Source organism: Myzus persicae, unplaced genomic scaffold, assembly GCF_001856785.1.
Source record: "Myzus persicae strain clone G006 unplaced genomic scaffold, MPER_G0061.0, whole genome shotgun sequence".
NCBI lineage: Eukaryota > Metazoa > Arthropoda > Insecta > Hemiptera > Aphididae > Myzus > Myzus persicae.
The window spans coordinates 125,528-232,317 of NW_019100636.1; the positions used below are offsets into that span (position 1 = coordinate 125,528).

At 29.4% G+C, this 106,790-nt stretch overlaps 6 protein-coding genes across 15 annotated transcripts; 3 read left to right on the forward strand and 3 right to left on the reverse strand.

Moving 5' to 3' along the window:
* Positions 1 to 5,322: 5,322 nt before the first annotated feature.
* Positions 5,323 to 16,289, reverse strand: LOC111038250 (zinc finger protein OZF-like). Of its 8 annotated transcripts, XM_022321314.1 has the most exons (6): positions 16,071 to 16,289; positions 12,761 to 12,992; positions 12,241 to 12,654; positions 9,298 to 9,549; positions 6,124 to 6,375; positions 5,323 to 6,039 (listed from the first exon to the last, which is right to left on the reverse strand). In XM_022321314.1, exons 2-6 carry the CDS (start codon positions 12,978 to 12,980, stop codon positions 5,447 to 5,449), a joined length of 1,731 nt encoding a protein of 576 aa, XP_022177006.1. In that variant the 5' UTR covers positions 12,981 to 12,992; positions 16,071 to 16,289; the 3' UTR covers positions 5,323 to 5,446. The 8 variants fall into 8 exon arrangements, with proteins under 8 accessions (XP_022177006.1, XP_022176996.1, XP_022177013.1 ...); XM_022321304.1 differs by having other exon boundaries at positions 5,323 to 6,375; positions 12,761 to 12,962; XM_022321321.1 differs by having other exon boundaries at positions 5,323 to 6,375; positions 9,298 to 9,465.
* A 12,534-nt stretch (positions 16,290 to 28,823) lies between these two features.
* LOC111038071 (cytohesin-1) lies at positions 28,824 to 37,956 on the reverse strand. 2 transcript variants are annotated; one of them, XM_022321011.1, is made up of 11 exons: positions 37,426 to 37,956; positions 35,542 to 35,615; positions 34,375 to 34,439; positions 34,020 to 34,286; positions 33,226 to 33,338; positions 33,021 to 33,169; positions 32,837 to 32,948; positions 32,541 to 32,774; positions 32,134 to 32,203; positions 30,429 to 30,549; positions 28,824 to 28,844 (listed from the first exon to the last, which is right to left on the reverse strand). In XM_022321011.1, exons 1-10 carry the CDS (start codon positions 37,463 to 37,465, stop codon positions 30,462 to 30,464), a joined length of 1,212 nt encoding a protein of 403 aa, XP_022176703.1. In that variant the 5' UTR covers positions 37,466 to 37,956; the 3' UTR covers positions 28,824 to 28,844; positions 30,429 to 30,461. The 2 variants fall into 2 exon arrangements, with proteins under 2 accessions (XP_022176703.1, XP_022176709.1); XM_022321017.1 differs by lacking the exons at positions 35,542 to 35,615; positions 37,426 to 37,956 and adding an exon at positions 34,713 to 34,747.
* Positions 35,564 to 55,872, forward strand: LOC111038098. 2 transcript variants are annotated; one of them, XM_022321046.1, is made up of 4 exons: positions 35,564 to 35,643; positions 38,697 to 38,780; positions 50,315 to 50,562; positions 52,895 to 55,872. In XM_022321046.1, exons 2-4 carry the CDS (start codon positions 38,702 to 38,704, stop codon positions 53,141 to 53,143), a joined length of 576 nt encoding a protein of 191 aa, XP_022176738.1. In that variant the 5' UTR covers positions 35,564 to 35,643; positions 38,697 to 38,701; the 3' UTR covers positions 53,144 to 55,872. The 2 variants fall into 2 exon arrangements, with proteins under 2 accessions (XP_022176738.1, XP_022176728.1); XM_022321036.1 differs by lacking the exon at positions 35,564 to 35,643 and adding an exon at positions 38,089 to 38,578.
* LOC111038088 lies at positions 44,809 to 47,977 on the forward strand. The gene is made up of 2 exons (XM_022321027.1): positions 44,809 to 46,059; positions 46,151 to 47,977. The coding sequence occupies exon 2, from the start codon at positions 46,152 to 46,154 to the stop codon at positions 46,908 to 46,910; it is 759 nt and encodes a 252-aa protein (XP_022176719.1). The 5' UTR covers positions 44,809 to 46,059; position 46,151; the 3' UTR covers positions 46,911 to 47,977.
* Positions 55,873 to 61,148: 5,276 nt separating the features above from the next.
* Positions 61,149 to 64,433, forward strand: LOC111038152 (ribosomal L1 domain-containing protein CG13096-like). Its single transcript, XM_022321130.1, has 11 exons — positions 61,149 to 61,684; positions 61,767 to 61,912; positions 61,983 to 62,130; positions 62,463 to 62,611; positions 62,695 to 62,806; positions 62,971 to 63,127; positions 63,183 to 63,310; positions 63,374 to 63,490; positions 63,979 to 64,128; positions 64,193 to 64,303; positions 64,389 to 64,433. Exons 1-11 carry the CDS (start codon positions 61,256 to 61,258, stop codon positions 64,431 to 64,433), a joined length of 1,692 nt encoding a protein of 563 aa, XP_022176822.1. The 5' UTR covers positions 61,149 to 61,255.
* Positions 64,434 to 79,482: 15,049 nt separating this feature from the next.
* Positions 79,483 to 81,409, reverse strand: LOC111037946. Its single transcript, XM_022320822.1, has 2 exons — positions 81,047 to 81,409; positions 79,483 to 80,002 (listed from the first exon to the last, which is right to left on the reverse strand). Exons 1-2 carry the CDS (start codon positions 81,407 to 81,409, stop codon positions 79,634 to 79,636), a joined length of 732 nt encoding a protein of 243 aa, XP_022176514.1. The 3' UTR covers positions 79,483 to 79,633.
* Between the last annotated feature and the right edge of the window lie 25,381 nt (positions 81,410 to 106,790).

Genomic DNA, 106,790 nt, shown 5'->3' on the forward strand with positions numbered 1-106,790 from the left:
TAAATTTAATAACCTTACAACAAATTAGGGACTAGGTAAACAATTTTAATAGCAGACAGAAATTTACGAAAAAACGGTTTTTGTCGAAATCATTGTATTTTTCTTTCATCCCCATTTTCTAGTCTTAGCAGTTTTAGTAATTTTAAACCATTAAGCCATGTCAACAAATACAACGATATAATTTCAATTTTAATTTCTTCAATGTGAAATGTAGAAATAAAATAAAAATGTCATTTAAAATATTATTGAAAACTAATAACCAGCCACCAAGTAACTCAGAACTTTCATTGAAAAAAAAATATGGAATCCAATGGTAAATAAAGTAAATAGACTTTCACAGAATTTAATGCAATATAGATATGAGCATCGTGTATATTTGTTTATACATGGTAATTTGTTTTGAAATAATTATTCCTATACAATATTTATGGTGATAAGTGCTAAAAAATATAAGACAAACGAGTGAGAGCGTAAGACTGAAAACACGATGACGTATAATTTTAACAGGATATAGGTAATAGGTATAAGTACATATTTTTAAAAACATGAATGCAGAATAAGATAGGAATTGTAGGGATATGAATACAATAATAATATACTTACCTTTTTACTTAATGAAAAAAATGAAATATACAATTATGAATATATTTTGAAGGTAAGTAATAGGAAAATAGAATGCTTAAAATGTAGCAAAGAAACATTTATTTAACTTACCTACCATAACCAACTACTAACATACCAACTACCCTACAATATTAGATAAAATTACAACATAGAAAAATATTAACAAATTCTTATTAATCTGTTCCCTGCATATCATCTATTTACCAATATAAAAACTGGAATACTTACTATCAGTGTGTGGTGGCTTTGTATAAACTATAGCTACATAATAGGAGTAAGGTAAGTAGGTAATTTTTATAATACTAAATATATTATAATATATGTACGGACTACAGATTACACAAACCCGAGTATTATCATCTTTGTATTTGGTGAAATCACTCAATTCAAAGTCGTCTTCATCAACATTGGATTTATCATATTGGTTGTTTTGAACATCAAACGTGTTTGAATTAAAATTATCAGCTAATTCGGCCTCCTTTACATAATTCAATCATAATTAAATTAAATTATACACTTAAGTACAAGACACATCGAGCGTTATTTTTTTATACGTCTGCAATCACCATTTGGAGCATTAAAAATACTCCAATCTTAACTTTAACACGGTTGTTTCTCTTTTGGCGCATTTAAGGGCAAAAGTAGAACATTTCCCAGTAGTCAAGTTTTTAACGGGAATGAATATTCAAACGTAAATAAACGAATTGTTAATTTGATGTAATCAAAAACAAATATTTTTTTAAACATGCGACAACATAGGCCATTGGGTGCGGGGTGGGTGGTACGGTAGGGTGTTGTTTCCGTACATGTTTAGTAGGTTTTTATGTTTATATGATTGTAACACATGTTTGTGACTTTGTGGCAAGGACGTGTTGCTAAAAACCCGGGTGGTCAGTGGTCACCCATCCGGGGACTAGCAACGTCGGCCGGTGCATACACTCAGAGCGTTTCCGCAGATTGATAGTACAGCCCCGTCTCACTAAGCCACTAAAAACATATTGCAATCACAGACTTAGGTAATATCTAACAGGTATATCCAGTATAAACATCATAAAGTCGTAAACGAATCAAACGGACGTATTGAGGTATGTGTTTTCACATGTCTGCCCTGGGTTATAGGTACTAAAAACATACAACATATAGCATTCTGAGTGCCCGATTTCATCACAAAACAATGTACGTGATTGCACTTCGTACGAAGTCTGTGAATTATATCATATAATATTATAAATTACTTGCCTCGTTTTGATTCATAGCATTATTCTCATCGATACGCTTTTCTTTCGCTTTTTTATTTCTTTTTAACCGCTGTATAGAACTATGTCGATTCAACGGGGAACAATATAAACTCGGTAGTATTAAATACAAAATTCCAGTAACTATCATTTTTTGAAAGTTTAACAACATAAGGTAAAATACTTACCTACATGTGCATTATTTTATGAATACTAAATGAAAATCAAGTAATAGGATTTATAGATATTAATGTATTATAATATAAACATAAATATATATAAATATCGTCATAGGAACAGTAGAAGACTACTCATATAGACCAGCTGGGTTGAAAACTTACAGTCCATGATTTATAGTCCATCGATTTATTAATAATTCAGAAATAGAAAAAACAATTTAAACTTCCACATCATTATAATTGGTATTAGTATTTTTTAGGAACATGTGGGTACGCCTAGACAAGTATATGATAGTAAAATGTATAATATATTTTTTAAATAAGGTTAAACACTCGTTTTATGACTGATGTTGGTAACCTACTTGTTTGTTGTTACTTACTTAGATAGTTCAATGTCTGCTTCATAAGTACAAGTAATTTTAACTTAAGCATAACAGGCCTTAATTAAAAAATACCACAGTTAGAAATTTGATAGTTTCAAGTTCACGGGCAAGTGTTAAAATGTACCATTATCTTCTTATATTTTATTATTACATACTACACTATTTTTCACTTGTAAGTAAAATTGTTTTATTATTTTATACAAGGTAAATACAAACCAGACACCACATAATCGTTACTTGTTTTGCCAGTTTCATAATAATAATAAAAATAATTTGTATACTTCAATAATCGTAATTTATCCAAATGCAAATATTATGATTAGATTAATGTACCTATGGACATCATCTGTATTTGAACAATGAATTTAAAAGGAATAAAACATAAATATTAAATTTATATAGTAAATCTTCACACAAGTTCTATATTTCGTCAATACAATATTCATTACAAAAACGGAATATAAATTGTAAAAATAATTAATTCATAACTAAAACCTACTTATAGTGCAAGTGGCCACAAAACTTGGGGTAAAAATTTGGTAAACCAAGTTCTCTTTCTAAATTAGCTGGTATTTACTTTAATTTAATTTTTGCATTAAAATTATAAATCATAGCCTAGATTACTTGGTAGCCACATGCCCTAAAACTACACGAAATATGTACTTAAAACTAGTTCTTCATTATGATTAACAATAACATTAGAATAGTTATATATTATGTACATATGACATAGTACATATGTACTATTAGTTTATTCTATAATTTAATTTATGAACATGATAAAATAATTTAAAATACTTACAAACGCACACAGTTTATTATTAATTTAATTTTTATGGGTAAATATTCTATTCAAACTAAGAAAAATGTAATCAGTCTATCTTCTATTTTGAATTAATTCTAAAAGCTATATTTGGGTTGTTTTGACAATGAGGAAGACCACAACATTTTTATATGGCAAGTTGGTTCTCAAAATTACTGATTTCATTGAAATAAAAAAGTAAGGAAAGATTATTTAAGCAATATTTTACAAAGCAAAATAAATATGAAAATTAAAATTAAAACTACTAAAGAATTGTTGGTTAATATTGCACCATTTTATGATGTGATTATTTAAAAATCTAAAATATATAATATGATAAAGCTAACTTAGGTTAATATTTTATTAGTTAATGTAAAATATATACAATATAATATAATGGCAATATTTTTACGCTTTATGTTATTTACATTAATATAACATATTTTTCCAGTGTAGGTAATGAATTACATCTACGCTGGTAACAATGTTTCAGCATAAAAAAATATACTAAAATTACTTGTTTAATACATATTTAGTTTAATATCCTAAATCTAATTCTAGAGTTGATTTAAAATAATAGTATTCTCTATACATAGGGCACGCTCACACACTTAAGCATTTATAAATAAACATGGTTGTTTTATATAATTTTATACTTCAAATGGCTAAAAAAATTATGACAACATTTAGTAAAGATAATAAAGTAAAAAGTATAATTTCCAAAACACGCGAAAAATCATGACAAATCATATATTCAAAACAAACGAAAAAATTCTTAAATGTCGTCAAAACATTACTACATTTACAACAAAAAGTGTAAAATTAAAATAATGTTGAATGTAAAATAAATCAACCTTCAATGGACATTCATTTAATTTTTAGTGTTTCAAGATTTAAAAATTCAGTTGTCCTTAATCACATAAGAAAATCAGTTACAACGAATACCAGACATACTCTCATCAATCATACTTACCTGGGCCTAAGAAGCATATAATTTAAAAGACACATTAATTTTTTGAAAATGCATTTCTTATGAACTTAGTATTTTTAGTAGATTACATAAAATGTCAGCATACATTTAGCTATACATAAATCATATTTCAAAGTGAAGATATTAAAACATAATATTTCAATATTTTCCCTAGTTTCTCAATTGAATAAAATTGTGGATAGGTTAATATGATATAATGGTATATTATCATCTTAAGTGTCTTATTAAATCTTAATCAATTTTAATGAAATATCTATAAAAATTAAGGAATCCATGAATATACTGCTGATAATACTAATATTTATTTAAAATTGATGAAACAAGCAGTATATTCAATTTTATATTGCACAACTGATACTGTTTAAAAAATGTCTAATATTTAGATATTATTTGTAATATAAATTTACTTTCAAATAAGAATTTGAAGTACTGAAATGTTTAAGGATTTCAACTTAAAATAACTCTTAAGATACAATATTAGGTATATTGCAGTTCAAAAAATAACTGAATACTTAGTATATTATAATTATAATTTATACGTATCGAGTCTAAAATTATTATTAACAAGTTTGTACTACCATAAATACCAACCAGAATGTGTTCTTAATTCTTTTTTTTTAATGTATCATAGCAAATATTGTGTCATTATGCTTCAAAGGCACAGTCCAAGAAGCCAAAGTACAATAGTATCACTGTCCAAGTAAAAATACATGGTAATAATACACCAAAGTTAATTCAATCATTTCAAAACACAAGTCTGAAAATTTAATGAGATCATCATCGGTTCTCACACATATCATCAAAATACTGATAGTGATATCAATAGATTTGCGCGCAATTCAAGTCAAGCCATTATAACTGTGAATATACATATACATATATATATGTATAAATAAATATATACATACATACATGTATATAAGAGTATATAAGATCACAAACGAGATGGGTTCGTTGCTCAGAGGTGTTCATATTTTTAATAAAATCAAACATAAACGAAATTGTAAATGTAGTAATAAATAAAATGTTTAAATAAAACAAAACCAACGAAAATCATATTTTTCCGACAAAAAATCCAAACATTTTTAATCTATGAAATAAAAAAAAACAAAATAAAGAAAAATGAATGACGATTTCAATTGGAAAAATAATAAATAAAAATTTTCAGCGAAAATAAACAGAACGAAATTGGAAATAAAAAAAAAAGTCGTCATGTCCGAACTGCAAGAAGTTTACGTGACTGCGGCTAATAGGCTTGCGGCGGTTGGCGGGGGAAGATGGAGGTTTGGAGGCGGAGGAAGAACAGGCAGTCCAACTTGTGTGCCCACACTGACAGAGTGCTGGGGCATTGGATGGGGCTGATGCAGGCCGATCATTTCCGACACGTTCTCTTGCTTCATCAAGTGTTTCAACATGAATGAGGCATTGGTGCCGTGATCTTTTGTAAATTGTCCAGACTGAAATTGTTGTTTAGTATTGGTGTGACTGCGCCGGTGCGACACTAAGTGTCCTTTGCACATGAAATCCTTGGGGCACAGATCACACCGGAACGGACGATCGGCCGGCATGCCCTTCTGATGGGACCTCTGATGGAACAGGAGGTTGCCCTTGAGGCGGAACGCCTTGCCGCAGTCGGTGCACACGTACGGACAATCGCGGGGATGGGTCAACATGTGTTCGAGCAACGGTTCCTTGGCAGAGAACACCTCGGAGCAGATGATACAATTGTACTCTGCCCCCGGCGCGTGCTGGCGCACGTGACGTTTCAGATGTTCTTTGCGTGCAAAGGTTCGATTACAGAATTCGCAAGCGTGTGGCGACTCGCCTGTGTGAATACGAATATGACAAGTAAGATGTTCTTTGCGCGTAAACGTTTTAGGACAAAAATGACATCGGTGTGGTGACTCACCAGTGTGCTGACGGATGTGGTTGGTCAGGTTCTCTTTTCTGGTGAACGACTTCATGCAGAATGTGCACTTGTGTGGCGATTCGCCGGTGTGCCGCCTGATGTGGTTAACCAGATGATCTTTACGTGTGAACGCCTTCGGACAGTACTGGCACGGGAACGGCGTTTCTCCTGTGTGTTGACGCTCGTGGTAAACCATGTGGTCTTTACGCGTGAATGATTTCGAGCAGTAATTGCAGTGGTGAGGTGTTTCACCTACACAGTGGACCAAACAAAAACCCATGTCAATCAATCGAACACACGCACACACACGCAAACACACACACTGAACATTTAAGTAAGTATATATGTATATATATATTATATATATTTATATAAAAAAAGGTAACTTATTTTAGTGCCCACTAAGACTAACACCACCAACCCGATTGCAAAAGGTCACATTAAAAGGCTTGCTCTCTCATTCCTCTTCTATCTTTTTTAAAAAAATTTTTTTTATCACCAAACTTGTAATAAATAAATATAATTATCATTATAATTATATATACACATATACACTTATGTATGTTTAATACTATATATACCTGCATACGTGGTTACATACATACATAAATTTATATATATATATATATATATGTATAAATATTTTTTAATATTGTAAGTTAAATGGGTTTTGATTTGGTCCACACTAACATTTAGCACAATATTGTGCAGAAGATCTACCAGTTAATTTGTAAGGAATTCTATGTAAGGGCCTTAATAATTTTGCAAAACAATTGAAAGGAGTTTAAAAAATATGTTTATTTAGACAACTATGGTACACCTGCAAATCAATTTTGCACAGATCGGGTTGTTAAATCTTATTTGTAACAAACACAAAAGCTTTAAGCTTTGAAGAGACACAGAACAACAAAATTAACATACGATAGTTATTTCCCCTTGGCGACGAGACTTAATACAATAAATATATTATACATATAATATAAATTTAAGACCATCAAAGACTTCAAAATGAGTCTCTTTGTAGAAATAGTATATTAACAATGGGTTATTATGGGTTAAAAAGTAACCCATAATTAGTTGCGATAGTAATAGTGACAGTATTAAGAAGAATTTTGATGTTCTAGATATCTCAGCTTAGCCCCCAAGAATGACAATTATGATATTTTTACCCTGACATACTGTATGAATTTTTAATTTGGTTAGGAGTACCATTTGTTGCCTATAGGCGTAACCGACAATTTTGAACCCCCTGTTAAAATAGATAAATGATAGGGTTAACAATTGAGTTTTTTTTCTAATCCTTATAAGAGTTCAGTGTCATAAATGGGCACATAAAATAAGAACATTTTTTTTAAAAGAAAGTTTGAATAATAAGTCATATATTGTAACTTAGACTATAAATATCATGTTATTAAATAATTTACCTTACGTAATTTTGTATATATATATGTATATACATAAACATAAATACACACAAAATATACATATATATATATACAAATAAAACACATTTGTGTGCAAGTGCTATGTAAATTTTGCCTGGCATAAATATTGGGGAAAAAATCACAGGTTATATGTTGTGTGCGATCACAAAATAAATGAAAAACTTATTAACTAATAAAATAAATCTTGATGCTTAACTGTATATAAGATTCACAATGTGAACAATGTAAAATGGAATAATTAAATAAATAATACCTAAAATATAAAAAATAAAAACCAAAGAAATAATGATTTCTACACAGTAAAATTAATAATTTATTAATATTTACATAAGACTGGAAAAAGTTTAAGGTAATATAATGCTAAAAATAAATCAATGTTAAATATTGTTACCTTTACCAATTAATAATAGTCTAAGATAAAATATTATAAATAAACATATACATGAAGGACTTACAGATTAAAATTAAAGACTAAAAAAATATTTAACTGTTAATAATCATGAAATTATTAAAAAAAATTATACACAATTTTCTGTAACTTATACATAAAGAAAAAATTCTAACATTAACTCAATGCATTAGATTTCATATTAATGTTAGCTTATTCTATGATAATAAATGTTCATTAAATAAATAATAATATATTCATTAAATAGATACAAAATATATATTTATATAATATATATTGATAACTTTTATATCAAAGAATTATATGTATAAATCTATTTCGTAACTTTTTATTTAATATGTTTATGATATGAAACATTTCTCTATTCCTTTTTAAACACGTTATCTTAGCGAACAAGAACACCAAACCTGGCCTATTGAAAATTATGAAATGTATTTTTTTCTTATTCAAATCTTCTAATTGTTCCCTAATTTATCTATGTCACAGCTGCTAATAAACTAGCTCTAGAATGTGGAGTCAAGTGCTCATTATTCTGAGGTGATGGTAAAGTAACCTGCGTTCCCACACTAACTAACTGAGCAGACTGAATGCTAGTTCCATCTTGCTGTTGTTGATGTAAAGTTATTAATTCAGGTCCATCACTGCCTTCTTGTTTTACCAAACCTTTGAGTACAAATGAACCATTACTAATCTGAATAGTAGCAGGGAAATGAGAATTTTTTTCTGTATTACGCCTATGAGACATATCATATTGAATGGGTCGTTCTGATTGATTAGTCAATTGATGAATATTAACTAATTCTCCATCTTCTTTACCATTCTTAATGACAAAAGAATTATTTCCAATTATTTGAATTGTGGCTGGGAATGAAGTTTGAACTTTTGGGTTTGTATGGCTACGACGATGTGAAACTAGATGGCCTTTAAACATGAAATCTTTAGGACATAAATCACACTGAAATGGTCTATCCATGGGCATACCTTTTTGGTGGGAACGCAAGTGAAACAAAAGATTTCCTTTAAGCCTGAACGATTTCCCACAATCTGTACATACATAAGGGTAGTCTTGTGGGTGGGATGCCATATGTTCAAGCAATTGCTCTTTGGTGGGCATAGTTTCATCACATATAAGACAATTATACTCAGAACCAGGAATATGCTGGCGCATGTGGCGCTTTAAGTGTTCTTTACGCGTAAAAGTACGATTACAAAATTCACAGGCATGTGGAGACTCGCCTGTATGAATACGAATATGACAAGTAAGGTGTTCTTTACGCGTGAAGGTTTTAGGACAATAGTGACATCGGTGTGGTGACTCACCCGTATGTTGGCGGATGTGATTGGTCAGATGCTCCTTTCTCGTAAACACTTTTAAACAATAAGTGCATTTGTGTGGTGACTCGCCTGTATGACGTCTGACGTGGTTCACCAAATGGTCCTTGCGAGTGAAAGCCTTTGGACAGTACTGGCACGGGAACGGCGTTTCCCCTGTGTGTTGACGCTCGTGGTAAACCATGTGATCTTTACGCGTGAACGATTTTGGGCAGTAATTGCAGTGGTGAGGAGTTTCACCTATACAGTGGACCAATAAACATATTAGCTAAATGTCAAAAGACAAAAAACTCTTTTTTAGTTTAAGTTACCTCATAAAAAATGTTTATTTTTCATGTAAATTTAAGAAGTCTTCAGAATAATATAAAAACAGAAGACTTAGACTAATGAATTTTTATTGGTCCACTATATACCAATTACACTAGAGCGCTAATAATATCAATACTTATTTCTTAATACTTCCTATACATATTTTTTTAAATACAATACCAAAAGTGTTGTGTAAACCTATTTTGCTTGTTTTATTCTAATTCAGAAGTCAGGACATAGACAAATATTATTGACACGCACACAACATTATTGATTAGGTTACCAACCAATATCTTCCTAATAAAATAAGGCATTTGTGAAACAAAATAAATGAACTCAAATTAAATACCATCATAATATGTTTCGGTTCATTATTTTTGTCGGATACGCTTAAAATAAACAAAATTAAAACAAACAGGCACCTGAACGAAAATGAAATAATTTAAAACTATCAACCAATAAAAATATATATTATATATATATATATAAAAATGTAAAAATAAAAAAACGGAAAAGAAAACTCAATGGAACGAAAAAAAACAAAAAAAACAATAATAAAAAAAACGGGAAGAATGTAATCTTAAAGAGCAATACAACTTACGATAAGTAGAAGGACCAGGCTCCATGTTCATAGAATATTCGGCAGCGTTTTGTATACCACCTATAAACCGTTCATATTTTTCAAAGAACTAGACTACTGCAGTAAGTACATCAAAACATCAAAATTGTAAACAAATTTTGTATCTCGGTGACACACAACCCTTGGAACTATTATGAGCAAATTTAATTATTTTATACATGGTATTTTAACCTACGAACCAAATAAATAGAAATTTGAAAATATAGTTACTCCACAATTTCACTAAGTTAAAAATCTGATATGATTCACTGTATAGCCTTGAGATTTTAATCTCCTCGACCAATATTTATAATTTAATTAAATTATTAAAATAAACATAGACTAATTTACTAACACAAGATCATGCAAAAAAAACATATTTCTCATCCTAAAAATACGTTTTATGTCATAGAATTGAAGTAATCATCCTAAATCACATAAATGATCAATGTTGTTTATAACGTGCAATCATTTGATTGAACTGAAAGGTCAGAATAATTTTTAAAATTACCATAAGAAATAAATTCAAACATAATTTCCTGAAAGAACTAACAAAACAAACAAAATATAGCGCTCTAGTGCAATTGAAAACTACAAACTAATTATATATATTTAATCAATTATTGTTCAGATTAAGTGTAAGAATAATGAAAATAACGCACATCCAAGTTCTTTTTGTCTTCAATTCTTATAATAAATAATATAGTATGACTGTCAAAATTATAAAAAAAAAATTGAGATTCATTATCGATGAGAAAAATTCATTATTTATTATTATTCAGAACAATGAAAATTCAAAACAATAAGTAAAGATACTTAATTTTAAATTTGAACAAATTGTTCAATAACACAAAACTAAGTTTAACTCAGTTAATATAGAACATTTTTGCAATAGATAGGTAGTAAAATGTATCAAGGATGTATATGGTTAACAAAAAATATCATAAATTGTATGACTTGAATTACTCGACATCAACTACAATATAGTTGAACGATTGGTATAATAAGCCTATTAATAAATATGTATTGTGAATAATAACTTTTTAAGAAATATTATTTTAACTTTAAACCACTTATGAAAATATTGTTTCGATAGAATAGAAGCATGATCAACATGTAGCTTCTTTACAATACATTATTATATCCATTCCTTTTTCATTTATTTATCTTTCTTATTTTAATAAACATTATGTAGCTCTCTTGTAAAATGTACATTGTTAGCTTTAATTGCTTTGAGCAAAATGTATTTAAAATGTATGTCCATATATCCACAAATTGAGAACTAAAACAAATGGACCTACAAATTATAATTTAGAAAAATATCTTATAATAAGTACCAAGGGTTGTGTAATTCCAATTTGTTACACTAGAATTTCACAAATATAAATAGACAACGATGACAAAACTTTACGACAAAAGTTAAAAGATAAAAATAAAAACGCAGCATCAATGAATAATAAAATATTATCTCAGTAGTAATACCAATAAAACATAATCAAATATTGAAGATTAAAACAGTAATTCAACATATCTATACACCTACCTAACTCATCACGGAATAAATATCAATTAGAACCAACAATAAATGAAATAACATTTCAAAATATTTATACAGAATTCATATACATATACACATTAATACTTCTGTAAATGTACTCATATTTACACACGCAAACAAAATTATAAACAAAAACAAAACAACTGATTAGAAGACAATAACTATTCAAATTACCGATTAATTATTAAAACCAATGATTTAATATAAGTAATGAAGAGTTATAAGATGGTAGGTAGGTATAATTTTTTTTGTTTTTTGACCAATTTTATGAATCCAAAGATAGAAAAACATTGAAGTGAACATATTTCTTACACTCTATCTTTCAAATAAAATTGTATAAAAAATAAAATAATTAAATATATATATTTAGATAATGGACGTCTTAGTGTCTAATTTTATATTTAAGCAAAATAAATTAAAATGAGAATTTCTAAATTATACATACCAGTATGTTGTCTCACATGATTAACCAAATGTTCTTTGCGTGTAAATGTTTTGGCGCAATAGTCACATCTATGTGGTGTTTCACCTGTATGCCACATTACATGATTTTTGAAATGATCTTTTCTGGAGAAATATTTTCCACATATGTCACAATGAAATGGTGAATCAGTGATATGGGTTCTGCGTTCACCACTTGAACCCGATATTTGGGTTCCACCTGATGCGCTACTCGGTGCAGTCGCTACCGCTGCTCCTCCCAATTGTAGCATGAGGCTAGAGCCTGTGATGTGTGTACGGCGTTCATTATTACCATTTGTCTGATTATTACCAGACGAACCTCCTTGACCTGAACCAACAGCAGCTGCAGCTCCTCCAAGTTGAAGCATAAGACTAGAGCATACTTTTGTGGGATCACCTTAAAAAAGATTATCTTGGTTAAAATATGGTTCTTTAATTTGTAGGTGTTATTTAATTAATAAATAATTTATACTTTTTTTTTAATATAATAATCAATAACTCACTGAATGTACCCCAATTGACTCTATGCTGAAGCAATTCTAAATCGGACACTGAAGTTGGAGGTGTGAAATGAGCATGTGCAGGCTGTGGTGGACCATCCATATTTTGATGATGTTCTCCGCTTCGATCTCTATTTATGCTCATATTTTCTGGTGGCATTGGGACCCTTAATTCACTAGCTTTCAGCACTTCAGTCATGTTAATCTGAGCAAAACAGATCATAAGTTGAAAAACCTTTAATACAAACAAAAAACAATATGCTATGATAAACTAATATATTCTTTCTAAATGTATCGTGTCGAATAATTAATAATCAAAATAATTGGTTTGTATTATTCTCGTGTGGGTATACGAAGAATCAAAATAACCTAATGATCCAATTTTAACCATTTACTGTAGGTAATAAATAATACATAAATTATACTTCTATTGAGTACTAGTTCTATATTTATTTTAATGAACAGTAGATACGGCTTTTTCGTTATTGACCTACCTACTGAAATTATTATCTTAAACATAATGTACACGTTCATATCATGTTAACAACTTTTTTAAATTTAAATCTATTTATCTTTTTTTATGAAATTAAAATTATTATAATAATTTACTAATATTAATATTAACTAAAATCAAGAAAAATAGGTACCTGAATTGTATTATCCACTATTAACAATAAAAAAAAATTAAATAATGCAAAAATATTGTCAACATAATATTATCTTTACCAGGTAAGTTGGTATCAAAAAAATATCTACCTACTCAAAAAATAATTAAATTATCAATATAAATTAATAGATAAGTATTCTGTGAGTACTGGGCCTAATTTCATTTCAACAGGTACCTAAAAAGAATAAATTCTGAATAAAATTTAGAGTTTTGATAATATTTGCACAAGTTTTTGGTAAATTGTGTATTAATTGCAAGTGATTCATTTGAAAACCCTAAATAATAGCCCAGCAATGAGTGCCATATAAATAAACCTAAGGCAATAAACTAACAGAAAAAAAACATTTACTACTAGACTTAAGGATTATACTCAAACTGTACTTAGGGAGTGACAAACCAATAATGTAAAACTAGGTGAATGCAAATTAGAAACACTTTGAAAATAACTTTTGACCATCATAAACTATAAATGATTTATGTTGGTGTATATTTGTCTTCTGTTAAATGAATGCATAGTTAAGAATCTTACAATATTTCTACTTTTGTCTCCTAACAAAAACTAGTAGGAACTTATGTATTATATATTTTGATTGTTTATATTTACCTTTACCCACACATGCATTTGAATAAAAAACATGATACTTAAAATTATACAAAAATCAATTTTCAAACTTTAGACTAATTTTTAATGATTTTATAAAAGACCCATATTTGAAACATTTAAAATGCTGTTTTGTTATTTCCATTACAACGATATGAACTTTTGAAGTTGGTTGAAGAGTGTTTCAATTTACCAGGTATTATGGTACCATGTGTACATAATAAATAATTGAACTATAATTTGTAATTGTATATTTATACCTGCTATATGGGTTTAATATATTTACACTTACGTATAAGTAGCTACAATACCATAATTAGTATACAATATATCAGTTATTATAATTTCATATTAGTAATGGCAACTTTGTGATGCAAATATGGATTCATCAAGTTTTAAGTTAAATGAAGTTAATAATATTAACTAAGATTTCAAATGGTTAACTAAAAAAAATGATTAAATGAAAATGGGTTTTCTGTTAAAAATAAAATAGGTAGTAACAAGAGATTATTTTAGAATATGTTGTTCACAAATTGGTTTAAAAATTTTAATAGAATGTAAGTGAACATAAAAAGAATACTTAATAAGCTACCAACATTTGTTAGTTGCATTAAGATAATTAAATAGAAAATACCAAGGTAAATAAAACACGATCAATAAAATAAAATTTGATTATTTCTTTTATTAATAGCTGATTTTTAGTTGGAGGCAATAAAATGTATTAAAACATAAGATTATTTTAACGTAAAAAAAGAAAATGCTCAGTTCAAAACATTTTAAACCAAAACATATTAAAATATTAAAAACAATGCTATAGTCTAAACAGTTAGATTCATAAAAACTATTCAAATGTTATAAATCTACTTCGAATAGTTATTATATATTATTATTATTCTCAACAACAAGGTAGAGAACCATCAACAGAATTAATATTCAATATTAAATTGTTAATACACACATACACTTTTACCAACATAGCACAACATAATATAAATATTATACGTAAATATAAATTCAATAAAATGTAAGCATTCAGTACAAGGCCATTACGATTTGCTGCCGTAGACCAAAGACATTCCATGAAGATCTAGTAACAATGTATAGATACTGAATCTAATACTGGAGGATTTGCATCGAACAGAAATAATTACCTATTATGCTTAGGCAGTATGCATAATTCACGTCGAGGTCATCGAGCGCGAAGACAAAGTACAGCAATCGATGTTAGCGAACGATACGACCGGACAGCAGCCTGAACCTACTAACTGGACGGTACGACTACCAGCGAATAGGCATCTCACTCACACTCATTGCACTTACACATCCATGGTTATGACGAATTATGTAAATGATATATTATGTATATGTGTGCATAGTTTGCACATCAACAAATACGTCAAAATATGTACAACATTATGTTTACTGATGTATTACATTATACATAGAGAAAAACGCACAGACATAGAATAGGACGCAGACACAGCAAAATAGGAAAAGCGGTTGACTGGAAAAATTGGTCGCACAGTAAGCGAGACTTAAAAAAATCAATACCCACGGCACAAAGCTTGGGCTTGGCCCAGGCGTTGACGCGCGTAATGACTGACAAAAGGACCCCCCGAGTGTGCCGTTTTAGTTGGGCCGTCGACAGATTTTGCGAGCCGCGGCCACCAATTGTACAGCGCAATAATACAACGGCGCGGCCGACTACGGGCCCGCGAATCCGCCGCGACCGGCCAATATGGCGCCGAGGCCCGGGCCGGCCGTCGCGCGCGTCCGACATTTTGTAACGCGGCGCGGCGTACGCGGCGAGACGGCCGTCTACGGGCACGGCTGTCGGCCGTGGAACGGGTGAGACGTCGGGAGACGGGCGCGCAGGGAACGCGGAGCGCACGGCGACGCCGGAGAGTGCAAGCAGGGGTGTGTGTAGACGGGAAAAACGTTACGCCGCCGCCACACGACAAAAGGCGGACGGCGGGTAGATGGGAAAAAAGCCCTTCACAACCCTGCCCATCGGTGTGCGGCGGGAAACCGCCGGTTTTGCTTACCGTATGCCTTCGGAAACGCCGGTGACCGGTGCGGAGACGTCCAGCGCGTTCTAAACGCCCGTTTTGCCGGCGCGGACACTGCTTTTGGACATTATTTGCGGAGGTTTGAGACGGAGAAACGCGTTCGTCGGTGGTGGCACGATCGATTGTGCGGCCATTTTGACGGGCGAGGGGGAATGACGTCACTGCGGGCACGGCGTCGGTTCGGTTGTCCGTCTCTGTCGCACTACCGCGGAGGTACCATCGTCTTTGTCCGCCCGCAACGCCACCGCACCGTGCGTGCCGGGGAGGTTAGATAACTGACGGCCGCCGCGCAACGTCCTTGCATGCGCACCAGCGCACTCTACACTCCGCGTTCTCCGCCATAGTCGCGTCACCCGTCTGTCGATAATATATAATACATAATACACATATTATATATGTATATTATTTTATATAGTCATAGTGGGTGGGCGAGGGTGGCCGTCGCCGTTACGTCTGTTGACTATTGTAAACGACTTTCGGTTTTTGTTGCTTATTATGCCACATGATATAAATATATAACGTAACAATGTATTATTATTACCACTTTACGGGCAGCGAATTTTCGATTTTAATGTTAATTATTATTATTATTCCATTGGTTTTAATCTTGTATGTATGGCGGGTGACACAAGACGATTTTTATACCACATTCATAATTATTATCCAATCCAACATTAAAACCTGCATTAATAATGTTTGTAGGTCTAGAATATTATTTATACCGATGTGGCTATTACTTGTATAATAAGTTATTTACTGGAGTATCAACTATTAACATTGAATGCTTGTACCTACAGATGACTTACATCGGCTATCACCAATGAGGCTATAATAGTATGAACTATAATGGGCTATAATGGGCAAAAACTTAAAACAATTTTTATATCCTTGTAGTATGAAATTATTACAGTACTAAAAAACTACTTATTGTTTTAGAAAGTGTAAAAACCTAGATAATTTCAAAAGGCATATTATGTAGGTATAGTTATATATTACCTACAATAAAAAATATGTTGTTTAGTTGAAATAATGAATACATAGATGATTGCGATATCAGATATATGCATATAGTTGTTCTCGAGTAAAATACATATAAGACTACCTGTCTACCTAGGTAAAATGGTGTGAATTCATTTTCGTGTAGGTACCTAATTAAATTAATATTTTAAAAACCAAATTTAATTTGCATATCATTATATATACCTTTATAAACACTGCAGTCTACAGATTTTGCAGTAAAAGTAAATTGTATAGAAAATTATAATATGGCTAAAATTGTTAGCAATTTAAAATATTGTAGAAATTAGAAGACTATTATTATACTACAGTAGGTATAATGCGCATGCATATATATATTTATTATTTAACTGCAACTTACAATCCGCAAGGTTAACTCCATCATATGACCATATCATATTATTATGGACCATATTATACACTATTATAGGTATCACATTGGACTATACTCGACTCTTATACATTATTATTATAATATTATCCATCCATCTACATATATATATATAGCTAATTAAAAATCTACAGCAGAAAACAAGTATAGAATGTAGACTTAAGACAGCAGATATTTTAATATTTATTCTTATTATAAAATTGTGTAAGAAGTATTATTGAAGTTACCTGTTTGCAATTATATTTCAAACATTTATTTTTAGGATTTTAGCTTAAACAGTTATAACTTTGAGTTATATATTATTAAACCACGTGTGCAGGGTAAATCTCTTTGCTATTTGTCTTTATATGTATATATACATCATATAGGTACAATATATTATATAGGTAGGTACATATACTCGCATTGCTTCCGTCTCCCGCTGTGTAAATTCATTATAATAAGACAAAGTATATTCTCCTTGACGGCTCCCGTAAAAAAGTATTCAGATGGTATATCCAATAAAACAGTTATGTAAATCAATGCGTATTCTAGATACAAGATTAGTCATTTAAATTGTGAGTGTTTTTACTATATAGTTCTTCCTTAAATATTCTGTTTAGTTTGCTAGAATAATTGTGTCGAATGTGGCACAATACATAGGTACTATAGGTACTCACAATATAGTAAACGTACCTATAAAGTATTTAAAAATAATTTTAAAATGCAAATTTATTAAAATACAATAAATTAAAAAATAATTGCATTATTTTGTAAATTTGAACTATATTAAGTTATACAGTTCCAGTTATTAACTGTATATTAATATAATACTTAAAGTCTATAAATAATCATTATTTTAAACACCACAATATTAAGAAAAACAAAAATTAAAAAAATTAATGTTATTTTACTTACGTTTAAAAAAAATTACCTTGATATATATACGTTACTATAATGTCTGTAGGTATATGACTATATTATATAATAGGTATATATATTATGATTAAATATACATACAATTACAGAGGCCTCCACCCCTACCAACATAAAAAATATTATATTATTTTTCTCATTCTTACCATTTATGTTAGTCTACCTAATTGTAAAAAGAGTTCAGTCAGAATATTTTTTATAATAAATAAATAAATAATTACACCATGAGCATACAATATAAATTAGGAACTTTATTAGAATTTTTACACATACAAGTATACGATACAAATTATTTTTATTAATCAATATAGATAATTCGATTAGATTTTTTAACAATAAAGTTATAATAATTGTAATAACACATATACAACGAAATTGGTAATTGATTTACACCATTGGCTTTTTGGGCCTAATACATAAAATAGTAAAAATATATAATCGTGTAGGTCCATATACAAATATATAAATAAATATATTAATATATAAATAATATTATACCATGTATGGAATTGTAGGAACAAATAACAATATTATAGTATACTATATTTATTTATTTACTTTAAATTATACTCACTGCAGTATAGTTTATTATTACTATATTATGCTTTATCATATTTTTCATATACATATAAACTATGCAATATATGTATATGTACACAATAATATATAGATACATAATAACGTATAAGACACAAACTATTGAATACTGCGATTTTAATGAAATATTTGAATTCTTGATTTTTTTATCAACTATATATTTATTATCACATAAATATATACCATAATATACGAGACAGAATCAGTGGTTTCATATGGTGCGGGGGTGTGGCAGGGTTTGCGTATCTCATATACACTAGTACACTACTCGTATTTTATACTCTACAATTTTCAATCATCAATTTATTGTACATATCTATATTGGCTATTATATATATAATATAATAACTCACAAATGAATAACATATTTATAATTTATAGGTATACAAACAAAAGTCAATATCTATATTATATATAGGCATTCTCGACAAAACTAGGAAGCCGTATCATTCTTTCATGAAAAAACAATTTAAAATTAATTAAGTCCAATTCATTATAACTTAGGTAGCTAGGTATACCTAGCTACCTATACCTATAATAGATTTTATATTCTTTATTCGTAATGAATTTAAAAGTCTCTAAAGTCAAAACCATGTACCTACCTATCCGTTGACATGTTTTTCATTAGTTTTATGATATTTTTACAAAATATTTTAACCTGATTGATGACTTATAACCTCAATGACCAAGGATTAAATTATATAAATGTGTTTTTTGTACCATTTTTTAAATTGTTGATTCACGCATATAAATATATAATCCAATAAGGCAGTCATTTAATAATAATAAAATTATAATTATGATGTTGGTACCAAAAACCAATACATTAAGATAAATTATTACTTATGGACACAAATATTATGTCATTATTATTATGATGTATTTTATTTTTATGTACGGTGTATATTCACGAAGCAATAACGTTTTCGTTAGATAATCGAAATGTTCTAGGACATTTTTGAACTCGTCATACACGCATGAGTGATATGAAGTGAAATGTTATTGAAGTGGTCCATGGAGGAGAAAAATTGGTAGATATACCTTAAGATTACACATCACAATATTATGGCCTTAATAAATTAATAATATTAAATTGAAATGGCGTTTCTATAACTAAAAAGAAGCGTATATTAGGTATATATAGGCGCTATTGTGGCTTTTCGGTAAAAGGTCACCTATTAAAAAAATCCTGATAAATCAAATTAACAAAATATATTGTCTTCCATAAACATGCAAACTTGTCCACTTACCTAAACAAATTTATCCGAGTTACCATAGAAAAAATCTATTGTTACTGCAGGGATAACTATAATAATTATTTATTAATATGCAGATCTAATAGGTATATTATGAAAAATTGAAAACAATTTAACAATGTACCTATTCATTTTTACAAATATTAGGAAATGAATACCTGTTTATAAGTAAAAATTGGTATATAGGTTTACAATATGTATCAGTAAAATTATTAATTGGTAAATGGTAGTAAGTCGGTGGACATTTTGTTTTAAATGATTCATTATTTGCAAGACATTTTATGTTGCAGACATGCAGTAGTATACGTGATAAATAGTTTGTTGTGACTTATGAAATGAGAGTAGATTTATATAATTGATTTATTGTTTTTACTCGCAGAAATTCTCGGAAACGCCTATATTTAACGGCTTCAGACGCTATATTCAGTAATCGCTAGCCGCTCCATGTATTAGACACGGACACACGGTTATCAAATATCGCTTATACTATTCTACTCTAAATCTACTTTTTCTATACCTACTATATAGTAGATATAATAATAACCGTGGTATTGGGTAGATCCGAGATCGTAGATTTAAGGTAAATATATACTATCAAAGAACAAACTATATGGATTATACAATAGGTATATACATAGACATACAATTATACATTTATACAAACATACATATATACATATACATACAAATTGATATATTCCTGCACACATATACCTTACTGAGACACTGCAGGATAAACAGTTGGGTATTAAGGTACCTACCAACATATTTGTGATACAATTTATACATAGCAAGAGTACCTGTAGGCGTAAATTAAAATATTATGTACTATACAAAATAAAATTACTAAAATACCTATACAATTTAATGGACCAATCATGGGCAACTAAATCATATTTAAGGGATCATTAGCTCACTGTTGATTAATGTTTAATGATTGTTCATGCAACCCGTATACTATATTTTAATCTATGTTATAGGCTATAAGAATATAATATTTAGGTATTATATTATTATGAAGAATTGAAGACAAAACTTAATCCGATATTATTCTATGTTATTATTTTATTTCGCAATCTACACATTTTATTACATTTGTTATCTTATCTTATTTATGATAACCAAATTGAGAACCTTTTTTATCCTGCCATTGGTTCTTACAAATTGTTCATTAAATCTACTGCTACATAAATATGAGGCTCGTTACTTTCTTATTAGCTAGAGCACCCCAGATAAATGTATTGTGTATGTATTTATTTATATTTATTTGAATATATTGTCACTGAGAATTATATTTAATAATATAAAAAGTTTCAATTATAGTCCATACTATCTATACCCGCATGCCGGTACTTATATAGTATATACAGTGTACAGTTATACGGTACACAGGTTTCTCGCATAACGCATATCTAAGTGTAGATGTAGTATACATAGGAACTCGTAATTCAAATTCTCTAAACTCAAAAGATTAAAGACATTATTATGTATTGTTGTTTTTGTTTAAACTACCCTAATTTTTATTCTTATAATATTAAGACAAATAATAAAATATGTTTATATTACAGATTATTTTATGGTATACTTGGTACAGGAATATCGTATATGTGGATATACGCTCCCCAAAAGGAGGCCCCTGTGAATTGCATACACAACACTCTCGATAATTGCGCCACTGAATTTATTTGTCAGATTATCTATGTGGCATTTAGTAATTATACAGAAACAGGAGTATTTTATATAAACTATTATTGTTTGACACTTGAACGTGTCCACGCAGGACGTAGGTAGATCGTAACTGGTAACCAACATAAAAATAATAATAATATAACTATAATATATACTATACTTAATACATAATTATCTATTATTTATCCACATAATAATCATTAGTCATTTTCTCCTATATACAATATTATTCCATAGTCAATATACCTATTGGCTGCAATTGGTTATTACTTATTACCTATGTCAATATAATATACACAAGCTGTAGAGTATTATTTTAATTTATAATATATATAAATGTATAGGTAATATGGTAGCGGACCACGGACGTACAAAAACTCATCAGTCGTAACTCGTCACGCGCAGATGGGGGGATGTTGAAGTAATAATATTATCATCATCGCCAATAGTTATAAGTCGGTGAAAGCCGGGAGGGGACGACTATATTGATTTTTCTATTCCGGAAAGGGCGTGTCGGTGTCGATCTGGTCGTACACACACACACACACACACACACACACACATCAATATAATACCTAGTGTATCCACAGTGTATGTGTGTGTGTGTGTACTGTTTGATAAGCTCGAAAGATTAGAAAAACAACATTGTCACCGGCCCGCAATCGACTCATCGTCGAACGGCGCCAATCGCAGCTATTGCGGATGCAGCCTGCAGCTTGGTTATAACTTATAAGACATTAAATTATATTAGGTGCGATCTTCAATTTATATAAATATGCAATATTGCAATAAAACTACCTAGAACCAGAGTACCTATATACTATATAGTATATTATATAGGTATATTTTATTATTTGTATAATTAAACATGAAATCATTATGATTTATGATGTTTAATTACCAAATGGTAATCATTAATCGTAATTGATTGTATAATAATTATTATAATTTATAGGTAAGATCAGGAGTCTAGACTCCTGCAGCAGCGAACTGTGGGGAGGGTATGAGGTATAAGTTTGGTGGAATTCAAATGTGTAGTACCTATATAATAATAAATAATAATAAAAATAATCTTTATTGCAACATTAGAATATATGTATACATTATTTCACAATAAATAAGAGTTTAATATTACAGCACCCCCTATAAGCGAAGCCATTGTGCTGCAGGCACGGTTCTTATTATTTTCAGTACCTATATAGGTATCTAAATAATTTATAAATATTGTATGTTAATTAATTTTAAAAAACATAATAAACAAGAGTTAACATAACTAACAATATGAGAAAAAAATTAATATTTTGTAAATTACATGAAAATTACAGACTGGTGAGGTAAATCTAAATGTCTTAAGTATTTCTAAAACAATATTACATTTTTAATGTCGTTCATATCAATATTCAGTGAACGATACATCATTTCAAAATCGTATATAACACACTTTGTTAAGGTTTGGTAAAAGTATATTAATATTTTGTTTATTTCTAGTGTTATACTCGTAATCTAGCAGCTGCTAGAGTATTACTATAGAGATGACTCTATAGTAATAGCATCTACTATAGTTACTCTAGAGTAATTACATTTTTATGTTTATACAAATCAACTATTCCAATTCAAACGATAATTTGTTAATACATTTTAAATATTTTACTTTAATTTTTTAATTTCCTTATAAATCAATGTGGTACTACTGGTACTAGTTGTCATATGAAGATTAAATAAAAATTTAGCAGTTAAAAGTAACTAGAAGTCTAGACGAAACATTATTGAAAGTTCTCATCCCCAAATCTAAATGTATAATCATAAGAATAAACTGCATATTGAACTGAAGCTACATAAATAATTTTTTTATAATAATTATTAAATAATATATACCTGGCTTCTTTAAAGAAGTAGAATAAGTAGATAAATTTACGTAAAATATTATGAATATAATTAATATGACTTTCCCATTTCAATCTGTAATCGACAATAAATTACCCCAAAATATTTTATTTTATTTATCTTTTCAAATATACTACATTTTTACCAAATAGCCCAAAAAGAGTGAAAATGTTATCATGTATAAAAAATGTACAATTAATATTCGGTGAAAATGTCAAGTACCTACCTATCCAGAGTTATTCCTTTTTAAATTATATAAAAAACAAAATAAGAAAATCGTACATTCGTAAATTGCCGAGAGAATGTTCAATGTTATCCAACTTCAAACTTTAAACGCTCTTAAAAAATTAACGTTACTTCCCAAATTGTTTTGTTTTGTTGAAGGTAGAAAAAGTTTTATCACTACCTAAATATTATACCCACATAGGCTGTAGTGATCTCCCACTACCTTTATAAAATGAGTTCTTGACCTCATTGATCAGGACTTACGAATGAGAGAGTGGTGTTGTTCAAAGAACACACAAGTTTTGGTAAATATCAAGTGTTTATTATTAATACTTGTTTAAATTTGTGGACAGAGCGAAGTCTCTGCCCGAGAAAATAGTTACGTTTTACACAAGATTGAATACTGGGAATGGACTTAGAGAGGCAGTGACGTTCAGGAGGAGGCTCAACGACCAATCTAAGTTGTACATACTGTATGGGATATTGGGATGGTAGACTAATTCTAATGTTACTGTAGGAAAAGTCACATATTTATACAGAATCTCCGCTAACTTATAAATACACGGTAGAGACTATAGGAGGTAGATCAAGAGAGCCGATCCAAATGTTGTTGTAATGTAGTCCTTATTCCCATTCATGAGTTTATAAGAGTTTAATTCTACGAATTTCGAACTGGAACAATAATAATAGTGTTGTTTTCTGTACAGGCGATTTGCCTATCTCGATTCTTGGAAAGAAAGATTGTTGTCAGCAGATTTGGAACATTACGCAATGTCATCTGTGATATTAAAAGTATAATTATTGTATGTTAATCTCGAGGTTTAGGAATCGATGCAGATTCGGGTGTTTGTTCATTGTCATATATTGGGAATATACATGATATTTTTTATATTATAAGAAAGCGACTCCATCGGTTTATTACACAAGGCTATAGCAAGCTATATGAAGCTGTTCGATGATATCAGAAAATTAATTGTACAACATAGTTTTAAAGGGTTTGCACTAATATTTGCTGTGTATATATTAGCGGTTCCCAACCTTTTTCATTCTACTTTTCTACTATTCTTCTTTTATATATATATTCTAAATATAGGTATCTACTTAAATATTGACTATATTGAATACTGTTGATGACTGAAGTGTTTCGCACTATTTCTGGAGTTCTGGTCTCTATAATTATTTAAATGGTGATGAAAATAACGTAGGTCGTAGGTCGTAGGCACGTACCTACCATAGACATATAAATATTTATATAGATCTATGGTATCTAGTATCTACCTACCTATAAATTAAAGTTTAAATAATAGTATCTAAAAATGTATTCAAAATATATGAAACGAGTAGAATATACTTAATATAGCATCATGTATACCTAATGCTATAATACATAGTATTATATATTTGTATTAAAATGTAGGTATACTGTTTATGTTCTATATGAACTTAAGCAGGTACTTAACGAGTTACACAAATTAGTTACCTTGCTAAATTGCCATTTTGGCTTTTGCCCTTGTATATGGATAGGTATATAAGTAGTACCTATACACATTTGTATTGAATGAGTGATACAAAAAAGGAAGTTCGTCGTTTGTTTTAGATCATATTGTATGTGATCTAAGGTCGTTTTCAAATCATTAATCCTTCTGGTGAAAAATTTGGTAGGTCGTTTGTGTATCATAATATGTTATAACAATTTAATTTAACGCAGTGTATAAGTAGTAAGAATTCGTTTTAAAACCTTGACATAACGCATATAGCCATATAATACAGTGATGGGTACACAAATACCACCGACATATACAAGAATACCTATATTTTCTTAGGTTCAAAAATATATATATTTATAAATTCAAGAAATGTTGTATTTTTTTGTGAATGGCCTGCAATTGATGAATCTAGTCTGTAGTAAAAATGTCTATGATACCTATAACATATAATTTTTATTATATTTTATGCAACAAATTATAATTTTATAATTGCATCGTGAATGTAAATATTGAACAATTAAAGAATCTATGATTATATAACATAGCCAAACTATTAGATGATCACAATTTTTTTTTATTTCAATAGTTTTGTGTAAACTGCTTATAAAAAAAGGTCATTCGTAACAATAGCGATGCTCAATAAGTAATAACGTCATATTATACGCCCAAAAAACAACCATATTATCATTGAACACGGATCATAGAATACAGGTGTATATATTATTCAGGTAGATGTATCTATGTGTAGCCAATTTAGGTTTAGGCAAGGCAAGCCCAGGCTATGGTGACAGGGGGCCTGGGGATTCGGTCAGGGGAACTACACGCCAAACGCAACTTATGCGCTCCCATCCAACCTTGCATAGCCGCATGGAAAGTATTCGTATCATAATTCATAAGCAAGTTTTTCGAATTACATTATTTAAGTTCGAACACACTACACACCGACTTCTCGATGGCACTGCATATGGCATCAAACCATCAGCGAGTACTTAACATATTTAGGTTTACACCTAATATTATGTACCTAAATCAAAAAACGGATACGTATGATACCGATAAGCAAGTAGACCGTACGCTTGGCTGTTATACGGGGGGGGGGGGCCCTTGCCGTACGGCCTATATTCTACATATTATACACTCGCATTATTTCCATTGACAGCTATAATAATGTAAAGTAGATATTTTTTACATGTTAGCAATTTTAATGGTAGACCAGTATACCAACCCTATAATATATAGTGTAGGTAGATATATACTACCAACTATATCTACTATATTATTAGACATAAGTTTAGGTATGTGCGACGTATGTTTAAATGTTTGTTTCTGAGAAAAAAGCTTGACAGTTTAATACAAGTTCTTTATAAATGGTTCTTACCTACAACAGTAGGTACAACAACCTAAAAAATATATCAAAATTGATTCATGCATAACTCTTAATTAAGATGATTAATTTTCTTTTTTTTAATGTCAATACAATTTTATTGGTTGGGTTAAAAAGCGTGAAAATTGAATACAAAGCCCCTGATATAATGTTATAAATCAGTTGGAAAATATTAAAAATATATATAGGCACGATTTGATTGTATAAGCATTTGAAGTTCAAATGTTGACAAGATACATTAAATTGAAAATGTACAAATTATTTTATAGTTAAATATTTATAAAATTAACTTTTATAACTAAGGATTAAATAATATAAGGTTTTTTTGTGGTTATTTTATGTTCAAATTTGGACGAAATTAAATATTAATTAACCAAGGATAATGATTTAAGTTCAATAACATCATCAAATATACTAAATTACTAAATAAAATTTGAGATCTACGACCATCTTCGCTCAGAATCATTTTTCCTATACAATGATTTTATATCATTGAATTCAAATTTAACACCATCCAATACAGCACATCCACTTACCCACTTTTTATTAATTAAGTCAATCATTTTGATTTTATTATTACAATTAACATTATTTCTAATTTCTATCTAATTATTTTAAAAATAAATAATTTTTTCAACCCAAGTTAGTGTTAATGCCTTGATGTATAAGGGTAAAATAAGTGACTATTCAGTAATCTATAAAAGTCGAATCACTTATTTACTTGGTAAAATGAGGCATTCCACCAAGGAAAAGACCAATATGACAACCAAGGCTAAGATGGGAAGACCAGGTGATAAAAGATGTAAAGCAGGTTGGAATGGATGCAGTGGAAAGTCTCAGCGACGGACAGAAAAAGATAGCACAGCATATGTTTGTCTTAAAATGTATGTATGGTCTTGAAGATGAACAACTACGAAGAAAAAGAATATTTAAAAGAAACAATAAATATTAATATCATATTTATACATATCTTTTTCAAATTAAACATATGCATGGATTATGGATATGCACAACCCATTTAAATGCCGATGTATTATGTGGATTGTGGGAAAACTGTATTACTTTGCCCATCAGTCACTCTCTTGCAGCTGATGCATATTCACATACTCCATTACTTACTAATATTATATTCCTTTTTATAATTAAAAAATATTATTTGTAGGGACTTGATACTTTTCACCATAAGTACCTATATTATTAATAACTAGGTACCTAATCACTAGTTATATAATATTTTCAAAATATTTGGGATACCTACCAGAATTATTTCCCTACACATCCATTACATTTACATAGTAACCTACTTAAAGACGAGACATTTGATATAATTATAAAAAAATGGTGCGTTTGTTGTTAAACTAAAATATTGTGTTGCGCTTACATAGTTATAACACTATCCTCTTTCTTTTTTTTTATCAATATCGTTTTTAGATAAAATAAACAAAAATGTAATTATTTTTTTTAATTAATTTTATGAACAAATATACTTATTTTTAAATTATTTACAAAAATTCCACCAAAACAATGCATAAAGTAAGTTTTAAAACAATAATTATGTAAAATGTTGGGACTAGATTATATATTATAAAAATAGCTATAAAATTGTGATAATAAACAGAATATATAATAATAAAATAAATTTGAACGAATTTATAAAAAATGATAGCTATTAAAGTTTTTTGGTGACGCCAGGAGGTATATTAAAAAATTATATTCATAATAAAATAATGTGCAAATCAATAAAAATTATTGATTATTGTTCAATCAGACTAATTTCATTTTGATCCAAATGATACAAAAACATATTGGTTGGGTATCATTATTTTACTTGAAAGTTTTGTTTAATTGATCTTCTTTGTTAGATTTCCAGTATCTTGAGTGTCCATATGAATACATCAGTGTACACTAAAAATAAAAATACATTTTAAAACTCAAATAATTGTTTATGTAATATTTAAGTAAAATCATTAAGCAGACAAAAACTATTTTTAAAGTTGTTATCAACAGTAAATTTCATTAAAAAACTGTTTCAACATTACAGAAAAAAAAAATAATATTAAAATTGTTTATTACCTATTACTTTTAGTAATTTATTTATTTATATACAGTTTTTACGGTCCATGATAATTGATATACCATGTTATAAATAGTAAATTACTATTTTATGATTAATATTACTTTTAATGAAATTAAATGTATTTTGTTTACTTTGGTCCAATATTGTTAGTTTTATAAGGCTAAATAAAAGTTTTATATTTACTAAGAAAAACCATAAAATAAATTCTGATTGGTATTGTCACTCAATTGTCAATACTAGTACATTTGTGATGCCAAAAGTGATTAAATACTAGACTTACACTTTTGAAATACACACCATTATCTATTGGTTTTTGATCGTATTTACAATATTTACATTAGTCTTTAGTATTTCTATTATTATATAAATGATGAACTGATATATTTTTTATTCGGAGAAGTATGAACTAGTACATACAAATTACATAAATGTAATTTACTTGTTGTCATAAAAAAAATAATATTTATAAAATTGAATAGAAAATATTAGTTTTTTTAACTATTATTTATAATATATATTTCATAGTTTTATACAAATATAAGAGTCCAGCAAGGTTTTGAAGTTTGAACCCAAATAGTGGAATTTGAGTATTCCGATTCTAAACATTTGTTTGAGTTTTGATACCCAAATAAAATTAATTTTCTGGTGTTAAAAATTGAAATTTAGGTATTGGGAGTTTCAGTGATTATAAATTACAATTAAATACACTCAGATTAATTTTTTGATATTTATCTCATATAATTTCTAAATAAAATGAATAATTGTTGGTATTACCTATAATAGTACATTAATAATCTATGATTAGGAAATTGTCTTTATTGAAAATATAATTAATGGTTAAAAGATCACATAGTGAAAATAATATAATGGGTGATCTTTCCTCCTCCCCCATCACCGCTGCTACTCACCATCAAAATTAATTTTCAGTAACCTATATTATTAAATATTATAACTGTGGTTTTTACAGATATGAACTAATTAACCATAGCTGTTTAATAATAATTTAAGTTCTAGTTATTTAGTACATGGAATCGTTTTATTGTATGTCAATACAAATTTATATACCAATTTATATCACAGTTAATTGGGGTTCAAAGTCCTGCCAAGCTTATATCTATGTTTATGCATTGGCTGTTATACAATATTAAAATGTATCTACAATATATAAGCATTTTAAAATTGTAATATACATAATTATAACTGGCTTCAAAATTGAGCTAGCATACAGACAATTTTCCTAATTTTAACAATAATATTAAGGCAACAACACACGATTGGTTCTGCTGAACACAAATATGCAGTGTTACTGGAGGGCTAGAGAGAGGAAACATAAGTGCACATACATTTTCTAAATAATAACAGTTTTATAGTTTAAAAAAATTAAATTTAATAGTTAAGCAATTATAAATTACCAAATACTGTTTTAAACAGTAGAGTAAATGACGCTAGCTTCGACCATGAACACTGTTTTTTTGTGCTTTCTTTTTACGTGCTGCTAACATGTCATAAAAAGGATTATGACTAATACTTTGTCTGAAAATGGTAATAATCAGTTATTAAAAATAATCACATTTACAAGTTGACATAGTGACAGTTTTGGCAATCTAAATTGATTGAGATGAATTATGATTATAATTATGATTTTATCATTATTGCCTAGGTTAGGTGATAAGAAACATCATTTTTATGCAATAAGCAATTAAATAAATTCAGCGTATTTAGTATATTTGTTAGAAGTGTACAAATAGCAATCTTTTGAATCGAAAAAATAATAATATGCAATTAGAAAATTAATTAAAATCAAATTCTTAAGTGATAACTGGACACATGAGAATAACAAAGATAAACTATACCAGGATGTTCCAACCTGTGGCAATGAAAGCTTTTTTTTTTGATCCTCCCTTAAAATTCTTATCTAGTAAACATATTTTTAAAAACAGCAATAAGTTGTTGGGAAACTGTGGCAATTAACTAATAACAATAATAAATTAATAATAATCTGTAATGTAATAACATGTTAATTGTTTACAAATAAAAATGTTTTTTCTTTTAGAAGACCCCAGTGTTTAAATAAATATATACATTGGCTGCCAAATACAGTGTATTGGACTATTCTGAATTAGACTAAAGGCTTTATACTACACTGTGTCATAGAGACTGTAGGTACAGTTGAAACTTGATAATCCAAATTAACTAGGACTGCACCTAGTTTGGAAACTGCAAATTGTTTTGATTCTTTTTAATATGTACACGCATATTACATTTACAATAGAAACTGTTTACAATGATACCAGTTGTGGTGACATTATCGGGTTGTAATGACCTTAGATTGAAGGTCCCGGGAAAACTTCTATATTGTACGTACCAATGAGTATTATTATGACGTCTGCCTGATGACTATAAGGATGTTATGAGATTATATTGAAAAATTATTTTATCTATACTACCTGTATTAAACTTTTATCAAAGGTAATAAAACAATCAAACCTACTAAACACTAAAAACAAATTTTATGAAAATTGAAAAAAAATACTGCATGATTTTTATGCATAATACAAACTATGATGACAGATTTTTTAATACAACATTACAATGTACATTTAATTTTAAAATAATAGAACAACTTTTTCTGTAAGTGTTGGAGCCACAAAGTTGTGATAAAAATATGACACATTGATTGTTATACAATATTATGTCCAAATAAATTTATAATTGAGTTTTTAAATTTTATTATTTTGGTTAAAATGACAAATGGTTATTATGACTAACTTTGACTAGTCCCTTGAATGTCATTATGAACAGTTTCTACTGTATATTTATATGTTCATACATATTATGAAAAAACATTCACAGTATTATATTATGATATATATTGAATTATTATAAATATTAATTACATTTATATATATATACAATTATGTGTACAATTGCTTCAATGCTTATTGACATTTGGATATGTAAATTGTGTTGGATATTTGTTTAAATAATGGAGGGTTAATAGCAGAGGTTCTACTGTAATTTGCAATTACAATTTAAATAAAAACTGATTGTCTTCAAATTTGATGATGTAAGTCTAACTTGCTCTACCTTAACCGTCATTATCTTCTTATAACTTACTTAAGGCATTTTGTCCATTCATCTTTTTCTTCGGCTGTAGCTGCTGACATTCTATAAACAGTATGCTTACCTACAATATAATCAATCAATTAAAATATGTAATAAATTAGTATAATTAACAATAGTTTAAAGATGATATAAATATTTAGTTTGTAAAATAATCAATAGTAAAAATGTTAACATTTTAATTAAAATAGCATTATTGAATTCAAATTTGTATACAAAATAATTTTTTTTGAATATTATACATAAGAATTATAAATATTTTTAGTAAAAATATCATTCATATTTTTTTTAGTATGATTTACAAACACCAAGAGTGCGAATGTATTCAATCGGAAAACTGAACAATTATAAGCAAAACTATGTGCACAGTGCAAAAATAAAATTGTTATCTTTCTTCTCACCTTCAACTACTTTTCCTTCACTATCTGTCTTACAAGCTTTAATAAAGTCTGTAGTTCCAGGAGCAGCATACAACTCAAAACAATGAGGCTTATGACGATCAGATACTTCTCGTACTTCAATATTTTCTAGTGGAATTATTCCTCGAGGTTCCTTGTCGGTTGTATATTCAAAATAATACAGACAATTATCATTTAAAATGAACCAACGACGCTTCCAACTTTTATAACGGCCACCTAAAAATTTTACATTATAATAAAAGTGTATGATATTGCATAATCCGATATAAGTATAATACCTTGTTTCCATAACCATCCTTCTTTGTCTGGGTTGAAGAATGTGTGCATTAAGTCATTACCATCGTCTTCAGGAATTTTAAAAGGTTCTGTTTTAATGCTATCATACAAACTCTTTAAGAAAAAGAATATTAAAAAATTACAAAAAATATTTTAAAAAAAATTTCCACAAAATTCTTAACTTACAATTAAAAGTTCTCGAGGTAAATCTCCACCATTATTGATACCACGATTCATTTGTATAAATTGTTCAACTGATGGTTTATCTTTGACACTAGGGTTATGAAGACTTGTGTTTAACATAATAATAGCAAATGACAGAACATAACAAGTATCTATAAAAAAAATTCAATTTATTTTTACTATCAAGAATAGTTTCTAAGCATATTACCTGTATTTGTAAAAATATTGGGGTTTAATTGACAATATCTTTCTGCAAAACACTCCATCATTCTATCAATTTTTTGGGCTTCGCCGGGAAGTCGAAAACTCCATAGAAATTGTCTAAAATGTAAAAAATGTATAACATAGTTTATTAAATAGTCAGTAGAATCTATTAAAATTAATATTTTTGGTGATTAATTTAAATTTATGATTTACTAATGGACATATGGCCTTATAATCAACTACAAATGTATTTAATTTTAACTTGTCATTGTTTGAAATAAAATATTGTTTAATCAAGCTTCTGTCTAAAAATGAATAGTTCATAATAAATGTATTTATTATTTAACATTAAGTTAATTATTTATATATTTAGACGGGTAATTCAATTACCTACTTTTGATTTAATCATATAATTATAAATACAAAAGAAAAGTAATTACAGTGTTTAAAAAAGTTACATTGTTGTTTCAACACCTAATAAAAGAAAGAACCACTACTTTAATACATTTAATATAATTAAGTATTACTCTATATTAAGTATATTTTTTCTACATCCCAAATATTTAGTAAAACCATTTACAATGACATAGGTTAATACGAGAAATCATTAAACAGAATCCTTGTCTTATTGTCTTATTATTAACAATTGTAATAACTTTTCTAATCATATAATTACATAACCTAACCTTGAAGAAGTTTAAACAATATTGGTCTGTACAACACATTTTAATATTACATAAACTAAGTACTAAGCCCTTAATATTATAGTTAGTTTACAGATATATAATTTAGTTTTACCTTAGAGCTTGAACCAGTATGAGATCAGTAAAATCATGCAGGGAAACAAACTCTCTTAGAACTCTTTCGTTAAAATCGTTTCGCTCTCCCAAATAATCGCCAATTGCAGTTTTATTTAATCCTTCTCCTTTATAGAGGAAAGCAGCAACATCAGCTTCATTGTGATTTAGTAGACCATGTTCAACAAGAAATTCAATTCCTTTCTTTGGATCCATGTTGAATTTTTTACGACCAATTGATATTTGTTTAGCTTTGGTTTGATTTTTACTAAAACAAAAGGAAAAATAGTATTCATTAAAAAAGAATCTACTATATGAAACATTTAAAATAAATGGATATAATGAATAACAATTACCTATCGTCATTGGAATCCATATTTTCCATTTCACTAACAACTTCGGATAACTCATCTTTCAATTGCTAAAAAAATAAAACAAAATGTTAAGATTTGTTATACAATTTATCCTCAACATTTAAAACTGCAGTAATAAACTCAAGCTATAAATAATGTAAAATGCAATATTAATAAAATAAAACAACTTTTTTGTTTTTAATGTAGGTATATAGTATATGATACATCTGAAAACTATCAAAATTAAGAATGGAAATATTTATTTTTTTAGGAATGTTTATTAAATTAGTAATTAATATTGAAGTTAGACATAATACATCAATATAGTATAGATAACATACCAAGTTTATGATATAATCTAAATTAATAATGTAAATTTCCAATTACAAAAATTGTTGTAATTTAATCTATTTGTTTCAAGTACTAATATAAAATTAGATAAATACATGTGATAAAATGTATCATGCATTAATTTAAAGCGTGTGAGTATGTATTAAAGATTAATAGGCACTTATACCTAACTGAATGAGAATTATTTAAAATTAATATTTTTGTTTAATTTTAAAAATCCTAAAAATGATGTAATTTAAGTACTTATTAGTTGTCCTTAAAAGTGTTTATAAGTAAAATATTTTTTATTTTGGAATAACTCTAAAATGGTTTTTTATTCTATACTGGTTAAGTAAATATAGTATGCATATAAAATACGAACTAAATTTAATATTTTTAACTAGGTATTTATTACTGAATTTGACACAAAGATAACAAAACTAAACACAATACAACAGCAAAAATACTTGAAACCTAATTGTCAAATAAATAATGAAAGTAATAAAAATATTGTTTTTGTCTTAGTTATAATAAGAAATACAATAATGTGTATGCTAGATCAATAGACCAACATTAAATTACATAGGAACTATTGAAAGTTAATGAAATAATAGTGTTAAACAGTTAAACTAATTAAATATTAATCTTATCAATTAGACATGATTGTTTTATTCTAAATAATTTAAACATCTAAATTGATTTCAGTATCATTTTCAAAGTTAACTAAATTACACCAACTTAATAGAATGTTTTCAGATACAATTTTATTTGATGAATCTTTTTCAAGGTTAAATTAATGCATCAAAACGACGTATGGGAAACATGAAATTGTATACTAACCTGTATTTCAAGTAATAATTCTGCCTTACGACGTCTAATTTCGATTAACAATTTTTGTTGATCAGTTGAAAGTTCTAAAACAAAGATGATAAATTATTATAGGTAATCAATTATAATTATTTTTTATTCAAGCATTAAGTAAATATTAATTTATAATTGTTAATGTAAAGCATGTAAAAAAAAACATTTTTTAAAACTTTTCTTTCTTACTTTATAATAATGGAATATTTCCCTTCAAAACTTATATGTACAATGTTGGGGTTTTAATTTTTATCCATAGTATCTATATACTAGTTACAGAGATAATATTCCATTATTAGGCAATTTGAAAAACAAATCTTATACCTGATGTTTTTTTAAAAAATATAATAGCAATTGAGTATAATTAAAACTTAAAACAACTTTTGAATAATAATAAAAGAAATATGTATTTAAATTAACTTATATTTAGAACTATGTTAAAAGTTCAGTAATGGTATGAATAATTTTAATTGTGCAGAGGTGCAGAGGTATGGTACCGCATTTAAAATAGACCAGCACCATATCCTAGACCATATCAGTATGTATTTGAAGGTATAGAAAATCCTTGCATTTAAAATTTCTATTGTTTCATTGATTTAATTACCTATTAACTTACATATAGTGTCATGGTTTTCAAATTTATTAAAATGTATGATTTTAGAAAGCTATGGAATATGACCTACCTATAAATATTATTTGTGGACTGTGGTGGATTTAAAACATGATTGTAAATTTGTAACTATATTTTATTAGGTAATGTATGTAAAATATATGTAATACATATATTAGGTAGTATTATCCTAGTAGATCATATTTGTGGATCTAGGCTCCCAAGACTCGTGCTGTACTTATTATGTTTACAGACCCTTAAAATACATTAATAATTTTTCATAAAATAAATGAACTACCCTAACCTAGATATACATGGAAATATATTTAAAACATTTAATTATACTTTTTTGACTAAGTATGAGTTACATTTTATTAATGCATTTATTCAGGTACATTTATTTCTACAAATTTCTACTGTAAGGTAGGCAGTTCAACAGCACAATAGCCTCAATCTGCGCGCTAACCATGTCTGGACTAATCATTGATGGTAGACATATTATGAAAAAATACAGCTGAGACTTAAGCCCCTCCAAATAAGTTTATCAAGCTCCATTAATGAGTAACACATATATTCAGAATAATACTTTATTACTTTACATTCAAGTATTTTATTATGTATTTAATTTTCTAACAAATATTGTAAGGTTATTTATTTTTAAGAATTACTTATCCACAATACGCATATCAATTATTTATATTCAATTTCAAAAATAGTTTTAAGCACATAAATATTATTATACTTAATATTTTTATACATACTAAATTTAAACATTTTAATTTTTACAATTCTTAATACATCTAGTTTAAATGTTCTTTATAATATAAGGAAAATATTATTTTTTTGATTAATAGGCATATCAGAGTAGAATTAGTTATTAAAAAATAATATTTAATTTTAAATGTGAAAGAGTAGACATCTGTTTAAAGGCTTCCAAGCTTAGACTTAGTAGGTACCTTATTACATTTGAAAGTAGAAACTTGCTGTGTAAAATGAATGAATATATTGTACTATATTTAAAGGAATGAATATACTGGACGTAGAGCCTAGAAGTGGCAAACGCTGATTAAATATTGGGTTAGTAAGAAACAACATGAATATGATCTCAATTTTGAAATTATAAGGGATGAGATCTGACAAATATAAATATTTATTGATCAATAATTATCAGTAAACATTTTGTAAACCCATTCACATAGTTTACAGAGTTGTTGCCTGCTATAATGTTTTGCAAGCTTAGAAAGTACACCTACCATTAATATTAAAAGTGTCATTGATGTATGGAACGTTCATTTTAGATCCTCTCAGTGTACTTCATTATCGCAGCATTGATAGCATGGATTCGATCATGGTCGTTTCTTACCTCACGACTGTACTCGGAGAAAACGAAATTTTTCGTTGACAAATCTCGTTTAGTTGCGGACGACACCGATCGCGATGACACGTTTTCAGCACGGAACCAGAACTGACGAAGTTATTCCCGTACTTGGGTTATTCGTGCCAGATACGTTTGATAAACCGAACGTCGCAGTCGAGCCTTGATCCTCAGTAGATTCAGAAAAAGATCCTATTCGCGGACGAAAAAAAAAATATTTCTCGACTTCTCATACAAACTACAAATCTACATTCGATATTGACATATTGTTATTAAAATAATATCAAAACATGATAACGCGTCTTTTGTGAGATTTGAAAAACAAAAGATTTCCTTGGTCTGTGATAACAGCGCATTGGCCGTGGATGACGGGCGTACGGGAAGTACGGGACTGCTTGACGTATCTCCGGACCCCGATCACAGCAGCTTGCTGCTGAATAGATAATCCCCTTCACCCAAACCCGAGCGCGCACACCCGCGACCCACTCGCGAGCGTGAGCAGCAATTTCCGTATGACGTCACACCGACACCCGACGGGGGATACTATACGGTAGTTTTCGTATACGGTAGTTACCGTGATCGGAATATTATAGGTCTATAATTATTTTGATATTTGATTACCGCATTCTAGACAATATTATCGTAGTGATAGTAATAAATAATAATATATAAATAATATTGTAATAGTTAAATTATTTAATTCATAATTTTGAGACTTGAGGGCATAGATAGGTAGACAAGCTTTCGAGCAGAGAGCAATTGCAAGTGATCTACTAACGTCAGTCTACGATGCATCTGCCTTGACTATCGAGGATTTGCATAGGTTATAGCCTATAGCTTATAGGTACCTAGCTTAATTGTTGTTGTTGTTATTGTTGTAATATTATCGATCGTGTCTGGGGCTTCTTGAGATCATTGTTTGAGTAGCATGACAACATTTAAATGGTTTATGGTATCCGGCAGCACACGTTCCAGCTAATAGGAAGACATTGTCATTACGTTATCGCTTCCACGCCAGATCAAAGGAAACGGTCAGCATTCCTTATGAGAGCAGTTTTCTACTTCAGGAAACGTTCTCATCAAATTATATGAATAATAATGATACAAATGTATAACCATTGAGTTACAATGTTACTCCTTCTGATGTAGGGTGTATGAATACTGTTAAACACAAGCCGGGATTGCAACTTCAGTACCTGTTGCAAGGAGGCTCATACCGAAACACCAAACTACGTGAGTGGAATATTTATTTGATGCCACTGTGGCTTATGTAATACATTTAAGACATTCTCCTGTCATCCTGTTAATAGCATTTATGTTGGAGTCTAGATTTTGAAATGTAGTTCCTTAAATTATGACGTTGGTACGTCTGCACTAGGTAGTGTATTTACAATTTTTTGGGTTCATATAAGACCCATAGTCCAAACATTAGATTTTGGATTAGGTACATAGATAATTTTGATTTTTGTATTTTAAGTTTCAATATTGCAATTTGCAGCTATATAGTATATAGTATAGTATTTACCTTTTGGAAACAATTAAAATTAACTAGGTAGTGAGTAGTGAACGCTCTAGTGAATTTATGAATTATAGTTTAAAGAAAATGCACTAGGTATTTTATGAACATACTAATGAAATAGAGTTGTACAGTGTTTAAATAAGTACACAGTCCACGATATCTAATTTTTAATAATTCTTCATACAATATGACTAGATTAATGTAATAGCATAATTATTGTTAAGGGAAACATTGTATTAAATATTTTTCATAATTATTTTAATGACTAGGTATAGTGTATCCTGTGTATATGTACCTATATCCTATATATGATTTATATTTATAGCAGTTATTAGTCATGTTTATTCATATTATAAATTAATTTTAAACTATACCCGATTTAGTTTATAAATATATTATTTATAATAATTTAATTTTTAGTTATTAGTACAATAATTAAGAATATTGTAGCCCTAGTTATTATATTAAAAAAAGCAGATATTACAATTTGTAAAATAAAAATATTCTGTTAAACAAGGGGACTAAACTATGTTTGGGATTGTTAAGTTTGGCCACCCTAGTTGTTCCAAAACTAATTAATTAATACAAATTAAAAATGTACAGAGCATGACCTGCACTTCTATGAATATGACTCGGGCCAGTGTTGTAAATAATACTTTAAAAAATAAAAATAACCTTAAAGTATAAACCTTTAAGTATATACTTATTATTTTTTTTGTTTGTATCTTGAATCATCTCAAAATGTATTAATTGTTATGAATTAAAACAATTTTAATTTAAATATTAATTAGTTTTATATTTTTGTAAATGGTAAATTAGAAAAATACCAAACTAAAATGTAAGTATTAAAAACTGATTACTGACAAATTACACTTATAAAAGTTTTTTAATACTTTAAAAATAATTATGGTACTTACATTTGAGTACAGTACTATTGGTGTAACTTGGCGGAAATACTTAAATGTTTGAAAAAGTATATTGCATCCTACTATAGGACACAACATGTTCTGCTTATTCCCTAAGAATGCCCAGGTAGATTTTCCTAGGGAAAAGGATCTAGTTGCTATTACTATACCCCAAGGTTAGGTATATAAAGACTGATCTGTTAATTTTTTATCATAGGGTAATAAAAATTATTTAATTTTCATACAATGTCTTAGTTTTTATTATTAATTTGTAAACTGTTACTATTTTTATTTCAATAATCGACAATGTAATTATTGACTTTATAAAAAAAAATATCACTTACCTATTAATAGTTTTAGACCATGCTCTCAGACTTCAATCAGTTTTTATAAATGTTATTGTTTTATTTACATTATTATAAATAATACATGTATACCAATTGACTACCTACTCTACTAGTTCATTAAGTACCTACTATCTCAGACATAGATCTAGAAATTAAAAACGGAGGGGACTAAATTTACTTAAAGTACAAAAATTCAGTTTAAGTTTTTATAGTGAATAAAATATTTTAACGGAAATATTAACTGTTTTATAACCATGATATTTAGATAATCAGTCTTCTTTGTAAACCATGTGTTATGAACTGATCTCAATTCCCTCCTTACCGCCTACAGTTTGCAAAGCCAAACGCTTTCAACCTTTTTTTTATCCGTTCAAAAAACCGGAAACTGGATACCTGGGATCTGTTTAGCACAATACTGCCACCTGGTTCCGTATCGTTTGCCAAGCACACTTACATAATAATTATTTATACAAATGAGGGGGCCTCTGACCACCCTGAAAAAGCTGGCCGTCGGCCCACATAACGCTTCCAACCTCCAATGAGTGATCCCCATTTGTTCATATTTTGTATTTCATGATATTTTTGTTTAAGCCAACCTCTACAATTAAGCCAATTAAGGACTGCATAAACCATGACGATTATCAATCATTTCTGAATGTCAATAAGCAATATAATATAATATGTTTTAAGTATAGTATTGCTCCTCTAACCTCCTAAAATTAGTAAATAAACTGAAAATTATGGTAATCTTTGAAATATGTTAAGTACTTAAGGTCTAAGGGAGGATTGGGGCTGAAGCCCTCTTCTTGTATTCTGGAACCTACTATATTTCAAATAATAACTATTTTTTACACTTTGCTTAAATGTACCTATACGTTTTAATTAAATTGTTCACTTTTTATTCTATAAAAATTAGTAACATATATAATTATGTTTTATAATATAATTGTATAGTTTTTATTTTTAAATTGAATAAAATAATTTTTCAAACTGGTACCTATTAAATTTGTAAATGCATTGTTTTGTTCTAATACAAAATTTGTTATGATTAAAAAGTATATATTAAATTTAAATGTATTACAAAAATACCACATTGATTGGAAAAAAATTAACATTGCTTCAATTTATTTTAGATAAAAAATTAAATAGCCTAATAAATAATTGAAAATATTCAGAAACTAATAATTTATTTTTAAAACTGATGTATGTTATATTACCCATTATAATTATTTGACATTCAAGTTTAAATAGCTTAATGAACTATTTGGCACTATTATACCTTCTGATAATTAATACTAATAATTAGAAATTCAAATTTTGAATGTTGCATTGAACATGAATATTGTACTTTAAATTTTTACATTTTACCCAAGTACATTTTTGAGTAACAGCAATATCATATTCAATAAAAATGGTTCTAATCAGAATTTCTGTAGGAAATAAAGAATATAATATGAAATCCGTTAGAAACAATTTAAACATACTTAGTTTTTCAGCTATATTATTTTCTGTGTATTAACTGTATGTATATAAAAGTTATAGTAATTAGTTTCGAACACTATAAATATGTAATTTTTGTTCTTATCTAGAATTAATTACTTAACTTACAAAGTTCATATAATTTAGGTATGGAATTTACAATATTAGTTAGTTTATAGTTTACATTTTTTATAAGGTGTTATCTATTTTATGATCTTACGTTATAATAACAAGTATAAATGTATTACTAACGGTCAATGGTGTTGCAGTGAAACCTATGATAATTATTAATTATGATAAAAGCCAGAAATTACCTCTGTAAAAATGTATTTATTTTTGTTTTTTTGCTATTATTGCAATTTGAATTGAGCACTAAAACATATACAAATTTTTTGTGATAGTATTTTTATTATTATTGTTATTCAGTAACTACACTATGTGATGTTTATATACAATAAATGAATACCTATGAATTGATGAAACTGAGACACCTAACTATTAAGAGGTTTTGTTAAAAAGATTTCCGTTTCAGTGAAAATCCTTACTGGATTTTTTGGTTGCGTTCTGGAGTTCTACAATTTCTTATTATGGCCATTTTGTGAAATTTAGTGTGTAAAATATTGCTGTTTCAGTAATCATATTTAGTTTGAGGTCAGAATGCAGTGATAAATTTATGACTTGCTTAACAGCCCAATGGCGTATCTAGTATTTTTCAATGGGGGGGGGCGAATCATCACTTATATTATTCTACCTACCTAGCTAATATATTATGGGCTAAACAAAGTAAACCAGAATTTGATATCTGTTACTTTATATTAGGTCATTATCACTATATTTCGTAACCGTAGTAACCTCTACAAATAATTTATAACACATAAAATGTTTCTTCAAAACTGTTTTGAGAAATATAATGGTTTGTTCTTTGCCTTTATTATATACGATTTATACCGAAACAGGGCCAATGGGGGGAGTTAAAGCCCCCTAGCCCCTTTCCTACTGGATAAATCATGGTAACAGCCTTTATGATTGTAACTTTACACAAGTATATAGATCGGAATAATTGTATGGTTCTTAAGTTTTTTATGTTAGAAGCCTTACTGATTTCTGTATGATAATCCATTAGGTCCATAAATGTTCTATTAGCGTTTTCTATATGTGAAAATAAATATTTAATGATACATTTAAGTGATGGAGAGACAGAATGTTGAGGTTTCCTTTCATTTTTTTAAACGTGATGACACCTTGCAGGCACATTTAGGGTAGCTGATAAAAGTGCAAAAAGTGATGTGGGATGACTGACTCATTAACTTTTGTTTTCAAATTGTTGAATTAATCTGAAAGCGAGTTGAGAAGTTTATGTGGTATTTTGGACATGTATGCTTACAGTAGCTGGATCTGCACTTTTTTCCAGGATAGTATTAGCCATTAATCATTTGGGTTATTTATAATATACAGCTATCTACTTGTATAGATACTTTTTACTAGGTTAGATATTTACATCATATTCTATATTTATATTCTTATAACATAATATAGTGGGGGCGGCCAAACAGTTGACACATGCGATTTGAAAGTCTACCTCCTTATGTTAAAAATGTATTGTTATGGGGTGTGCGCTCAAGTTATGCAGCCCAGGCTATGCGCTAGGGCTAGCTTACTCTGTGTACTTGGGACATACAAACAAAATCCCAACAAAATAACACTGTAAAAAAATAAAATAAAATGATAATTTGTAGGTATGATCAATGTTTGCGACCTAATAATTATTAAATTATTTAGTCACATAATGCTTTGCAATAATCGAGTAAACATATCTTTATAAAAATATGTTTTATTTATAAGCCTATTATTTTATAAGCATAATTAGAAGTAAGCAACTGTATGGCTATACGCAAAACACATTTTTTGTGTGGAATTGGGGGAGGGGTTGCGATATATAATGAAATATTGGTAACGGTATTCGTAAGTGATCTAACATAATTTTTGCAATCTACACGTAAAGTGTTAACGTTAAGTGATGATACTCCATGTACTCCAATGAATAGGTACTCATTAGTGTAAAAAAAAACACGTACACTTGATGCATACAAATGTTTTAAGTTAACTTTATTAAATACTAATTTAGGATAAACCAAGTAAAATAAAATATACGTAATCATTCAAAAGAAAACAAAAAGACAAAAAAGTTTTAAACAAATTTAATGCTCATTCTGCGACTTTCGAGAGTGCCAAATTCCCTATGACTAAACGTATTTTAATTAACTCAATGCACTTTAATAACATAGTATAGTATAACATACATGATATATCATATATTATATTATAATTCGTACGGTAACTATACGGAAAATAAATAAACATCTTAATATTAACAATCGTAAAATCGTTACATGTAAATATGTACTGGTAACTAATGAACGGGCACAATGTCAATAAGCAGTTAAAAACTTCGTACCCGAATATTTAAATGTATAATTGACTAGGATATAATTAGAATGGGGACGCTAAAATACTTTTTAGTTTTCAAGGCCTAAATATAAAATGTCCCAAAATTGGGTTTAGAAACCTAAAAAGTATTTTTAAAAAAAGTAGTTGTTGTATGAAAACATTATTGTTAGTTATTGTTATTACTATTTTAATTACTCACATATCTAGGGACTAGGACGATTTATTTCTAGAGTCATGACTACACTTTTACATGATTTTTATTATTCCAATTAAAAATTACTCCTGCAAGACTATTTTAATTTTTCTAAACAATTCTAGTTAGTAATGTTTTGTTATATTCTTATCCGGAGTAAAAATAATTGGAATTTGGAGGAATACTGGGTAAACAAACGAATTCCACAAGATTCGTGTACTTTGATCATTTTTACTATGTTTATTTTGTACTATAATATAGATAATATATTTATTTATATACTTGCGAAATACTTAATTATACTAAGGTTTATTATTTATTTACGTTTAAATGCTTATAAATCGCATTAATATGTAAATTGTAACCAACGTACCTATTAATAAATATTGACTTTTTATACTTTTAACTTTTATGTCATACTTCGGGGATCAGAAGTTTGTGCTTTGGTTTCAGCGCTGTTTATTAATTATTTAACTCAAACATTGTCCGTAATAACTACTAAAAGTAAAAAAAACAAATTTAAATACAAATCACATGTAACTGTAACAACAGTAACAAATGTTAAATGTGTATTGATATTATATATTCTATCAAAGTATGTCATACATGGATCGTAAACGGTTATAATCTAGGGCGCCCGTAGAGGGGTGGCGAGGGGCCATGCCCTCCCGCTGTTTTAGTTAATATTAATTGTTTTATAAATGTTTTATTACTAGTAAAAAAACAAATAAAAAATATGTGATGTAATATCAGAGACTTTTGACTTTGCCTCCTCCCCACCTGGCCTATACTTCTGAGGGCGCCCTTGGTTTTAATATCAGTGATTCGATAGATACATAGATTAACAACGGAATCGGTTAGTGGAGCTTGGGGACTTTTTTTTTACAGCGTAACAAGCTAGGTTAGGTGTTTAAATTGTCTGTTTCTTTCTTTCTCGCATCAGCCAAATGAGTATTATATTAAATGTTTCATACGTTATTTTAATACGCAAATAAGGACTGTCCATATTAATAGAGTCTATATTCTATCATTATTATTTATTACTCTGTAAAATGAATAGGCACTTAATGCACAAATTCACAAGACTTATTGTTTTTTTTTGTTATTCAATATTAAAAAAATATTTTGTTATTATTGTTAAGTGACGTGGACATTTTCTCCCCAAATTCACTACATTTCGTAAGACAATGATGTATTTGAATACGGAAAAATAAATAAAATTTGCTATTGGCATAGTATGGAATAAATCGCGAACTCTACGCTCACAGTTTCTATGGTAACGAACGGTTTTTACCGTCACTACTGTAGATCAATACTATATACTCCACTCTACCTACCTACTATACTACCCTTGATTATTCCATGCAGGTCTTACGTTGTTTACTTTATTTTCGCATTATCTCGTCGTCTGTTGAACACATTTGTTCGATACCGCCTGTATTATTGCGTTTTGTTTTGTTTTTTTTCGCGAAATATGTGATTAGTGTTAAATATAGGCACATCAATTATGAATAATACGAATAGATGTTACTAAATATCGTGTTACACTTACTGTTTACAAACTTAAAAGCTTAGTTTTTTTAAAGTTTAATTAAGCTCAAAAGTCGCGTTCATAGATCAGGTAAGAACATTTCTAATCTCAAAATAAAATTTAATGCTCATCAATTTAGAATAATCGATTTATCCATTTGTGTTATATATTTATTTTTTAGAATGCATAGTTTTGGTTTGCAGTCAGCTTTGGCGATTCGCCGTCAACGTAAGAGACGAGCAGAACTTAAACGTCACATGGAAAGACGTCGCTTAAGTTCTCAATCGATAGAAAGTGGTATTCATGGTTCTAAATCTACAGTGACAAGTCCAACAGAATACCATGGATCAGTTGGTAGCCTATCACAAGGGCCAAGGAGAAGGAAGAGACCACCTAAAATGCTCGATACTAAAGTTGCTTCTAGCATAGGCATGCTTCATGTTGGTGTAGTTTTTCTAGTTTTGGGTCTATTTTTAATCGGGTCTGGCATTATACCTGACGATTATGTTTCATGGGGTTCAAAAAATTGGGTTAATGAACTTGTAATAACTGGTATAACTTCAAGTATAATTGGAATCTTTTTGATTGTGTTGAATCATTTCATAACCCGCAAAGCAGAATCAGATTTAGCTGCGTACGTGGAACGCCAATTGACCAGAACAAGATCAGGTAGAAGACTGGTACCAGATGCAGAAACTGGTGCTATGCATACAAAACAACAGTATAAAGCAAGACAGCAGGGTCAGAGTCAGAGTCAACAGCAAAATTCTCCTGGTTCAGATCTTGATCAAATAGCTGAAGAAGAAGCCTGTGGTTCAGAGTATAGACCTGTTGATCAATATAATAATCTTGAAACAGAGAGGCAGAATCCAGGCAGATCACATAATGCATACAATAGGGAATTATTGGTAACTCGGTGTTATGACACAACTGAAACATAGTAAGTTTTAACAAATTAACTCAATAAGTAGTTAAAAAAAAAAAGCCGTTATGAAAATAAATTACTTTTAAGAAATTTAATTTAAATTTAAAAATTATTTACATTTTAAATTATATTTATTTTATTTGCCTGTTTATGAATGACTATATACATTGACTTCCTTAATTACCTAATATTTAAATATTTAATTAACCTAACCTATATTTTATACTTGTAATTTGATATTTTTATACTATTTAGTTGACTTTTGTAGTTTTGTGTTTAAATATTGTTAATTAACTATAAATGCACATCACATCTAGTAAACTGTCAACTTTTTATTGATAAAAAAAAAATATTGTACGTATTGATTTGCTTGTATTATACTATTTTTGGTTTGAAAATTGAATTGTCAACTTAAAAATACCCTTAACTGTGAAATCACTAGCCTAAGTTATACAATTTTTAATTTTTGTTAGGAAAAAATGATAAGCAATTAATATATTATTACAATTAGTTATTGTTTTTGTTTTTGTTTTTGTTATGTTAGAAAAATTTGTTAAGTAATTTAAATCATTGAATCAATAATCGTATCATAATACTACTATGGAGTTAATTTTATAATAATTATTTATGAGTATGTATAATGTATATTAAATATTTCATGAAGAATTTCTTTTGGAAGACTGAAAATATTAATTTACGTTCCACCTTTAGTTAAAACAAATATTTTTTTGCAAATCATTGTACTTTTCTTGCTCAACACTTTTCTTGATTTTAAATTATTCAAAATAATACACCGGGGATCAAAGAAGTATTAATTGTTTTAAGTTATGCTATTTATTATACAATTATGATCAACACCACTTTAAAGATTAAAACTTATTGTTTCTATGGTTTTAATTTCCATATAAATTAATTTGGTTAATGTTTAGTGAATTTACCTCTGTGTTCATAACTATTATTTGGTTTGAACCATGTTCTTGACTTGAATGAAATAACTTGCACTGTGATTTTTGTGTTTATATATCTAACTAATGATAATTATAAGGCATATATTATGTAATAATGCATTGAATATTAAATTTTTATAAATTATTGTATCATTCTGCTAATTATTCAGTAGAATTAATTAATTTAAAATTACTTTATTATATATTATGATTGCTTTACATATTTAAATAAAAACAACTATTACTGACATTTTAATATTCAAAATAATAAAATAAAGTTTTTTAATCATATTATACTTTTTATTTTTCTTGTTTTTTTTCTTTGTTACAATTGGTTTTTAATACCCATTGTTGATAGGTATTCTACAAGAAATTAGCATTTGATTTTGGACAACTTATTTCTGAATATGTTTAGGTGCTATTGTGATGTTTTAACTTGAGATTTGAGGCGAAAGAGAAAAGAGTCTTCATATGTGGTTGTTTAAGTCCATGTGAGTGTTTATGTAGTTATAGTACTTATATTTTAATTATAATAGGTATTTTATGAAGTATTAAAACATTCATCCGATTGGTGCTTGTTTTTAATTATTGAAAGCTGTGAAAAATATTGCCAAATCCTTAGTATTTAAATTTAAAAGTAGTTCATGCTGTAACCAAAAAATCACTGATCATCTTAGAAAAATAGTTGTGAAAATATAAAGTTTTTTGCAAAAATTAATTCAACCTACCTATATTATTATTTATTACCAATAAAACCAATATTAAGATAAATTAAAATATCCTGGTCTTACATGCCGTCTTCACCAGTAGTGCTCAGACAACCCCTTTAAAGGTTTTTACATGTGAATATTGATAGACGCCAAAATATGATATTTTATAGGTTTGTATCACTGGTTTTTACTAAGATTTTTTTTAGATTCTTTGTGTCTGTTATTACATTTTGGGATGGTAAAACGATGGTTTTTTTCTTTAACAGCAACTTCCCTGATAGGAAAGTGAATCACTTTGGCGGATTCAAAAGTAAAAAGTACCCAATAATTTTCAAAAGTGGCAGAAAAACAAACAAAAAATTAAGGAAAAATGGGAATATTTACGCAAAAACAGTTTTCGAAAAAAATGATTTCGGTTTTTAATGTAACTAAAAAAAAAAAATACATTTGCACTATTTTTTTTTATAAGCAGTTAAAGAAAAATTTATATAATTCAAAATTTAAAAATAATTGTATGGTTAACAATTTTCGACTTTTACAGCTAATAGTTGAAAATGTAATACAAAGTTCCAAGTAGGTTGTTCAATAACCAAAAAGTTTAAAAAATGTGAGCACCGTTTTTTTTTTTAATTACCTACATATTAAATAACCAAAAATAATGATTTAAGCTATTTTGTTGTTATTTATAAATATTATTCGTGAAACTTTTGGAGTATTCTATTATATTTTATATTTAAACACACAATGACCTTTTCAAATGTATTTTTTTTTGGCAAAAATGAATTTAATCAATTGTAGTGAGTACTTATTCTTAATAGTAAAATAAATTACTTTAATCACAATAATATCATCAAATATTCTAAATGACTAAGTAATATTATAGGCTTACAGACCGTCTTCGCTCAGAATCGTTTTTCGTATACAATGATTTTATATCATTGGATTCAAATTAAACACCATCCATTACAGTGACCCACTTGTAACCTACTGTTGTACAGCACGGCTGTTTGCACTGTCCCATTTCTTATTTATATAGGTTCAGCTATTCCGTTACAACATATATAAATTTACATCCTTATTTATTAGTTTACTACAGTTATAACTTGATAAATATATATTTTTTGAAATAATAATAATCCCGGCAATGAGGGGACTTCAGCCCGTTAGCCCCGCCGGCCTTGCGTACGTCTCTGTATAAAGATTGAAAAAGAATATTTTAATATGTACTTAGTTGTTAATAATATATCCTGGTAAGTGTTGGCTATTTAAATTGTTTTTTTTTAACAGCAGCAGGTAAATTATTTTGATGAGTCTTGAAATCGTGTACTGTGAGTCAACTTTTTGAAGCTCACATAACTATTAATAACTGTAAAAGTAATAATGTTTTCAAATCACAAAGTTAAATACTATATAGTTATACTATACTGCACTACTACTAATAACATGAAACTTAATATATTCGAATGATTATAAACAAAATGATGAGTGCCAACTGGGTTTCATTTTTTTCGCCATTCTGGATTTAAGGAATATGATTAAACTAGCTGATTTCTAACCCCCTTGCTTCACTACCTTGGTCATTATTTGTGACATGTTCTGCACGTCGTTTGGAGGATACTGATCACTGATATATTATGACAATAATAAATAAACAATAATATGTAGAATACTCTTTGGACCATGTAATAGAGGGTTTTTTTTCAACATTGTAATGTATTTTTTTTTCGTTTTAATTTTATTTACTCGGTTTATACAAAATACAGACGAAATTACCATGATTGGAGCAATGCCTGCTGTGGCCGTCCGCCACGAGCGGCGGAGGCAGGAGAAAAAAGTGGTATGTGTGAATAATCTGAACGCCGGTGACCGGGAAGGCACATCAAATACCACTGGAAACCGGAGACCAAGTCTATTAACACTGCAGTCACCGCATTCTCAGACCGGCACGCCGATCACGTCTCCGCCGTGCATTCAAAACACATCACTGCCAGATATCTATGTCTGCTCAAAAGTAAGCCGACCACCTCTCGCACATGTCCCCACCTACCCAAAGGGCCAACTATATATTGTATAGTGTATTTGGTTATTATTAAGACCAGTCCTTTGGTAAATATTATGTATCAGTCAGCCGTCAGGCAGCTAGCTGACGTCTGCAATTTTTTTAACGTAAATCGGCCATTTATATCTATTGATTTTATTTGGTAAAAAAAAATTGTTTCTACACCACTGTATGATCCTCTCAAGTAATTATAACACTATTTTCGTCTTAAGAGGACTCCACACCCGCATGTGTTATCTCTGTCTTACAAACGTATAACATGGTAAATTGTACGTTCACAATAATACATTTTACTCTGTAATTTCTAAAATTAGAGTGATCCACCTAAAAAAAATGCAAAGGTAAAAGTGTTATCTAAGACATTGCATGGGATTTTTATTATATTTTAAATTTAAAGCGAGTTATGAGTATTTTCAGACGTACAAACAATTTACAGTTTTAACCTACCCATAACTCGCTTTGAATTTAAAATATAATAAAAATCCCATGCAATGTCCTAGATAATAATCTTACATTAATATTTAATAGTATTCTATATACGACTGAACTTTTTTTAGTAATTATTAAGTTATTTTGAGATAGTAAAATGTTTGTACCCTGCAATTTGCATTATAGTTTATATTCTCAATATTATGGTAGTATGGTACCCTGCAAAATGTGTGATACCTACTCCTTCCATCTAGTCTTTAAAGTTTAAATGATTATTATAAAAATTGCCTGTCATATTATATAATAATTACTTTAAACTATGTATATGTCATATGTGTGTGTGATAAACATTTATTTTTTTGACAAACAAAAATCAACTGAGGCCGCGATAACTGATATGCAACAAAGTCCTCTCTTTGCATACTACCTTAAAAATACTCAGTTATACGGACTTATTGGTGTCCGGTTGGTGCAGTTTATAATATCACGTCTTTGAGAGAGCTTACGATGGTGGGACCGTGGGAGGACAATCGAAAACCCCGCGTGATATGGCTCTTTATTATTATTATTATTCATCCGTTTCACCGAATAAGGGCCCTTTCACACGCAGCCACTCGGCATCGCTACTGAGAAGCGAGAATAATACTTATTATTTTTATGTATTAATGTCCTCCTATAAACAATGTCTCGTTAAACTTTTAGAGTGAAAACTAGCGCTGTATTTAATATTACGGCGAGTAACCCCTTCTCTTTTAAATGATTATCGTACACCGCACGCCTTGTACCTTTCGAGAAAACGTGAGGAATATTGTAATTTTCAATTTTCAATCGTATAGGTACACAGGCACAGTGTAGTCTTAACGTTCCAAAAGTTTCCTAATCCACAAACTCTCCGTGTATTTATATTATATATTATAATTTATGATAGTAATTGTATTAGGTGTGATGTTACTTGTTTCAAAACATTTTGAAAACTCTTATGTTTAAATCGATCTAAATCCATTTCAGTAAAAAACACAGTACAAGTGTATAAGTGTATAACATACAGCATGTAATAAAAAAACATACAAATACAAATGTATTTAGCTAAATACGTAATAACTTTTGAGTACATTAAATAAAAACAAATTGTTTTTAATAATATTTTATTAGAAGAAAAGTTATTACATCTGCCAGTTCTTTCTGTTACACCTGTATAACTGCACCATCGCCACGGACACCTTCTTCCCCCACAGTTAAAAATCCGATGTTATAATATAATTATCTATAAGATTTTCATATATTATATAACAATGTAGGTATTATTGTAATTTAAATAATATTTAAAACATCATTAGACGTACGTAAGTATATTATTATGGTGTATTGTATACGCATGCGAATGAACGTATATAAGATAATAAAATATATTACCTTTTATCTTCTACATTTTTTTTTTTATCTTTTATTGCTATTTTGTTTTGAACAAATCACGTGAATCGAATATTTAAAATAAAATAAATTATTCGGTCTTGGTTGTATAATTTTTGTTATGTATTGTAATTATATTATTATTAGTCGTTAATTCGTTATTATTATTATTATTATTATTATTATTATTATTATTATTATTATTATTATTATTTTTGCTTCATTTATTTGTTTTTGCATTTTTTATTTTGTTTTATATTCTATTTATGTTCACCAGGGTATAAAAATAAAAAACTGCATGAAATAGAGCCATTTCGGTCGATCCGAGCAGGACAACAAAGGTACTCGTTTACATGATACTTGCAAATTCCACACGAGAAATTGTTTATTCGTGTGGCCGACCCGTAAACGTGTCTCAAATGCCGTACGGATATGTTTGCCACAGGTGTCCGTGCTGCACATAGCCGTGGTGACCATACTGATCGGGGCCATACTGCTGATTGTCGGGCTCGTTCAGCTGAAGCCGGGCGCGGATGCGTCTCAGTACAAGTTCGTGTTGATCTTCTCCGGTCTGATCACCACGTTGGTCGGCATCCTCACGGCCATCGTCCGGTGTTGCCTGCTGCCGTGGGTCACCAAACGTCGGCAGAGAAGGTCCACCCCGTCAACGCCGGGCGTGCTGTTGGCCGCGTAATGGTGGAGGAGAGGACGCTACACCACCGCAAAACGATCGAGATTTCTGCTTAGCCACTTAACTCACACATACACACACACACACACACACACACGTTTGATGACGCAAGTCATGTATAATGTACAGACAAAAAAATTGTTATTTAATTTTTACTCTTTGCCGTTGACACGAAGTTATCCGAAAATGATTGATATATTCGGTGTATATACTAGACATATAAATGTAACAGACGATGTAAGAGACACCGACAATTTATACAGCTTTTACGGTGTGATCTATAGCGTAAATCGATTGAACTGCGGTTGGTTCTTGCATGTGATAAACGAGTTGAATTTTCGGTGTCTCTATACACAATAAATGATATAATATAATTGTATTTTATTATATAATACTTGATACATATATAGGTACACAATATATATCGCGCGCGGTACACACACACACACACACACAAACACACACACACACACACACATATACATACAAATACACAGGTCTGTGATTTTAACTCTCACCGACATCGTTTGATGACTGGTCTGAGTAGTGAGTTTATTAAGATGATATACCTAGTAGGGATATTCAAATATAAATTGTTTTGTTCTTGTGTTTTGAAATTTCAAAGTGAACACTCTTTTTAATTTTTGTTGTTTATGATTTTCAACTTCATATTTTAATTTCCGCAGTAATTAGCCCCAAACAGTGCTTCTAAATCAATCCTAAATTGCTAAATAGGTACATTTTATATTTTGCACATATTATATAGTTTATACCTATAATACAACACATATTTATAAGGTATTTATGGGACCAACAATATGAAATATGAAACCAACATTTCTGGATCATTTTAGTCCGATTCACGTGCTACATATCTCTAAATAGTTTTTACCATAAATAAGCAATGTATTCATTATAGTTTAAATTGTTTGCATATTTTAAATCTGGGTCTTTATTTTAAAATTATAATACCTACAGTTTAAGTTATATGTTAAAAATATACAAACCTCTATTTACTAGTCCATGTTAATGTTGAGGCAACAATAATTGTGACTTTGCTAGTTTTTGGATTTATGCCGTAACTTTTGAAGTCTTCCATTATTATTGATTATCCTATGTATTATACATATATTATTTTAATTGACTGACCTTTAACAAAACTGACCAAAGTATAATTTAACCGTTCAATCAAAAAAACTGTAATGTCCTTAATCAAAATATAGCACTTTTATGATTCGCTCAAATTTAAATTAAATAATATATTCTATGTTATTGGCCAACTTAATTTGTATAAGAAACTTAAGAAAGAATTATTATTAAAGTTCACAACATGTTCAGTAATTTTGTTAGTACAATTTTGACATAAATTATGATCTATTCTCACAGTCTGACTTTTAAAACAAAGTTAAAAGAATCTTGAATCTTATATCAAAAGTATTTTATACGAATACAAAAAAACATATTGAAAGTATTTAAATGATAGATACTCAATTTTATAAAAATGTATTAGCATTTTATAACTGTTCAAGTTTTTTTTTTATATATACTTGTGGAATCATTAGCAATCTCTAATTTTTTGAATAATACAAACAGAGTGATTATTAAAAGGGTGTAAGTATATGCATACACTATTTAAAAGTGGGGCATTAATTTATATAATAATTGTTTAATACAAATGTTTTACCCCATTTGTGAAATAGCCTAATTCATGTAAGGAGCCGCAATATGTGCCTCTCATTTCATGAACTGAGAAACAAGCAATTGTCTACTAAAGATCCTACTTTAAGATTTTACATAGTAGAGTTTAAAGAACTAATACTGTAATTTATGTATTCTTGTGTTGTAATCCTTCAAAGAGATAAACATAGAACATAGAAGTCTATAATTTAAGTTTTATAGGTTAATTTTAAATTGCAATGATAAATGATAAAAATGTTCTGAAAATGGTTTTACATGTTACTTTTCTTGTTATACCAGACCACGTGCATTAATAATGAATAATATTTAACATTTTAACATTTTAACCTTTTAATTTTTGTTACTTATTCATCATATAATTGTTACCTGCCATTCATAATATCAAAAATATTGAAATAATATATATATATTTTTATATTATATTATTGAATTTACTTTTTAAATCAATGATAATTAATTACAATAATATAAAATGAAAAATTACATCATAATATACAAAAATGTATTAAGATCTAGAGTTTCTTCAGTTAATGAAATTGGGAATTTCACAAATGAGGTTATATAAGCACAAAACATGTGTTATGTAAATAAATTAGTTATGTTATTATGTTTAAAAAAAAAAAATCAATGTAAATGTTGTAATTATTTTATTTGACGTACAATTTACAGAACCGTTATATTTACAATGCATAGAATGCCCATAGGGCTTGTCTGTATTTGTGACCTTAAAAGTGATTATTTTTTATTTATATAAGACTGTTAAGTGTTTTTGTGCCAAAAAAAAATGTCACTATTTTATATTGTAATATTACATTTTCTACAAAATCTGAAGAATATCACAAAAATAACAATTGTTTTATTTAAGCTTTTAAGTTAATGAATGGATAACAAGAAATAGTTTATCCTTGGACCTTTTTGATAATCACTCGTTGTTTAAAAAATTAATTTTATTTCAATGAGTTATTTTATTTTATGATAAAAAAAATAGTATCATCAATTATGTTCTCTTATAATTTGCCTAATATTAAAAAATATTTTTTTCTTATTTTTTACACATGGATATAATAGTAATAACTATATGATCAATCACTTATGGTTATTGACATTTTTTAAAATCAAATATGTGGAACATTTTTGTTCTGTTAATCTGTTGATTCTTATGATATTTTATTTTTAACGTTATTACAAATTAAGGAAAATAAATATAAGTTACCTTCCAGGAATTTTTTACCAAGAAAAATTGTGATAATGTTAGTAATTTTTAGTAGCATAACATATTTGAATACAAAATTGAAAATGAATGTTTGATATGAATATAAGTAGTATTTATTGCAATCGCACTTATAATCCGCCCAATCTAATCTCTTAATCATTATTTTGGTTTTGTAAATTTTGTTCCATTATTTATTCAAATTGTTAATTAATGTGCCATGTATAAGGTGCATTTATATATATATATAATATATGTGTGTAATAATAATTAATAATAGATTTAAAAAAAATGAGTTCCCAGTACCTACCATAATTCATAGTCCATAGTACCTTAAAGGTAATAGTTATTTTCAAGCTACTGCAAGCAAAATATATATAATATTTATACATCAATCAATGCTTTGCAATGCTTATCAGAAAAAAAAACCATCTAAATAAATTATTTATATCTTATTTTCATATATTAAGCTATTTTTGTAATAAAAAAATTATTCTTTTTGTTATTTACCCATGATTCGGCATTGTTAACAAGTTTTCAGTTTACGTAATAGCATGGTAAAATATATTATTAATTACCTAACATATTATTGGTATTTTGTTATTATAATTATTGTTATTATTGTATTTGTGTATTTTCTATTGTACTATACAACCTGCCATGCACATTTGAATAATTTATAATATTATATTATGTTTAAATTTTTAAGACTTGCATAAAGGTTTTTTTTTGTTTTTATGCAACATAATTTTGTTTAAAGTAACATTTGAGACTTCAGTGATAACATATGTGTGTATATATATATATGTATATTATGTCATATAGGTTTATATATATACATATATATCCAAAATATTTAGCTGTGTACCTATATTATTGATAAAATTCATAATCAATTTTTCTTATATATTAATGAAATGTTTACTTAAATGTGTTTAATAAATACAAATGAACTTTATTTAGAGTTGTAATTTCCTATTCTCATACGGTTTAATAATATTGGTAAATTGATATATGAGAACGTAACCTATCTAGAGACTTTCTTAGAGATCTAGAGTTTTATTTTGATATTTAAATTTTATAATTAAAGGAAGTCATTAGGTTTTAAAATTGTAAATTTAATATATTACTAGATAAAATTCTTAGTTCTAACCTTTTTTTTTTTATATATAAATGTTTTATTCAATCTGTTACAAAAAGAACAATAAGAACAATTGATGAAATTGGAAAGTAGAAGAAAAAAAAATAAAAATAACAATCTAGATATAAGTATATAACAGCGTAGAAGCCACCCAGTGGAGGTACTACATTAACAAACAAAAAAAGACATGAGTATTAAAATTTAATCATTCAGTAGGTTTCTACACCATTTGCGTTTTAGCCGTTTGGGAGGATTACCTGGGATAGTCAAGGAAGAGATGTGCATGAGTGGGTTTCTATGATTTAAAAGACGGTTATGGAATCTTTTGTAGTGTGTCTTAGCCACGTCTGCTACAAAGGGTATGGAAAGATCATGATGGAGTGTGTGATTGGAAACGTAGTATGGTGCTTTAGTGATTTGTCTTAGAGTTTTGGATTGATAGGTTTGTATTCTATTGATGTTGGTAGGTTTTGCTGATCTCCAGAGCTGTATACCATAGACCCATATTGGTTTAAGAAGCATTTTGTAAATAAGGAGCTTGTTATTCAGATGAATATGTTTGGAGGTGGTTCTAAACTTAAAATTTGATAATACCTCAATCGGCTCTGATATTAAAAAGGAGGTGGGGTGGAAATTAAATATGCCTATGAGTTAACTTTGAATTCAATGATAAATCATTGCATATGAAAAACGATTCTAGGTGAAGACGGTTGGTTTGCCAGCTTATAAGTAAGTAGGTAACTAAGTATATCTCATGATGTGTTTTAATTTCTGAGCGAAGAGCGATGAATGTATTGATTATACAATGATGTGTGTGTTTTTTTTGTGTGTATAATGTACTATTGTACTACCTATGTGTCTATGTATATTGTATACATATAATAGGTGTATGTAATAGAAAAATGGTTCGATCTCCAACTTTGAGTGTAGTTTCAGTTTTCCTAATTAGTATGTTCAAGAGGACAAAGTTCTCAGTATTTTTCAAAATTATCGAGGAAAAAATTGTAGGAAAACGGGAAATTTTATGCAATTTTGTAACTCAAAATAAATAATCGTTAAAACTTGACATTTTGATGCAATTTTTAAAATATTTTGACTGTTTTTGAGTTGATAATATATTATAGAGATTTGAAAAATAAAATATTTCTGTAAACGTCGATAAAAATTGTATATAAATATTAAATATTCATTTTAGATACACGGGAAGGATTTTTTTTTATAGACATTTAAAGTTCAAAATCTCGACAATTTTCGAAATTGGCTAATTTTTATGCGTGTGTTATTGAATGTTCAATTTTTTGATAATGATCAATTGGTATTGCGTTTAAAAAATTTTAGTGCGCCTCAATTAACAATCTCAAATAATTGCTTTTATCTATATGCTTACATTATAATATAATATATTAATATTATATTATATGGTCGTAAAATATTTAATATCTAGGATACCTATAAACTACGCTAAAAATCAGTGTAAATACTGATAACAATTTGTTTTGTATAACTCCAAAAAATGTTAAAATATAATATATTGCATTAATTATACTACGTATATTGCTGTAAATAGTAAATACTTCATGCTAACATATTATAGTGTAGCTCGGCGTATAATATAGGCAAAATATGTACATTGCTGCACTGTTTTATTATGACTACTGTTATGATTTAAATCACCATTTCATATTGTCCATAATAATTACACTGTATCTCTTCGCAACTCTGTTTGGCAAGATAATGTGGTTGAGCACGAACCATAACGTATCCTACCCAGCCACGAAAACCGAAATCCCCATTCATCAGTGAGAATGTATGATATATGTATCCGGTATTGAGTAAAGAGTCATATATGAGAATATCTGAACACAACGAAAAATCGAAAGACAACGAGAGGTAAGTTAATGAAAAATGTTAAGATTAAAACAAAATATACAAAAAATAATAACATTAATGTATATACATATATATAGAAGTATACGCCTGACAAAAATGTAAGTAGGTAGGTACTTCGAAAGGTCCGATTTAAAAATGTAAAGATGTTTGAAATCTTTGAATACATGAACAAAATTACTTTGTATCTGTCGGAGCACTTTTTCAATTTTAGCAAATGTTTACGGTAAAGTAAACATTTTAAATTTTATCAATATATTAAGGGGATTCGATACCGACCGTTTTTAAGGACCTTGAATTTGTTAGTATGTCTTCTTGAGATCGGCCTATGAATTTACAATTTTAATTCAGTGTAATCAAAACTTACATTTTTTTAAGTTTCACAATTTCTAAATCCATATTATACAGATTAGGGGCCGAAATTTGAAAAAGTGATGTGGCCGATCTCAAGAAGACATAATTACGAATTCAAATCAGTTTTTAAAAGTCTTATCGCATTATTAGGTCCATCAGATTTATGGACAAAAGATTGGATGTTTTAGTCGAAAAAATGGTCGGTATCGAATCCCCTTAATTGTTTTCATTAAATATATTAAAAATAGTTAAATATATTGAATATATGTTCAGACCGATGCAAAATAAACTTCTTTCTTAAATCATAAACCTTTACATTTATTAATTAGAACTATTAGAAGTAGGTACGTTGATTTTTGTCAATCGCTAATGTTGTTTTGGTGAATCATGTATAGGGTTTGTACTTTGTAGTGGCCTTAACAATCATAGGACTATAGGAGTATTATTTCTTAAGGCCCTTTTTTTTTTATTTAATAAAATATTACAATCTGTTTACACACAAAAACAATAAGTAACAATATTATGATAATGATTAAAGAAGATATGTAGTACATGAAAAGGAGACTGTCCACTGACACATTAATACCTACCCACATTTAAAGTAAAATATTTCAATACAATATATGATCGTAATTAAAAACAGTAAGTAATATAATAAAAAAATCCTTACTTAACAGTACGAGTGATATTTTAAATGTCTATTCAACTTAAAATCATTCTTATAGTGTTAAGACAAAATGAATTTCTTAATATTAATTTTTATTGTTGAAAAATAATGTATTACCTATTATTTTTGTTATGAATTATATGTTATTAAATTTTAAATGATGATCATATTATATCATAGAATATATTATGATCTTTTCTATGATTATATACGTACATGAATAAAACCATTTCACTTTTAATTTACTAATAAATATTAGGTATGGCAGGTATGCTGTCATATAGTTCTAATTAGTACCTATGTATTATGTAATGATATTAAAATACGGTACCTATTTTTTTTTTGTTAACTTATCCTAATTCATTTGTTGAATACTATCGCCAATGTTTAAATGGCTTATTAATTTCAAAGAACATTTAAAAAAACAAATTACAAGATTTAATTTAATTTTTGAAGTCATGCTACTTATCCTTATGTACGATTAGTGACCAAAAATAATTTAAATTAAAAATAATGTAGTTACAATTCATACTAAATTATATTCTTAAATATTTAATTAATTTTCTTACAATATTGAATAATTTTTTTTTTTAATACTATGTGTAGGTCGTAGGATACAATTTTATACCACTGTGCAGTGTACAATATGTCTAAACTGGCATAATAACATCGAATAATTTCCATGCATAATTAAATATATATAATATTATAATAATGTCATCATCAGTCATATCATGAGTCATATATTAGTATATTATTATTTTGTAAATTGCTGAAAAGGGGCCAACATAGGCAATTTTATATACGGATCCGAAAAAGTCTTTCTTGTGGAGATCCATTCGTTAATTTAATAATATTATGATTATGAACATATTAGATAATATCACGATGAAAATAATAGTACAATCTTTGGCCGTGGATATTAATAACATGTTCTGTAAAAAAAGTTAACTCCTGTAATCGTGTTCCAAGTAAGGGTAATTTAGTTTCTGTTAAAACGGCACACTGACGTGCTGATAATGATAAAGAGTTTTTCGACTTGGTTTGTTTTGGTTTGTGTATACTGAATAGCACGTGTTCTTTGAATCATTCCTTTTTCATCCGTCTGTCGTCAGATCAGTGTTAACTGTTTTATGAAATTTCATCCATACATTTATAATGAAAGTAAAAACTGTTCCATCAAAAAAAATGCCTTCAAAAAAACTTTTAGGAGGGGCTATACAGAAAAAAAAGTTTTCGAAACCTACTGGTGGAGTTTTGAAAAACATAGTGAAAATCTCTGATGCGTTTGAAGATCTGAAGTCTGGCAACGATCTTACAGGGATATCTTGTTCAAAAGAGCCTAAACAAGTTAAAAAAAGTGCAGCTAAGGATAAAATAAAAGCAGACGGTAAGGTACCTAAAAATAAAGTTGACGTTAAGAAAAAAGGGGACAAGAAGACTGTTGTGGAACCCAAACAGAAGAAACCTAAGAAAGATATAGCTGATGGTGCATCAAAACTTTCAATGAAATCAAAGGTACTGGAATCCAAACTAACGACGGAAGTGAATACTAATGAGAGCGATCCTAAACTTGATATAAAAAAAGTAAATTAATATGATTTGTATTATTAGATAAAGATAATTTTTAATAATATTAAATTGTGTAATATACATATCTAATTTTCAGGTTGAGGCAGCTGTCAATGGACTTTTTACATTGATAAAAAATGATTCAACTTTACCTAAAAATGAATTATGGGACGATGCTACACCTATACATTTAGTAATTACTGCAGTTAAAATGGGAGTCGGTCCAAAACGTGTTGTTCGAATGTATGTTTAAAATTTTTTTTTTGAATCTCAAAATATTTTTTAAATGACTAATAAATATTGTATTTTATAGTGCATTACCGAATTCACTGATAACTGATACAACAGATATATGCCTCATAGTACCAGATCTTGTGCGTGGTCGGAATGTGGACCATGAGAAAACTTATCATCATTATAAAGATTTATTGGCTAAAAATGGCATTAAAAATATAAAAACTGTAAGTTAATTTGATATCGGTAAATATGTAACCTACACGAGGTTAAATGGATTATCTTATGTTCTCTAATATAAATTTATTAATATTATAATTAAGACATTTTTGTGTGGATAACACAATAGCAATTTATAAGGGAATAAAAACTTGAACGTACCCAAATTATAAAATTAAAAACTAGGTAGGATGTAGGTTAGGGTGGCCAGATTAAATTTTAAGAAATCTGGGACACCAAAATTGAATTGTTCTCATAACCAATAGGTTATTTTGTATCTATATTGATGTATAATTTTTCCAGTGATAGTAATGTGTAATAATATATGTATTTTTTTAAGATTTTGCCTGCAAGACAAATTCGAGTGGAGTTTAATGAATATGAGGCTAGAAGAAATTTGTGTAATTCACATGATATATTTTTAATTGATCAGAAAATAAGTGGATTTTTGGTTAAGAAATTAGGAAAAGAATTTTATATTAAAAGAAAGTAAGTAGATTATACATTTTGTGATATGGCCTTTAAAAAATGAAGAAAAATCTATTATTTTGTGGTAATCATTACTTTTTCAGGCTCCCAATTACTGTTAAATTGGCAAAAAAGCACTTAAAAGCTGAAATAGAATCAAAGTTACATAAAACATCTTTTTTCCTCGATTACAAGGGCACTACAAAAACTGTTCAAGTATGTTATTTAGTCAAGTTTACCTTGTTTATATTGTTGTTTTTTAGTTGGGTATAACCTCAATGCTATGTAAAATATTTTATGTTATTCATTTATAATATTTATTGTTTAATGAAACATTTGATGTTCATAAATATAATTATGAGAAGTTGTAATTATTCTAGGTTGGTCATATGAAACAAACTGCTCAACAAGTTGCGGAAAATATCGTAGCTACCTTTAATAATTTAGCACATAGTTATCCGGGTGGTCTAAAAAATATCAGGTGTCTGTTGATTAAAGGTCCAACATCTGAATCGTTACCTGTATATTATTCATTGAGTTAGTATCTACTTGAAAGAAAAAAATGTATTTTTATTAACAAATTATATTTTAGTATCTAGGAATGAAGTTCAAGGACCATATACTAAATCTAAATTGTATTCTAAGGATAAAGAAGTTGAAGGTGAATTGTTTGGAAAACGTGTATTAGTAAAACCAAATGGTGATGTCACAGTTTTGTCGGTGAGCTCATGAGCCTTACTTATAATATTTGAGCATGGTTAATTTTGGTTTTTTTTTTTATAGGGATCTGAAGAAGAATCAGATTTTGATGATGACGATGATGTTAATGTTAATGTTAAAAAAAATAAACAAAATGACAGTGACGAATCTGGTATTGAGGATGATAATGAAGAGGATGAAGTTAGTTGTTTCAATAATTCTTTAATAAAGGGAGTAGGGGTTTTGTATGCACTAAAAAAACCTTGATATGCAAAATAAATGCGTTAAAAAATAAATGTACATAATAATCATGTTACTTTTGCCATAAATTCAATTGTGAACCACTTAAAGATAATTGTGTAGGTTTTTTTTTTTAGAATTGTTTGAAAAATAATAATCATAATATTGTGAAATAGACAAACTAAGTAGTAAAATTTGTAAAATGGGCCCTAAAAACACAATTGTAGATATGTTCAAACATTTGAATTTTGATTCTCAGCATTATGAAACATGGATAGACATACTAACGTACATAGTTTATACTTGATATATAATATGAGCGATCAGAAAAAATATACATGGGAGTAAAGAACTCCTCTATAATTAAACTATAATATGCATTATATTTCTATTTATTATATTGTAAACTTTAAAATTATGCATTAATTCTAAACTATTTTAAATTATAGAAATCTGACGTTTCAATAGATGATGAAATTGAGAAGGATGAAATTAAAAATGATGGTTTAGAATCTGATGAAGCTGATTCTGAAGGTGAAAAGGGTGATGACGCTGAAGAAGAATACTTGATGGAATTTGAAGAAACTAAAAAATTACAGGTATCTCAGTGTATAAAAAATATATTGTGTTTTATTCCTATAGTAATTGTATTTAATTAATTAGTCAAAAAAGAAAAAGAAGCAAGAAAAGGAAGAAACTATTGACACAAATGTAGAAAAGGATATTCCACAAAACAAAAATAAAAATAAAAATAAATCCCCAAAAGCTATAAATGTGAGTATGAATTAGCATAAATATGTAATATTTGTTTGCATTTTTTGATGATGGTATAATTTTTATTTTTATATGTACTTTACAGAACAAAATTACTAAAGCAATCAAAAAGAAAAAATCAATGAAGTAATTAATATAAAGATTCATTTTGTGATAAATTACATTTTTATTTTACTGTATTAAAACATTTTTATCTTTTGCATTGCAAGTATGAAATATATGTTTATATTATTTAACTTATTAGTTATCCTGAAATTTTTACGTAATGTTTGCTTTTTTTAAAAAAATATTTGTAAGCTATCTGTAGAACTATGAAAAAAAATCCACTTGTAGGTACAAAAAAAGATAACCTTTTATTATTTACAATTTACATAAGGGACTGTAACCTTATCAAAAATATTATAATATCCTAAAATATAGAATTTAACTTAAAGCCTACTATTACAAATCTTGATTGTCAACCCCTAGGCCAATTCAAAAATTACATAATTTGCAATTTATAAAATATTATTTTTCAACTATAAATAATACTGCTCTCTACTCAAATTGTTTGATTAATTATAATCTAAATTCAAAATAATAACATTTATATTAATATGTTTAGTTTATTTTATCTTTATTTCATACTAAGGCTAGTTCTTACAATGTCTGGTTAATTGTCGGTTAACCCTAATTAAAGTTCTCTATTGTGTGGCATAGGTCTTCTATGTGCAAAATTGACATATTCATAGACCTTATACTCTAATAAGGTCTATGGACATATTAAAAATATTAAAAAAACCCTTGCATTCAGAAAATAATAATGTGTTATCTTTGCATATAATATAACTATGTGATAAATTGACTATAAAATCATGAACTAGTTATTTTAATTTAATTTTATACTATTTAACATTTTAAACATCTTAAATGTCCTGTGACGGCCTCATAGTACCTACGTAGTGTAACAAATGATGGCAAATTTGAAAACTTGAATGTTTTTTAATAATATATACATATTGCTTTTTGATGGATTTATCCAGGCTGGAGCATTACTTTTGATGTACATTTGTAAGCAACTGAAAAAAACTCATATCTGAGGAAAGAAACGATTAACAAATGAACAACAATTTTTCTTTTTTTAATGTTAGATATGTAGTTTCTTTGGAGGGCGAGCATGTGCTTTGAATATTAGTACGAGGATCACCAATACTCCCCTCCCCCCACGAGCCGATATCATACCTAATTTCAGTTTTTCTCATATTCGATATATTTTTTTAAAATATAATCTGATTAAATGTTTTGGTCCCGGACTATAAACATGTTGCAAATGCGTGAATGAACATATGTAACAACTATTTTATGTGAGTAACAAGTCTTGTAGGAAGTGGTACAAAATGTCAAAATATACAAATGCTGAAGTATCTATGTATTATTATAATGTTATGGAACAAATGTTAATTAAAATCGGATGTCATCAACGTGTATCGAAGAATTATACCTATACAGTGTTTAGTCTAGGTACGTATAATATAGAGTTACAATAGTATGCTGATGTAGAATAAAACCACAGCCCACACAATTGAATAATTTTTTTTTGTTCTATAGTTGTAGCCCTCTGGTTAGCTTAATAATTTATTATACCTCAGCCACATACGAGATTTAGTTCCGGCACTGTCGATCGCATCAGGATTTCGCCAGCATATTATATTGCCGTGTTTTCGATTTCTTTCTATCCCGTGCAACGGCTGAGTTGTATTACACCGTCGCGGGAAAATGCCCACTCGGGCTTGGAATCGGTCCAGATACGTCGGCTCTATTGTTCGAGGAATAAAACGTGTACCGAGTGGCTTTTGAGTGGACATAAATACGCGCAGGTACGTATTAATTCATGTACATATAATATATTGCGTAGTTCCACCATATGTACACGCGACACGCCGCATTTTATCGATATGTTTATTTGGCTACCAATTGTACATGAATAGCTGGCGGTACCTCTCAGAAAATCGTCTTTTCTGAACATGCGTGCGTGTATCTGCGTCCAATACCTATATATATATCAGAGTATATTCTAATGCAGTAATGCGGATCGGAGACTGCGATCTACGAGAATTTTTAATCCCAAAAAAACGTATAGCAATAAAGTTCAAACAAATAACAATGAATGATTATTCAAATGTGACTACTACTTGGGATTAACCTGAACAATTATAAAAATAAATTAACACTAGTATAGTATAAAAATAATAAATAGATAGAGGAAAAAGGGTGAATAAAAAGTGCATATAAATTAAAGAACTTAAATAGTATAATATTATATAAATAAATCTGGAGGGAGGGGTAAGCCCCTTCAAGAAAGTGCATTTTAAGAAGAAAAAAATTATGGATTATACAATTATGTTGTAACAGAAGCTGGACTCCTATAGTATTAATCATAAACATTGATCCTATAAACTACCTATATAGAGACTCTATAGAGAAAATATAGAGAAAAGTTTTTAGGTGCTTTGAATAATATTTTTTAAATTCCGACAAAACAACTATAATCGTTATTTATTGTTAAAGTATCGAATTTTCTCAAAATTTGAACTTAATAGGCACGTGTCCTCATAGAAGTTTGTGCATACGTATGTTTGATATTTGTTGGTTACAGTAAGAACAACTTATGAGGAACCTTGTATTTAATTATTGTCAAATTTTTTCTCAGAAACATTTTATATTTTATATCATACATAAATAAAAGAAAATGAAAAGACATTTGAATGACTGTAAGTACTACAAAAAGAGCTGACATGTATATTATTATATGGTAAAAAATTAAAATTTTCGTGTCTAGAAAATTTGAATACATACTCGTATACTTGATGAAAAATTCAAGTCTCCACCTTAAATAACTTGTAAGTTGAAAATTGAACCATTTTTACTTTTTTAAAAGATAAAAACATACATCATTGTAAAACCAATATGAATTTATACAATTATACATATTCATGATTCTTGGTCCCAGTGAAAATTTAAAAGAATGACAACTTTTTAATCATTTTCAAATTCAGTAAGGGCTGTAAATCATTGATTTAAAATCAACTTTTTAAATGAGAATGAGTTAGATATTACAAAATAATTAGTGATGTCTCGGAGGTAACTTACTATGAACAGTGTGAGCAAACCGATTATGTAATACATGTTTACTATTAAGTCATTTAATTTCAATCAGTGAATTTGAACATTCTCACCAACACTCATTTCGGAAACACTAACCTCAAAATGTAATAACATTTTCAGTTCAAAAACTGCATCGAAACATTTTGACTAAACCCTATTGGTTCAATAGCATAGTTTTGCAACAGCTGTGTGAATTTGTCTCTGAATAATACCTACCTAATATACGTATTTTTTTTTTATCTTCTCATTCCTGTCATCGCGTACATAGCTGATATTTAGTAGTCGGTCGGCCGGGGCGTTTATAGCATAACTCGTAACATCTTAATTATTGTAGAAGGCAAGTACACGCCTACCAGGCTACCTACATGGATATAATATATTGTAATTAGAAGAGAAAAGAAACGCTGGTGATTTAATTTAATTTATTTATTCGTTTTGTTTTGAATTTTTTCTTTTATAGTCTTATATACCTACAGATAATGAATGGCGGAACATACAGTTATTATCGTTATACCTACATAAATATCAATTTAAACTTATTTTTAAAAACTGTAATTAACTTTTAAAACGCGTTACGCTGCAGAAGAATGTGATTTTTTTTATCTCTACCATAGCACAAAAATATATATCATCGAAGTTCAAAAGAACCCTCTCCGCACAATAAAACAAAAGAGTAAAATATAGGTATATACATTAAGTAACCCTACAGAAAGTAGTACTTTAGTGCTTACCGTAATACCTACTTTAATACCTAATTATATTGTATGTTTTCCATTAGTGCATTATCGTTGTATGTAATATTGTCGTTGTGGTCGGCATTGATGTTGTTATTACGAAATGAACGTGAACGTAAAGTATACATAATATATTACAGTATATACCTATTGATTAAAAAGAAAAAAGTTAAAAGTATGATTAAAAGAAAATCTGATAACACTTATTATACTTGAATAGTTTATAGCATAGCACAGCGCTGTGTTTATTGTAGGTGTAGGGTATAATAAATTTAAAATTTAAATTTAAACTTAAATAGACGGTAATAAATTTCAACAACTTCGGTAGTTATATACACATTATACATTGTATAACTTGTGCGGCGCCGAATGGCCCACATCCTGCTATAGGCTTTTTCGTGGCGACGGGAGAGTTATATTATTTACTTATATTAATCATGAAATAAAATATACCTATACGCATTTGTATAATCGGACAATTGTTTAAAGACAAAACGAAAAACGTTTTTGACGACGGACAAAAGGAGGAAAAACGTTCGGGGTCGTCGAACTTTGCTGCTGCAGAAATCGCGCCTCGAACAAGCCGAACGAGCGTGTGTTTCCGAACTTATAGTAACAATAGTATATTATATACAATAATATTATACTATTATCTATATTAGGTATAGATGCCACGCAGGTGGTTGTGAAAATGTCTTGCGCAAAGCTTCCTGCGCGTTTCAGCACGTATATTGTTATTATTATTATTATTATTATTATTTTTTTTTTATAAATTCGCTTTTCCCGCGACGACCGCCAGTGCGACGTGATAGTCGCGCGTGTTCTGGGCACATATACTTACAGCGTGAGGGTATATATAGGTGTGCGCCGTTTCGAAATTGGCGAGGGTCCGCCGCCGCCGGTCTGGGCCCAATAATAATACTGCGCGTGCGAGTTTTCGCGTTTTACCTCTATCGATGTAATCGCGTCAAAACCTTTCGGCGGTCAAAACGTCCCGACGGAGCCCGTCCCACCCGCCCACTAACCAGCCTGTGTAACGTGATCTAGACATGTATATTATAAAGGAGTCGATTGCGGCGGCGGGGTAGGTATATATTCCAGGTCCAAGATGTATAATATAATATTGGTGATTCAATATAGTTCTTAAACGAGACATAAATCATCAATTTCCGAAATATTTTGTTTTTTCCTTAGACGTATTGTATAAAAATATCATGTAGATCTCCCTTCCAAGATCTGCATTTTCAATACAAGGCTAATCATAATTATATGCTATTGTTATCCATAATAACAAAGAAATATTGAATAAAAACTGATTTAAAGTTTGATTAACGGTCATTTTTCAAAAATTACGTATGTTGTATCGATGATTTGATTTTTTAGCATTTTTTAAAAAATCAAATTCGTCGTAGCTTATTAGCCACATAATTTTCTACCTAGGTACTCGACTTCACTTTCTATTACAATGCAACAATGATGGTCGTAATATTAAATTCAATACCTTATTCAATATAATGTGTTCAAAGTTGTTAATCATTAGTTATCTTATATGACTAACTAATTTTTTTCCGAAACGTACCTACCTTATATTATACGTACTATAGTAAAACGAGCTCAGCTGTTAATTGTTTTTCGAATGCTATGATTCATCAATGACTTCTAATTTATAATAACAAATACGATTTGTTATGATAATAATATTATAATATATTTTCTTCCATATTCTGTCAGGATTTAAAAAAAATATAAGTTGGTAGTTTATCTATTTGAAGGTTAATGAAGAAAAAAAGTTTTAAAAATTGATTTACCTACCTCAGTTATTATTTATATATTTTATTTGGCGTTTAACCAATTTTGTGATTTTATTATTGAATGGTAGGTAATGAGTTTAAAACGTACTTATTGATATTGAAGATTTTTTTTTCCACAAATTGCTTTACTTTTGTTGTTATTGCGGTGTGTACAAATAATACATAGGTAAACAAGCTGAATCCGGTATATTATTCATATGAATATTTACGATTGTTATGTATACTATGCGTATTGCCATTTGTTTGTTTGAGGCATAAACGTTTTTAAGTACCAACCAATACTTAACAATCCCACCCAATATTATAATATGAGGTTTTGTTTAACCTTCATGTATTATTGTAGTCGATGAGTGTCGGACACCGTCATGTATATAATATACCTAGTCGTCTACATATACATTAATCACTATTGCTAATATTATACCTACTATATAAGTAATAACTTGAGAGTTGAGAGATTATTCTAACGATGATATTGAAAAATTATTTTTGATTAGGTAAGTACCATAGGTATGATAAAAGTGAATATCTGGAATCTAAACGGATAATGCAACACCAATATCATGTGTCTACAGTGTTAAAAAAACAAAAATGTTTCAGGGAGGTTGTTTTCAAATACGAGCAATTCACTTTTAGATTTGTTCGATATTTTCGTATTTATAGGTTACCTAGGTAGTTCGGGCGTTCGGCGTATGATAATATAATATTGTGTGAATTGAATATGAAGTAGAAGAAAGTTAATGATATTTTGATATACAATTGTTGTAATATACAGCTGTGTAGATACTAATAGTATTATCAGCTATCTGCAAACTTACATGGAATCGATAATGGGGAACTAAGTTCACTACCTGTACACGAAGACGAGGACTGAAAGTCTAATCGACGAAAAATATATTTAAAAATAAGTTGAAATAAATGATTTAAAAAAATAATGACTATTTACCCTAATATCATTAAGCTATTATGGTTTTTGGAGTTATTTGGAGTTAACCTATATTTTTAAAATTTATTTTAGGGATTTAAAAAAATAAATCATGTAATATATTATTCATTCGAAGGTGGTTATTTCATTGTTCGCAGATTGGGTTAATACTTAATCACAATAATATTGTCACCAACCACGAGAAATACTGCATATTATTATGTGTCATGTTGGTAAGGTAATATTTTATGCATAATATGGGTATATGGCTGAATTGTACATGAACATGTGTAATTTACTCTGCAGTCTGCGCACGCACATAGTGATACGACCAAGGATTTAATTCCAATTCATGTATTTTAAACAGTGCACACTGCACACGTATTATACCTACCTACGTATATATTTTTATTTTCATCGAACTAAATTTTACAGACCCGTTGGTTTTGTACCGCTGCTGTACAATGAGCAGTATAGATCATGATTTATGACTACATGAAATTATTATTACTATGTGAAATACGATGTCACGCAATTAAATTACACAGTATTTTTTCGTTACATTTAATCGTATCAAAGTCGAATACAAACAATTATTAGCAAGCGACGAAACTCGAAAAATTATGCGTTTACTTTTAAAACGTGAATATTTATTAATTATTATGATTTATGGACTTACAAGTCATTACCCATTTTATTGGACATCGTTAGAGCGTCTAATCGTTTAATAAATCATTGTCGAGTTTTCAAGTCGAGACAATTGCATCATGATGCGCGAATTGTATTGGGTATACCAGCGTTTCTCAAAGTGTGGGTCGTCAGTCAATTTTTGGTGGGTCGGGAAAATATTTTTGAATTATATAGATTCCAAGAAATGTATGTTAGGTACCTCATTATAAAAAGTACATTTCAATTATATTAATTATATTTTTATTCATATTAATTATAAGCCTATAAAAATACTAAATACCTATTAAAAATGTATACATATTATTTTATATAATACAAATTTTGTTTTCCACAAATTGTTGAAAAGTGAAACAATGTGGGTCGCGAAAGATTTTTCGGGAGAAATTTTGGTCCCTTGGTATTAAAAAGAGAACTACTGGGGTATACAGTAAGCACTATACACGTATACCTACCGCATACCTAATAATCTCCAAAGGCAACTTTCGTCGGTGTGCTGAGTAGTATTAAGTGAAATACGATCAAATGTAGAGTATATAATTTGTATGTAAAAACTCATGTCCACACTTATCCAGCTATCAGTAGCATATGCGTGTGCTATATCTTTACAGGAATTTTGCACGGTGAGTAGTGAGTCTATACACTCGCAGGATCGGTCGTAAGAAGTAAAATTAAATAACATAAAACCATACCGTCGAAATAATAATAAATGCAGTGCTAGATTATGTACCTTATATATATATTAATATATACGTTGTTTAAATAGTTGCAGCGGTCCTATATTTCTTTTACATGTGCATCGATTATAATCCTACAGTTTTTTTTTTAACTGAATCGAAACTTATAATGATAGATATTATATTTTTTTGCATGTCATCCCCAAAAAAATATTCATGGCAATTTGCTCAATGTCTCCGAGACATGCAATAGGTAATAATTATACTCCGTAGTAGTTATAGAAGGGTGATTTTCCGTGCAGCATTTACTCACCCCCCTTTATCCTTAATGACGCAGTTATTCAACTTCAGATTTTTGAATTTTTTTAGTATTCTTCCATTTTTTCAGGTAGGTATACCTACTCAGGTTTCTGCACCTACAATTAAGGAGTTTTCTGTTTCGTTATAAACATTTCTTTTTTCATATGAGAAACTAACTTTATTCACTACAAATTATTAAAGGCTAGAATTTTTTTTTTTTAAATATCGGTGTATCTAAATTGAAATCCGAACGAGTATAGTTTCTGAGTTAAGCTTTGTGTACTAATCCTCAATAATGGTATTACCTACACCAAATTTAAAATGAGTGCATAAATGCATTATTTATAGTCTAGTGCTTGTTAACTTCAAATTTTTTTATTAACTATAAAATACTAATGTAATATTATTATTATCAAGCGATATATAAATTGAAAATCATCATTGCCCTCGTAATATTTTTAAACCTTGTTTGATGTTATCCACGTTTCAGTCCTGACTCTACTAACGATCTGCAGTTTAAATATAGGATTATTAAGTTTATTTACAAGTAATAACCAACGATTCTTGTACTTGAATAAATTCAAATAAATGTACAAGCGTTTTAGTCATTATTATGTACATTGATCTAACTTCTAACTTTATATAGTGTACAATTTTATTTTATTTTATTTTATTTTATTTTATTTTATTTTTATATTTTTTATTTTAATATTTTATTTTTTATTTTTTAGGTATTACTTGTAATTGGAAAATATTGCCATTAAATAAATGAATAAATTTAAAAAAAACATAATAGCTAGTCTATATTTTTATTTTGTATGCGGGCAAAATTTATAAATTATTTTTACGAATAGTGACAAGTTTTTTAAACTTAACCACGTACTGGCGAATTGAAGGAAATCAAGGATACAAATATTGACATAATTACGAATAAATTACCTTTAGTTATTACAATAATATTAAAATAACTACAAAACGAATTAATTTTTTTTTAAATTCAGGCAATTTACAATTTATTGTCTTTATCTTATAATTGTGTGGGCACTTACTATTAAAGTACCTACCAATTATATTGGTATATGAATATAGGTATTACCTATATCAATTATTTATACTTATTTCTATCATTTATAAATGTTAAGTTTAGATCTTTTTTTGTGAACAGATCTTATCTATCCTATCATTCCTATCTAGACTATCCTTCGTCGCATATCGTCGAATGGATGTTGTCGTATTGATTTTCGGTCATAAATATTTATTATAATCAATGGCGTCGAGGTGTAATAAATTTCGTAACTAGCGACGGGATTTGACGCACTGACATGACAATATAGACACACTGTCTCATCTCTCTCTCTCTCTCTCTCTCTCTCTCTCTCTTTCTCTTTCTCTTTCTAATAATATATAATAGTATGTACACTGCTGGATTTATACAGTATTAGAGTCTATATATTATATTTGCGCACCGCATCAGGCTTCAGCCGTGACCTTGGTTCCGGTTTTTCTTTCCGCGTGACCCTATACCTCAATGAAAAAGGTCCACACCACCTCGAGCCACAGGGAAAGTCGAATTTTTCACGTCATTGGATTTCCGTCAGTATGTATTATATTATCATTTTTCTCCTGTTGCGCCATTTTATACGTTATACAGGAGGGTGGCAAGTGGTTTATTTTTTTCCTTTGTTCGGAAGATTGTTGCCGATGGCTGAAGTCCAAGACAATTCAATGGGAATAAAAAACCGCTACCACTACCGCTTGTATACATGTCGCGCCCGCGTTTAAAATTCTATGATAAACGCGTGTAATGCCAATCGAAAAAGCGCTGCAGTTTTCCTCTACTAACCTGAGTAAAAGTCACTTTTCTTCTCAACCGGGTGGCTTGGCCCCGACCCCTAATAATCTCCGTTCAGCCTTAAGTGAGTTTGTCAATTGACAAGAAAGCACGTCTGCTGCACCGTTGGTGGCGGGAGAGCGTCTCTCAAAAGTATATATTGGTACGTGTGCGATCGCCTGCAGCGGCGTGTACATTTCACCGTTGGGGGTCGGCGCTATTTTTTTTTCCAGTAAGGCGATGACAATTAAATTATATGGGATACTATATGTTACCTCGTACACATATATAACGTAGTCGTCACCATTACTTTTCCGTGTACGTATAATACTATCCCTTTTCGTTTTAAACGCATACTATAATGTATAGGTATCGAAATCCCCCTAAAAATATAATGGTCTTCATTACGCGAGAATTGTTGGAAAACAGCGGGGAAGGGTTGTTATTTGTTCTTCGCAACCGTTGGCCCTCTCCGCATTATTTTTCCACCATCGGTGAATTACCTATATACCTACGTATTATATTATGCAATACGTTTAAAGCCGTCATTCAGTATAAGTTAGCCCACGTCTACACTCACTTAAGCATTTTTGCATATCGAAACATCTTATTTTTTCATATTTTTTTACACATTGCAGTAAATAGGATGTCATTGTTCGTCTAAACTCTAAATACAACGAGTAGTTGTCCCTTATTAATTTTAAATTATCATAGCAATGAAATAACTTTACGTTTACCCGTAGAATACAAAAATTAAATTAAATGTATGGGTAATACATTTTAAGGAAAAGGTTATGGCCTTATGGGGTTTTTAAATTCTCCATTGGAGTCACGTTTCCTATTTTTTAGCATAATATATATATTATATATAAACGTATAATCTTAGTTCACTATTCCGTTCTTTTTTTGTTTATTATTTTTATTTTTATATAAACTATTATAGATTAAACTGGCAAAAGTTCACGTAGCGTTATAAATTCCACATAACTGAGTTCATTATAAACTTATAAATAATAATATGCCAGCCACCTATAAATAATGTTGATGGTTCGCTATTTTAATAAAATTAATTTTGCAACTTTAAAATGATTCCTAAAAATACATTAATCAACATTTTATTTTTCAACTCACACTGTACACCGATCATTCCCACGAAAAATACATGATGCACAAGCTGAATAAAATTGTTTCTCGGGTAATCCACGAAACGAATTATTGAGAACAAGCAGATTGTAAATGTATACCTACGTAATATTTTGGAGTTCTAAAAACAGCTGCAGATCAATGAAGTCTCTTAAACAGTTGTCTTTGCAATAACAACTATACAATACACTCGTGTGGAGCGATGGTACTCTCAATCTGCGGAAACGCTCCGACTGTACGTATACCTGCCTGTGTTGCTAGCTCCCGGATGGGTGACCGCCCCGCCTTTTTAGCAACATAATACATATTATCCTTGCCACACATACACAAACACGTGCTACAATCCAACCAACACATAAAATCTACTGAAAAATATACAAAAGTACCCTATACCGAACCACCTCTCACCCAATGGCCAATGTTGCCGAGGGTTTCCTAAAAAAAAAAAAAATACACTCGTGATCGCACAGTACGTATATACGATAATATGACGAACGGATGAGATGGATGTCCCGTAGGCAGCAGGTAGCTCATCAGTTTTATTTAGGGCTCTACTTGCGGGGAAAACAAACTGCCGTGTAGCAGCGGTACTCGCCACTCGGATAGAGCCGGATCATAAAAAATAATTGTGTACCCCGGCACGCCATTACTGCATTAGCACACCTCATATTACGGATATTCTGCGGGACCGTTCGTAACATGTATTTTGCCAGGAAAACCGTCTGCAACACTCTGTACGATGATGACGTTCTCAGCCACTGAGGCGAGCCAAGTGGATTGCAAACCGCGCATGACGTGTGTAAACACCGCAATCGCCGCAGCGCTTTTAGCACCACCTCCACCACCACCTCCACCACCACCGCCACCACCAACACCACCGCAGATGGGTCTCGCAGCCTGGCAGGTGTACATAAGCCCTCGGCACAGGAGGACACATATGTGTGCCATGTGATGCAGTTTGTGTAATACAAAATATTCATAATGTATGGTACATCCACCGTACACGTCATAATAACGAGCGCTAAATTATTCATTATTGCTCGTTAATCCGTAAAACGTTTACCTGATATATACATTTTATGCAAAACGCTCGGACGCACAATTTAACGACGATAATAAATGTATAGACGAAATGCGTGGATATCGTCGGTGTGTACCGCCACAGTGGTTTGCCCGTGTATCATAATATTATTATAGTTCTTCACTTTTGATTAGTCCATCTTATTATTTTATTGTCTTTGTAAGTGAAATACATTGACAAATAAAGGGAAACAAATTAACCGATCGAAAGCGACGGAAGAAGAACTCCGGATCTGAAAGTTGGCACGCATCGTCGTATTGACGGGCCACGAATCGGTGTGGAAAAAAGGCTCATATAATCATCAGAAAATAATTTTCCTAACAATATAAAAACATTATTATTTTCGCAACGAAATCTCTGATATCGGAGTATAGTTTATCTATATATTATAGATATTGCCGATTTCGAGCGTTTCGGTAAATTCCTGGAATACTTGTGACTTGATATAGGCACATCACATATATAGCACTACCTACACATTTAGTTTCAGAACTATCGTCGTATAATTTATGCAATTTATGCAATACGTGTGATGTCCAAAAGTCCAATGGCAGTTCATTATTTTTTCTTGGAAACCATTTGCACTGTCTTATTTCGTAGTGTGTTAAAACATTATTCAAATATATTTTGATCTTCAAAATAATCCGGGGAAAATGAAAAGTTGACCTCGTTACATACACATATAGTTGAATAGTTCACGATTGACTTGGTCATTTATTTTCATTGGGCTGCTTTTATATTATATATTCCTGCTGCACAGTTAATATTATATTAGTGGGTTCACCAATTGGCCATTCTAGGTAGATTACCTAAATAATATAACTGAATACTGAGAATAATAACGGTTAAACGAATAATAAACGAAAAACATCAAATGGTATGTATATGATATTTATTCTTTATAATAGAGTAAGAACAAATTATTATATTATTGAATGTTATTACAGGAAAATAAATATGTTTGCGAACATAGTGTTTCTCGAAACAGTTCTACACAGTCAATGTTGTTGTAGCTTCGTGCATAAAATATATGCATCTCGTTTAATGTTTTATCATTTTTAAAATATTTTCCCAGTTATACTGCAGACGTATACGCGGCAGTCGTGTAATATAAGTAGATATAACATTCGTCGTTTAAATTGCAGTCCGCAAACATTTATGAGATATTTTATTTGGTTAAAAAAAAAACATAATCTAGTTTGACGGCGGCACTCCTCGCACCGAACCACAAAATACAGATATTTATAATATAAACACTCGTATAATATATAAATTATTGGCACACTTTGACGTAATACAATATAATATAATAAAATATGCCTATGCACAGATGAGATATTCGGAAATGATAAATGCGCGTCGTATAAATCATTTAATCATCGGATTGAGAAATGTTCGCGACGGAAAGCGTCGAGTTTTTAATGACACTATATTATTACGTACATATATATACAGGTGCAGGCGTATTATATAGGTGGTGCTGCTGTTAATGTTAGGTAAACCTTCCAGGCTACTCCTCCGCGATAATTATAATTCGAAGCAATTAAATTTCAAAAAGGTCAAAAACATAATAGAAACGCATTTATCACCGTCGCCGATCGTTTAATTATTATACGAAAAACAACAACGCTGGCGCCCTCGCGCATTAGATTGTCGTAATGGATTATTAATTTTTATTTTTAATTTAACGGTATAATGTGTAAGCTTGTAGTTCACACACACAGAAATAAATATAAAACAATATAATAACATTATTATAAACGATGTACCTATACCTACATACACAATGTAAACATTTCACTAGAAAAGTTATTATTCTGTGGTATGAAAACAAAACTTTATAACTATATTATGTGCAGGTACCTACCTAAAATAAAATAGGTTCCAAGTGCTTAGATTGAAAATAATGTTTTACTATCCTAGTGATTTAAATCCCATTTAGTTAGGTATATGATAACGATTTAATTTCAAATAAAATAAATAAGGTCTTTTGTAATAATGATGTTCTATCGACGGTAAAATGTAAAATGTCGCTAGTATGAAACAAGTTAGAAAAGCCGACTCTGCGAGAGTGCAAAATTCCGGTTTTCAAACGTATTTTAATAAAAAGCAATAAACTATAATTATTCCAAAAACAATTTTAAAATAATTTGGTAACCTTAATATTTTGGTATTATTTTTTGGATAGTATGAATCTGTATTAAATACTAAACAATACAATAAGCGAAATAAACAATCGCAAGTCATAACTATGTAAAGTAACTACGTACAATAGTGAATAAATAAATATCCACGTGCGTGAAGTTGCCCCCCCCCCCCCATGACCGATTTTTTTGAAAGTTATGTACTCATTTTGCAAATAATTTGGAAACATTTGCAAATTGGTTTTCAAAATTTGCAAATCATTTCCCTGCCCACTATAAGCAAAAAAATCGGTCATGGTGGGGGGGCCAACTTCACGCACGTTAAATATCTTAGTATCAACAATCGTAACCATAATGTACTGGTAATTATAACGGACGGAAGGATACAATATAAGGTGTTAGACTCATGTTTAGAAATCTAAAATTTATTAGTTTCTTGATACGTGTAGTGAAACTGATTGGTAAAAATATAATTTACAACCATACAGTAAGACAAATAGCTATTAAACACTGTAGAATTCATACTATGCAATGTCCATTGATATGCTTACTTATGCCAAAAAAAATAAAAGGACAATCATAAAATACATTTTAAATATCTTATTCGGAGATTTTATTAAAATTCTCACGTAGCCATTTGTTATTATTGCTTCTCACTTGTCATTATTCACGTTCAGTAAAACATTATTACTAAATCCGCTTAAGTGTTTAAACATTTTTAAAATTCTAAAATGTTTAACTTTCAACAACTTTTAGTGGTTGTAGAACTTTTAATTTTCTATTACAGTAGTACAAACGATTCTGGCCATTAGGAACTTAGATGTGGTTGAGATAATGTCTGATCATCAAATCTCTATTCCAGCTTTGTTACACTCAGTTCTGAAACAGGTTCACTGAGTTCCGGCTTGGCTGCACCTGCAGGTTCCGATGTTTGCGATGCATTCGGTTCCGGTGATCTAGAACTCTCAAGTTCTGGTGTCCCTGAACCTTGTTCTGGTGCTCCTTCACCGAGTTCTGGTGACCCAGAAATTCGTTCCTGTTCCTCTAAATCCGTGTCCGGCGCTGGGACTAATAGTTCTATCGCTTCAGCACTAGTTCCCTGTGTAGACAGAAACATGTCTGCACTTAGTTCTCGTTCTGTAACTGTTGCACTCGGTTCCTGACCTAGTCTTCGCGGCACCGGTTCCATAGTATTACTGGCATAAGGTTCCAGAACACGCGCCTAAACAATATTGTTAGTATTTACCCATAATCTATTATACAATTTTGCTATATTATGACGATGATGTATGAATGATCAATGAATTTGTTTTTTTTGATAAATCTATTTATATAAATGCCATATTTCAATATTTGAAACTCACTCATAATTTCATCTCAAAAACTACGAACTTTAAATTTGAAATATGAGTTGCTTTAATACTCTAGAGGTGCAATAATAAAGGGATTTCTGATTACGTATTTTAAAGAGGTGGTCAAACAGATATCTTGAGATTAGCGATGGAAATTGAAAATGTATTTTTATTATTAACCAGTTACCGTTGATTAAAGTCTATAGATCAGTGGTTCTCAACCTTTTTTGGTTCACGGCACACTATTATACATCACAAGTTGTCATGGCACACTCACGCGCTTGACAACCACAGCAACTTCGGCAACTTCGCCGGGGGCAATAGTTATAGCCATGCGCCTATTCATGTATGACATTTCTAGCGACACACCGATTGAGAACCACTGTAATATTTATAGTATAGATTATAATTGTAAATTGAAATTAGTATTTTTTTTTATATATATGAAAGTTTGCCAATGGTTACTCGAGCAGACAAAGTAAAAGCATGCTTCGAATTGTAGCACTTATGCCTTCGAATAAACAAATTGTATTTAAATATGATTAAGATAGATGAGTTGTAAATAAAAGACTAAAAAAAAAATGTGCAATGGTTGATTTAGTAGGACCTAATTCGTGTTGTTGCCAAAATTTTTTCAATATATGTGAGTATATACACTCCGAAAAATACCTTCATCAAAGGAACGTTTGAAATATGATATATAGGATGTGATATTAGATTTAGTCGAAGAGTAACAAGTTCTCTGATATCGTTTTCTGAAACGAATGTAATTTTAATTTAATATATTTTATGATTTAAAAACCAATTTAAAAAATACTATTTTTTGCTTTTATTTTTGCTTCTATAATAATTAGTATATTATGACAGATAGTACAATAATTTTTCTTAAACAAAAATCGTTAGAGGTAACCTACCCGAATGACAGAAAACAAAGATTTGTGTCCTGCATTCCTTGCTTTCAAGCATTCCTTCGACATCAACGATATTGGGTGTCGTTTTTCTATTACCAACATATTGTACAGATAATTTGGTTCTAGAAGCTCTCCAAGTTCATTGTACTTGATTTTCATTGATGTTTTTTGCTCTTCGACTTGACGTTTTTCTACCCTGAGATGCTCGTCAATGGCGTACTGATTTCTTTCCAAGCAGCCTTGATGACTTACTATGGAACAACCGGTACATTTGTAGACCGGTTTTAGAACACTTATTTTTTTGCAATGCATGCATCTATTCAAATGGGAAAAGTAGGATTTTTTAAAAGTGTGTTCTGTATGCATTTTAATGTTGATCCAAATGTTTAATACATTAGTTTAAAGAATTATTAAAATTATTTGTTTAATAACTAAATGAGTTGTTGTAAACAAATAAATAATATTCGTTGCTATATAAGAACCTGCCAAGTAGCTAAAATGTACATGAAAAATCAATATATAGTGTATATCTATATAAAGTTCAATACTTTAAAAGTTTTTTTTCTTTGCATTTCAACTAAATAAACACATTGTATTTATTACATGGTGTAATTAATAGGAAATGTGGTTTTGCAATATTATGTGCATTTGAAAATAATCTTAATGCTGTTGTGTACAATGTACATGTTTATTTTTGTACAATACAAACGGCACTCGTAGCACGGTCACTAAGATATATCGCCGTTGCAGTTTGGGTGGGTTTAACGCAATTGTCTTTGTAGAATAATTGTTCCAAGCAGAGTCGTTTTCTAAAAGTTCCAAGCATGGCTACAACTGCAGTCAAGCGTATGTCTGCTGCACAACTCCTCCAGCCGTTCTCGAAATTCTGAAATATGGTGTCTGTGTTTGTATGACAGGATAAACCAGAAGGGAAATCGATCTTGACCCACTGCTGCAGAGGTTTACTGTGTACCTAGTAATAATTGTATTCAAGGCTGAGTCTGGGTAATCACTGTACTTAGATCATTTTTTAGAATGTAATAAAATTAGGACACCCCCTATGTGGGATTTAAGTACAGTAGATAATCGATTATCTGCACGTCAATTTGCGGGTGCAAAATATGTTATGTCAACTTTATTTATTAAAGAAAACTACCGTATTTTACCCACGAAGCTCATATAACTTTTATTAAAAATGTACTTAATGCAAAATCGATTCGCCAACGTTATTATCTAAAATTAATTTTAAAACATCTTCTCTCTTCTTTTTCTCGTATCCACATGTCACATCCTAATGTTTCATTCTTATTATAACAAAAGCCAGCCGTCTTGGCATATTACAAGCTGGTTTTTACCATTCCTTTTCTTCTTATTAAAATATTAGATTGTTTTCCATCTAATCAATTATTTACAATACATGTTATATTAAGAAAAAATAGTCGCAGCATTGATAAATTCAATGAAATAAGAGATGGTAATGCAATTGGCCAAACAGGAGAAAATAACAAGGAAATACAAAATGAATTATTCGATGCTTTTGTAGGAACTGGCTTCCTAGTTCACCTGATCTTACGCCATGTGACTACTTCTTTCTGGGATTTGTTAAAGATACCAAGTACCAAGCATCATCTGCAATCACATAGGACCTAAAAAAATTAGCGGAGTCCACAAGCAGCCACTTAGAACATTTAATGTACCATATATTATTATAAACCGAAAAACTGAAAATATCAAGTATTTTAAATCGGATAAATCATTTTGAATGTCCTTGCCTAATTGAACTTCAAAAGACGCATCCACGAATTATTGTACGGCTCGAATACAATTTACAAGCGTAACTCATAATAATATCACAAATGATTATCAATTCGAAAAAAATAATGTTGATGCTACAAAAATGCAACACCTACTAATTTTAGCAATATAGTTAATAAAAAAAAAATAGTAATTAATTTGACAGAAAAATATTGTTTCGATCAATAATAACGACGAAAATAATTTTAACAGATAAAAATATATTTTAACGTACCCAATCATAACGTTAAAATTGTATAAACATACAAGGACAAACTAAATTTGTACACACCGACCTATAAATAATAATAATACTGAAGCATTAAACTTTATCTACATGCTACAGAAAGGGCTCTAAAAATGATATCTCTTGCTTTAGTAAAATGCAAAATAATGAACGTATCAGTGTTAATAATAATCAAAATTCAGGAAACGCGCTGGTATACTCTGGGCACGTGCGTCTCCGATAAATCAAAATCTAAATAATAGCTGTACAACAGTTTTAAGACGTAGCCACATCGTGTTACCAATAAATGAAACTCATATCTCGTGTCTTCATTTTTTAAATCTGAGTGTTCATATTTCGGGATACAATTTCAGAATTTGTTGTTGAGACCAAATCCAATAAAAATTAATTATATAGGTATTTGTTATGGAGTCAAAAGATTTATCAGCATTATCACAGCAAATAATAATAAATATTAACCATTTGCGAATAGTAAATATGAGGGACAAATCCAAGTTGCATGCAAACAAAGAAAAACCTCTCAATTTACATGTCATCTCTTAAATTAATCTGTTCGAGTATACTATATAGTATAGCCATTTTATGCATTTTAGGAAATATACTCATTAATTATTATAATTTTATTTATTTTGTGTATTTAAAGTTTTATAGTTCTTATAATATCTTTTAATATTTTTTTTTATTGATTCGTATGTCACTTATTTTTTAACCTCAAAGCAACTTTTATAAGAATTTGTTTAGTATGGAAGATACGCCTACACGTCATATACGAGTATAAGACACCATATTATAATAATTACATCATGTAATGTAAACGTTGTGATTATATTTTGAATAATTAATATAAGAATAAAGTTTAAGTAACATTTGCCTTCCTTTCATCTGCAGACTCGGGACTGAAAGTATACAGTAACTCAGTATTTTGTTTTGAGTTTAATAGCACACAAAGTAAATAAACGACGATAGCACAAATGTAACGTATATAATTCACATGCTGGCAAAATGGACCCATGCCATGCATTTTGGACGACCCTTTTTAGAGATGGCATGTAAATCGGACACTTTTTTCTTTTTATTTTTGGCATGCAATTCGGCTGCGCCAAATACGAGCGAGGGAATAGAGATCAGACCGTCTCAGAGGTACCTGATCTGTGATCAGTGATCACCCTCGACTAAACGTATTTACTACATAGTCTATAAAAGTGGACCGTACAGACATCAAATAAATAACTATGTGGCTCTTTCAGGTCAACATATTATAACGAAGTATACAAATTTTACCTGGGGGATCGAAACTGTGTTCAATGGTTGTCTTGAACACCGGCCCACGGAGTCGTTACATATTTAGTTGGTTTCCTATCCCCAAGACGTTAATTTCGCAACAACTACACATAGGAATTCCGGCACCGAAGACCTACAATATCACCTGGCCAAAAATTTAAACCATTCAATATTGATGCTTCTACAGATGCGATGCACTTATAATATTATAATTATACGCTATATTATATTATATAATATTCATAGGAGGGTTCATAATTTTTTTTATCGGTCGAATTTCACTTTAAAACTGTCGAATAATGTAGAAACATTAATTAATTATTAGTAACATAAACATGTTCTAGTAATATGGTACGCAATATAAAAGGTATACTTATAATTTGCCCGGAATAAATATACACTATTGAACCTTAACTAGAAGAGCAATACAAAATATTGACGAAAAAAATGTTATTTAATTTTAAGGGTAGTCACATTGAATGAGCATATTATATTATACGCACCTATATTCCATATGGCATGGTAATCGTATATCTTTTTATTTTTTTAAAAGAAGCAATATCTGTACAATATATTGATGTTGTTTTTTTTAAGTATTTTTAATTTAAATTTATGCATTTAAACAAACTTGTCTGTTTTCATAAAAAGCTTAAGTAAATGTCATAATCGTATTTTAACTTTACCTTTATTAGAAATTTACCTCATTGTATTTTCTAAAAGGAGATTATACAGAAAGGATTGGGTGTTATAAAAATAAAAACTTCTCGGAATTGTTTTTTTCAGTTTTTAGTTTGGATTAAATACATTCAACGGAGTATTTTGCATTTTGGCTTTTATAAAAAAAATATTAAAGGTTAAAGTAAATTTGGGGTTTATATAGACATTTGTATTCAAGAGTGGGTGTGGTTACGCAAGTGTAAAACGTTCAACTTGGACGATGAAATATTATAAAACCACATATTATAGGAAATGTATAGTTGTTTTTATTGATTACATTTTATCAAAAATAGTTCATGAAATAATTAATTGATTAACTTAAATTATGGCTTTTTATAGCCATTACTATTTTCGTTGTTCTGATATATTATTATAATAACATTGATCAATGAGGCTAAAATTGCATTGTAACTGAATATTTTTTTTACCTTTATACCATCTATTTCACTGTGGTTAATTAATTTGGTCAAGAGCAACTAAAGATTTTACAAATAATTTCGGATTATTGTGTGTTCGATTTTTAATATATTTTATCACGAAAATTGCAAAATACTTTATAAGCAAACGAACATTACGGCTTTCTTCGGTTCGACTAATGTCATAATATGATATATTATACTTTTTGATTTGATTTTGGAAGGCTGCAGGTAGGCAATCAGTTGTGTTCTCGCTGTAATGAATTAAGTACATTTCACATTTTCACATGATGCTGCGCCGCTGAGCTGTAAGCCGTTTGATGACTGGCGATTTGTAATTTACCGTTTCGCAGAAATATTGTACACATACAACTCGACCACTTCGTTATCACCGACACGCCATACCTATACTTAACACAATAACACATGATAATAACAATAATAATACGATCCATTATGATCACGACGTTCGTGGTTATCAGACAAAGAATACTAAAATAATAGTAATAATAATAAGTGGCCTAGCTGCAGAGCTTTGAACAGAAAACCGGTCTCCGACGGATCGTTCTAAAATCCCGTCTATACGACTCGCGATTAGCCATACACGTTAATTTAATTTTTTATTTTAAAATATATTTTCTGTCCGAGTGGGTACCTAATTTCTCAAAACGGCGAGTGTGTGTAAACGGTTTGTGAGCTGCAATCGCACATAATAAACAAGAGCCAGCGTAGGTAGATACGTGATATATAACTGATAGATATAATAACAATTTTTTTTACACTTAGTTTTTTTTTCTTACATTACATTTAACAATAATAATAATAATATATTATATACAACAAGGGGAGTGTGTTCGTCCATTAAAACGGAGTGAATTTCGTTGAATCTTTGCCAAATGTGGAAATTAGGTGGAAAAAAATACGAATTTCATTGTTCCCAAATGAGTTATGAAAGTAATGGTAGCCAGTTTCGGTAATAAACTATTTGGGTTTAATCGCGTATGATTTATACTACTATATACTAAGAGTATATACATAGTATTATTATCTTTGGAAAAAAAAATTAAAACATAAAACTCGTAATTAAAAAACGGTATATCATCGTGTACATAATAAATGCTCAGAAATTCGATGTAACACAATAATAATAATACCTTTACAGTACATAATTTATAGTGCACCGATATTTTATGATCAAAGATTGAATAACATTATTATTAACGAGTAGATTTTTTTGTCGAACGAGGTTTTATGTTTTACTGCATTTTAATGCGACAAGTGTTTGATATAATAAAATATATTATATTATGTATGTAGTCCGTATATATCCGTTGTGTGGATATAATTCAACCGTTGATTGAAAACGATTTGTAATTCATCAATGGCTCAACCAATACCTATAGAGACCTAACCTATATACAGAGACATAGTCACATTGAGTATTATATAAAATGTATGTACTAATTTAAACAAAGTTCAGTTGTTTTTAGTACCTAAACACTATTTTAAATAATAATTTATGAACTAAGTACCTAAAAATTTGAATAATCGATAACGATGATCCAATTATGTTATTATAAAAGCAATGTAAATTATGAACTCGTTAAAAATTCGACGTGAATTCGGATTTCTTTTTCACCACGCTCTTTCACAAAATGGTGATCCAATTTTGTCTTTTCGCCGTTTTTCTTATTACTATTTTTAATTTTCTCGAACGTTTTAATCTTAATTAACCCGAAGTACCATCTGCGTCCAATTTCCAATCGATAGACATGTCTTATGAAACTTTCGGAGTACTTCACTGTTTTTAAAAGGGGTTTCCGGAAAAAAATACATTATTGTAAAAGCAATAAGTTCCTTGTCCTTACTCGAGAATTTTAAAGCAGTTATTAAATGCGTATTGCTTCTAAATTAAAAAAAAAAAGTTAAATAAAATAAATTGTCGTAATCTTGAGAAAATGTATTGGACATTAAATAATAAAAACAAGGTATATACTATATTTACCCAATTAGAAAGGAAAATATAGAGGAATTATTAATAGAAGACCGTGATAAACGTTTATCACGGAAACGTTGTACAATTTAATTATTGTATCAAACTCTTTAACGACCAACATAAATCGTTATAACTTATTATAACTTATAATTGTTGGAGAATTTATAATTTTTCAAATACATCTTATCTCAAAAGCAATTTTATTTTTAAGTACAGTTGTTTATTATAATCTCTGTACCACTTGGTTCGAATAGATATTTTTATAATCAAATCAACGGAACGACGTCTTTTTACACTAAGATTTTTTCCGCTAACGTGAGGTACATATAAAACATTAAAACATTTCATATTTTCATATTACATATTATTCACAAATACGGAATCAAAAAATGTTTACAGTATAGAGTCATAATGCGATCTACACGGTTACACCGAAACGAGATTACTCATCAAGATGATAAAAATATGTGGAGTTGATTGAGAAAAAAGTAATAAGAATCTTAGAGTGGTTTCAAAAAGAGAAGGTGTATTGACTTTTCTTTGAAAAAAAAATCTGGAATAAGGGCTGTGCGTATTAAATTAAAAGAAAATCAGAATTCAAGTCGGGTGCTGTTGATGTCTGAATATAGTAAGATGTAATAACCAAATCACACACTTTTTAAGAATATTTATAGAGTTTTTCAGGGAGTGACTTTAAAGCACACACACACACACACACACACACACACACACACACACACACACACACACACACACACACACACACACCTACATACACACACGTAGAGTTTGAGAGGATTTTTGGAGTAGGTATAATATAAGAACCATTATTTTTTTTCCAAACACTGAGTAAGTTTCTGTGTTTTTTATGCATTGTCATGAATATTTAGACTGAATTTAACGAGGTAGAAGCATATGCGCTGGGGCTAAAATTTACGATCTCGTGTGCAATATAATATAATATAATACAGTTTCAATTCACCGGCTTATGATAATCCGCGAAGAGGTTAGGTCTTAATATACGCCAATCGATATAGCTGTACTTTATTATTATATATATAATGAAATGCGACTGCTAATTTTTTTGTGGCCGAACACAAAACGCATTTAAAATGTATATCAAGCCAACATAATTAACTTTGAATGTTTAAAACCTAATTGTCGTTTGTAAAATATATATGCAGGGAAAGATTTATATTATATAATTATGTAGTTATCCACTATTATTCTCGCTACTTTTGTTTTATTATTATTTTTTTTTCATTACTATCGTTTATTCGTCGTTAATTGCATTAATTTAACGGGTCGCAATTAAAATGCAAAAATCGCGAAAATAATTAAACTTCAATGATGTGTTGTCATTTAAATTTTTTTTTTACGATTCAGTAAATACCTGTGCATCGGTTAATAATAAACAAATGCCCTTTAAAACACTGTATACATTTTTTTTTTTTGTTAAACATAAATCGGTATCGTGTTATGTACATATTTTATAACATTTCATCATCCCTAGTTATATTTCAATAATTATTGCGTTATTGTACATGAGTACATGACAAACGATGTCACAGTGATTTTAAAGTTTATTGTTTAAAGTCGTACCTGTATACCAACTATAAAACCATCGTAAACGAGACATCGTCAGAGATGGTTATAGATAAACCAGTCGAAATAGTCAACATTTTGTACAAGCCAGGTACATAATAATCGACGTGAATGGCCGATATAAACGGCGTGTACCGTTTATTTTTCTAAAAAACGATTGTATAGTCATCGTTTGTCAACTGTCGCCCGCAGCAGGCACAGTTACCGGAAACACGAAGACCGCTGATTATTGTTAAACAACAATGTAATAGCAATAATAATAATGATGTTGTAATGACCTATCTTCGTGTTTAGGAAGTTTTCAAAATAATCTAAAATCCGAACGAATAATTTTAAAACAATAGCCGCCAAAATAAATAGATAAGACACACATCTATCAGTGCATTAACTGTACACAATATTGTATTGTATTCCGCGATCGTGATTATTATTGTTTACGACGAAGTCGGCGACGGACCCACTTTCTTTCGGTGTGTTTGAAATCTGTTTATTAAGCACGTTTCCTGACGGCACGCGGATTATGACAGAAAATGACGAGGGTTAAGTGCACTTTGTGTAATGTTTTCCCCTCTTCTATAACTGTCCCGAACACACTTTGCTCGATGCACACGTTATGATGGACGAGTACAATTACACTAATATAATACAAATATTTACCTACGTCTCTGACGATTTATGAGTCTTTATATACGGATTTTTTTTTTTTTATTGTGTTTAGAAGCGATTTTCACGCAACAATACATGCACACAGTGCTTTGGACTTACTCGCCATCGTATTTACTATTTTCTGAATAATATATTTACGACCCCGCAAAGAGGATAATAAAGACGCCCGTGCGTTGAATCGCTTAACAATTAAATACCTACATAATAATTAAAGTCTTAGCGAAATCGTTCATAATGTTGCGTTACGATGTCATGACTTGTTGTAAGTATAATATATGCATGTGTAGCTATTTGATCAATCTATTGAATAACGTGTATTGGAGACTCAATACGGTCAACAGTAATACAAACATTGGCTAATTTCAATCAGATCAATCGGAGATTGTAACCGTATAGGTATGTACCCACATACACTGCCTAACCCTAACCTAACCTATAGGTAATACCCACAACCGCTGTTTATTATTTATTCTATTCAATTTGTTATTTTTTTTATTCATTATAAACTATCACGATACGATAATTATTATTATTATTATTTAAAACACGATGATGATATAATATTATATAATAGCGCATACTATATTTTTCATATTTATGTTTCTTTAAATCCATCATAAATTACACAACACGCGATTATACGTATAGATTGTATTCTTAGTGCGGTTAAGTATAAATTCATAACATAATATATAATAATAACATAATGTGTATAATATACCTAGTACACTGCACGTATATTTTACATATTATAATACAATCATATGAAATATGACTGGCTTCAGCTAATATCCGTGTTATTTAGATTATAATCTCGAAAGTTATAATTCTTGATCTGTCAATAATAGCATAACGAAACGATTTTTCTAGTAATAAACAATCGCGACATATACAGCGTTGCACAACACAGTAATAATAATACGATATTCTCGTATTCTGAACTTGTACAATCGTTGGCATTCCATAGAAATCTAATTCAAGGACCGTGTGCAGCAGACGCATTTCCGTGTGCAGGGCTGTGCGTGATGCGCCTAAACTGCAGTCCGCCTACACTCGGTAGCGAATTTGTCTGATTAATTTCTGCCATCGCAGATTATCATATTTTTTGTTTTTCCTGGGATCGATATAAATCATAATATTTCCTTGGGGCCGGTTATACACTACGCCAGTGTAATGTCAAGTCGGGGCTCGGGGGCTTTGAGTGCCTACCTACGAACTACCTGCAACAGCCCTGCCGGTAAACATGTACAACACCCACACCTAATCAATATTCAATAATCATGTTATTTTCTCCCTTATAACTTCTGTTCGTTTGAGTATTAAAAGCACGTAGGGCGAATTAGGGATGGCATTATGGAATCCCTGAGCACCTATATAATATGGGTAAAGCTGCAGGTATATATAAAAATATATTATCTGGATATACAATTTCGGATTTCAAATCAAAGCCGGACTTAACGGATTTGTAGGAATGACAGTTTATTTTATTTACACTAATATAATAATGATACTTTTATGTGTTTGTACAGAATATGAGGTACCTTCAATAATTATGTACCGATCCTCGAAGATTGATGATAATAATTATGTCCATTTGCAAATACGTTTTTTTAGAATTTTTTCAAATATTATGTCATTAAAATACTATAGGCTAAAAACCATTTAGCGAACCAACTTTACGCGGACATCGACATCGTCTGAACGACTAAAAACCAGTGTTAATAGTTTTGCAAATCAATTGAAAAGAATTTGGTAGGTACCAATTTTCAATTATTTGCTAAGTATCAACCCATTTTTCGAATCGACCGGTCAAAGTCAGGGGGAGGGGCAACTTCACGTACCTGCATTAGACCTTTCAACCATCATTGATTGTACACACGTGTGTTTCAGTTTGTACATCAGACGAATCGTCTTCTATATATACATGTATATTGTCTAATAGTCTTTATAGGTGTTAACCTACACATACATGGTAAACATAGTAATCGGATACGTTTCGAGTAGTTTATTCTCGACACCATACACGTATAAAACGTACGTATAACGCATTTAAACTTATTTATCTTCATGTAGTATCACGTCCACCAAATCTCACCTGGGCTCCCTCAAGCTCTTCAGATGTATAGGTACTACATGTATGTGTACATTATATTGTAAATAATATACGTACCTTACACACGCGCGCATTTTACACGGTAAAAGGTTCTGCTCGGGGTATCTATATAACATGTATCCGCCTACATACTTGAACTATATTAGGTATATATATACATACACGAAACGGTGGTCGAAACGTTTGTATACATACATATATATATATATATATATATATATATATATACATGATAGTAATATGGGTAATAGTGTAATACTATTTCACCAAAAGCCCACCCGATCGACTATCGTTCTTTTCCCAGATAACATTCGTTCAATAATAATACAAATAATACACCACAATAATACATCCCTAGTTTCAAAAAGTAACCAACCAAACAACTACGCTATTTCACACTGACGCACGCACAATAAACATGTAATATAATGTTCAACTACGTCGTATATGTATAGACACATTGCAACTTTTGTTTTAAAAGTTATTTTCTAGTTTCGTTCATATTTTACTCCCGCAGAATAGGTGGTAAAAATAATGCTATTTTCAAAAATCGTTACAGCACCTCCGACGGTAAAATAAAATGTTTACGCCGAAAAATACATCTGTATATGCAGGGGATTAGGGGAAGGTGGGACAGAACCATAAACTGTACACTTCTGAGTAAAACAAGACGTTTAAAAATAAAACAAATTATTTTCAATTTTAATGTAAAATTATGTTTAAGTCATTGTTAGCTACATACTATGTGTGCATAAAAACATTAATCACATGCAAATATGATAATAGCATAATGTAGGTTTGTGCTGCGGAAGAAATGCGAAAGCAGTTCCCGCGGTGTCGTCTGTTTCAAACTGAAAAAAAGGTAAATACTTTTTAAAATAAATATTATAATTTATTTAACAGTATAATACTATAATATGTTATTAAAATACCCCAACAGTTTTACCTCACAGTTTTTGGTTTCGGATTAACAGTAATTTGAAAGAAAAGTATCTACAATATTTCTTCAAATGATTTTTAGTTCAAAAATCAATACTTTATTTTTAGCAACTAAAAGAGTTTACATTCATATTTCATACTTTCATAGGAAACAAATGTATAGGTATCGATAACAATTAACATATTATTATGATCGTGGAAAAAATGCATACATTTTTTTTGTCAATATCGACTTAATTTCGAGAAAACCTTTACATACGGTTTTGCCTCGATTTTCCCTACAACCATATAGGTAGTCATTACTCATTACACGCCAGCTCACACACCATTATCTCCTCGTACACAAAATAGCACGTAGCTATAGTATAGGTAGGTACGGACCCGGTGGCTCTCCTCTCCTCTCCTGCTCCACATTCTCTATATTCAATGTATCGGTCCATCTCTCTCACTCATCTCAATGTCTCTGCTAAAATTGTATTATTATGTTATTGTTGCTATGATATGTCTATAGGTTAATCACCTATCCGGCGACTGATTACTGCCTATACCGCAATATTGCAACTGCTGCACTGTTCCAATGCCTTGGTCCGCACGTGTTATTTGTTCGATATCCAAGTATAAAACAAGTGCAACCCGTGACCGGAGCACGTGCAGAAATCGTACATAATGCACATTAATACATATGCATAGAGTCGGTGAATAGAGCACAAATCACAAACCATTATTGCACAATAATATTGCCGATGAGAGACGTGTTGTGGGCGACGGGCGTCTTACATAGCGTATGTACATGACGAATGTATACGCAGAACATACCCTGAGAGGTCAAGACAATATGACATGCCTGTTACCACGATATTATAGGTAAGTATGCAGGTATACCGAACCCTGGCTTATGTCTGAAGCTCAAATGCTCGACCGGTGTACAGCGATTAAAATTTGTTTCTCTTATAATAGGCACCCCCCTCCCCCAAACATATACGGTCCACATTAATCAACTTCTTGAAATATTCATTTTTTATTTTGATCAATGCTCATTTGACAATTGTATTGTTATATTATATAAAAACCAAAAGCAAAATTCCCCGGACAATCCACTCATGCCCGACTAAAATACACCATTAATATTAGGAGTTTTACATTTATTTACAACATCATTAACATCATGGTTATTCTTAATACCATAAAATGTTGACACAGAGCTATGGGCATTTGTATATAGTCATACGGATAATAATAAATTATTATTATTAATAATTGATAAACATTTAGAACATTTTATTTGATTATAGCAGCGAGCAACTAAATTCTCCAGATTTTAGTCTAATGACATAATTATGATATACAATATCACCACATTTCAACTTCAACTATCATGTCAATGTCTTTTAAAACTATTTAGACTTGTATTAATACTCAATTATTTCTAACGTGTAATAATAATATTTTAGTACAATTTTGGTAGGTTTCTTAATTATTACTAAAAATATACTAATATTACATTTTACGCTGACGTATAAGGAATAGTCGATCTTATGGAAAAATATACAGCATCTTCGTCGATTCTATCATCTATATCGAAAACCTCGGTGTATGTATTTATTTTTTAAAGTAACTCGTGCAGGACATCATGGGACATTGAGATTTGAGGATTTTTGTATAGTCGTGTTTATGGTGATGTTAATCAATTAATAATGATATAGTAAATAGTTATAGCTGATATTTGATAATACTGTATAATACTGTTTCTGTGATAGGTACACTGTTTACTATATTGTATATTGGGTGACCCATCGTGATTCCCGGTTCCTTGTGACAGTTTTATGAGAAAACGGCTATAATGAATAATATTGATAATATTATGTACGAGTGGTAACGACCGCAATCGTGGGTCTCAATTATTTATAAATCATATATTTATTGCGGTGTATTGGATAATTTTTTTGTACGAGGCTTGATTGACGATACAAATCTGCGGCCTACTTTATTATAGCTATCCAAACATTACACTCCTGTCCCGTTGTATAGTTTTTAGTGTCATAGGTATAATATTATATCTGTATCACAGAATTTCCCCCCACTAGTTGCGATAAAAATAATTTAAAAATTTGTCAAAAATATTAATAAATCCATCGACGGAGTGTATATAGAAATATACGAAAAAGTGAAAACAACAGCAATTCATTTTTTTCAACCGTTCTGGTAGAAACAAAAAATAAAATCCCTAAAGTAATAAATAAATGAAACAATAAAAAACCTATTTGAAATTTAAATGTATTCACATTTTGGGTGTACGCGATTGTTATTAAGTTGTCTCTTTATTTGACGTTTTACATTTCGCAATAATCTTGACTCGAAAAAATACTCAGAGCGTACTTGAGCGTATGTACATTTTTAATTTTCATATTTTTCCAAGATTTTGCACGAGATAATTTATTTTGAATAAATACATGTTGTCACTCGTTAGTATTTTGTATAATATGCGATAAACCATGGTATAAAGTTGTGTAATAAATTCTGCACTACATTTAGACGAGTTTAAATTAATTAACGACCTACTTACGTATAAATATATATTTATGTGCACTGATGCTCTGTGTATATAGTACTGAAGACAAATATATTCTAGCCAAAAGTTTTCGAAAGCCAGTTGTGTTAATGCCAATCGTTAACTTTTAGTATATTCCCGGAATTGTGAGCATTTATAATTAAAAATAATTCTAATTCAAATGTATGATTCACCTTAAGTGTAATACTGCACAAAATATGCATTACTTTCTGTCAGTACATAAAATTGCGAAATTCGCAAAATTCACACTTTAATACTTACTAGTAATCAAGTACCTACATTAATGATTTAATTTAATTAACTAATAGAAATATACATAGAGTCCCGAGTCCCAGATCAATCAAAAGAAGCCATGCATGATGTTGATCTATTATATAACTTCGATTTATTCACGATAACACGAGAGAAATTAATAATAATAATTTTCGATAATCAAATAATGGTCTGTTGTAGAGTGGATTTATTATTAATTAATTAGGTCCGAATATAAAACAATTTAAATCATATACTTTGTACGTATTTTAGTAACATGAAAACAAAAATATTCAATACTCGTTTAGGTCTAACTTCGTAATAACCATAATAATATATTAGAATAAATGATTATGTTATTAGTATACTTACATTTTGATCAAAGTATATAAAATAAAAATCTAAGATTTGAATAAATAATTGTCTTTTATATTGATTTATGATAGATATTCATATTTCTTATCATTTTTATTTTCTTCCATTTGTACACGTTTATATTTAAATGTGTAGGTAACTATACATTAATATTGACAGACACGTCGTATTAAATTTGTTTGTGCTCATATAAAAGTTTAAAAAAATCATTGACAAAAATTAATAAAAATCATTAATATTAATTATTGAGAAGTGAGAACTGGCCACTGTACATTACTTTTTTTTTATTAGTTACTAGAACTATATTGTTTTTTATATTCATTAAATTATACTTGTTGAATATTAATGAATTACGAATGAATATTTTATGACTATTGGAATTAAAAATGCACGGTTCAATTAACAACACAAGAGCGCTATGACTCTATGAGTATTGAGTATATAGTGTCATTTTTTAATTTTATTAAATTTGTCATTCGATATGCATTCAAATCTAATAATAACATCTCAGCAATGAAAATAACAGCTTGTATATAAAATAAATAAATCTTTTAATCGCATTCTTTTAGTACCTAAGTTTATATTTTAATCTTTATGTACCTAACACTGTTTATTAGATTTCATGTGGTATTCAATAACGTTAGTCTTGCTTTAATTCTTTAGTACACCACGTCACCCGATCTATGGTTATTGGTTAGGTCTACGCCACTCTTTGTCTACACTACGTAGGTACATTATTATTCAACCAATAATATTACAATTGTATTAATATACTATACAAGCACGTTCGTTGACCATTTGTCTGTAATTTATAGTAATTGTCACGTAGATGGCTATAACTATTCCATTACAATAAATAATTATTCACAAAACAAAAAAAAAGTTACGTAACAACGCTCGTTGATCATCTTTACAGTTTACAGACAGCTAGCAGTAACACTAGTAGTACCTGTATACAGCTATACATTACGTACCTTAATATTTTAACGAGCGAACTGTTTGCTTGCGATATGATCAGACGATAATTATTAGTTGTTATGATGACTGACTTACATAGTACATATTTAGTAGACATTGTGTACAAGTACTGAGTAAAGTAAACAATTAACTAGTACTATAATTGATTTGTAATAATATTGTCACAGTTAAATATGAACCATATACTCTGTATACCAATAAATTGTATTATACCTACTAGCGTATACTAGCTATTCAGATTTTAAAAAGACAATTTAAATATTGAATTTGTAACTTGCTAGAACTGTGCCGAACAAATCTAAGTATTTCCCTTTTACATTTTACGTTTATTAACCTAATATGCTAATATTATATCATGTTTCGTCGTTTTGAATATAATGCAAGCAATAAAAAAATCGTTTGTATAATAAAATAAGACTATAAAAATCATCTAAATACTTGTAGCACTCAAGTTAAATTATTTACATACTTGAAATAATATTGAATAGATAATTTTTTTTAAAACACGAACATGCCGCGAAGTTTGAGCAATATAAAAATTTCTTTAGGAAATTTTAATGGCATATTATTTTATAATATTTATGTAGAGTTCGAATTACTGTATAGCGTGTACCTATGGGTTTAATATACGAATACAATACAGTTTAAATAATAATAATAATCGAAGTATGTTGTATTAATTCACTACCATTTTTTTTAACTAGTTAAACGGTATTTGATATCTAATCATAAGAATATTTTTTAAATAATCTAATAAAATCTAATAAATAATTGTTTTTATTGAATACTGGAAATAGTCCAAAAAAAAAACGTATGCATCACCCGTGGCGTATATATAAGAACAAAGTTCTTATTTTTTATTGAATATAGAAATAATGTACAGTCTGTATGTTACACACAATAAGACATGGTAAAAAGCGTCCCAATGATATTACAACTGTACTTCATTTCAGGGCTTAGTTTATTTGAATTTAATTGGAAATCACGTTGGAAATCAATTCCTTTTAAAACAGCGAAGAGTCTAGTAATGTATTAAACTACTGAAAGTATGATTGAGAATAAGACGGTTTGTGTAATTATTTATGTCATCATTAGGTATTTAGAGTTAAGCGTTGGCGTTCTATAGAAAGATAGAGATAAGTTGATGGATATTATTATATCTATTTGCCATTATTAGAAACACACTGTTTTCTGTGACAGCAGTGAGTAAGGAAATTAAAGGATTTATATCTAATTGATTTAAAATCATTAAGAGAGGACGTCAGTGGTTATAGTCGGTGTGCAGTTTAGTCGGGGGCTAGGAGTGGCAAGAGGCATTAGTGCTGAAACTTTTAATTTGTTGCTAGGGAATTAAACTTTGATGCGGTTCCAGTGAGTATCGAGTACAAATATGAAGTATCTAGGTAGTGTTTATACTAGTATAGGTTCTATAATATACATTTGTATCTGAATGAATAAGGTTTGGATCAACTGGATGAATTATTTTAGATTAATTGAGGTAAAACTTGAAATAAATTATAGGTTGTGCTTCTCCTGTAGTGTTTTGGATGACCACCAAAACAAAGAACGTATTTTGTGAGTTTCAAGATTTTTGACAGGAATTTGAACAGTCAGATTATCCACCGAGGACAGTTGATGGATGGTTGCAGTACGTTTTGTGTGACCAATGGCTTGGTAACGAAGACATAGGACTGGTTGGCGCGATTGGCATGGAGCTCTTTTTAAACTTAAAATGTAATGTAGAAGGTTGTCTTTGTTATTGCGGGCTCCAAATCAACAAAAAGTAGTGGAGATGGTTGTTTAGTATATTTATGTAGTAACATAAAAATAAGATAAATATAATAACGACTCCTGTCAATAGTTATAATCAGGTAAATTGGTATGGTCAAGAACTGAAAGCACTATTTTTATTTAATTTATAGGAGTAATACAAGGTGTATCATTACGTAGGTAAAATGTACGGTTAACGGTTAATATAGGTAATATACATTTCGCCAGTTATATAACTGTTACTTACTATATTAAATGTATCAAAATAAATAAATTTAATCACGCCAATAATCGTGAAATAGAGCTTATGATATCCAAGTTGACTATAGAAAAAAAAAACATTGGTAAGTATTTTTTTGATTATACATGGGTCCGTCTTATTGCAATGCAATTACATTGCATTAACAAAATGTATATATCATTATATCAATGTGTTAATAAAATTTATAAATATATCATAGTTAATAAAAAAATCTATTGTACCTAAACAGGTGGTTAGATCAACTTTAATTTTAATTTCTTCTTAGATATAAGTTGTAAAATGAATGTATATGTAATAGGTTATGAATTTTAATTTAAAACATTTGTAGTAACTCATTCATTTAACCACAAGCTTAGCTTTAAGGGATGAATACATTTTATGATTTTTCCATTTAAATATTGAATGTAATGTATAAAATATATATAACTAATATTATTATACATAACATACGTAATTACGTGAATAATATATCATGCTAAAATAGTTTTTTTTTTTAATCCATTATTTATGTTTTCTTTAGTTCTTTCATAGAAACAACATGTTAAGGTCGGGAACGTGGCAGGCTAACTTTTTAAAAATACTAAAAATAACATACAAAAATAGCAAATTAATACATTTTGAAGTACTTCAGGTAATTTTTCTTCATAAAACAACGCTGACATCTGTTACGATCTAATACACGATTACCGTTCTTTCCAAATACATGTAACCATATAGGCTGTAGGACAAATATAAAGTGTTATATATTTTGAAATTAAAGAAAACTTCCTATCTTATTTATCTTCAAAATGATTGGTAAGAAACTGATGAGGAATTTTATACCTTGTCAAATTTGGTTTTGCGTTTATTACAATATAATAACTAATAAGTCGTACTGTTATATATTTTTATTCTGTGAAACAACACAAAATTAATTCACCTTGTATTTACAATTTATGTAGGTATTTGTGGTACTATAAGCGTCATTTCGTTAAAACACTAAACTTTATTTAAGTAACCTTATATTATAGTCCAAAGTTTCATACATTTTTATGTTATATTCATTGCTCTGGTGCAATACAATTATAGTATATATTTATACCTCTATAAGCTATAAAGATTATTTTCTAAAATATCTATTTCCACGTGCTATATCTAGTGATTCACATATTAAAATACTTTTTAATGGTGTAGTTAATTTTAAGTATAGTTTCTGTCTACATGACTGCATCTCCACTAATATTGCTCACCGATTAAAAGTAAGAAAGGAATGCATTACATATTATATTCTACTTAAAATGACGATTACTGTTGTTTTTTTAATATTATTATTACTTATTTGCTTTTTACAAACAGTTATTACAGCTCAAAAATTATTGCTTAGAGCTTGAAGGTTATACAATATGCACGAAATGCAATGAATCATAGCAATAATGATATACCTAGTTAAAGTGAAGTTATAAAATAGAATAAATATAAATTTGAGATTAGTTAAAATGTACAAGTAAATTAATATCGTATTATATGAAGGAATGTTAAGAGCTGATAATGAAGATAATAATATTGTGGAAATATTTAATTACAAAAGATTAAGGAAATATATTGGCTTTAGCGAAAATGCCTTTATGCCGGAAGATACAAGTTAAATTAGTGAACTGATTTTTAAGTTTAAATTAAAAATTAAATTTGATAAAATATTAGGGATGGTTTTTGGAGGCACATTTCAGTCAGTTGCATATGATTTCTTTTTGTGTTGAGTATGAACATCTGGAACCTCATTTGGAACCTTGGTTAGCGGAACATTTGTGTGCATTTTTTTTTTGCGTAATCGTTGTTTGATGGAATATACCATTTGTCGTCATGAAAACATTTCAGCTTTTTATATGATGGTTAGCTTTTATAATTGGCAAAGTAAGCACGAAACATAGAGCTTTTTTGACCCGTAATTTACGCGAGTATGCGACATAATATAACAGTCTTCACACTTCAGTAAGGCGACTTACTAACAAGATATCTGTTCTCAATTGCTGACATGTTCGTGTCGTTCGTCAAAAGCGACTGCGCATTGAGTTTGAGACGAGTGGTTTTGTGACGGAAGGAGGGCCTGGACACTTTTGGTAAAGAGACTATATGGTCCTCAGAGAAAAAAAAATATATATTCGGAAAAACAAATAACTAACTTTTCATTTTGCCCGGTTTAGGAAACGACGAAGGTGACGAAGATGTATATTATTTCATTTTGAAATTTTATAACGATTTTAAATATTATAGTACATTATCTATTGCATTATATTATATTTCGTCTTAAATATCACTTGACGCCGCGCGTGACTATAAGGTTATGTTAAGTTATGTGTAAGTATGAACCAAATTATTAAATTCTAAGTGAATAGGGTTGGAATTTCTGGAAACTGCAAGGATCCATCCCGGGAGAGAATTCCAGCAATCCCTGAAAAAATCGGGAACGGGAATTCCCAGAAACTAGAAAAACTGTCAAAAATTAAAATTTTTACAAGCCATAATTCTTTGTTATTGCAGTCAGTCACACAATTTGATTTACATATCGATTCATCCATTTATTCCGCTGATATAAAGTATAGAATAATTAAATATATCAAAAAAAATTTGTTTCTATAAATTCGTATTGCGTCATTTGACAGTGTATTTATTTAGAGAAATGAAATTGACACATCGTTAGACGATTCTACCGGTGTAGTATGTACATAAGTATATTCCAATTGAAATCTAATGTTTATCGTTTTTATATTTTGAAGCGGTATAAATGCTTTTTAAAATTTAAATTTATCAAACAACTTGAATACTGATATGAAATAGACTATGCTATTTACTCTGGTGATGCTTAAACAATAATTGGTTCCCTCAATTTCTTTATGATTCCCAGGTATTCCCACGTGTTTAGCGATAATCCTCTTCGAATTACGTTTCTAGAAATGACCCATCCCCATGAGTGGATCGAAGAATATATGTTTTGATTTTACAATAACTTGTGTGGTTTTTTCTTGTGCCTAGAGACACTTTTTCTAGTAGAAAAAATTCTCGGATCATAAATTTTGAGGAGGTTACTGATAGAAAATTAGATCTATAGTTAATACTTTTGGGTTGAAAAAATATTAAATTCTCAGTTCTTTTTAAAATAATGGGGAAAAAATGCAAACATTTGATAACATTTGAATATTGTTATTAAAGTTAGACCGCCTCCGCTCAGAATAGCTTTTCATCGAATACAACGACTAATCATTGAATTCAAATTGAATACCACATCCATTACAGTAACTTACGTTTATGACAGTCGACACCTTATGTGCAGCAAAGCAGCCATACCTACTTGACGGCTTTATTTAATAATAATATTATAATTTTAACGAATGTTCATATTGTTTTTGTTTTTCCCGATTATTTTACAAAATACAATTTCTTCTATCTCCCAAAAGTACCAACTAGATCCAATTTGCCACCATAAACCTCCCTCTAAGTTAAAATGATCGTATCATTTTCCCCACTAGACTAAGTTATTTTCAGACAAAAAAGGAAAAATTAATTAAAAACACATAATTGTAAAATCAATATTCATTATTTGCTGCGCTCAGCAGTCAGCAACTAAAATGAAATTCATTGATGGAGAATAAAATAAAATAAAATAACAATCTGATTATTATGTCAAACATAAACTTTTTAGTTACAGTGATATTTAAAATGTAAAATGCCCTGATAGTGGACATCGCCGTATTTTTCTTGGTATAAAAAGTGTATATTATATTTAAATAAATCCCCCGTAAGTGTATTATCAATATGATTGTTATGTAATAGGTATGTATTTTACAGTAAAAACAATGTAGTGATATATAAACATGAGGCGTTAATAATGAAGAGATCATTCGGAAATGTTTGATTATATGCGAGTTGTGAATAACAATTACAAGGATAACGCAGTAATATATAATATAGGTATATAGCTTATCTGCACGGTCAAACACACACACGTGAGTAGTACCTACAAAATACATCTCGTGTCTATAATTCCTATACATAATATTCAATAGAGTTTCGCGTTGTCTTTTCGGAAGGTCAACGCAAAAACGTCCGACGACGACGACGATGATGATGATAATAATGTTCGTTTCACCTAGAGAAGTGTAAAACACGGGATATAGATAATAATATGAACTCAAATCACGTAGGTGTTACACCAGCCATGCCGAACATAAATGAGAGACGCCTTGGTGGGTGAGCAAAGCTGGTAACCAGCTACTACCAGCACTATACCCACCCATTATTATTATACCATCTATATCTACCTCCACGACTGTGGATAGGACGAAAAGAAAATATCACCCATATCGGCGATTTAAGAGCGGGAAAAAAACGGGACTCGTATGGTATTATTAAATTGTTGCCAGCGTATATAACTATACGCAGACGTTGTAATATAATTTTGCGTACGCAGAAAACTGCCCGTCATTTTCCATTACACGTCTGCTGCAGCTAAATCTGAACGGACGAGGTATTTATTATTCCACGTGGACGAAATCATATGTTTTGTTTCGACAAAACTCCTCTGTGCGGTAATAATATAATAATATATGAGTATATTGCTATGATATACAGTGTGTTTTTATATTTTATTACTTAATATTTAATAGCCATTTTAACGGTTAATTTATGTGTTTTTGAGTGAAAAAAAAATTTAACGCGATATTCTTGACATTTTTTCTTATAATAGTATTAAATCTTAAGAGTTTTATCCTTCTTAAATATTATTACGCAACATCCAACATACATTTTTTATTTGAACGTCGAATCTGTAGTAGTTAATTACCAATTAGTTAACAATACTTACGAATATTTTGCATGCATATATACTTAATGACTTACATTGAACGAAGAAGAATATTTTCGATAATTTACAAAACTAATGACCGTATACAGTGATAAAAAATACCACCTTGTTTTTATGTGTCATTGTGACTCGGTCGGAAATTTGGTAAAACGTAGCAGAGTAGTATATTCAAGTACGTTTTAAAGTAGGTACAGTTCAGAATACGAAATTTTTTTACACATTATATTTGAAGGATATTTTAAGAGCAATATTGTTAAAAACGTCGTGTTTATTATTTATGCAACGATAACTGAAATTATAGTATACGATAAATAACTAGGTCTATATGATTTAGAGAGCTAAGCACCTAAGCCCACTCTTAAATTCTCTAACTTTTTTTTTGGGGGGGGGGGGGGGAAGTTGCTACAAAAAAATTTTTCCACAGATTTTCTTTATGTATGTATGTGTGTGACTTTAACGGTATACGCTCTACTGGTATAATATAAGTATAGACGGAATAATGTAAACGCGTAAGGTAATAAACGTTTATCGAAATCCATAAAATAGCTTATGCGTGCGCACGCCTGTGCTGTTCGGGAAACCATAGCATGTATAATAATATTAGGGAGCAGGATATTGTATATAGGATTTGTTTTTCCACATCCTCCAGGGCGTATATTATAGCTTTCCCGCAATGTTATATATATATATGATGACGTCCGATTCAGACTTCATCGCATTTGTATTGCATTTCTTTTGATAACGTGGTTCGTTTTTTCACACGTAATTTCGAACAATCGGCCTGTCGTGTTTCGAGCTGGACACTACATTATAATAATACAACCGACTGGTATATAATGTCCGATTGTGCATAAAAACGACAATTGAATAAAAAGGTGAAAACCGTATTGTTCTATAATTATTTGTGCTCCTGCAGCAGGCATAGGTAAGAGACATGATATCAAGACGTGATGGCGGTATATGATTTTCCCTTGGTTTGATTTATCGCGATAATAATGATGTACACTATATACAATTATGCATACAAGACTTGAAATTGAAATGTATACACCTACAGATATTTTTGTAGACGAAAACCTCTCGGAGAAACCGTAATGCAACAATATATAAATACATGTTTGCAGGGCGTTATCGGAAACTTCATACAAATGCATGTTTTCGACACTTTTTACATTACCTACACGTTATAATGCATCGAGTTCCCCTCGTTCAAATATGAATGATGAATCATTACACGCGCCAAACGGGAAAAGAGCTATGAGCGGCGACGGTTTTCCGCATAATATTTATAATGGACGATAATATTATATGATCGCTGCGGGAAAGTATAATATATATAATATAATATGATGCACGGCGTTTACCGTTAACGTTTCTGTACGATAATTGCGTACTACGTGTAAAATTGTATATGTATACCTCAACAGCGCATTAAGGGAACGAATTACATTATCATCGTGCAGCGAAGTGAGTGTGACGCTTTAGAACCATTGTTTTTAGGACTCTGCCGCTGCGCGAAATCCAAACTTAATTTATACATAATGTAATAAACTTACATATAACACACATGCGAATTATGTATAGTTATCACTTATTATAACCGTGGTGGTGGTAGATATGGTTGCGCTTAGCGTAATGCGTTCGAAACAACCGAAACGGAATCCGTGGACACTGCATACAGAGTGATTGTACATCATACCGATAATTAGCGCATTCGTTATCATTTTTCCCTTTAATAACGCATTTTTTCAAATTTAGATTTTCAGAATTTTTAAGTACTCGTAAGTAATACCATATTTTAAAAACTTATAATTTTATAATATTATAAAGAAATGCTGAATTATTCAGCAGAATTTATTTTTTTTTGAAACTGCTGATGTACATTTATATCAAATTTCGAGCGATTGGTTTCTAAATTAATAGAATGTAGCACAAACTAATAAGGATAACAGCCTTTAGAAATCTTTTTACAAAATTCTGAAAAGATGTAGATGTATTTACTTAATCTAGTACTTATTATACTTGGATAATTAAAAAAAAAAAAATAAATGTTAATGGATTAATATTAATCACTATAATTTTGAATTCATTACATAGCCCCAATATATTAGCTTCCAAATATAATATTATGAACGTATTATTCTTAATAGGTAGGTGCTCAAAGTTAAAATATAATGTATTTTAAAATAATTTTTCATTAAAAAAAAAGGTTGAACTATTTTTTTTTTAACTCACCACTATGTTTTAAAGAAATAAACAATAACTCTTTAGAAATAAAGAATAATCCAAGCTTGTGTAAAGAAAATAAATTCGAACGGACCGATTAACAAATAAAAAAAATAGAAAAATAATTAAAACATTCAGACATTTACCGACAGTATTAGATAATACCGTCGGTTATCAAGATTATAATATAGGTATTAACGGTGCCCGTACTTTTATCGTAACATATTCATATATTATAACTGCACATCAATGTTTTTCAAAAAATATTCTGCTCCACAGAGAATACGCGAATTCGATAAATGTAGTGGTCGACATTTAAAACAAGAATAAATGTTAATAAGAAATGGTACATTTAAAAAAAAAATTTTTATTTACATCTAAATATTAAATATCACCGTTACGAATCATATATATTCATATGTAATTACCTACAAAGGTACAAACGTATTATTGTATATAAAGTCGTAGCTGTATAGAAATATATTAAAATATTAAATTCGTAAAAACCGTAGGTACCTGCATAATATAAATAATAATGCGCACTGCATAATATTATTATTGTTATTAAGTATTAAACGCACACAATTATGAAAAAAAATTATTGAACATTTAAAAAAGAAATACCCAAGTGTATTTAACGTGTCATAAAAAGTAATATCACTCTGTATAATTTTCGACTTAATAATTAGATGAATATATTAAAC

What these genes read in the sequence shown, in the direction of transcription:
- LOC111038250 (XM_022321291.1), bottom strand. Translation starts at nt 12,980, where the DNA reads ATGATCTGTTTTGCTCAGATTAACATGACTGAAGTGCTGAAAGCTAGT. An exon ending in TCATGTGAGACAACATACTG is followed by an intron (nt 9,550 to 12,240) that starts GTATGTATAATT and finishes TCCACTGTATAG; the next exon opens with GTGAAACTCCTCACCACTGC. An exon ending in TCACATCCGCCAACATACGG is followed by an intron (nt 6,376 to 9,297) that starts GTGAGTCACCAC and finishes TCCACTGTGTAG; the next exon opens with GTGAAACACCTCACCACTGC.
- LOC111038071 (XM_022321011.1), bottom strand. Translation starts at nt 37,465, where the DNA reads ATGAACGTTCCATACATCAATGACACTTTTAATATTAATG. An exon ending in TGACACTTTTAATATTAATG is followed by an intron (nt 35,616 to 37,425) that starts GTAGGTGTACTT and finishes TCTTTGTTTTAG; the next exon opens with AACTTTCAACTGATCAACAA. An exon ending in ATGGATTCCAATGACGATAG is followed by an intron (nt 34,287 to 34,374) that starts GTAATTGTTATT and finishes CTTTTGTTTTAG; the next exon opens with TAAAAATCAAACCAAAGCTA.
- LOC111038098 (XM_022321046.1), top strand. Translation starts at nt 38,702, where the DNA reads ATGAATACTGTTAAACACAAGCCGGGATTGCAACTTCAGTACCTGTTG. An exon ending in ATACCGAAACACCAAACTAC is followed by an intron (nt 38,781 to 50,314) that starts GTGAGTGGAATA and finishes TACAAAATACAG; the next exon opens with ACGAAATTACCATGATTGGA. An exon ending in ATATCTATGTCTGCTCAAAA is followed by an intron (nt 50,563 to 52,894) that starts GTAAGCCGACCA and finishes TGTTTGCCACAG; the next exon opens with GTGTCCGTGCTGCACATAGC.
- LOC111038088 (XM_022321027.1), top strand. Translation starts at nt 46,152, where the DNA reads ATGCATAGTTTTGGTTTGCAGTCAGCTTTGGCGATTCGCCGTCAACGT.
- LOC111038152 (XM_022321130.1), top strand. Translation starts at nt 61,256, where the DNA reads ATGAAAGTAAAAACTGTTCCATCAAAAAAAATGCCTTCAAAAAAACTT. An exon ending in ATGATAATGAAGAGGATGAA is followed by an intron (nt 63,491 to 63,978) that starts GTTAGTTGTTTC and finishes TTTAAATTATAG; the next exon opens with AAATCTGACGTTTCAATAGA. An exon ending in AAGAAACTAAAAAATTACAG is followed by an intron (nt 64,129 to 64,192) that starts GTATCTCAGTGT and finishes TTAATTAATTAG; the next exon opens with TCAAAAAAGAAAAAGAAGCA.
- LOC111037946 (XM_022320822.1), bottom strand. Translation starts at nt 81,409, where the DNA reads ATGCATACAGAACACACTTTTAAAAAATCCTACTTTTCCCATTTGAAT. An exon ending in CTTTGTTTTCTGTCATTCGG is followed by an intron (nt 80,003 to 81,046) that starts GTAGGTTACCTC and finishes AATATTGTTTAG; the next exon opens with GCGCGTGTTCTGGAACCTTA.